Genomic DNA, 137359 nt, shown 5'->3' on the forward strand with positions numbered 1-137359 from the left:
ACTCACACAGAGACCCGCAGACTCACACAAAGACCCATAGACTCACACAGAGACCCATAGACTCACACAGAGACCACACTCACACAGAGACCCGCAGACTCACACAGAGACCCATAGACTCACACAGAGACCCACATACACAGAGACCCACAGACTCACACAGAGACCCACAGACTCACACAGAGACCCACAGACTCACACAGAGAGTCACAGACTCACACAAAGACCCATAGACTCACACAGAGACCCACAGACTCACACAGAGACCCACAGTCTCACACAGAGACCCACACTCACACAGAGACCTACAGACTCACACAGAGACCCATAGACTCACACAGAGACCCACAGACTCACACAGAGACCCGCACACTCACACAGAGACCAACAGACTCACACAGAGACCCACATTCACACAGAGACCCATAGACTCACACAGAGACCCACAGACTCACACAGAGACCCGCACACTCACACAGAGACCTACAGACTCACACAGAGACCCACATTCACACAGAGACCCATAGACTCACACAGAGACCCACAGACTCACACAGAGACCCACAGACTCACACAGAGACCCGCACACTCACACAGAGACCAACAGACTCACACAGAGACCCACAGACTCACACAGAGACCCGCAGTTTCATGTGCCGTGTCGGCCTTCATAGGTGGTGCTACTCACGAACAGCACTTGACCCCAAGGGTCTGTTACAGGCTATACGGGGCACCTTTTTCTGTGTCGCTAAAATAAAGAAAATGATCCCCCATAAAGCCTTAACAGACTCCATACTCGTTGGTTCTTTCGGTAAAGTCACGTGGGTAGAAAAATAATACATCACGACGTTTCGATCGCAAAACAAGCAAATCGTCATCAGAGTGGCACAACCACAGCAAGAAAAAACTGCTGAACCTTAGACAGATTTTAAATTTCGATTTAAAGCTTTCGTGACTGCAGGGATTCATCTTCTTGGTTCTTTCGGTAAAGTCACGTAGAAGGGAAGTAATAAAATAATAAAACTAAAACATAATAAAAAAAAGCATAATAAAATTGTATTATGTTTCATTTTTATTATTTTATTACTTCCCTTCTACGTGACTTTACCGAAAGAACCAAGAAGACTTAGACAGACAGTAGGGGCAAGTGCTGTTAGCGAGCGCCTATGAAGACCGGCACGGCAAACGAGGGAGTGGGTGGCCAGCACCCACGCCCGGCCGCCTTTGTCTCCCCCAGTGGCGATGTTTACTACACACCGCACCAGGTACTCATTTGAGGCCGAGTCGACTTAGGGGGGGGCCAGGATCAGTTCAGATAATCGTCACCGGTGTTGGTGGCCGTGAGCGGGAATCGAACTCGGGTGGCCGGGGTTCGTAGCGCTAACCGCTGCACCACCGCTCCCCCCACACACACAAACCACGCATCCACTCGGCTCCCCATCCATCCCCAGAATTAAACGAGGAAACTTCTCCGGCCTTTCTTTTCCTCTCTCTCTCTTCCGTGTCCCTTTTACTTACCCGGCACGCCAAGGTTAATTTGATTTCCGTGACTTTGAGAGGGTGGGGTGGGGTGGTGGTGGTGGTGGTGGAGGAGGAATCGCACTAATTGAACCCCCTTAATGAAGCCGCTTTGAGAAATTAAGGAGGCAGCAATTTTATCGCACGCATCCACACGCCGCGTGTTTTACGAACACCTTTTTCTGCCACCGCTGCTGCTTCTGTTGAAGAGGAGGTGGGATGATGATAATGATGGTGGGGGAGTGTGGAGGGTGGTGGGGGGAGAGCAGCCCCTCCCCTCCACCCCCCACGACTTCTTTAAATAATAATACTTTTTTTATGCGCCGAGCGAGAGATAAATTAGGATAATTAATGCGACAGGAATTGAGACCGCACCGGCATTTGTGGGTCAAGGGGCAGGATGAGACGGATCGGTTGGAGGCACCGACTCTGAGCCGAGCGGAGTGCCGGAAAGCGTCGCTTTCTTACACGCGGAAAGTGTCACCTTGTTACACGCGGAAAGTGTCACCTTGTTACACACGGAAAGTGTCACCTTGTTACACACGGAAAGTGTCACCTTGTTACACACGGAAAGTGTCACCTTGTTACACACGGAAAGTGTCACCTTGTTACACGCGGAAAGTGTCACCTTGTTACACACGGAAAGTGTCACCTTGTTACACACGGAAAGTGTCACCTTGTTACACACGGAAAGTGTCACCTTGTTACACACGGAAAGTGTCACCTTGTTACACGCGGAAAGTGTCACCTTGTTACACACGGAAAGTGTCACCTTGTTACACACGGAAAGTGTCACCTTGTTACACGCGGAAAGTGTCACCTTGTTACACACGAAAAGTGTCACCTTGTTACACACGGAAAGTGTCACCTTGTTACACGCGGAAAGTGTCACCTTGTTACACACGGAAAGTGTCACCTTGTTACACACGGAAAGTGTCACCTTGTTACACACGAAAAGTGTCACCTTGTACACACGAAAAGTGTCACCTTGTTACACACGGAAGTGTCACCTTGTTACACACGGAAAGTGTCACCTTGTTACACGCGGAAAGTGTCACCTTGTTACACACGGAAAGTGTCACCTTGTTACACGCGGAAAGTGTCACCTTGTTACACACGAAAAGTGTCACCTTGTTACACACGGAAAGTGTCACCTTGTTACACGCGGAAAGTGTCACCTTGTTACACACGAAAAGTGTCACCTTGTTACACACGGAAAGTGTCACCTTGTTTACACGCGGAAAGTGTCACCTTGTTACACGCGGAAAGTGTCACCTTGTTACACGCGGAAAGTGTCACCTTGTTACACACGGAAGTGTCACCTTGTTTCACGCGGGAAAGTGTCACCTTGTTACACGCTGAAAGTGTCACCTTGTTACACGCGGAAAGTGTCACCTTGTTACACACGGAAAGTGTCACCTTGTTACACGCGGAAAGTGTCACCTTGTTACACACGGAAAGTGTCACCTTGTTACACACGGAAAGTGTCACCTTGTTACACGCGGAAAGTGTCACCTTGTTACACACGGAAAGTGTCACCTTGTTACACGCGGAAAGTGTCACCTTGTTACACACGGAAAAGTGTCACCTTGTTACACACGGAAAGTGTCACCTTGTTACACGCGGAAAGTGTCACCTGTTACACACGAAAGTGTCACCTTGTTACACACGAAAGTGTCACCTTGTTACACGCGGAAAGTGTCACCTTGTTACACACGGAAAGTGTCACCTTGTTACACACGGAAAGTGTCACCTTGTTACACGCGGAAAGTGTCACCTTGTTACACCGAAAAGTATCACCTTGTTACACACGGAAAGTGTCACCTTGTTACACGCGGAAAGTGTCACCTTGTTACACGCGGAAAGTGTCACCTTGTTACACACGGAAAGTGTCACCTTGTTACACACGGAAAGTGTCACCTTGTTACACACGGAAAGTGTCACCTTGTTACACACGGAAAGTGTCACCTTGTTACACACGGAAAGTGTCACCTTGTTACACGCGGAAAGTGTCACCTTGTTAAACGCGGAAAGTGTCACCTTGTTACACACGGAAAGTGTCACCTTGTTACACACGGAAAGTGTCACCTTGTTACACGCGGAAAGTGTCACCTTGTTACACGCGGAAAGTGTCACCTTGTTACACACGGAAAGTGTCACCTTGTTACACACGGAAAGTGTCACCTTGTTACACACGGAAAGTGTCACCTTGTTACACACGGAAAGTGTCACCTTGTTACACACGGAAAGTGTCACCTTGTTTCACGCGGAAAGTGTCACCTTGTTACACACGGAAAGTGTCACCTTGTTACACACGGAAAGTGTCACCTTGTTACACGCGGAAAGTGTCACCTTGTTACACACGAAAGTATCACCTTGTTACACACGGAAAGTGTCACCTTGTTACACGCGGAAAGTGTCACCTTGTTACACACGGAAAGTGTCACCTTGTTACACGCGGAAAGTGTCACCTTGTTACACACGGAAAGTGTCACCTTGTTACACACGGAAAGTGTCACCTTGTTACACGCGGAAAGTGTCACCTTGTTACACACGAAAAGTATCACCTTGTTACACACGGAAAGTGTCACCTTGTTACACGCGGAAAGTGTCACCTTGTTACACGCGGAAAGTGTCACCTTGTTACACACGGAAAGTGTCACCTTGTTACACACGGAAAGTGTCACCTTGTTACACACGGAAAGTGTCACCTTGTTACACACGGAAAGTGTCACCTTGTTACACGCGGAAAGTGTCACCTTGTTACACACGAAAAGTATCACCTTGTTACACACGGAAAGTGTCACCTTGTTACACGCGGAAAGTGTCACCTTGTTACACGCGGAAAGTGTCACCTTGTTACACACGGAAAGTGTCACCTTGTTACACACGGAAAGTGTCACCTTGTTACACACGGAAAGTGTCACCTTGTTACACGCGGAAAGTGTCACGTCACCTTGTTACACGCGATTCACTCGGGGGAAGGCGAGGTCCACAGACCCTGCTGAGCCGCGAGACATTAACTACCTCGCCTGGTGTGCAGGAGGTCGTGGGTTCGATCCCGACCCTGACGCCTGCTGCTGTATATTTGTAGTTTGCGTGTCTCTCTCTCTCTCTCTCATCATCATCACGGTGGCTATGAGATGTTAACTACATTGCCTGGTACACAGGAGGTCGTGGGTTCGATCCCGACCCTGACGCCTGCTGCTGTATATTTGGAGTTTGCGTGTCTCTCTCTCTCTCTCATCATCATCACGGTGGCTAGGAGATGTTAACTACCTTGAGAAGCGTGACTCGGTGTGAGAATGAGTCGAGGAGACTTGTGACTTTTAAACAACTTTTATTGCCGCCAGCAGCAACAGCACTGGAGGCGATTTCGATATGAAACGCACAAAGTCACCAGCAACACAAATACACGCTACAAATCCACGCGCCGTGGCGCTAAAAGCACCGCGCACAACACGAAAGAAAAGTCACGTGGTTGTGGTGGTGGTGGTGGTTGTGGTGGTGGTTATGGTGGTGGTGGTGGTTGTGGTGATGGTGGTGGTTGTGGTGGTGGTGGTGGTGGTCATCGCACACGCCACGGTGACGAGCGAGCGCTTCAGAAGGTGAACACCACGAGGGTGCCGTCCACGCTGGTACAGAGAGGGGCTTGTCCGGCTCCCCAGCGTTCGAAGAAGACGTGCACATCACCGACATGTGTGTGAGTAGAGGAGAGAGCGGGTGGGTGAGCGAGTGTTTGATAGAGAGTGTTTTTAGTAGGTGGGTGGGGGAGTGAGTGAGAGAGTGAGTGGGTGAACGAGCAGGTGAGTGCGTGGGTGGGTGCGTGGGCGAGCGAGGGAGTGAGTGAGTCAGTGAACGAGTAGGTGAGTGAGTGGGTGGGTGCGTGGGCGAGCGAGTGAGTGAGTGGGTAAACGAGCAGGTGAGTGCGTGGGTGGGTGCGTGGGCGAGCGAGGGAGTGAGTGAGTCAGTGAACGAGTAGGTGAGTGAGTGGGTGGGTGCATGGGCGAGGGAGTGAGTGAGTGAACGAGTAGGTGAGTGAGTGGATGGGTGCGTGGGCGAGTGAGTGAGTGGGTGGGTGAACGAGCAGGTGAGTGAGTGGGTGGGTGCGTGGGCGAGCGAGTGAGTGAGTGAGTGGGTGGGTGAACGAGCAGGTGAGTGAGTGGGTGGGTGCGTGGGTGAGTGAGTGAGTGGGTGGGTGAACGAGCAGGTGAGTGAGTGGGTGGGTGCGTGGGCGAGCGAGTGAGTGGGTAGACGAGTAGGTGAGTGAGTGGGTGAGTGGGTGCGTGGGCGAGCGAGTGAGTGGGTGGACGAGTAGGTGAGTGAGTGGGTGAGTGGTCGACTGAGTGAGTTAGCGAGTGAGTCCATGGTTTCGGAGTGGGCGGGCGGACGGGCGCGTGGATGCGTTGATAGGTGAGCGACTTAATGTCTTGACCGAGTGGGTAAAACGAGCGATCGTTTTGACAAAGTGGGTGATTAGGTGAGTGAGCGAGCGGGTGAGTGAACAAGTCAGTGATGTATGGCGAGTGAGTTGGGTGCGTGCGTTAGCGAGTGTGACATGCAGCAGCACTTGCCCCAACCAGTCTGCGTGAGCTACCCTGGGCATCTTTGACTTTGTACACGTGTCTGTCTGCTGCCTTCAGGAAGTTTCGTGGGGAGCGGTGGTGCAGCGGTTAGCGCTACGCTTCGCTACGAACCCGGCGACCCGAGTTCGTTCCCCGCTCACGGCCAACACCACCGGTGACGTTCATCTGAACCGGTTCTGGGCCTCCCCTAGGTCGACTGGGCCTCAAACGAGTACCCGATGCGGTGTGTAGTAAATATCGCCAGTGGGGAGACAAAGGCGGCCGGGCGTGGTCGCTGGCCACCCCCTCCCCCTCGTGTGCCGTGCCGGCCTTCATAGGTGGCGCTGCTACTCGCGAACAGCACTTGCCCCCGCAGCCTGCGTGAGCTTCCCTGGGCATCTTTGACTCTGTACACGTGTGTGGCTGCTGCCTTCCCCCAAGCTATGTGATTGAGGGCGGGGAGGGGTGGGGGGGAGGGGGGGCAGGCGGGGGGGGAGGGGTGGGGGGGAGGGGCAAGCGGGGGGTGGAGGGAGGGGTGGGGGGAGGGGGCGCAGGTGGGGGGTGGGGGGGAATGCGGGGGGGAGGGGAGGGTGAGGGGTGGGGAGGACGGGGGACAGGTGGGGGGTGGAGGGGTGGGGGGGAGGGGGGGCAGGCTGGTGGGGAGGGGTGGGGGGGAGGGGGCTGCAGGCGGGGGGAGGGGTGGGGGGAGGGTGAGGGGAGGGGGGGGATGGAGGTGAGGGGGGGACGGGGGAAAGGTGGGGGGGTGGGGGCTGTTCCCCCCCTAATTAATTGACCGTTCGCCCCAACTCATCTGGCTGTCAATCACGGCCTCTCATTTACCCCTCCCCCCACCCCTAATTAATGGGATCCATTAATTAGCCTCGAGGGTTCATTAACGCAACTGACGGGCGCGAAGGGGTGAGACGCAGAGACACGGGGGAGTGAGCGAGAGAGAGAGAGAAAGTGATGTCTGTGCTCTGCGCAAGTTGTTGAACTTCTTTGTGCCGAACACTCAAAATGCTAAAGAACCGACGAGTAACTCAAAGGGCACTCCTAAAGAAATTAGTGTTTCAATCTCGACGTCCGAATATCGGATGGAAGAGCGTTCCAGACGGCCCCAGAAGAGCATCTGAGAGCGCGCGTCTTTGTTCGATGGCCAATCAAGAGAAAGAGACACACACAGAGAGAGACGCACAGGGAAAGAGAGACACAAAGATCCCCCGTATAGCCTTAACAGACTATAGGGGCAAGTGCTGTTAGCAAGCACCTATGAAGGACGGAACGGTACACGAGGGGGTGGGTGGCCAGCACCACGCCCGACCGCCTTTGTCTCCCTAGCGGCGATGTTTACACACCGCATCAAGTACTCATTTGAGGCTGAATCGACCTAGGGGAGGCCCAGGACCGGTTCAGATAATCGTCACTGGTGTTGGCCGTGAGCGGGAATCGAACCCGGGTCGCCAGGTTCGTAGCGCAGTGCGCTAACCACTACAACTACCGCTCCCCCACGAACACACAGACACACACAGGGAGAGAGACACACACACAGGATAGACAGAGAGAGACACACATATAGACACAGAGGGAGACACAGGAAGAGAGACACACACAGGGAGAAAGACACACAGACACACACACACACAGGATAGACAGAGAGAGACAGAGAGAGACACACACACACGAACACACGCAGGGAGAGAGACACGCAAAGAGAGAGACACACAATCACACAGGGAGAGAGACACGGGAAGAGAGAGACACACACGAACACACAGACACAGAGAGGGAGAGAGTGACAGAGCGAGACGCATAGGGAAAGGCGCATAGGGAGAGACACGCAAATTTCTAATATACAGCAGCAGGCGTCAGGGTCGGTATCGAACCTACGACCTCCTGTATACCAGGCGAGGTAGTTAACATCTCACCACTGCGGCGCCCCTGCTCTACAGTTGTGAGTGGAGTTTCTGTGTGCTGCAGTGTGAGTTTCTGTGCGTGAGTGACTGCAGTGAATGGATGGGTGAGTTAGTGGGTGAGAGGTTGAGTGGGTGGGTTAGTGGGTGAGTGAATGAGTGGGTGGGTTCGTGGGTGAGTGATTGGGGGTGGGTGAATGAGTTGGTGAGTGGGTGAGTGAATGGACGGGTAAGTTAGTGGGCGAGTGATTGAGTTGGTGGGTTAGTGAGTTGGTGAGTGGGTGAGTGAATGGGCGAGTGATTGAGTGGGTGGGTTAGTGGGTGAGTAAATGAGTGGGTGGGTGAGTGATTGGGTGGGTGGGTGAATGAGTTGGTGAGTGGGTGAGTGAATGGATGGGTGAGTTATTGGGCGAGTGATTGAGTTGGTGGGTTAGTGAGTTGGTGAGTGGGTGAGTGAATGGGCGAGTGATTGAGTGGGTGGGTTAGTGGGTGAGTAAATGAGTGGGTGGGTGAGTGATTGGGTGGGTGGGTGAATGAGTTGGTGAGTGGGTGAGTGAATGGATGGGTGAGTTATTGGGCGAGTGATTGAGTTGGTGGGTTAGTGAGTTGGTGAGTGGGTGAGTGAATGGGCGAGTGATTGAGTGGGTGGGTTAGTGGGTGAGTGAATGAGTGGGTGGGTGAGTGATTGGGTGGGTGAATGAGTTGGTGAGTGGGTGAGTGAATCGATGGGTGAGTTAGTGGGCGAGTGATTGAGTGGATGGGTGAGTGAGTTGGTGAGTGGGTGAGTGAATGGGTGAGTGGGTGAGTGATTGGGTGGGTGGGTGAATGAGTTGGTGAGTGGGTGAGTGAATGGACGGGTAAGTTAGTGGGCGAGTGATTGAGTGGATGGGTTAGTAAGTTGGTGAGTGGGTGAGTGAATGGGCGAGTGATTGAGTGGGTGGGTTAGTGGGTGAGTGAATGAGTGGGTGGGTGAGTGATTGGGTGGGTGGGTGAATGAGTTGGTGAGTGGGTGAGTGAATGGATGGGTGAGTTATTGGGCGAGTGATTGAGTTGGTGGGTTAGTGCGTTGGTGAGTGGGTGAGTGAATGGGTGAGTGATTGAGTGGGTGGGTTAGTGGGTGAGTGAATGAGTTGGTGGGTTCGTGGGTGAGTGATTGAGTGGATGGGTTAGTGGGTAGGTGATTGAGTGGGTGGGTGAGTGAGTTGGTGAGTGGGTGAGTGAATGGGTGAGTGGGTGAGTGATTGGGTGGGTGGGTGAATGAGTTGGTGAGTGGGTGAGTGAATGGATGGGTGAGTTATTGAGCGAGTGATTGAGTTGGTGGGTTAGTGCGTTGGTGAGTGGGTGAGTGAATGGGTGAGTGATTGAGTGGGTGGGTTAGTGGGTGAGTGAATGAGTTGGTGGGTTCGTGGGTGAGTGATTGAGTGGATGGGTTAGTGGGTAGGTGATTGAGTGGGTGGATGAGTGAGTTGGTGAGTGGGTGAGTGAATGGGTGAGTGGGTGAGTGATTGGGTGGGTGGGTGAATGAGTTGGTGATTGGGTGAGTGAATGGATGGGTGAGTTATTGGGCGAGTGATTGAGTTGGTGGGTTAGTGCGTTGGTGAGTGGGTGAGTGAATGGGTGAGTGATTGAGTGGGTGGGTTAGTGGGTGAGTGAATGAGTTGGTGGGTTCGTGGGTGAGTGATTGAGTGGGTGGGTTCGTGAGTTGGTCAGTGGGTGAGTGAATGGGTGGGTGGGTGAGTGATTGGGTGGGTGGGTGAATGAGTTGGTGAGTGGGTGAGTGAATGGATGGGTGAGTTATTGGGCGAGTGATTGAGTTGGTGGGTTAGTGCGTTGGTGAGTGGGTGAGTGAATTGGTGAGTGATTGAGTGGGTGGGTTAGTGGGTGAGTGAATGAGTTGGTGGGTTCGTGGGTGAGTGATTGAGTGGGTGGGTTCGTGAGTTGGTCAGTGGGTGAGTGAATGGGTGGGTGGGTGAGTGATTGGGTGGGTGGGTGAATGAGTTGGTGATTGGGTGAGTGAATGGATGGGTGAGTTATTGGGCGAGTGATTGAGTTGGTGGGTTAGTGCGTTGGTGAGTGGGTGAGTGAATGGGTGAGTGATTGAGTGGGTGGGTTAGTGGGTGAGTGAATGAGTTGGTGGGTTCGTGGGTGAGTGATTGAGTGGGTGGGTTCGTGAGTTGGTGAGTGGGTGAGTGAATGGGTGGGTGGGTGAGTGATTGGGTGGGTGGGTGAATGAGTTGGTGAGTGGGTGAGTGAATGGATGGGTGAGTTAGTGGGCGAGTGGTTGAGTGGGTGAGTCAGTGGGCGAGTGATTGAGTGGGTGGGTTAGTGAGTGGGTGAGTGAATGGGTGAAGTGGGAAATCAATGAGACACATGTTCTATCGGAAACGTGCTGCCCTCTTGCGTCAAACACAAACATACGGAAAGCAGTCGGCGATGCTGCTGCGTTAGCAGTGACAACACTGTGACCTTACAAGCAATGTGTATATATAATCGGCGACGTTTCGGGCAATGGCCCTTCTTCATGAAGAGACACAGAGCGGATGATAAGAGTTGGAGACTGAATTTGTTCGCATCGTGAGGTCGATGAGAATTTACTTTTTTCAAATATTTTCTGATGACCGTTTTTTTTTTATCGGCGCACGGATAGTTAGACTACTACTCGTAGTCATAGCGATTGAGTAGCAAGACAAACCCCATTCCACAATCACACAATTATTCATACTCAATGGTAAACTCCCCGGCTTGGGTAGGCCTCCATCCAGCAGTCGATTGACCCTGGCTGCTGATGATGGTGATGATGATGGGGGTGCCTTGGATAGGCATTCATCCAACAGTGAATTGACCCTGGCTCAAGATGACGACGACGACGACGACGATGATGCCTTCAATGGGATCGGTCGCTCATATTTGGAATGTGGAACAAGCGTGCTCACGGTGTGAGTCTGCCAAAGCGGACAATTCAGTCATCCTGCCAAACCCATCACCATCCCCCCACCCCTCCCCTCCCCCACCCCCTCCCCTCCCCCTCCTTCGCCCCCACCCCCCCATAACCCCCACCGTTTGCACGGCCCAGTGCTCTGTAGGGGTTAAGGTTGGTACTCCTCCATTGAAGGGCAAAATGATTTCATTTCAACTTGTATCTGCCAAGGACGCCCCAGGCCATTCCTATCAAGCCTGTGGGGCAGGGTTGGGGGTGTGGGGGGTTTTAGAAATGCGCGGAAGTTCCTCAAGCTGTAAGTGGAACGATGTCTCGCGCGGTGCAGCGATGGCCAGAGGTCGCAAACGGGTTTTGATTCCTTACCCGTACCCGGCCGCACCAGGGTCGCAAACGAGTACCCGTACCCGTACCCGGCCGTACCCGTACCTTACCCGTACTCGGTCGGGTACGGGTAAGGTACGGGTATCGGGTACCTGGGATGAAGCCATGTTGCAGGCGCGGGTGGGTTGATTCTAGGAACTTGAATTGTGAGAAGAGACGAGATGTTGGGAAATGAGTGACAAACGGTGACTCATCAGTGACTCACGGCCTACCCGTACCCGTACCCGGCCGCACCAGGGTATCGGGTAGGGTACGGGTATCGGGTACCCGGTTGCGACGTCTGGTGATGGCCAACGCACCGAGGGGCTGGCTGTTGATGATGATCCATCCCACCGGACATCTGTTGAGAAAAATAACAAAAAGAGCTTCATGGCTCATCGGATTCGTCCGAGTAATGAATACAGATTCTGGTGTTCCTCGATCAGCTACCAGAAGCTCAGGCCAACAGTTAGCCGGATTGATTTAATCCTGCTATTTATACTGTGTGTACATATACTGTGTGTTATTTTAATATTGGATATACAATACATACACGGCAAGTGCTCCATTAACGCGTGGAATTCACACGATAAGGGAGTTCACACGATAAGGGAGTTCACACGATGACGCGTTTTTGCCATCAAACGATTTTTTTTTTTACATTCGGGAACACTTTTCGCACTAAGCGGAATGCGCTCCCATTATAACGCAGAACGCAACCCCGCTATAACGTGGAACGCTTCTCCGTTATAACGTGGAACACAACCCCGCTATAACGTAGAACACAACCTCGCTATAACGCAGAACGCAACCCCGCTATAACGTGGAACGCTTCCCCGTTATAACGTAGAACACAACCCCGCTATAACGTAGAACGCTTCCCCGTTATAACGTAGAACACAACCCCGCTATAACGTAGAATGCTTCCCCGTTATAACGCAGAACACAACCCCGTTATAACGTGGAACGCTTCCCCGTTATAACGTGGAACGCTTCCCCGTTATAACGTGGAACGCTTCCCCGTTATAACGTGGAACGCTTCCCCGTTATAACGTGGAACGCTTCCCCGTTATAACGTGGAACACTTCCCCGTTATAACGTGGAATGCACCCCCGTTATAACGCAAAACACAACCCCGCTATAACGTGGAACGCTTCCCCGTTATAACGTGGAACGCTTCCCCGTTATAACGCAAAACGCTTCCCCGTTATAACGCGGAACGCTTCCCCACTATAACGTGGAACGCATCCCCGTTATAACGTGGAACGCATCCCCGTTATAACGCGAAACGCGCTCCTGTTATAACGCAGAACGCGAGCACCGTTATAAACGCGGTTTCTGAGCGGTGCCCTCGTGTGCCACGTTGCTGAGCTATCTTGTGCGGCCAGGTAGTTCCTGACAACAACACAAGGAAGCTACATGACTCAGTCGGTGCCTTACCTGGTCAAATAAAATCGGTGAATAGCGGTGACACGGGAGGAGGCACCCGGGAGTACGAACACGCTGAACCCAACCGATGCGTGGATGACTGCGAGACATTGTGGGTTTGTGGTGAAGCGAGGGTTAAATGATGTGAGTGGTGGTGGGGGGGGGGGGGGTGATAGTGGTTAGGGAGGGTGGCTCTATTTGGCAAGAGCTTTTTACCCCAAACCCACCCCACCCGCCACATGTGGAGTGGTGGGGTGGGTGGGGTGGGGGACTTTATTTTGCATGAAACACACACGGGGTCACGGGCTCTAGGCCATGCGATGAATGAATTCCATCGAAGACCTAACGCGTCTCCTCCATCATCATCAGCGGCACCGTCAGCTTGCGCAGAATTACGACGTTGGGAAGCAACCATCGACACCGTGATAACAGAACAAAGCCAGCAGTGAATAGCAATGATTCATCTTCTTGGTTCTTTCGGTGAAGTCACGTAGAATGGAAATAATAAAAGAATAAAAATAAAACACAATAAAATAATTCTCACGACGTTTCGGCCACAACGCAAGCAGCCGTCCTCAGGTGAAGAACAGGTCTGTCTGAAGAACAGGTCTGTCGGAAAAGACAGAGTCTGAATGAGACAGACCTGTTCTTCACCTGAGAACGGCTGCTTGTGTTGTTGTGGCCGAAACGTCGTGAGAAATATTTTATCATCTTTTATTTTTATTATTTTAATATTTCTATTCTACGTGACTTTACCGAAAGAACCAAGAAGATGAATCCCTGCAGTCACGAAAGCTTTAAATCGAAATTTAACAATGATTCTTCTTATTATTCCGAGTATCGTTATCGTCATCATTTTAGTGATTCATCCTGCCACGCCGCGTCGTGTGACTCATTTTCAAGAGGGTCCTGCCGCCGTGTTGCTGGGATTATATTTTGTCGAAGACAGGGTTGTCGGAAACCAATATAATAAGGAGAGCCATGTCATTATTTTAGTTCGAATTCGGTTTAACAACAACAACAACAACAAATTCTCAACTCAAGTCGAGAATTGAAACAATGCGATTAGGAAATCGCAAAGGCTGCGATTTTTTTGCGATTTGAAAAGACCTATTACTTTCTAATTGGTATTGTTTTACTATTTTATTATTATTATTATGACTTTATTTATTTAACTTAACACTTGTTCTATGTTTGTTTGTTCTATTTAAATTAAAACATTTTAATAAATACATGTTTGAAGCAATTAATATATTTTAAGTTATCATTCTTGCATTAGAATATATAGAGCAGTTCATATTTTTATTGTATCACGTGGTAATGCTCCATCACGTGCTTTAAATCTACTACACACTGAATATTGAACTGGAGCTCGACTTTTATATTCTTGGTTCTTTCGATAAAGTCACGTGGCTTTCACACCTGATGATGATTGCTTGTGTTGCAATCGAAACGTCGTGAGGATTTTTTTTTTTTTTATTTTATTATTTCCCTTCTACGTGACTTTACCGACAGAACCAATAATATGAATCCCTGCGTTTACGAAAGCTTTAAATTAAATCAAAATGTTTTCCCCAAAATCTTCGTGCGTCTCCACAACGCCACGTGATCGCGCCCTCTGGCGACGAACACGTGGGTACTACGTCATCTCGGCCACGTGCGGGCGGGGGTCACTTCAAGTTTCGTTTATTTCATTTAAATTTCATTTGGAAGGGCACTTCAAGTTTCATTTATTTCATTCAAGTTTCATGTATTAGGTGTTGCCCTGTGAGCCATGCGGCTCTTGAGTCGGGTGCAACCGCAACAAACTAAATATAAACGGAGAACATCTTAAATCAACATAATAAAATAAGTTATTTGTTTTGTTCACGATTTGTTTACCTGACCTAGACTTTGCCACCCTACCGTGCTTATAGTATTGTTTGTTGTTAAATCCTTTATATTAAGCTCGCTTGCTTGCTTGCTTGCGTGCTTGCTTGCTTGCTTACGACCGTGCAAATCTTTTGGTCGTTTTTTAACCCACTTCCCGTGATCCAATCGAGCTGACATTTTGCACACAGACTCGTTGTGCGTGACAATAAATTTTCGTGAAAATTTTTTTCCCAAAATTTTACACTGTTTAGGGAATAAAAAAAAAATGTAATTACCAATTGCTTAATGCTGGTAGACAATCATCTGACCCATAGGTGGCAGCCATCTCAAGCCAGAGGACGAGAGGCCACGCATATAAAGGATTTATAATGAAAAACTTTGTTTTTACGGGTTAATGTATGGTAACTGTCTGACTCGGCCCTGCTGGGCATCTGTGTAGAAAAACTTTGCAGCTCAGGGGCCGTCCATAAATGACGTCACGCACCTAAGGGGGGGGGGGTGGGTCAGACATTTGTGACGATGTGTGACGAGGGGGTTGAGAAATGTGACGTCACATCAAAATGCGCAACTTTAAAAAAATATAGACAACACGTTCTACTTAATTAAATAGACTTTTTAATAAATATTCTTGGTTCTTTCGGTAAAGTCACATAGAAGGGAAATAATAAAATAATAATTAAACTATATGAAACAGTAATGTTTTATATATTTGTATTTTATTATTATTAGAAATATAAAACAATATTGTTTTATATTTATTATAATTTTATTATTATGAAAAATATAAAACAATATTGTTTTTTCTTTTATTATTTCCCTTCTACGTGACTTTACCGAAATAACCAAGAATATGAATTCCTACGGTCACGAAAGCTTTAAACCAGCATTTTAAATAAATGTTTTCTCCTACAACATCAGAGTGCAGCGCCACATTAAATTCGCACTACAATGTCAATAGTTTAAAGCGATTTGAAGCAAGTTTAATTTTTTTGATTGGGGGGGGCAGAGCTTTGTGACGTCATATTTGAGGGGGGGGGTCTGTGACGACGGGGGGGGGTCAAAAATCGTTCAAAATCGCGTGACGTCATTTATGGCCGACCCCTCATCAGATTCCTCCATCTGCACAGCATTAATACCGTCCTCCATTCTAAACTAGGAAATCTAATTGTGACGTCATCGCGCAGCGTGGCCTGGTCACGTGCACCTGAAAATAACGTTGCGTCGACGTCACGCGTAGGACGTGGTGACGTCAGCGCGCTGTTCGAGTTTGGCGCGCCTTGATTGGTTGCTTGGTCACGTGCTTTAATGCGGGGTCTGGGGGGGCTGAGGGGAGGGGCTCGCGCTCGCCCACTCCAAAGACAAAGATCCCCCGTGTAGCCTTAGCGGACTGCTGGGGCAAGTGCTGTTAGCGAGCACCTATGAAGGCTGGCACGGCACACGAGGGGGGGTGGGTGGCCAGCATCCACGCCCGGCCGCCTTTGTCTCCCCAGTGGCGATGTTTACTACACACCCCACCGGGTACTCATTTGAGGCTGAGTCGACCTAGGGGCAGACCACCAGGACCGGCTCCAAGATAATCGCCACCGGTCTTGGTGACCTCGAGCGGGGAATCGAACTCGGTCCGCAAGGGTTATCGGTCGCGCAGCAGCGCGCTAACCGCTGCACCACCGCTCCTTCACCCCCCCCCTCTCCAAACCGTCAAATATCGTTACCACGTGACCCAAACATTCCAGCGCGAGACGTCACGACTGTGGGGTGATGGAAAGGGGCGGGGCATATGGGGGATGGAGAGGGGCGGGGTTGGAAGATGAAAGGGGCGGGGTTAAATAGGGGGCGTGGTTTGATGAGAAGGGGCGGAGTCAGAAGCGGCCCGGGATTGGAGGATGAGGGGGTCTTGAAATAGAGGGGCGTGGTTTTGCTGTAAAGGGGGCGTGGTTTGAGAGTGAGGGGGCGGGGTCTTGAGATAAAGAAGGCGGGGTTAAATAGGGGGCGTGGTTTTGAGGCGAAGGGGGCGTGGTTTGCAAAGCAAGGGGCGTGGCGATGGGCGGGGCGAGTGGCGAGGGGCGGGGCCAGCTTCATCAGCCCACGTCACTCGCTGCGTGCCACACAAACTGAGTCCGTGTCGGGTTGAGCTCTGTGCGTCTTCTCCCAACATCGTGTGGATCCGACGGAAAGATTCAAGTGCTTTAAACAATTACAGGTGACAATAAAGCGAACAACATTCTATCCCGAGCGCATTAAAAGCGTCGTTATGTTGCCTTTGTTTCGTTTCGTTTAAAAGAAGATTGTTAATTGCGTCATAGATGGGGGGGGGGGGGGGCCTACTGTGTTCAGGCGACATCCGCGCTCTGTTTGAGGCCTTGTGGCCCGTTTGTTAAATTATCGATTCGCATTTAGAACGCCGAATCGCATTGACAGAGGGAGCAAAGCGTCGCGTTAAACGATCGTTAAAGGTACAAATTGTTTAATGCGCGGTGTTTGAAAGGTTTTTATGTTTTTATTAAAAAAATATTTTAAAAAGACGGTGTTTGGGCAATGATCGCCCCTCCGTCGGCGGCCATTGCCAGCGAGTGGCTAATGGAGGTCTCTTGTTGTTGTTGTTGTTGTTGATTTTAATGGTGGTGGTTTGTTGTTGTTGTTTTGCCTCAGGACAAACACGCCATGGATACCTTGTTGGGAGATCGTCGCTTCAACGCGCGCACCCTGTTCGACTTCAGCTGCCTGTGAGGCGTTTCCCCGGGACCGTCTTTGTCTTCCCTCGTTTTCTTTTGGGGGGGGGTTGGGCATTGACACCTCACAACCATCATCAACATCATCATCGTCGTCGTCATATCATTACACTCCTTTCACACACCGACTTCTGAGCATATTAGGAATTGTAGACGCTTAACCCCCCTCCCTCCACGCTCGCACATCTTTCACTTCTGCTGTGCAGTGTCTGATTAGCAATCCCAAAACTGTCAACCCCTTATCAGTGCCCTACCTTATTACAGACCCATTCACGACCTAATTGGTCACCCCGAGCCCCTCACAAATCTCAACGTTCATCCTACAAACTCCCATCACAAGGGAGAAACGTAAATAGGCAAAAAAAAACATTTTTGTTGCAGGAATTGAAACGGCTGTAAAAACCGCATGGACCTGAAAACTCAATTTCCATGTACAGTAGAACCTTGGAACCTTGGATTGCGAGCATAATTCGTTCCGGAAACGTGTTTGTAATCCAAAGCACTCGTATATCAAAGCACTCGTATATCAAAGCACTCGTATATCAGTTGTGATCACGTGACGCTCGGCAGACAAAGCGTATACACGTACTACTCGTGTTGCAAGACCTCGCTCGTTTATCAAAATAATATTTATTTAAAAAATTTGCTCGTCTTGCAAAGCACTCGCAGGCCAAGTTACTCGCAATCCAAGGTTTTACTGTACACGAATACGGAGTAAACCGTATGGGTTGACAGGTATGTAGTAGTGTAGTGTATAGTAGTGTAGTGTATAGTGTAGTGTAAAGTAGTTTAGTGTATAGTAGTGTATAGTGTAGTGTTTAGTAGCAGACCTGTTAACCCCTTATCAGTACCCTACCTTATTACTGACCAATTCAGACCTTATTGATCACCCCGTGCCCTTACAAATCTCAACATTCATCCTACAAAGTCCCGTATTTAAACGGTTGTACACGTCGTATGGACCTGAAAACTCAATTTCCCTGTACAAGAATACGGGGTAAACCGTGATGGCTTGACACGGTATGCAATCCACACACCAGTTTGGCTACGTACGGTGCGAAAGAAGTTCGACATACAACCAACCACGACCATCTCTCACCATCGCCACCACTTAATCGCCACGCATCCTTCTATAGCCTTGGGATAACCACATTTGCAAACCCACATAATAATACATTTCTATCTCATTCACGACTTTTACCATAATCGCCACATTGCAATACTGCCTTCAACTCGGTTATCTGCATTTGTAATGATAATTGTTTTTTTACCCTTCTATCTGGCAACAAAACTGACACCTTTTTACAAGGAGTCATGTTTGCATAGACCGCAATACCTGCAGTCATAATACAAACAAAAGACATAACTCTGATAATGTGCACTGTCCTTGAAGTTGATTGGTCCACACCCGAGACAGCTTTCCTTAGAGCCTAGTCTCACATGGGTTGGACCAAATGACGCCAAAAGGTCCAACCCATGTGAGACTAGGCTCTAAGGAAAGCTGTCTCGGGTGTGGACCAATCAACTTCAAGGACAGTGCATACATTATCAGAGTTATGTCTTTTGTTTGTATTATGACTGCAGGTATTGCGGTCTATGCAAACATGACTCCTTGTAAAAAGGTGTCAGTTTTGTTGCCAGATAGAAGGGTAAAAAAACAATTATATTTTTAATGGCAAATGAGGTTCCCATAGTGCATTTGTAATGTTTAGAACTGCTTTTTGTGTGTTTTAGTTTGTTGTCCTTCCCCTTCACCTCCGATTAGCATGTTTGGCTACGTACGGTGCGAAATAACTTGAACATACTACATCTATTTTTATTTTACCAGGTAAGGCCCACTGGGCTGCTATATAATGTAGCTCTTATAGTAGTAGGTTTTTACCCTTTTAAACTGGTACAAAACTGACACCTTTATTCAAGGCATCATGTTTGCAATAACCACAACACACCTTCTGGTGTCATCTGGTCCAACACCAATGGGGACTAGGCTCTAAAGAAAGCCGTCTCGGGTGTGGACCAATCAACTTCAAGGACAGTGCATATTATTATCATCATCAGAGTTGTTTCTTTTTGTTTGCATTTTGACTGCATGTGTTGTGGTTATTGCAAACATGATGCCTTGTATAAAGGTGTCAGTTTTTGTACCAGTTGAAAGGGTAAAAACCTACTACTATATTTTGCCACTGGTAAAAGAGACCTCATAGTGTAAATGTAGCTCTTTTTCAGACGCGACCTGAATAACCTGCGATAGCTCAACGAATTGGCTTAACATGTGGAAATGTAAAGCAGCCAAAAACTCTTCAACACGTGCTGTTGATTCTAAATGTGGTGGGGGTGGAAAACCGAAAGAACCCGAAGAAAAATCAACACGAACTCAGGAAGAGAGAGACACGCAAACTCAAAATATACAGCAGGTGTCGGGTTCACGACCTCCTGTATACCAGTTGACATATCGCCTCGTGGCGCCCCCGGATGTAGCATAGAAGTCATGTACAACACTTACGGTAACACCAATCTACCATTGAGCCTGGAAAACGATATTCGTCGGTGGAAAGTGAAACTCAGCTCCCGTGTACCTCCTTGATTTCCTTAAACTCGCCCGTCTGTTTCAACCGCAGCTGCTCTCACTTCCACATTTATTTCCTTCAACCCACCCACCACCAACCCTCAGCTTTCACATCCCTCTTGAGCTCAACACTCTGAAATGCATTTTTTTTTACCTCGCCTCTCTCGGCGCCTTTACCATACCATTGGAACCTCATTTGCCAGAAGAAAAAAATATGATAATTGGTTTTTTACCCCTTTTATCTGGCAACAAAACTGACACCTTTTTTTTACAAGGAGTCATGTTTGCTTAGACCACAATACCTGCAGTCATAATGCAAACAAAAAACATAACTCTGATAATGTATGCACTGTCCTTGAAGTTGATTGGTCCACACCCAAGACAGCTTTTCTTAGAGCCTAGTCTCACATGGTGTTGGACCAGATGGCGCCAAAAGGCGCACAACTCAAAGACAATGCACCATCAGAGTATGAGAGCTCGGGGTAAGCATTTACACCATTGGAACCTCATTTGCTAGAAGAGAAAAAAAATATGATAATTGTTTTTTTACCCTTTTATCTGGCAACAAAGCTGACACCTTTTTTACAAGGAGTCATGTTTGCATCGACCACAATACCATACTTACCATACTTAACCTTTCGCCCTCCCACCATTCTTAACCTTTCGCCCTCCCACCACCTTGATGTCACCAAACCTTGCTTCCACTGCCATTCTACCCTCATCGACCTCAATTTCGCCACCTGTACCGGCTGTCAAGCTCCCACTCGACTCCTCACCACCTTCACCACTCGCCACCCTCACCACGGTGGCTAGGAAGATGCGTTATCTACATTGTCTGGCATGCAGGAGGTCCTGGGTTCGATTCCGACCCTGACGCTAGCTGTATATTTGGAGTTTGCGTGTCTCTCTCCCCGGGGTTGCGTGTATTTTTCTCCAGGTCCTCCGGTTTTCCCCTCCACATTTAGAATCAACAACACGTGTTTAGGGTATTTGGATGCTATACATTTCCACGTGAAAAGCCGTTTTATTGAGCTATCATTTGTGGCCAGGTCGCTTCTGAAAAATAAGTTAGCACCTCTGTGCTTTATCTGGTAAGATACAAATAGTTAATTTTGTATTTTTTAGTGATTTGTTTACCTTTCCTATACTTAGCACTCCTATCGTGTTTTGTTATTGTTTTTGTAACGTCATGAACCCATTGCCCCTACTGGACATTTGTGAAAAAGAGCTTAATAGCTCATCGGATTCCTCCTCCAGTATAAAGAAAGATTCCGTACCCAAGCCAGAGTGATTTCCTGCTAAAATGAACATTTGAGGTGGTGCGCATCTCTTTACAACCCCACCAAAAGCCAGTGGTGGAAATTCCACATTGCAAACCACTTTTGGCTTCTCCCATAATGCAGTACAGCAAATCCCTTTTATAGAACCTAACCCTGCAGAGATATATGATGGGCTTGAGTCAACCCCACACCAGGATTATGAACTTCAATTTGCCCGCTCTGCCACTGAAACCAACCTGGCCAAGTTTTTAATGGATAAAAACGACACCGCTTGAACGGCACTACCGTTATCATCACTTCTGTTTAGTGTTCCCCTCCCCTGTATGCAAAGCTGAGCCATTGAGCCCATTCACGCCGCGATTAAGTACAAGTAATAAGCGATTTCACCTTTTAAGTAAACATCCCCTCGGAGAGTTTGTGAACGCGCCAACGCTGACGAACCACCATTAACGTGGCTCCGTTTGCCACGAAGCTTGATGTTGGGGCCAGTTTCAGTTTGAAAGGGTTTACTTCTGCAAATAAGTTCATGGCAGCTGGAATGTCATGTAATGGACACTGCAGTGTGCCAGGTTTTTTTTATATTTGGACGTGGTGCGAAATGGGAATGGGGAGTGTGTATTTATACTGGAGGAATCCGATGAGCTATGAAGCTTTTTTTTAATCACGGATGTCCAGGAGGTTTTGGTCTAGATGGAACCGTGGTGGCTTGCAATCGGTTCAAGTTCATTTATTAGGTATAGCCCTGTGAGCCATTCGGCTCTTGAATCGGGTGCAACCGGTTAGGGGGGTTGACTCGGAGATATAGTGGATGTTCAGGATCACCCGACATCACTTTCCAGAGGTAGTGCCAGTGTCAAGAGTGCAACTTAACGCATATTTGTAGGTTTTCGCGACCAATATCCATAGAAATGCTTTTTTTTGGGTTAGATCGCATAAATATAAATGTGTCGTCAAACCCGCCACCACCCAACAGAAAATTGGTAAGGTTTTTCAGGTAAACAAAACGTGCCAAACACATTCCTGCGGAGGGAGCTGGTAGGAACGTTGGGTTGCTCGGTCAATAGCCAGGGTCAACGGCGGCGTGGTGTATTCCGCAAATATGGCCGACTGTGAGGGCGGGCACAAGCCGGCGTGAGTAGGTTAAACGTTGAGTTTTATAAGGGCACCACGGGGTGACCAGCCCCTCCCCACCCAGCCCCTCCCCACCCTCCCCTCCCCACTCAGCCCCTCCCTCCCCACCCAGCCCCTCCCTGCACGACGGACGGACACAATAATCCCCTGTGGGCTGGTCGAACCAGTAGGTTCCTACCAGTATTTGTTACTACAGTACTTCACCACACCGCTGAATTGGACAGTAAACTCGCAACATTTAGAAATGGAGTACCATGTTTTGCTGGTGATTACAACCAGCTTAACCAGGCAAAATGCCCTGTTGAAGCTGGTTGTTATTGCCGACGATTGGTTACCAGTAGTAACTAATTGTCAATTTTTGTTTACGAGGCAAACCTTTTACTAATTGACCGGGTTTAACGACACATTTATATTTGAGAGCTCTAACCCAAAAAAACTAATATGGAGTGCAATGTTGCCAGCTTTGAAAATGTTTACCCCCCCTTACCCAATTGGAATATGGACGGCGAAAGTTGCAGGAGCCTCCTGAAAAGAGTCCTGAGACTTGGTGAGCCTCTGTCTCCTGGGCAAATGAGCGTGATGATATCAATCTTTAACATCCATCAGAAGTCTTATTCGATGGGTTCACCTCTGTATGTAAAAGGAACAGTGTGTTGGACTGTGTATGGACCTGCCGCCCATCATAGGAATGTGCAAATTCTACAGCTTAGGGCTGTAAACAAGAGATGAGCAAAGCGTAAATGCTCATTTGAACGGGAGAGCACTTCGACTTTATAGTTACTACTATGCCTATGACTTCTAAATCTTCTTTCCTAGGCCAATAACGAAATCGGCCATCACCCAGAATGCAGCTGTTGGCGGCTGAGGGATGCCAATTGGCCGATCGCAATGACAACAAAAATGTAATTTAGTGATGGGCGTCCACGATTTGTTTGAATCGAAGCTCCAAAATAAGCCCCGTCGGGTTAGTTTGGATTGATGCCATCTCAAAACATTTTTGACCTCGTTTTCTAAAACACAAAAAAATTGGCATTTGTACGGGCGCCAGGCCTCGTGTTGCTCGTGCTTTGTAAAGGGCTCTTGTTCAATAACAAAAAAGCACAAAGACAATGGGAATTTGTCCTTCTAAATGTGACAAAACACCCATCAACTTTCGAACGTTTTGATTTTGTTGGTACTGTGGACGGACCCTGGACGTCCTTTTTCAGACCTTGAGGTCTTGCTGCGGTACAGTGCCGTGATAAGATCAAGGTTTTTCGCAAACACAGCTCTGGCCGCCAGTGTGCGTGCGCGCGACATTGTCTAAATAGTTCCATTAGAGCCGCCCCCCCTCACCCACAGTGCAAAATAACCTCACCACATTCGTTAAATAACACAGAAACAATTGTACGATATGTGACATTTCAGGCATGGGTTCCTCATGATAAAATACGAATAGGTTTTACCCTTTCTGGCAACAAAACAGGTAGGCAAAAAATAAGTAAAATACCAGTAAATTAAAATAAGACAGAGACTTGTGTTGCCTCCGAAACGGCGTGATTTAATTTAGTTATTTTCATTTACAGTGATACCTCGGTTCACGAACTTAATTCGTGAACTGACTCTGGTCGTGAACCGAGGCACATTTTCCCACAGGGTTCAATGTAAATCCGGTTAATCCGTTCTGACCTTTTTTTTTGGTTTTTGAAGCACAAAAATATGAAACAAATTACAATACACATTAGCACTGTACAGTATAGTAATGTATAAAGAGAGAACACTAACCTTGCTTAAGATGACTTCAGTAAGCACTCAAACGGGTGAACTGTACAATACAGTAAGTACAGTATTGTACAGTACAGTAGTACAGTACTGTATGTGCTAAAAAGCACACCAAAAAGCAAAAAGTCACTGAAAGTGTCTTCACAGTACTCACAGTACTTCTTTCTGTGTCTCTTCTTCTCTCCACGATCTTCCTACAGGAAGTCACGACCATGTGACAGCCTGGAAATAGCATTAAAATGGCCGCGACTCCTGTTCGTGAACTTTTCTGTTCGTTAACCGAGTTGTTCGTGAACAGAAGCGTTCGTGAACCGAGGTATCACTGTATTAGTATTTTATTATTATTTTTTACCTACGTGACTTTACCGAAAACCTAAGAATATGAATCCTTGCAGTCACGAAAGCTTCAAATCTAGAACAGAATGGGTGTTCAAACACCGCACAGAAACCTGTTTTTGCAAAGAATCATGTCTGCATTAACCACGTACTTGTGATGAACATGCAAAACCAACATGCTCTGATAACACTGGTCAACAAAAGAAAAATGTTTTTTTCTGGCCTGGACTTTTGCAGCTGTTTTAGACTAATTTCAGGGTGCTGATTCCAAATCTGATCTCAGATTTGCTCTATCACATCTCATTTTTATGCTATCGGCATACCCCATTTTCATTGATTTTACCCGAAATTAACTCTGTCACTTATGATTGCAAGTTGTTGCGAGTCAGTGACTGCTTTAGTGTTAAAATATGGTGCTGTATTTTTAGGATAGTGTGTTTATAACATCATTTTATGTAGATATCCACATTTATTTAATATTTTTCTTCTGCAGTTTTTATTGAAAATGCAATATTTAATATCTCAAAAACCTGATGTGATGCCAGATTTGGAATCAGCACCCCAAAATTACCCTAAAACCGTTGGAATACCTTGTGCCAGAAAAAGTGTGTTGACCAGTGTAATATATGGGCATTGTCCTTGAAACTGATTGGCCTACACCAAAAGACGGCCTTCTTTAGGGCCTAGTCTCAACCAGCGTTAGACCAGAGAACGCCGAAATGCAAACAGCATGGTTCCTCATTCGTGAGCAAGAGGATGACCACCGTGGAATTGTCACCGGTGGTGGCCGTGACCGGGAATCGAACTCGCGTCGCCGGGTTTGTAGCGAAGCGTGCCAACCACGACACTACAATGCGTGACGCTTCCACATGTGTGGGTCACGTGACAGATGTGACGTCACAGCTCACTTGCCGTGCAAAAAAAATATGAATTATTGAGCTCCCCCCCCCCCCCCCCCCCAAAAAAATACCAAAGTCTATTTTTATAATTTTTGTGTGATGTACAGTTTGGAAAGTACCCACATGGCAAATTTCAAGTTTGTTGCATGTCGGGAAGTACGCTAAACATTTTGAACAGACACACATAATCACAAATTTCCTTTATATATATGGAGATACACTACTATACTCTACTATACACTACTATATACTATATGAGTGTATATACACAATGTAAGAGTGTATTTAACATGTATATAAATGTACATAAATATTACATAAAGTACAATAATGTACAGTAAATGATTCACTAATCATCTGCAGCATCCAGGTCCGATAGAACACTAAATTATTAGTGACACTATATATGATTAACACAAGATTAGTAGTGACACTATATATGATTAACACTATATATAATTAACACAAGATTAATATTAACACTATATATGATTAACACTAAATTAGAGAACACTAGATATTTCTCTTCTTGGTTCTTTCGGTAAAGTCACGTAGAAGGGAAATAATAAAATAATAAAAATAAAACAATAAAATAAAATTCTCACGACGTTTCGGCCACAACTGTCTGTCCGACAGCCCTGTTCTTCACCTGAGGACAGCTGCTTGCGTTGTGGCCGAAACGTGAGAATTGTATTATGTTGAATTTGTATTATTTTATTATTTCCCTTCTACGTGACTTTACCGAAAGAACCAAGAAGATGAATCCCTGCAGTCACGAAAGCTTTAAATCGAAATTTAAACACTAGATATTGTTTTGGACTTGTTCCTTGCACGGACGATACCATTACAAGCCCTCAAATCCACGTTCGCGTGATGGCTTCCTGCCCCTTACCTGTAGCGAAAGTACGAGTCACAAGTGTAAGTATGAATCGGGGTCGGTCGCTTATGAGCGGATCCGCTTACTCTTGAGCCCCCTCGTACTCTTGAAACCTTACTCTATTGCTTGCTATGACATCGGTGGAAAAAATAAATCTCTTTACTCATGTGGAGTATTGAAGAATGGAACAATGATGCATGCTTGGACTTGGAGATAGCTTGTGAACCAGGCGAATCGGTCGGTACCACGTAGGGTGGCAAATGACACCGTGTCCACTATGGGCAGTATCAACTGTGGCGGTGTTAAAAGACGCACAACTCAAAGACAAGGCACCATCAGAGTATGAGAGCTCGGGGTAAGCATTTACACCATTGAAACCTCATTTGCCAGTAAAAAATATGATAATTGGTTTTTTACCCTTCTATCTGGCAACAAAACGGACACCTTTTTTACAAGGAGTCATGTTTGCATAGACCACAATACCTGCAGTCATAATGCAAACAAAAAACATAACTCTGATAATCTATGCACTGTCCTTGAAGTTGATTGGTCCACACCCGAGACAGCTTTCCTTAGAGCCTAGTCTCACATGGGTTGGACCTGATGACGCCAAAAGGCGCACAACTCAAAGACAATGCACCATCAGGGTATGAGAGCTCGGGGTAAGCATTTACACCATTGGAACCTCATTTGCCAGTAAAAAATATGATAATTGTTTTTTTACCCTTCTATCTGGCAACAAAACTTGTCAGAAAGGAAAGCTGTCTCGGGTGTGGACCAATCAACTTCAAGTACAGTGCACACATCAGAGTTATGTTTTTTGTTTGCATTATGACTGCAGGTATTGTGGTCTATGCAAACATGACTCCTTGTAAAAAAGGTGTCAGTTTTGTTGCCAGATAGAAGGGTAAAAAACCAATTATATCATATTTTTTATATTTTTTACTGGCAAATGATGTTCCAATGGTGTGGCGGTGTTCTTCATTCATTTTCACGGGGACCACTTTCACCGATAAGACATCGGTGTGTGGCACGGCCATAGAATTTGAAGACATTGGTTAGTCATTTTAACGCGTATGGTTTCCGCTTTCAATGTGATCCAGTGGTAAATGTTGTGGGTTTACTCTTCAACACGCAGGTGCGCTGAAGTAGTAGCTAAGTGCCACGTTTTGTTTACGTGACAAACTTTACTAATTGGCTGTGTCGGGGGTGGTGACTGGTTGAACGACACATTTATATTTACGAGATGTAACCCCCAAAAAAACCTCTGATGAACCTTGGGGCAAAAACTTAGTGTAAATGCTGTCTAAATTTCGATTTAAAGCTTTCGTGACTGCAGGGATTCATCTTCTTGGTTCTTTCGGTAAAGTCACGTAGAAGGTAAATAATAAAATAAAAATATTTTATTTAATAATGTTTTATTTTTATTATTTTTTTATTTCCCTTCTACGTGACTTTACCGAAAGAACCAAGAAAAGGAATGGGGATATTTATTTATACTGGAGGAATCCGATGAGCTATGAAGCACTTTTCTTTCACGGATGCCCAGCAGCTATGTCAATGGCACTCATTCTCTTGCCTCTGACCCCTCATTGCCCCCTTTCCCCCACCCCCTGGCAGGGAGCCTGACACACGCCAACATCTCAAGAATGTCTACGCCACCCTGGCCATCTGCATGCTGGTGGCGTCCGCAGGGGCCTATGTCCACCTCTACACGGCCATCCTGCAGGTAGGGACACCAGCAGCAGGGAGAGTGGGGTTACCTGTTACGTGATGTCGTGATATAGAAGAATGGCATCACTGCCGTGTCGTGCTGTTGATGTCGTTTGAAAGGATGAAAACATTTCACACCGTCGTATTGTTTGGTGTTTTGTGGACGAGTGATGTCGTCAAATCTGATGGGGGAGGTGCTCTGGTTGTTGCCGGACCTGCATGATGTCACTGACGCCGCTGTAGCTGCTGATGCCGGTGGGAGAGTCGTTCACCACCAAACTTTTGACGATGTCATCCTGTTGATCTCGTTTGGAGGAATTAGCACCACCTGTTGCAGCACAAAGTTATGTTTTTACATCCAACCATTTCCTTGCTTGGCGGAAGCCGTCGCGAGATTTCTCCGCCGTTGAGCGTGCTCCGTTAATTTGTGTTACTTTTTGCGCGCAAACGAGGGACGTTGCTCCAGGCTTGCCCGAAAAGCTCGCAAGCGGGGCTTCGATCGCAAGAAGTTTCGGAAGATGCGCGAACTTGTCTTTTTTTCCGGGTTGATGCAAAAGTATGGCGTCGTGGAAAATGACGTTGGTTGTAAATTCGGCACGGACGTGGCGGGTTTTTTTTTTCCACCATAAGCTGCATCCGGTGTATCTTTTATCTTCTCGTACATTTGGTTGAGATTAGTGGATGGATGATGGGTGACCACGGGGAGTTGGGGAAGGTCACAGGTGTGATTCTGCCTGGGTTGTGGTTGTGTGTGGGTGGAACTAATCCCACCGTATTCATCCATTCCCTCAACATTACTGCAAGGCGATTACATTTTTTCCCTTCCCCATCCCCAGCACCTCGGCCGTGGATTTTTTTCCCGCAAAATATTTCTGCCAAAATTAGCAGGTTGTGACTCATGCCATACAAAAATGGTTGATGATCAAAATGATCAGGTGCCCCTAACCCCCCCTTCCCCCCCCCCCCCCCCGCACACACATGCTCTCATCTAATTCTGAATTCTGCTATTTAAATGTGAAGGTTGTATCGGTGCTACCAGCGGCGAGTTTTATTGTTAACTGTGAAGACCTTGAACCCTGCTGTTGCTGTTTACTCTGAAGTACAGCGAGTTTTATTATTAACTGGATGTTGAATTATGCTATGACTTGTTGTTGACAGTGAAGACATTGCATTGTACTATTAGCTAAAAAATACATTGAATTGTCGCCGTTTACGATGAAGACATTGAATTGTGCCATGACCGTGTCTACATTGAATTGGCTCGGCACACAGTGCAAACGCTTATAATAATCATTAACTGGGGCGATGTGAGATGTTAACTCCATCGCCTGGTACGCTGGAGGTCGTCGGCTCGATCCAGACCCTGACACCTGCTGCTGTATATTCGGAGTTTGCGTGTCTCTCCCCGCGGTCGCGTGGATTTTTCGCCGGGTCCTCGAGGTTTTTCTCCTCCACGTTTAAGAGTCAACATCACGCATTTAACGGTGTTTGGCCGCTATAAGTGTCCACATGAGGATAAGCCGCTTTGTTGAGCTATAATTTGTTCTGGTAAAAAAAAATTGCTAGAATTAAAACTTTAATTCTAGATTTGAAGCTTTCGTGACTGCAAGGATTCATACTATTAGTTCTTTCGGTAAAGTCACGTAGGTAAAAAATGAAATTAATAAAAATAAAACAATAAAATCACGACGTTTCGGAAGCAACACAAGTCTCCGTCATCAGGTGGGACTGTCACAGCCAGATTTGCTGCATCAAGTGAGGCAAGTTGGGGGGGTAGGAGAGGGGAGGGGGCTTATCAGAATGTCGTAGCCAATGAATGGAACGTATCGGGAGGGGGCGGTGCTAAAAGAAGGCACAAAGTGCTACGAATTAAAACTGTACAGGAATTTAATTTGTCCCGTTCACTTGTGTGCAACTGACCTCTGCAGGGGAACTTCTTGATGACCCTGGTGAGCATGGGCCTGCTCATGTGGCTGATGTTTACGCCTCGCAATGGGCAGAACGACGCCAAGCGACTGGGCATCCTGTGCGGCTTTGCCTTCACCGTTGGTGAGCGGGAACACGGGCACCGCGGGCGGCGATGAATGATCGATTCTAAAGGCCGACGGCGATCATTTGAAGGGTGCTGCCGTTGACGTGTGATGGTCCTTCTCCCCCCGCACCTCCGATTAGCGCGGTTGGCTACGTATGGTGTGAAAGAAGTTCTATATAATACGTATATAGACTCACACAGACAATAGACTCGCCCAGAGACCCATAGACTCACGCAGAGACCCACACTCATCCAGAGAACCATAGACTCACACAGAGACCCATAGACTCACAAGAGAACCATAGACTCACACAGACAATAGACTCACCCAGAGACCCATAGACTCACGCAGAGACCCACACTCATCCAGAGAACCATAGACTCACCCAGAGACCCATAGACTCAAACAGAGAACCATAGACTCACACAGAGAACCATAGACTCACACAGAGACCCACAGACTCACACAGAGACGCACAGACTCACCCAGAGAACCATAGACTCACACAGAGACCCACAGACTCACACAGAGACCCACAGACTCACACAGAGACCCACAGACTCACACAGAGACCCACAGACTCACACAGAGACCCACAGACTCACACAGAGACCCACAGACTCACACAGAGACCCACAGACTCACACAGAGACCCACAGATTCACACAGAGACCCACAGACTCACACAGAGACCCACAGACTCACACAGAGACCCACAGACTCACACAGAGACGCACAGACTCCCGCAGAGACCCACTGACTCGCGCAGAGACCCACAGACTCACACAGAGACCCACAGACTCAAACAGAGACCCACAGACTCACACAGAGACCCACAGACTCACACAGAGACTCACAGACTCACACAGAGACCCACAGACTCGCACAGAGACCCACAGACTCGCACAGAGACCCACAGACTCGCACAGAGACCCACATACTCACACAGAGACCCACAGACTCACACAGAGACCCACAGACTCACACAGAGACCCACAGACTCACACAGAGACCCACAGACTCGCACAGAGACCCACAGACTCACACAGAGACCCATAGTTTGTTGTCTTTTCCCCGCACCTCCGATGAACGAGGTTGACCACGTACGGTGCGAAAGACGTTCATTACACATGCACACATACGTGTGTATTTCGGCAATTCTAGAAGAACTCGGGTGGCTCGCTGAAAGGCACGGAGGCTGATCAGCCTCCGGAGTAATATAATAAAATCCCCTTGTCGCTTGTTAAACAGTTGGCTTACAACACATGTGGCATTGGGGTAGGGTGGGGGGGAAATCCCCACAAGTGGAAACTGAGGAGGCTGTATTTCACACAATACAGTTGTTGCAGTGTGATGACAGAATCGTGTGGAATGTGCCCGAGCTTGTTAGAAGCCGGGAAGCACAGCAGGTTTGAGCCTGGCTCATGCTTGCTTTGGGGGGGGGGGGTGACCACAATACGCGCGCCTAGGCTGACGTGGAGCTACACCGTCGCTACGTGAGAGCGGTTCGAGTTGACCTTGTTTAACCGTGGTGGTGAGAAAATGACGAAAGCAAATTGCGTAATAATATTAAGTGGAACAAGTAAAGCAAATAGAAATGAAATTTAAAAAACAGCTGCGTTAGAAGACATTGATAACGGTGCACTTTGGTAAACAATATGAATTAACAATAAATGTCCCGCAACATATGTTCGCTCAGACTAATTATTCATAACGTTTTTGGGTTCGATCGCGTTATTCATAAATGTGACGTAACCCTCCACCGCCCAACACGGCCAATCAGCCAAAAGTATCACGTTGACAAAAGACAAATAGTTCACTGCTTTATCCCACCGGTGTGTTGAAGCGTGAAACCACAACATTTACAGTTTGAGTAGCACTGTGACGTTTCACTGGTAATTGCATTCAGAATCATCGGGCAATTCGCCAGAATGGTGAGGCTCTGCGATTGCTCCCGGTCTTAAATAGAGCAGCAGCAGCAGCAGCAGCAGCAGCAGGGTGACGTCATCAGACTAATTAATTTAAAGGAAAAAAACTCATTGTTGAGTTACAGAAACGTCAAAAAAATCGTAGTGTGGTGCAAGCCACTGTTATACAGTATATACTGTGTTATGCTCGCACTCCTACGCTTAGTGCCTTCACGCACCGACACAGACCAGCACGGCGAGATTGCGGTCACATTGACCCCGACGATGTGGAAAATTGTGAGAGCAAACGCCAGAGGTCGCAACCAGGTACCTGATACCCGTACCCTACCCGATACCCGGCTACCCGTACCCGGCCAGGTACGGTTAGCCGTTTGCGACCCTGGTGCGGCCGGGTACGAGTACGGGTAGGCCGTGAGTCACTGGTGAGTCACCGTTTGTCACTCATTTCCCAACGTCTTGTCTCTTCTCACAATTCAAGTGCCTAGAATCAACCCACCCGCGCCTGCAACATGGCTTCATCCCAGAGGTCGCAATCAGGTACCCGATACCCGTACCCGGCCGGGTACGGGTAGGGTACGGGTACGGCCGGGTACGGGTACCCGTTTGCGACCCTGGTGCGGCCGGTTACGGGTAAGGAATCAAAACCCGTTTGCAGGTAGAGCCGCCGCGCGTGCTCCAACGTGAACTGCCGGTGGTAACCCGAGTCGAGGCGTGTTGGCTGGCGGCTCGGGGTTCGACCGATGTGACCGATGTGCTCCACCCACCTCCCCGTGCGTGCACGTACGCACGCACGCACGCCCCCAGCCCCGTGGCTTTGTCGGTCAATGACTGCGCGATTAACATCGCAACCCCCCCCCCACCGCCCTTTCTCCTGTTTCGCTGCACCGCTCGACGATTGCATCAACTTTTTCAACGCCAAACGCGCCCCCCCTGCTGTTTGCGAAGGGGGAGGGGGGTGGGGTGATCTCCCGCCCGAGAATGTTCTTCCTTCCGTGTACCGCGCCCTCGCTGTCTTGCCGCGGCCACTGCAACGCGATCCATAGACTCCCCCACATACTTGTGGATCCATGGATGTCCCCATCGAGTTGCATGTAGACACACGCATACGTAGACATGCACGAGAAACCACCCCTGATACACTCGCAACGAGAGACACAGATGCGCACTCACACACACCGAAGCCGCCGTGGTATTAACTTTGGCACACTCCCCTTACGATCCAGAGGTTGCCGGTTTAAGTCCATCTCTTGGGGTGGGTTGTGGGTTTGCCCACCTCCCTTGCAAGAGGTCTTGGTCAGCGTGGAAGAGTAGGCCAAATATCTTCTAGAGCTCTCTCTCTCGTAGAGGCCTGTCCACCAGCATTGGCGGGGACAAGCGATTAATTTCTTTCTTGAAGTCTCCGACCTGGGGTTCCACTAAAGCAGTGGTTCCTAACTTTTACTGCAGCCTTGCATCCGTTTGATTCTCGATCGTTAAAACAATTACAATGTTAATAACTACGTAGGCTTTGATGAAACTAAGTAAGTTGTAACTTACGTACCCGTGCGTAATTTGTATTTCAATTATTTACCTTCTAAGAAAATCTGCACATCTCTCGCACCCCCCAGAAAGGGCATCTCACATCCCTCAGGGAATGCAGCGTGCACCACAAGTTAACCACTCCACTAAAGAAATGAGTTGAACTACAAAGCGTATCTGTTTTGATTGGGGTGTTTATAAATGGCGATCACCCTTTACGTTTAATTTCAATGCACGATTGTCAAAAGTTAAACAACCTCTCCCTGTTAACATTTGAGCTAAAGGGTGCCTGCCGGTCCTGTCTATTGGTGACCGCTGTGATAGGATGCCTTTACGTTCTCGGCTTGCATATTGTGTTAGTAGATTTGTGCTTCGTGGTGAACGTTTTGTGACAATAGCTTGGGGGAGGGGAGGGGGGGGACAGTGCATTACCCATGGCTAACGATGGCGATATTGTGACTCTCCAACGTAAACGTACGTCCACTCTTTAGCCGGCATTATGCGGCCGTTAACTCTGCGTTCCTGCAATGTGTAATGGGACTGCGTTGCCCCTCCTCCCCCCTCCTCCTCCCCCGTGCAGGACTCGGACTTGGCCCTCTGCTCGACTTCGTCATCGCAATCAACCCGAGGTAAGAGTAAGCACGCTGCCAACCCGCAGTGCCACGTACGGGAATCTTATCGCCGTCAACAGAGTGTTCAGTTTGGCTGTCACGCCTCCCCACCCCCGGACCTCCAGTTAGCAAGGCTGGTGTTACGTACGGCGTGCGAAAGGAGTTCACACGTCGTACATGCTGATGTAGTGGTGTTAACTACTCGCTGTTCGCAAACTGTGAGAACAGATCGTTAACAACGTTTTCCCGCTCAATCGAACGGTCAGCGTCAAATGGGGTGAGGTAGGATCCAAACCCAGATTGGGAAGGACCAATCGGAGGGTCCCACAAGGTGGCCGGGGATTGGACAACCCGGCCACGAACAGGTATAAAAGCCAGAGCGCTGAGAGCTCTGAAGGAGTTCTGCTACACGAAGACCCAAGTCGGCCGAAGACGTCTAGGACCCTGGACCAAGCCCTCCAGCCCTTGTCAGGGCTCGGGCTCAGAGTAACCAGTGGTCGGGGAGAGATCCCCTAGGTCCAGCCGGAGGACGCTGGGAGAGCAGGGAGATTAGACGGCCTGGAAGGTCTGGAGGCTTGTACCTTCTGAGGGTAACGGGTGAGGGGACCGTATACCCCTGAGTGTGATAGGGACTGTGTGTCAAGATACTAAACAGTGTGTGCCATAAAGAAGTATAGAAGTCCGTCCTTACTACACTACACTTGCAACGTCAGGCATCGTCATTCGACCTCTTGGGCGAAGGCGTCCGAGAGTTGCCTCCGTATCTTGCGATCGTGTGATGCAGTAACAAACGGCAACGAAACAAAGATGTGTCTTGTATAGCCTCCACCAACTTCTTGGGACAAGTGTTGTTAGTGAGCACCTGTGAAGGCCGGCAAGACACACGAGGGGGTGGGTGGCCACCACCAACAACCCTTTTGTCTCCCAGGTGGTGATGTTTACCACACCGTACTCCCGGTACTCGTTTTGAGACCGAGGCGACCTAGGCGGAGGCCCAGGACCGGTTCCGACAACCATCGCCGGTCTTGGTCGTGAGTGCGAATCGAAATCGGATCGCCGGGTTCATAGGGCAGCGCGCTAACCGCTGCACCACCACTCTCCGCCTGACGCCTGCACATGAACAGATTTCATACCGCGCATCTCTGTGCGCGTACACTCAAGACGGGCGCTTATTACCTGCCTGCCACTCTTGGCCATCGGTCACCGTCCCAACACACCAGTTGTGTGTTGGAGAGTAAACCCACTACAACATTTACAATTCCAGTAACACACAACTGGTGTGTTGGAGAGTAAACCCACTAGTGGAATTGTAAATGCTGTCGTGGGTTTACTCTCCAACACCCAACTGGTGTGTTGGAGAGTGTGACGTTTCGCCAGTAATTACAACCAGCATCATCAGGTGACAAGACATCATCGTTGAACGACACATTTATTTTTACGCGATCTATATGCTGTGCGTGAACGTGAAAAGTATTCCGCTAACTTGCACGCTCCCTGATCCGTGTGTTCCTCCTCCTGGCTCTCGGTGTCATTCCCAATTGTGTACATTTCCATTTTTGAAAGAGAAAAACATCTCGACAATTGTTTACTTTAATTGTTGTGCTCTTGTTACTTGATAAATATTTTTTCGGGCCAATAAATTATTCATGAAATGTGAAATTAGTCGCGACAGTCGGGATATATTTTTCGCTGGGGTGATCGTGGATCTTACGTCTTGCGATAATTTTCAGCATCGCCACTCGGCAGCTACTCCACTCAACCCTTATGACTTCTCAAAATTGATCTTCCTACTACGGTCAACTTTAAGTTAATCCGGGGTAATGGGAGGGAGTCATAATGTGGATAAAACACAATGAGAATGATGCAAAATGTACACAAATTAAGCTATAAAAAAACATAACCTCTGTACAATGTGTGCTCGAAAGTGTTGTCCGTTTTTCTTGCAATTTACAGCAATCCGGTTAATTCCCGACCATGTTTAGGGGCCCGTCTAAAATTAAATGTGTGCGTGCGCGCGCGCGTTCCCTTGCAGCATCATTGCCACCGCCTTCATGGGCACCAGCCTCATCTTCGGCTGCTTCACCCTCAGCGCCCTCTACGCCCGACGCCGCTCCTACCTCTACCTGGGCGGTGAGGCTGGCGTAGAGTTTTGGTGACCGGTGTTTAACCTGCAGAACGGACGATAGACCTTTACACCATTGGAACCTCATTTGCCAGTAAAAAATATGATAATTGTTTTTTTTTTTACCCTTCTACCTGGCAACAAAACTGACACCTTTTTTACAAGGAGTCATGTTTGCATAGACCACAATACCTGCAGTCATAATGCAAACAAAAAACATAACTCTGATAATGTATGCACTGTCCTTGAAGTTGATTGGTCCACACCCGAGACAGCTTTCCATAGAGCCTAGTCTCACACGGTGTTGGACCTTTTGTGTGCGATGTGTTTTGTGCAGGAACTCTGATGTCCGGACTCTCCTTCCTGCTGATGATGTCTCTCTTTAACATGTTCTACGGCTCCGCCCTCCTCTTCAAGGTAGGTCATGTGACCTGTGTGTGTACCGCCCTGCAAGTTTCTCTTGAGACGCAAGGCGCTGTGTTTTTTAGATGTGTATTTATATTGCTATATATTGTAATACAGGTTATCGAGAATATATATTGTAATACAGATATATTGTAATACGGGTAAATGTATCGATTGTGCGTTAACACATTCCTGCGGAGGGAGCTGGTAGGAACGTTGGGTTGCTCGGTCAATGGCCAGGGTCAACGGCGGCGTGGTGTATTCCGCAAATATGGCCGACTGTGAGGGCGGGCACAAGCCGGCGTGAGTAGGTTAAACGTTGAGTTTTATAAGGGCACCACGGGGTAACCAGCCCCTCCCCACCCTCCCCTCTCCACCCCGCCCCACCCCTCCCATTTTTGGATGCACAACGGACGGACGGACACAATAATCCCCTGTGGGCTGGTGGAACCAGGTGGTTCCTACCAGTATTAACTCGATTGTAATTTTACTGCAGTTTAAACTGCGCGGCTAAAATGCTGGCAACTTGTATACCAGCAAGAGAATCTTAAAATCAGCACCGGTTCGGGCGAGGAGCCGGTGAAGGGACAGGAGCACAGGTTCGTGATGCGATGGTGAAAGTGGTGTGCCAGTGAAACACCCTGGCGGTGGCCGCATTTTGAAGCTGCTGCGGCCTGATTTCGATTTAAAGCTATCGTGATTGCAGGGATTCATCTTCTTGGTTCTTTCGGTAAAGTCACGTAGAAGGGAAATAAAATAATGAAAATGAAACATAATAAAATATAATTAAATTTCGATTTAAAGTTTTCGTGACTGCAGGGATTCATCTTCTTGGTTCTTTCGGTAAAGTCATGTAGAATGGAAATAATAAAATACAACGTAATAAAATATAATTAAATTTCGATTTAAAGTTTTCGTGACTGCAGGGATTCATCTTCTTGGTTCTTTCGGTAAAGTCACATAGAAGGGAAGTAATAAAATAATAAAAATAAAACATAATAAAATAATTCTCACGACGTTTCGGCCACAACGCAAGCAGCCGTCCTCAGGTGAAGACCAGGTCTGTCGGGGAGACAGCATCATTCAGACCTGGTCTTCACCTGAGGACGGCTGCTTGAGTTGTGGCCGAAACGTCGTGAGAATGTTTTTATTATGTTTTATTTTTATTATTTTATTACTTCCCTTCTACGTGATTTTACCGAAAGAACCAAGAAGATGATGACATCATCTTGCACTATTTAAGACCAAAAGCAGGTGGATTGCTTCACTGTTCTGGCAAATTGCCCGATGATGCTGGTTGATGTCATTACCGGCGAAACGTCACGGTGATCGCGTTGTAAACGTCGTGGATTTACTCTCCAACACACCAGTGGGCTGCAGTAGTGAACTACACTAATACACTACACTATACACTACACTATACACTACACTACACACTACACTACACACTACACTACACACTACACTATACACTACACTATACACTACTATACACTACTCTACTATACACTACACTACTATACACTACACTACTATACACTACACGACTACACTACACCACTGTACACTACACCACTATACACTACTATACACTACACTACTATACACTACACGACTACACTACACCACTATACACTACACTATACACTGCACTATTCACTACACTATACACTACACTATACACTACACTGCACACCGCACTAGTAAACTATTTGGCGCTTTCTTTAGGTGACAAACCTTACCGGCTGTGTCGGGTGGTGGACGGTTACGACACATTTCTACTGACGCGATCAAACCCAAAAACCTTCGTTGTGAAAATAATTTTGTTTCCGTTTACATTTTGGCAGAAAGCACGGTTAATCGGAAAAATGCGGATAATTATCCCAGCAATAGCCGAGAGTTGAGCTGCGCGGGTCGCTGGGCGACATCAACCCATTGGGACGGCTTGGAAGGTGCCTCCTTCGCTGCTGTGACGAGCCGAACGTGGGGAAAAAAACGTGACGGAATCCATTCGCATGTGCACGACTGCTGTGTTGGGGCGTGCGCGCGCTGGTAGCCAAAACGCCGTTTAACACGCTCGCCGATGTCGCACGACAGAGCCATTTCCCGGAAGGTCGCCTTTTCTAAATGTTTTTAGAGTTTTTTTTTCTCTTTTTCTGAGGAAGCGAAATTGACGAGTTTCCGCTAAAGCTGAACTGTTGTCGCCAGCGATAGCGCGGGGTTTTTTGCGTGTGTTTTTCCCCACCACGCATCTGAAATGTGCGCGCGTGCACGCTGCAGATACAGTTGACCGGAGCTCGTGAATTATTAACGTGCCTTCGTGCAAACCGCATGCCGTGTTCCTGCCGTGTCAGCACCCATGGGGGGGGGTGTGGAGGGCGATGTTACGTGTGTAGCATTGGCTCTCAGTGGCTCGTGCCAGTGTCTTAAGTGTGGTGCTTTTCCTCGTCCTCTCTTGCCATCATCGTTATCCTCCCATCAATGGGGCGCCACGGAGGCTAGGAGATATTAACTACCTCGCCTGGTACGCAGGAGGTCATGCGTTCGATCCCGAACCCTGTGACGCCTGCTGCTGTATATTTGGAGTTTGCGTGTCTCTCATCATCATCACGGTGGTTAGGAGATGTTAACGACCTCGCCTGGTATGCAGGTCGTGGGTTCGATCCCGAACCCTGAAACCTGTTGTATATTTGGAGTTTGCGTGTCTCTCTCTCATCATCATCACGGTGGTTAGGAGATGTTAACTACCTCGCCTGGAAAGCAGGAGGTCGTGGGTTCGATCCCGAACCCTGACGCCTGCTGTATATTTGGAGTTTGCGTGTGTCTCTCATCATCATCACGGTGGCTAGGAGATGTTAACAACCTCGCCTGGTATACAGGAGGTCGTAGGTTCGATCCCGAACTCTGACACCTGCTGCTGCTGTATATTTGGAGTCTGCGGTGTCTCTCTCCCCGTGGCCCCGCTGATTTTTCTCCGGATCCTCCGGTTTTTCCTTCCATGCTGTAAATTTCCACGTGACGATAAGCCACTTCGTTGAGCTATCATTTCTTATGGCCAGGTTCGCTTCTGAAAAAAATAGCTTTGTAGCAACTCAGTCAGGCCCTTACCTGGTAAAATATATTTTTTAAAAATTGGTTTGTTTGAATTACCCACAATCGTTGTGGGGAGCACAATGTGATGCCTGATGGGCCCCTCACCTTTTCCGGCCGTTTTTTCGAAGCCTTTTGTTACACGCTTTTATTGAACTCGCTCCGTCTGTTGTTGTCGTATCAAATATTGTAACTCAATTTTAACCCACTTCCCAATGTGGTATCGACTGCAAACTTGGTATACTTATGTCTTACTGGTGACAATGCCACATTCTATCATTAAAAATAAAAATTATATTGTTAAACAATCTTTGTACACACTTTCTATTAACTCACTCTGTTGTTGTAGCCTCAAATCTTGTAACTCAATTTTAACCCACTTCCCAATGTGGTATCGACTGCAAACTTGGTATACTTATGCCTTACTGATGACAATACTATATTCTATCATTAAAAATAAATTAAACCATCTTTTTTAAATGTTATGTTTCGGCTTGGGTCTAATTGTCCACGCTCAACTGACGTTGGCTGTAAATCACCACGGCCCCTCACGTTGTGCCAAGCTTTGCGGCCACTTCCTGGAGTCGTGGAGTTCTGCCATTACTTGTACGGTACATTTCATTAAAGCGTGTTTTTATAAAAGTATTTTAAAATATTACTTATCTTCTCCACTCGGTCACCCACCCACCCACGGGGGGTCCACGTTGTCAAGATTTTTGCTGTCCAGTCCACCTTCTGGGCTGCTTCTGCCATGCCCTCTTGAGATAATGCCGGATGGTGTACTGTTTTGTCGATACCCCGTTTTTGTTTTGGCGTTTCCTTAGCCAGTGCATTTAGTTATTTTCCACGCTGGGCTTGAAGTCCTGGAGCAGGCCGGGCACGCGCTTAGCACCAGAAGAAATGTCAAAACCATCACCTGGACTTTGAGACAACCAAAACGTTATTGCGCGCGCAACGAGTTCATTGGTTTTTGCTCAATGTTAACGCCGGCCTCAATACTTACATTGCTATGTTTTGTTTTCCCCATGCCCCCCCCCTCTCCCAACATCCCCCCCCCCATCACACCCCCCCCTCACCCAGGCCCAGATGTACCTGGGGCTGCTGGTCATGTGCGGCTTCGTGCTCTTCGACACGCAGCTCATCGTGGAGAAGTGCCGCGCCGGCGACAAGGACTTCATCTGGTGAGCGCCAACAGAGACAAAGATCCCCCGTGTAGCCTTAACAGACTGTTGGGGCAAGTGCTGTTAGCGAGCACCTATGAAGGCCGGAACGGTACACGAGGGGGTGGGTGGCCAGCACCACGCCCGACCGCACACACCCTCTTTCACCAGTTGTGTGTTGGAGAGTAAACCCACTACGACATTTACAATTCCAGTAGTGGGTTTACTCCCCAACACACCAGTTGTGTGTTGGGGAGTAAACCCACTACAACATTTACAATTCCAGTAGTGGGTCTACTCCCCAACACACACCAGTTGTGTGTTGGAGAGTAAAACCACTACAGCATTTACAATTCCAGTAGTGGGTTGACTCCCCAACACACACCAGTTGTGTGTTGGGGAGTAAACCCACTACAACATTTACATTTCGAGTACCGTGACGGTTCGCCAGTAATTACAACCAGCATCATCATGTGGCAAGACATCGTCGTTTAACGACACATATTTTTACGCGATCTGAAAAAACCCTCAATTGTGGAGAATATTGGTTGCGAAAGCCCTACTGCTACCTGTAAAATTCATGAAATTTTCCAAAATTTAACCACGAACGCCCCACAAACCGTTCCATCGTCACGTGTGACCGCGACTGCAGGCACAGCGTGGACCTCTTCCTGGACTTCATCCACATCTTCCGCAAGCTCATGATCATCCTCACCATGAACGAGAAGGTGAGGAGGGCAGACTGCGGCCTGCACGCCCCTCGTAGGCACGATGGACGCGAGATTTCAAACGTTAATTCTCGTCGTCGTCGCCCCAACGGTCCACGGTGAAGCGGGCACGGCAGGTGCTCTCAACGTCTCTGGGTTCATGTCGCGATCCACGATGGGCAGACGTCACGTAGTCTGCATCCGCGTCACATCTCGTCATTTGTTTCCACTTGTCCCTCTCTTGTCTTGCGGTGCCGTGGCCACATCTTTCCGGCACCGATCTCTTTAATGTCGTCGTCGAGGAATTCCTTTTTGCTGAACAGCAACACTTTAAATTTTTCCGTTGTCCAGCCACAACGTATGTGTTGGGGGGGGGGGTCGGTGAAGGAAGACTACAATGGATTGTCACGTTAATGACAAAAGAGTTTTCAATGCAATCGGTGCGTGTGGAGCCCCCGTAGGCATTGTTCGTGTACGTTGAATTTCTTTAGCGCCGTACGTAGCCAACGGCGCTGGGCAGAGGTGCGGGGGGGGGGGGTGGGGGAGGACGACGAACTGAAACGCGCACAAAAGCAGTTGTGAAGAAATGATTTTTTCTAAAAAGAAACGAGTTTTCAAAGCAGCTCACGCGCGAGTCTCTTGCGCTCGTTTGTTTGTTGTGTGTGTCTAGGACAAGAGAAAAGAGAAGAAGTGAAGAGAGGGACGCAGGCGAAGTAACAACGGAACTTCACACAGAATCTTATTTTTGTGTATTAATCATCAACTTCGTTGTGTGTGCGTGTGCGTGTACCTTTCTGTGTATTTTTGGTAATTATTTCCGACTTAAAAGTTGACCTGTGAAAAATGCATCTTTACCCCCATCCCCCCCCCATCTAAACAAATTGACTCACCGAGTTGAAGACGGGAGAAAAACGTGGTTTGCGTATTCGATTCGACGATTGGATAGGAAGTGTCACACGCAGAGCTGGAGACGCTTTTAAACCGGACGTCGAACGCGCCGTTAACGTCACCGCCTCAAGCGGGTGGGGGGTAACTCGACGCATCGTCAAAGATGCACAGGTAATCGATACGTCTTAAACGGTGTACGGGATGACAATTTTCTCTTTAATATTTATGCATGGTGCACTTGTGTTAACACTTAGGCCAATGCATACGATGTCGTTAAGGGTTAGGTCGAGGGGGGGGGGGGCGGCCGGGGGGGGTGGGGTGACTTTGTTCGCTTAGGCACTCACTGCTACACACACGCGCGGCGGCTTGCTTTGCATAGACAGGGTTTGACGAGACATTTCCTAACCGGCAGCGGGCAAACAAAATAATCATAATTGGCGCAGCGTTCGTGACTGCAGGGATTCATCCTGTTGGTTCTTTAGGTAAAGTCACGTAGAAGGGAAATAATAAAATAATAGAAATAAGGCATAATAAAATAATTCTCACGACGTTTCGGCCACAACGCAAGCAGCCGTCCTCAGGTGAAGAACAGGTCTGTCGAGCAAACATTCAGACTGTCTTCTCGACAGACCTGTTCTCCACCTGTGGACGGCTGCTTGCGTTGTGGCCGAAACGTCGTGAGAATTATTTTATTGTTTTATTTTTATTATTTCCCTTCTACGTTACTTTACCGAAAGAACCAAGGAGAAGATGGTGCAGCGTTGTTGACGATACAATTTCGTGAGGTCCTCGGGTTTGGAAAATCCACTTAAGAGGCACGCCTTTGCTATCGCTGTTGACGAGAGGGCGCCGAACGCGTTGTTGGGAGTTGCAGGAAGAACACACGCTCTGGGGATCGAGTGGTAAATGCACACCTGGCCACTTTATTTTATTAACGATAATTTGCTATGAAGGGGTTTCTTAATAACAACTCGCATATCGAGCACTGAGGAGTACACCGGGAAAAAAAAACTTAGCATCCAATTAACCACTTAACCAGGTTAGAAGGTTTAATAATTAACGTTTGAACTAAATGACTTTGAACTGTTAATAAACCATTTAGATGTGCCAAAATTAAACAATGTGATGTCTATTATTGTCAGCGTTTCATTTGTGCGACGATCGTGATTGCGGCTTAAACCCCCCCTCCCGCCGCCTCGTGTTAAGAGGACAGCCCTCGTAAGTGGATCTAGCGGAGCTACTTCCGAGTGACCTTGGGTCTGCACAATAGACGGCACCACTTTCTCCCGCTCCGCTGCGTACGAGCGTGACGTCGTGTCACGCGAAGGCCAGACACCGACGTTGAAATCTCCAAAGAGCTGCGATTGAGGCAAACGAAGCTCCGAGGCAAAGTGTAAGGTCCACGTGGGTTTTTTGTTTTTGGTGTGTTCTTGATCGCCGGGGGGGTTGAGACCCCATCGGCTCCACTGCACCGAAGAATCCGCTTGTACCACTACAGGAGGCTGTCCCGAATTCAAAGCCAGGATGTCCATAGCGCCAGCTCTGTTCTCTGAACTTTAAAAAAAAAAAACTACAAACGAAACAATCTTCTTGGTTCTTTCGGTAAAGTCACGTAGAAGGGAAATAATGAAATAATAAAAATAAAACAATAAAATAATTCTCACGACGTTTCGGCCACAACGCAAGCAGCCGTCCTCAGGTGAAGAACAGAGTTGTCGGGAAGACGGCGTCCGTTTTCCTTCTACGTGACTTTACCGAAAGAACCAAGAAGATGAATCCCTGCAGTCACGAAAGCTTTAAATCGAAAACTAAACAATGTTTTTATTTTACCAGGTAAGGCCCCCAACTGAGGTATGATGTGTGGCTCTTTTTCAGAAGCGACCTGGCTACCAACAAATGATAGCTCAACAAAGTCGCGTGGAAATTAATAGCTGCCAAATGCTCTAAATGCACATTCTAAATGTGGAGGGAAAAACCGGAGAAAAATCCACACGACGACGGGGAGAGAGACACGCAAACTCCAAATGTACAACACGTCGAGATCGAATCCACAACCTGTATACCAGGCGAGGTAGTTAACATCTTGCCACTGAGGTGCCCCTTTCTCTACATGTGCGTATGTTGAACTCTCTGGGTCTCTGTGTGAGTCTGGGTCTCTGTGTGAGTCTATGGGTCTCTGTGTAAATCTATGGGTTTCTGTGTGAGTCTATGGGTCTCTGTGTGAGTCTATGGGTTTCTGTGTGAGTATATGGGTCTCTGTGTGAGTCTATGGGTCTCTGTTAGTCTGTACGTCTCTGTGTGAGTGTCTGGGTCTCTGCGAGTCTGAGTCTCTGTGGAAGTGTATGGGTCTCTGCGAGTCTATGGGTCTCTGTGTGAGTGTATGGGTATCTGTGCGAGTCTATGGGTCTCTGTGCGAGTCTATGGGTCTCTGTGCGAGTCTATGGGTCTCTGTGCGAGTCTGTGGGTCTCTGTGTGAGTCCATGGGTCTCTGTGTGAGTCTATGGGTCTCTGTGCGAGTCTATGGGTCTCTGTGCGAGTCTGGGTCTCTGTGTGAGTCTATGGGTCTCTGTGTCTCTGCGAGTCTATGGGTCTCTGTGTGAGTCTATGGGTCTCTGTGTAAGTGTATGTGTCTCTGTGTGAGTCTGTCTCTGTGAGTCTATGGGTCTCTGTGTGAGTCTGTGGGTATCTGTGCGAGTCTATGGGTCTCTGTGTAAGTGTATGTGTCTCTGAGTCTATGGGTCTCTGTGAGTGTATGGGTCTGTGTGAGTATGGGTCTCTGTGTGAGTCTGTGTCTCTGTGAGTCTATGGGTCTCTGTGTGAGTCTATGGGTCTCTGTGTGAGTCTATGGGTCTCTGTGTAAGTCTATGGGTCTCTGTGTGAGTCTATGGGTCTCTGTGTGAGTCTATGGGTCTCTGTGTGAGTCTATGGGTCTCTGTGTGAGTCTATGGGCCTGTGAGTCTGGGGCTCTGTGTAAGTATATGGGTCTCTGTGTGAGTGTATGGGTGTGTGAGTCTATGGGTCTCTGTGTGAGTCTGTGGGTCTCTGACTGTATGGGTCTCTGTGTGAGTATGGGGCTCTGTGTGAGTGTATGGGTCCCTGTGTGAGTCTATGGGTCTCTGTGTGAGTCTGTGGGTCTCTGTGTGAGTCTGTGGGTCTCTGTGTGAGTCTGTGGGTCTCTGTGTGAGTCTGTGGGTCTCTGTGCGAGTCTATGGGTCTCTGTGTGAGTCTGTGGGTCTCTGTGTGAGTGTATTGGTCTGAGTTTGTGTGTTGAACTTTCACACCGTACGTAGCCAACCGCGCTCATCAGGTGTGTGGCCTTCATAGGGTGCTACTCCCATGTTGATTCTAAATGTGGAGGGAAACCGCTGGGGGGGGAAAATCCTCACGACCACAGGGAGAGACGCAAACTCCAAATATACAACAGGCGTCGGGATCGAACCCACAACCTCCTGTACACCAGGCGATGCAGTTAACATCTCCGCACCCTCTGTAGGTGCACCAGGGGCTATGATGAATTGATTTTCGCTCGCACCAGACATGTTGAACACGTGGGTTTGATAACAAAATGAATTGTCTTATTTGATGACATTGTAAAGACCTGCTGGACACTTGCGATATGGAATTGCCATTGGCACAGCAGCATTGCATTTTATTCGCATTCGTGTAAGTTGGCGAATTTATAAACACAGCAAATATTTGAAAAGTAAAAGATACAAAACGAAGATTGCACTTGAAACCATTGAGACCACTAGCAAAAAATGCCTTTTTTGATATGTAACAAGTTAAGTGGAGTTTTGTATCTTTGTAGTTGTATACTCTTTACGATTTATCAAGGGCATGATAAACACAACCCATTTCGATTTAAAGCTTTCGTGACTGCATGGATTCATCTTCTTGGTTCTTTCGGTAAAGTCACGTAGAAGGGAAATAATAAAATAATAAAAATAAAACATAATAAAATACAATTCTCACGACGTTTCGGCTGTCGGAAAGACAGCGTCTCATTCAGACGCTGTCTTTCCGACAGACCTGTTCTTCACCTGAGGACGGCTGCTTGCGTTGTGGCCGAAACGTGCGAATTATTTTATTATGTTTTATTTTTATTATTTTATTATTTCCCTTCTACGTGACTTTACCGAAAGAACCAAGAAGACGAAACACAACCCAGTCCGTTCTTTATTCCTTAAGTGAGCGTAGAGGCGCTGCTCCATCTGTTCAGCCCTGCCAGTGGTGGAAATTCCACATTCCCTATGGCAGGGGCAAGTCCAATATCCACAGGAAAAGCACTCGACTTCCCCCCCCACATGTTAAATGAACAGTGCAGAGTAAGCAACAGAGGGGTGCTGCTTTTAAGTTGCTACGTTCAACTTTCACTTCGTGTCCCCAATTGTTTTCATAAAAGCAATACTCTGGACTACGTTAACAATGTGTTCACGATTTTCAGATTAATACCAACATTTTCATAATCTGGAAATCCCCCAAAAAATTAGGTTTGCATTTGTTTTGTATAACAGAACATCATCACAGAAGTATGACATCACGTATGGCATCACAAGTAGGACATCATAGACTTATGACATCGCAGCCGAACATCACAAGTATGACATCACAGGTATGGCATCACAAGTAGGACATCATCATAGACCTATGACATCACAAGTATGGCATCACAAGTAGGACATCATCATAGACGTATGACATCACAGCAGGACATCACAAGTATGACATCACAGAAGTATGACATCACAAGTAGGACATCATAGACTTATGACATCACAGCAGGACATCAGAAGTATGACATCACAGTAGGGCATCACACAAGTATGACATCCCAAATATGGCATCACAGAAATATGACATCATCATAGACTTATGACATCACAGAAGTAGGACATCCCACGTGTGATTTTCCCACCAAAGTGGTGTGACGTCACATCTTCGCACAACGAGATAAATTTACTGCGCAAAGTAAACGCATCTGAGAATCTTTATAGGTCCGAACATGTCTGGACAATGCAGACATTGATAAAACACCACGATTCGAAACTATTCCTTTCTGTATATCTCATAATCCTTAAAATTATGGATGTGAAAATCTTTATAGGTCGGAATATGCTTGACAATCCCATAGATGTCAACCCATCACGGTTTACCCCGTATTCTTGTACAGGGCAAATTGAGTTTTCAGGTCCATACGGCCTGTACAGCCGTTTCAATACGGGCAAACACATTTTTTCTTGTTCATTTGCGTTTCTCCCTTGTGATGGAACGTTGTAGGATGAACGTTGAGATTTATAAGGGCACGGGGTGACCAATAAGATCTGAATTGGTCTGTGATAAGGGGTTGACAGGTATGCGATCCAGACATTGTAAAAAACACCATCATCTGAAACTCTTCCCTTTTGTACGTCTGATAATCCTTAACATTATGGAAATGGTGCACCACGCAGCACTGCGGTTATAAGTGTGGCTACGCATACAGATTATATATATTCATATCCGCATCTTGCATCCATTGATCTACGTTGGTTGCTTGCGATTTCAATAAGCGCATGCTATACGTTAGACACTTGGCAAGATGTTGATTCAGGCCCACCGAGCGATGGAGCTTTTTTTCAGAAACAACCTGTCTATCGAAAATGATTGCTCAACGCAAGTGGGCTCTCATCACGTGGACATTTCGATTTAAAGCTTTCGTGACTGCAGGGATTCATCTTCTTGGTTCTTTCGGTAAAGTCACGTAGAAGGGAAGTAATAAAATAATACATTATATATATTATTTTATTATGTTTTATTTTTATTATTTTATTACTTCCCTTCTACATGACTTTACCGAAAAAACCAAGAAAACACGGGGACATTATATCATCGCAGCCAAATACTCTGAAGCGCACGACGTTGATGCTAAATGTGGAGGAGGAGGAGGGGGGGAGGAAAGACCGGAGGACCTGGAAAAAAATCCACGCGACCACGGGGAGAGAGACGCTCAAAATCCAAACTTACAATCGAGGTCGGGTTCAAACCCACGACCTCCCGCATACCCCAGACATTGGGGCCCACGAGAATGCCAAAATATGCTGCGCCACCGATACCACAGTGGCCACCGCAGGAGATCAGATTTTTATTCCTAGGTTTTTTCGGTAAAGTCACGTAGGTGAAAACATTAAAAAGTAAAATAAAATAATATAATGAAATAAAATATTATTAAGTAAAATAAAATAATATAAAATAAAATTTTCTTTTATTATATTATTTTATTTTACTTTTTAATGTTTTTACCTACGTAAAGTCACGTAGGTAAAAACATTAAAAAGTAAAATAAAATAATAAAATAATATTTATTATATTAAAGTAAAATAAAAGAACATAATAAAATAATATTTTACTTTATTATATTATTTTATTTTACTTTTTAATGTTTTTATCTACGTGACTTTACCGAAAAAACCTAAGAATATGAATCATTGCAGTCACGAAAGCTTCAAATCTAGATCAGATTTTAACAAATAGATTGTTCTAATCCTGGCTGGGCTGTGCCCGTGCGTGTGATTCGGGTTGCCACTGCGTACCACAAAACCGGGACGTATTTCCCACCACTGGGCCTTATCCACGATGCGCAGTTGCGCCGCAGTGAAGTTGAACTCGAGAACGGTACTGTCTGGATCTGGGTTACAAATCAATTCAGCTATTGTGGTCTATGCAAGCAGGACTCCTTGTAAAAAAAGGTGTCAGTTTTGTTGCCAGATAGAAGGGTAAAAAACCATTTCGATTTAAAGCTTTCGTGACTGCAGGGATTCATCTTCTTGGTTTTTTCGGTAAAGTCACGTAGAAGGGAAATAATAAAATAATAAAAATAAAACTTAATAAAATAATTCTCACGACGTTTCGGCTACAAGCTCCTGCACAAGCCGCAGCAATACTCGCGATCCTCATCACTAACCACTGCCTCTTAGCGTAAAAATAAAGCTAGAAACGCAATAACACATTCACATACGATAATTGGTTTTTTTACCCTTCTATCTGGCAACAAAACTGACACCTTTTTTTCAAGGAGTCATGCTTGCATAGACCACAATACCTGCAGTCATAATGCAAACAAAAAACATAACTCTGATGATGTATGCACTGTCCTTGAAGTTGATTGGTCCACACCCGAGACAGCTTTCCTTAGAGCCTAGTCTCACATGGTGTAGGACCAGATGACGCCAAAAGGCGCACAACTCAAAGACAAAGCACCATCAGAGTATGAGAGCTCGGGGTAAAGCATTTACACCATTGGTACCTCATTTGCCAGTAGAAAATATAATTGTTTTTTTACCCTTCTTGGTTTTTTCGGTAAAGTCACGTAGAAGGGAAGTAATAAAATAATAAAAATAAAACATAATAAAATAATTCTCACGACGTTTCGGCTACAACGCAAGCAGCCGTTGTAGCCGAAACGTCGTGAGAATTATTTTATTGTGTTTTATTTTTATTATTTTATTACTTCCCTTCTACGTGACTTTACCGAAAGAACCAAGAAGATGAATCCCTGCAGCCACGAAAGCTTTAAATCGAAAAGAGTAAACCCACTACAGCATTTACAATTGGAGTAGTGTGACGTTTGCGCCGGTGTTTACAACAGCAGCAGCAGCAACCAGCATGGTCAAGCAATCGCCAGAATTGTGAAGAAGTCTTGCCGCTTCACCGTCTTAGACAGACGGAGTTAGAGGTGATGTCACCGCATCTATAGGTGAATGTGGTCACGTAACGAACCACGCTCGTCTGCGAACGAGTCAACGCCAGCGCCGCCGTTCGTAGCGATGGTACAGCAACGGGCGCGGATGTCGTAGAAGCGAGTTGTCGAAACGAGATGCTTTAAATTTCGATTTAAAGCTTTCGTGACTGCAGGGATTCATCTTCTTGGTTCTTTCTGTAAAGTCACGTAGAAGGGAAGTAATAAAATAATAAAAATAAAACACAATAAAACGTGAGAATTATTTTATTGTGTTTTATTTTTATTATTTTATTACTTCCCTTCTACGTGACTTTACCGAAAGAACCAAGAAGACGAGATGCTTTGTACGAATTCCGCTACGTCGGTGCAAGTTTAGTATACGCAAGTAACAAAAAAAACACACGCAGAGTGAAATGTCTCATTTCCCTCGCCACCAAAATACCTCTCATTCCTTTTCATTCATTCATCTATCACCTACATCCCTCTCATTCCTCCTCATTCATTCCTTTATCACAGGGGTCGGGAACCTTTTTGACTGGGAGAGCCATAAAAGCCAAATATTTCTAAATATATTCATTGAGAGCCATATAGTAATTTTAACGTATAATAAATTAAATACGTCTTACTTTTAATGCGACTTCTGGTGCTGCATGGTTTTGCTGATGGCCTTGTAGTCTGGTTCGTACGTGGTGAGGTTGAGCTTCATGCAGGCGTGACCCGTGACATTTATCTTCAAAACTAATTTCTGTTTACTTTAAAATGACACAGTATTATTAAGCAATATCACCAGTATTTTAAAATCAGTTCCAAACTGATTTTTTATTTTTTGATTATTTTTTTTTCAACTCAAAATTGTCTGGGAGCCATATGCCGTCACTGAAAGAGCCATATATGGCTCGCGAGCCATAGGTTCCCGACCGCTGCTTTATCACCTACATCCCTCTCATTCATTCTTCTATCACCTACATCTCTCTCATTCATTCTCATTCATTGCCCCAGTAAATTCCCCCCCAAGCCTCCGATCCATAACTGGGCTACGGAGAGGAGCTGCATTGTAATCGGCGCTGCATCTGCAAAGCAGTGAGGAGGAAGGTAATAGGGTGGCAGCTCTTGATCATATTAATTTGTGCCACATTCGGTATGCGCGCTATCGATCCTATAGCGCCGTGCTCTACGGAGGGTCTGCATCAGTCTGGCAGGGCGAGGGCCCGATGCTGCTGTGGGTGTAATCACAATATCGGTGTCAACATACGCGCGTCTGTGTGTGTATACGCGTGTGTGTGTTTGTATACGTGTGTGTGTGTGTGTACACGTGTGTGTATACGCGTGTGTGTGTTTGTATACGCGTGTGTTTGTATATGTGTGTTTGTATACGCGTGTGTGTGTTTAGATACGCGTGTGTTTGTATACGTGTGTGTGTACACATGTGTGTGTATACGCGTGTGTATACGCGTGTGTGTGTGTATACGCGTGTGTGTGTATGCGCGTGTGTGTGTGTATACGCGTGTGTGTGTGTATGCGCGTGTGTGTGTGTATTCGCGTGTGTGTATATGCGCGTGTGTACAGCAGGAGTGTGTATATACAGCAGTAGTGTAGCGGTCAGCGTTGCGCTACGCTGCGCTACGAACCCGGCGACCCGGCTTCGATTATCGCTCACGGCCACCAACACACAGTGACGATTATCCGAGCCGGTCCTGGTCCTCCCCTAGGTCGACTCGGCCTCCAGTGAGTACCTGTTGCGGTGCGTAGTAAACATCGCCACCGGGGAGACAAAGGCGGCCGGGCGTGGTGCTGGCCACCCACCCCGTGCCGGCCTTCGTAGGTAGCAACACGCTGCTGCTCGCTAACAGCACTTGCCCCAACAGTTTGCTCAGGCTATACGGGGGGGATCTTTGTCTTTGTGTGTGTTGTTATATTTCAGTTAATTTATTAGGTATAGCCCTGTGTGTGCGTGTGTGTGTGTGTGCGTGTGTGTGTGCGTGTGTGCAGGTGTGCGTGTGCGTGTGTGTGTGTGCGTGTGTGTGCGTGTGTGTGCGTGTGTGCGTGTGTGTGCGTGTGTGTGCGTGTGTGCATGTGTGTGTGTGTGCGTGTGTGTGCGTGTGTGTGCGTGTGTGTGTGTGTGCGTGTGTGTGTGCGTGTGTGCATGTGTGCGTGTGTGCGTGTGTGTGCGTGTGTGTGCGTGTGTGCATGTGTGTGTGTGTGCGTGTGTGTGCGTGTGTGTGCGTGTGTGTGTGTGTGCGTGTGTGTGTGCGTGTGTGCATGTGTGCGTGTGCGTGTGTGTGTGTGCGTGTGTGTGCGTGTGTGTGCGTGTGTGCATGTGTGTGTGTGTGCGTGTGTGTGCGTGTGTGTGCGTGTGTGTGTGTGTGCGCGTGTGTGTGCGTGCGTGTGTGTGTGCGTGCGTGCATGTGTGTGTGTGCGTGTGTGTGTGTGCGCGTGTGTGCGTGCGTGTGTGTGTGTGTGTGTACGTGTGTGCGTGTGTGTGTGTGCGTGTGTGTGCGCGTGTGTGTGCGTGTGTGTGCGTGTGTGCGTGCACGTGCGTGTGTGTGCGTGTGTGTGTACGTGTGTGTGTGCGTGTACATGTGTGTGTACGTGTGCGTGTACATGTGTGTGTGCGTGTGTGTGTACGTGTGTGTGTGTGTGTGCGTACGTGTACGTGCGTGTGTGTGTGCGTACGTGTACGTGCGTGTGTGCGTGCGTGTGCGTGTGTGTGCGTACGGCACACGCGGCTGTCTATTTGACGTCGTCGTCCTCCTGCTGCTCCCCCAGCAGCGGCGACCGCTCCGTGGGGGCTCCCTCCTCCTCCTCCTCCTCGGTGCCGGCGCTGCCGGTGGCGGTGACCTCGCCAGCCGCTCGCCGCTTGGTGCTCCTGTTGAGAGTCCCGCCCTGCGCACCGCGCCACCACCGCGTCACCACCACCACCATCACCACCGCCGCGTCACCGCCACCGCCACCACCACCGCGTCACCGCCACCACCGCGTCACCACCACGTCGGCACCGCGTCACCACCACGGCACCACCACCACCACCACGTCACCGCCACCACCGCGTCACCACCGCATCACCACCACCACCGCGTCACCACCACGTCGGCAGCGCGTCACCACCACCACCGCGTCACCACCACGTCACCACCACCACCACGTCACCGCCACCACCGCGTCACCACCGCATCACCACCACCACCGCGTCACCACCACGTCGGCACCGCGTCACCACCACGGCACCACCACCACCACCACCACCACGTCACCGCCACCACCGCGTCACCACCGCATCACCACCCACCGCGTCACCACCACGTCGGCAGCGCGTCACCACCACGGCACCACCGCGTCACCACCACCACCGCGTCACCACCACGTCACCGCCACCACCACCACGTCACCGCCACCACCGCGTCACCACCGCCACCACCACCGCCGCGTCACCACCACGTCGGCACCGCGGCTACTCCAGTTTCATAGCCTATGGGGCTAAAACTTTTGCTGGCTGGCTGCCGGCTGGCGGGCTTGGCCGGCCCGCGCTGGTGACGTCACCGCGCCGCACATCTGCACCATGACGTCAACGGCATCCCGGGGGCGGGCGGGCGAGGAGGTCACGGGGAGCGGCGGGGGGGGTCGATCTTGCCGTGCGCCTTTTGTCCCCAGCGAATAATTCGCGATTTTGTTTTTTACTTGGCCGGTGACGTCGGCAAAACAACGCCCACGTGACTGCCTGCCCCTACTTTCTGGAACTCCCAATCCCCTCTCCTCTCCCCCACATCCCTCGTACCCACCCACCGACCCAACACAGACACTTTCCTCATCCCACTGGGATTTTTGCACACAGCGTTGGTGTACACGGTGTTTTTTTTCCGCAATGTCTTGCTGTCTTTTCTTGGATTTTCTGTTTGCACTCAGTCACAAAGTCACTATAAGATGTTTTCTTGTTCATATCTTTGTTTTTTGTTTGTTACGGTTGCACCCGATTCAAGAGCCGAATGGCTCACAGGGCTATACATCTAATAAATTAACTTGAACTTGAACGCAGCAGTCGATCGACCGCGGCTCGCTCGGACGACAAACACGAGGACGACGCTGCGTCCGGTACCTGTCTGCTGTCCACCACGTTGAGGAAGAGGGACACGACGATGCAGCACACGGTGTTGACGAGCATGAAGATCATCATGTACTGCCAGCGCTCCAGCGGGATCGTCGCTTCACTGCATACAAAGCAAAGACAAAGATCCCCCGTATAGCCTACAGACTGTAGGGGCAAGTGCTGTTAGCGAGCACCTATGAAGGCCGGAACGGTACACGACGGAGTGGGTGGCCAGCACCACGCCCGACCGACCGCCTTTGTCTCCCTAGCGGCGATGTTCACACACCGCACCAGGTACTCATTTGAGGCTGAGTCGACCTAGGGGAGGCCCAGGACCGGTTCGGATAATCGTCACTGGTGTTTGCCGTGAGCGGGAATCGAACCCGGGTCGCCAAGTTCGTAGTGCAGCGCGCTAACCGCTACACCACCGCTCCCCACACACACGCACACACACACACGCACACACACACACACGCATGGGGTATACTGGACGCGGTGTGCCGGGTAAACGGAAATGACACACGTAGGAACAACAGGTTCCACACTGCCCACCAGGGATTATTTGTCTGTCGTGCACGGCCCCGCCCCACCAGAGCCCTCCCATTGGCTCGTACCACGAATCCCCGGATCCCAGATCCCGGATCCCCGGATTCCGAATCCCCGGATCCCGAATCCCGGATCCCAAATCCCGGATCCCCGAATCCCGGATCCCCGAATCCCGGATCCCCGAATCCCAGATCCCCGGATCCCAGAATCCCCGATCCCCGATCCCCGGATCCCCAGATCCCCGATCCCCGGATCCCCAGATCCCCGATCCCCGGATCCCCAGATCCCCGGATTCCGGATCCCCGGATCCCCGGATCCCCAGATCCCCGGATCCCGGATCCCAAATCCCGGATCCCCGGATTCCGAATCCCCGGACGCCCGGATCCCAAATCCCGGATCCCAAATCCCGGATCCCCGGATTCCGAATCCCCGGATCCCCGGATTCCGAATCCCCGGACGCCCGGATCCCAAATCCCGGATCCCCGGATCCCGGATCCCGGATCCCCGAATCCCTGGATCCCCGGATTCCGAATCCCTGGACACTCGTATACCGTATCCCCGTATCCCGACGACGCGGAGGGATTCACCTGGACTTGGTGCCGAGGATCTGTCCCACGATGACGTTGGACAAGCCGATGCCGATCATCTGGATGGAGGTGGTGAGGCCCATGGCTGTGCCCAGCGTGGCTTGCGGCACCACCAGCGGGATGGACGGCCACATGCTGGCCTGCATCGCCAGGGGGCCGCACGGGACGACACGCGCGCTTCATCAAAAAAAACAGAAACGGTATCTTCTTGGTTCTTTCGGTAAAGTCATCACGTAGAAGGGAAGTAATAAAATAATAAAAATAAAACATAATAAAATAATTCTCACGACGTTTCGGCCACAACGCAAGCAGCCGTCCTCAGGTGAAGACCAGGTCTGTCGAGGCGACAGCGTCTAAATGACGTGCAGGAAAGACGCTGTCGCCTCGACAGACCTGGTCTTCATCTGAGGACGGCTGCTTGAGTTGTGGCCGAAACGTCGTGAGAATAATTTTATTATGTTTTATTTCTATTATTTTATTACTTCCCTTCTACGTGACTTTACCGAAAGAACCAAGAAGATGAATCCCTGCAGTCACGAAAGCTTTAAATTGAAATTTAAACAGAAACAATTTTTTATTTTACCGGGTAAAGCTCTTTTTCATAAGCCGCCTGCCCATCAGAAATGAGAGCTCAACACAGCGGCCTATCGTACGGCAAATGTAATACTCGAAACGTTGAGGGAAAAAAACAGAAGTTCCGGAGAAAAATCCATGCAACCATGGGGAGAGAGAGAGACACGCAAACTCTAATAAGTATAACCCGTAAAAACAAAGTTTTTCACTCTAAATCCTTTATATGCGTGGCGGCTAGAGTCCTCTCGTCCTCTGGCTTGAGATGGCTGCCACCTATTGGTCAGATGATTGTCTGCAGTATTAAACAATTGGTAATTAAATATTTAATTTGTTTTCCCTAAACAGTGTAAAATTTTGGAAAAAAAATTTCACGAACATTAATTGTCTCGCACAACGAGTCTGTGTGCAAAATGTCAGCTCGATTGGATCACGGGAAGTGGGTTAAAAAACGACCGAAAGGTTTGCACGGTCGTAAGCAAGCAAGCAAGCACGCAAGCAAGCAAGCAAGCGAACTTAATATAAAGGATTTAAAAATACAGGCGGCCGTCTGGAACGCTCTTCCTTCCGATATTAGGAATCCACTGGAGCGATGCACTTTTAAATCATCATCATCATCTAGCTTGACAAACTCACTTCTCTAGTGTATAGCTCTTGTTCACAAGCGGCCTGGCGATCACTAATGACAACTCACCGAAGTGGATTATCATCATCACGTGAAAATGCATGCACTCGTATCTCTAGCACAATCCGACCGCTGCAATGCTTGCTGATATGGCCCTTGGTCCAGCCAGGCCGTGCGGGGTCAGGGTATCAGAATCGGAATCTTTATTTAGACTGGAAGATAAATCTGATGAGCTATGAAGCTCTTTTTGACAGATCTCCAGGAGGGGCTCGTGGTCAGAACATTACAACAACAGCAACAACAAACAATTCAACAACACAATACAAAACTCCAATCGGAGTGCAAAGTGCAGGAAAGATCACTTTACCACGTAGGCTTTCGCGTGAATATAAATGCGTGGTTAGACCCGCCACCACCCGACGCAGCCCCATCGGTAAAGTTCGTCACGTGAACAGAACGTGGCCAATCCGTTACTAGTACAGCGCCGCCGGTTGTGTGTTGGAGAGCAACACGCTAGCAAAGTAAAACAAATCACTGAAAAAACAACAATGTTGATTTTACCAGGTAAGGCCCCACTGAGCTATGTAGCTCTCTTTCAGAGGCGGCCTGGCTATGATGGTACACACGACCTCCTGCATACCAGACGAGGTAGTTAACATCTCCTAGCCACCGTGGTGATGATGATGATGATGGAACCCGCGACCTCCTGCATACCAGGCGAGGTAGTTAACATCTCCTAGCCACCGTGGTGATGATGATGATGATGGAACACACAACCTCCTGCATACCAGGCGAGGTAGTTAACATCTCCTAGCCACCGTGGTGATGATGATGATGATGGTGGAACACACAACCTCCTGCATACCAGGCGAGGTAGTTAACATCTCCTAGGCCACCGTGGTGATGATGATGATGGTGGAACCCACGACCTCCTGCATACCAGGCGAGGTAGTTAACATTTCCTAGCCACCGTGGTGATGATGATGATGGAACCCGCGACCTCCTGCATACCAGACGAGGTAGTTAACATCTCCTAGCCACCGTGATGATGATGATCGAACACACGACCTCCTGCATACCAGGCGAGGTAGTCGGCCTTTCGCGTTACGTCGACGACGCGACCCCACCCCTCCCCCCCCTCCCCACCCCCTCCCCACCCCCGTAGCTCACCGCGGCGAACGAGTAGGTGACTCCGAGCCAGAGGGTGCACACGAGGGGCGGCACCGTGGTGAAGGCGAGCAGGGCGAACACCGGCAGCGTGAGCACCGCACACGCCGTGCAGAACACGCCGCGCAGACCCACGTAGTCCTGCACCACGGACACGGGGCACGGAAGTTGTATGTTACGTATACTGCTGTTTGCACGTATGTTGTATGTATGTGTATGTATGTTGTATGTGTAATAAAGCTCGTTGAGGCGACTTCTGGAATCCGTCTTTTATTCAACTTGTATTACAGCTTTCCTTCACACTGCTGACAGGCAGCGTGAGAGGGACAGACAGATAGAGAGACGCACTGCCACGTGGCAGCCTGGACCACGTGGCAGCCTGGACCACGTGGCAGCCTGGACCACGTGGCAGCCTGGACCACGTGGTACAGCCTGGACCACGTGGCAGCCTGGACCACGTGGCAGCCTGGACCACGTGGCAGCCTGGACCACGTGGCAGCCTGGACCACGTGGCAGCCTGGACCACGTGGCAGCCTGGACCACGTGGCAGCCTGGACCACGTGGCAACCCAGAGCCCCGCTCCCACGTGGCCCCCTTCATCCGTTCGTTCCCGTTCTGACCACGTGTCGTTCGTCTCCACCCCTATTTAATACCCGGGTCACGTGGTACGTTTCCACCAATCCTGGTTAGCCTCCATGGAATATTCCAGACTCCCTCGTCAGCTCCCGGGACCACGCCCCTGACTCGTCTCCCCATTGGCTGTGGCCAAAGCCAGCAGAACCAATCCTTACAGCTGTCACCTTTCCATCACGTCAGGGCCACGCCCCTAGGCTTCCCCCCATTGGCTTTAAACCAAAACCGGCAGAGCCAATCACCATGACGAGTTGTGATACGTCACTGAGCCGGATATATCCTCACATGACATATGGATGTTGTATGTATGTTGTATGTACGATGTACATGCAGCGGCGGTTAGCGCTACGCCGCGCTGCGAACCCGGTGACTCGAGATCGATTCCCGCTCGCGGACAACACCGGTGACGATCATCTGAACCGGTCCTGGGCCTCCTCCCCTAGGTCGACTCGGCCTCAAATGAGTGACCTGGTGCGGTGTTTAAAACATCGCCAGTGGGGAGACAAAGGCGGCCGGGCGTGGTGCTGGCCACCCACCCCCTCGTGTGCCGTGTCGGTCTTCACAGGCGCTGCTACTCGCTAACAGCATTTGCCCCAACGGTCTGTTACAGGCTACACGGGGGATCTTTGTCTTTGTTTTGGACGATGTACGTCGAACTTTTTTCTCGTCGTATGTCGCCAAGCGCGCCAAACTAAACACGCAGAAAGCGCTTCCAAAGTAATCCGTTTCGTCAAATCTAGACGACGATTTCATAAAAGCGCGCAGCTCCCAGCGGCTTCCGAACATCGGAAGGAAGAGCGTTCCAGACGGCCGCGGAAGCAGCGCGTCCGAAAGCCGCGCACACGCACGCGACCCCCGCAAACACGTCTCCACCTTGCCCGCTCACCCCCTTCTCACCGCGGCTTCCTGCGTCTCTCACTCCTCGGAGACGGAGTCGACCCTGCCCGGTCACCCCCTTCTCACCACGGCTTCCTGCGTCTCTCACTCCTCGGAGATGGAGTCGACCCTGCCCGCTCACCCCCTTCTCACCGCGGCTTCCTGCGTCTCTCACTCCTCGGAGATGGAGTCGACCCTGCCCGCTCACCCCCTTCCATCGCAGCTTCCTGCGTCTGTCACTCCTCGGAGACGAAGTCGACCCTGCCCGCTCACCCCCTTCACACCCACGGCTCGCGATCGCCGCGTTCGCGAGTTCAAATCTCGGGTTGAGGGGTCGACTCGGCCCATCATCCCTTTGGGGGGCGGGTGGGTAAAACGAGTACTCACGATGAGGATGCCGACGGTGGCGGAGAGGACGAGGGAGCTGTCGTAGACGGCGCCCGCCACGTACGCCGCCTGCTGCTGCGAGTAGCCCGCGTACTTGTCCTGGATGAACTTGCTGCGGGGGCACAGGGCACGAGTGGCCGTGGTGTCACAAGCGGTGTCACGAACGGCGTCACGAACGGTATCACGAGCAACGGCTGGACCGCATCACCGCACCCCCCCCTGCCCCCACCCCTCCCCCCACCCGCCCCCACCACTTCTAACCCACGTCGTCCAAACAACAATAACAACAACAGGGCTCAGAGGTCACGACGGAGGCGACCCCGAGCGAGCAAGGCACCTGGCGTCCGCCACGAAGGGGAAGATGCCGTTGTAGAAGAACATGATGGTGAACACCAGCAGCCAGTAGCGCAGCGGCAGGTAGCGGATGTCCAGGAAGCGCTGCCACAGACAAGGAGACAACGCTGAGGTCGCCATTGGAACCTCATTTGCCAGTCAAAAATATTATAATTGTTTTTTAACCCTTCTATCTGGCAACAAAACTGACACCTTTTTTACAAGGAGTCATGTTTGCATTGACCACAATACCTGCGGTCGGAATGCGAACAAAAAACACAACTCTGATAATGTATGCACTGTCCTTGAAGTTGATTGGTCCACACCCGAGACAGCTTTCCTTAGAGCGTAGTCTCACATGGTGTTGGACCAGATGACGCCAAAAGGCGCACAACTCAAAGACAATGCACCATCAGAGTATGAGAGCTAGGGGTAAGCATTTACACCATTGGAACCTCATTTGCCAGTAAAAAAGGTGTCAGTTTTGTTGCCAGATAGAAGGGTAAAAAAAACAATTATCAACGGTGAGGTCACCGCGCTACCCTCGAGGTCACCGCGCGCTACGACCTCTCGCCACGGGCTTGGCTCTCGGCTAGGGAGGTTCACTCGCCGCGTGGGGAGGGGGGGCGGCACATCGATGACAACAGTCGCTCGCAGCGTTGCCCATCGCTGCCGCTGCGCGCCGCGGGGGGCGGCGTTCCGCTTGCGGTCGCGGGAACTTCCGCGGATGTCTTGAGCTCCCCCCCCCCCACGCGCCCCAACCCCTCGTTCCTGAGCTGTTGATCACACTGGAACTGTTGATTGATCACACTGCAACTGTTGATCACGCTGGAACTGTGTCCATCCCTGCGTCCGTGCGTCTATCCATCCATTAATCCGCTCGTGTGTGTGTGTGAGTGTGTGTGTGCGAGTGTCAGTCCGTGCATGCGTGCGTGCCCGCCCGCACGTGTGTGTGTGTGCGAGTGTGTGTGTGTGCGAGAGTGTGAGTGTGTGCGAGAGTGTGAGTGTGTGCGAGAGTGTGAGTGTGTGCGAGAGTGTGTGTGGGTGCGAGTGTGTGTGTGCGAGTGTGTGTGTGCGAGTGTGTGTGTGCGAGTGTGTGTGTGTGCGAGTGTGTGTGTGCGAGTGTGTGTGTGTGTGAGTGTGTGTGTGTGAGCGAGTGTGTGTGAGTGTGTGTGAGTGTGTGTGAGCGTGTGTGCGAGTGTGAGTGTCCGTGCGTGCGTGTGTGCGTGCGTGTGCGAGTGTGTGTCCGTGTGTGTGTCCATGCGTGTGTGCGTGCGTGCGCGAGTGTGTGTCCGTGTGTGTGTCCATGCGTGCGTGCGTGTGTGTGTCCGTGTGTGTGTGCGTGCGTGTGTGTGTCCGTGTGTGTGTCCATGCGTGCGTGCGCGCGCGCCCGTACCACTCTCTTGGACTCCTGCCGCACGCTGCCTTCCAGGCCGAGCTGCCTGGTGCCAACACGGTCTAGCACGCTCACCACCACGGCCGCCAGGAAGCCCAGCGCACACAGCAGCGCCCCTAGCACACGCGGCAACCCCAACACCCCCGCTCAGCCCCAACACGCTACCCCGTTCAACCTCGCGGAGGAAATGACAGCTTTTTTTTTCTTCTAGATTTGAAGCTTTCGTGACTGCAAGGATTCATACTCTCAGTTCAATCGGTAAAGTCACGTAGGTACAAAATGAAATTAAAATTAATTGAAATAAAATAATAAATCACGACGTTTCGGAGGCAACACAAGTCTCCGTCATCAGGTGGGACCGTCACAGCCAGATTTTCTCCCTCACTTGATGCAGCATCTCACTTGATGCAGCAAATCTGGCTGTGACGGTCCCACCTGATGACGGAGACTTGTGTTGCCTCCGAAACGTCGTAAATTTTATTGTTTTATTAATTTTAATTTCATTTTTTACCTACGTGACTTTACCGAAAGAACTAAGAGTATGGGTAGCAATGACAGCTCCCATGGGACACATTCATTTTGCCAGTATCAAAGTGCGAGAAATAAGAAGAGGTTTTACCCTTTCCGGCAACAAAAAAAATTCCTTTTGCAAGGAATCGAATGTGCATTGACCACACGTACTAAAGAAGGCCGCCTCTGGTGTAGGGCAATCAGTTTCAAAGGCAATTCGTACATTTTCTTGGTTCTTTCGGTAAAGTCACATAGAAGAAAAACAATAAAATAATACAAATATAAAACAATAACATTCTCACGACCTATCGACTGCAACACAAGCAATCATCATCAGGTGAGAATTGTATTGTTTTATATTTTGATTATTTTATTGTTTCCCTTCTACGTGACTTTACCGAAAGAACCAACAATATGAATCCCTGCAGTAACGAAATCTTTAAATAAATAAATAAAAAATCTTACATTATCAGAGCCATGTTTGTTTACATGCTAACCGCAAGTACCACGTCTGCTTAGTGCAGACTTGATGCCTTGCAAAAGGTGTTTATTTGTTGTTTGAAAACCTTCACACCTCCTGTTCAAACCTATTCTTATTCTTCATGCAATGACAGTTATGTCACGAAGACAAAGATCCCCCGTGTAGCCTGTAACAGACTGTAGGGGCAAGTGCTGTTCGCGAGTAGCAGCACTACCTATGAAGGCCGGCACGGCACACGAGGGGGTGGGTGGCCAGCACCACACCCTTTTGTCTCCCCAGCGACGATGTTTACACACCGCACCAGGTACTCATTTGAGGCCGGACCGATTCACATAACCGTCACCGGCGTTGGCCGTGAGCGGGAATCGAACTCGGGCCGCTGGGTTCTTGGTGCAGCGCGCTAACCGCTGCACCACCGCTCCCCACCAGTTACACCGCACGCACACGCACGCCGCACTAACTGCGGGCAAATTTCGATTTAAAGCTTTCGTGACTGCAGGGATTCATCTTCTTGGTTCTTTCGGTGAAGTCACGTAGAAGGGAAGTAATAATGCATTCCCTGTGGAGAGCACAAGATAACTTAACTGATTGTTGTTCACGTTTATGGTGACTTTCAGACCGCAGTCCACTCACTGGCATTAACTGTGTAGCTTGTGTTCTCCACAGGGAATGCATTATTTGCTCCGCTGCGGGTCTCCTGCCACCGTTCTCCCATTCACATGTTTCATTGCTTCGACATATTATTAACATGCCCTCCCTTTGTTAATGCTACCCCCCCCTCCCTTTGGTGCTGCTGATCCTGCATAATGCATGGGCATAATATGACTTTGAAACCCCCCCGCCCACCTCCTACGCATTTCCCATGAATATGCTAAATTCCTCTTGATATGCACATTCTTTTGTTAAGGCGCTCTTCTTCCACCTCCAACTCAGCTTATATATAAGCTCCTAGCTTGGCAGTGTCTCATTCTTCACCTGAAGACGGCTGCTTGCGTTGTAGCCGAAACGTCGTGAGAATTATTTGATTTTATTATGTTTAATTTTTATTATTTTATTACTTCCCTTCTACGTGACTTTACCGAAAGAACCAAGAAGATGACTGCAGGCAGTTGAAAGAGCCCGCTCGGATATGCGACGCTCGGATTCGCGGCGACGCTGTGCTGCGTCAAAGCTGTCGACGAGTTCACCGCCGTACGAGGAGTGGAGAGGAAGAGGGGAAGGGGGGGGGCACACTGACTGACCGCCCCAGAGCGTCCACTGCAGGCCGAACTGCGCCTCAGCGCGCTGGGTCAGGAAGAAGTTGAGGACGCTGCCCAGGCGTGAGAAGGCCAGCGTCAGGCCGAAGGCCAATGCCAGCTCCTTGCCCTTGAACCAGAACGCCGTGATGCGGTTCTGCACGACTGGGAGAGATGAAAATTATTGTCATCGTCGTCGTCATTTCGTACGATTACCGATGAGCTGGCCTAGTCCCCGGCGGTTACGCGGCCACGTGTACAGTGGCGTACAGTGGCGTACCGTGGCGTACAGTGGCGTACAGTGGCGTACCGTGGCGTACAGTGGCGTACAGTGGCGTACAGCACAGGAAGACAAATCACGGGCAGCTGAACCTCGCTGCCTCCTCAATGGAGGCCGGGAACGCTGCGTGACCTGGGACCCACGATGGGTCCACGTGAGTGAGGGTGGAGTTCGTGAGTGGGGGAGTTCGTGAGTGGGGGAGTTCGTGAGTGGGGGAGTTCGTGGGTGAGGGTGGAGTTCGTGAGTGGGGGAGTTCGTGAGTGGGGGAGTTCGTGAGTGGGGGAGTTCGTGAGTGGGGGAGTTCGTGAGTGGGGGAGTTCGTGAGTGGGGGAGTTCGTGAGTGGGGGAGTTCGTGAGTGGGGGAGTTCGTGAGTGGGGGAGTTCGTGGGTGAGGGTGGAGTTCGTGAGTGGGGGAGTTCGTGAGTGGGGGAGTTCGTGAGTGAGGGAGTTCGTGAGTGGGGGAGTTCGTGAGTGGGGGAGTTCGTGAGTGGGGGAGTTCGTGAGTGGGGGAGTTCGTGAGTGGGGGAGTTCGTGAGTGGGGGAGTTCGTGGGTGAGGGTGGAGTTCGTGAGTGGGGAGTTCGTGAGTGGGGGAGTTCGTGAGTGGGGGAGTTCGTGAGTGGGGGAGTTCGTGAGTGGGGGAGTTCGTGAGTGGGGGAGTTCGTGAGTGGGGGAGTTCGTGAGTGGGGGAGTTCGTGAGTGGGGGAGTTCGTGGGTGAGGGTGGAGTTCGTGAGTGGGGGAGTTCGTGAGTGGGGGAGTTCGTGAGTGAGGGAGTTCGTGAGTGGGGGAGTTCGTGAGTGGGGGAGTTCGTGAGTGGGGGAGTTCGTGAGTGGGGGAGTTCGTGAGTGAGGGTGGTGTTCGTGAGTGGGGGAGTTCGTGAGTGGGGGAGTTCGTGGGTGAGGGTGGAGTTCGTGAGTGAGGGAGTTCGTGAGTGGGGGAGTTCGTGAGTGGGGGAGTTCGTGAGTGGGGGAGTTCGTGAGTGGGGAGTTCGTGAGTGGGGGAGTTCGTGAGTGGGGGAGTTCGTGAGTGGGGGAGTTCGTGAGTGGGGGAGTTCGTGAGTGGGGGAGTTCGTGAGTGAGGGTGGTGTTCGTGAGTGGGGGAGTTCGTGAGTGGGGGAGTTCGTGAGGGAGGGTGGTGTTCGTGAGTGGGGGAGTTCGTGAGTGGGGGAGTTCGTGAGTGAGGGTGGTGTTCGTGAGTGGGGGAGTTCGTGAGTGGGGGAGTTCGTGAGTGGGGGAGTTCGTGAGTGAGGGTTGAGTTCGTGAGTGGGGGAGTTCGTGAGTGGGGGAGTCCGTGAGTGAGGGTTGAGTTCGTGAGTGGGGGAGTTCGTGAGTGGGGGTGGAGTTCGTGAGTGGGGGAGTTCGTGGGTGTGGGTGGTGTTCGTGAGTGGGGGAGTTCGTGAGTGGGAGAGTTCGTGAGTGGGGGATTTCGTGAGTGGGGGAGTTCGTGAGTGGGGGAGTTCTTGAGTGGGGGAGTTCGTGAGTGGGGGAGTTCGTGAGTGGGGGAGTTCGTGAGTGGGGGAGTTCATGAGTGGGGGAGTTCGTGAGTGGGGGAGTTCGTGAGTGAGGGTGGTGTTCGTGAGAGGGGGAGTTCGTGAGTGGGGGAGTTCGTGAGGGTGGTGTTCGTGAGAGGGGGAGTTCGTGAGTGGGGGAGTTCGTGAGTGGGGGAGTTCGTGAGTGAGGGTTGAGTTCGTGAGTGGGGGAGTTCGTGAGTGGGGGAGTCCGTGAGTGAGGGTTGAGTTCGTGAGTGGGGGAGTTCGTGAGTGGGGGTGGAGTTCGTGAGTGGGGGATTTCGTGGGTGTGGGTGGTGTTCGTGAGTGGGGGAGTTCGTGAGTGGGAGAGTTCGTGAGTGGGGGATTTCGTGGGTGGGGGAGTTCGTGAGTGGGGGGCGTGTGGTGCGACCCGCCCGTGTTTACTCGTGAGCGCGCCGTTCCCGGAACCGAAGATCAGCCGCCCGCCTAGCATGATGGGCAGCATGTAGCCCGTGCCCCCGAAGTGGGAGCCCAGCGCAAAAGTGGCGGAGCCGAGCACGCACAGCAGGGAGAAGAGAAACACCCCCACTGCGGAGAGACACGCGAACACACGCACGAGGGTCAACGCCGTCGTCTGTCGTTCTCCTCGCTGCCGCTGTTGTCACGGTGACGCCCCGGTGCTGCCACGATACCCCCGGGACGACTCGGAGACGCGAAACAACTCGGAGGTTCGCTCACCGCGGTTGCCGAGCTTGTCGATCAGAAACCCGGCCGCGATCACCACCACCGCGTTCCTGCAGAAACAAAACAACGACGCCGTCACCGCAGCGGGTCGGATTACCGTTGGCTACATAGAGGAGGGTAATGTAGCGACATAAGAGGGGAGGGGCTGCTGGGGGCTCTGGGGCCCTAGACAGATAAGCCCTCGGCGCCAGGCGCTGGGATCCCAGGCAACCCAGTCAGTTAAGCCCCTTGGCGCCACCAACGGGGGGGGCTGTGTGTGCTCTGTGGGATATCTGGGGGCGCACACAACCCCACCCCTCGTTGGGGACGAGGCATAAAAGGGCAGCTCCCTGGCCGATCGATGCCAGTTGTAGCTCAAGACACAAGACCCAAGACCAGCCATCTTAGAACCCTGGACCCCCTCGTCCCGCTTGTCCTTGTAAGGGCCGGGACGCTGTGAGGGCCAGTGGTGGGACTCTGGGACTCCCGGCTCTACGTCCTTGTAAGGGCGAGCTCCGAGGAAGCCAGAGTCCAGACCCGCACCTTGGCTCGGTCGGGTCAGATAGCCTCCCCTAGGGTAATTGTAGCCGGAGTACCCCAGAGCGTAGCCAGAGTAGTGTACCTAGGCTGTGTATCTAGGCTGTGTACCTAGGCTGTGTACCTAGGCTGTGTACCTAGGCTGTGTATCTAGGCTGTGTACCTAGGCTGTGTACCTAGGCTGTGTACCTAGGCTGTGTATCTAGGCTGTGTACCTAGGCTGTGTACCTAGGCTGTCTATCTAGGCTGTGTACCTAGGCTGTGTATCTAGGCTGTGTACCTAGGCTGTGTACCTAGGCTGTGTACCTAGGCTGTGTACCTAGGCTGTGTACCTAGGCTGTGTACCGAGGCTGTGTACCGAGGCTGTGTACCTAGGCTGTGTACCTAGGCTGTAACAGAGTATCAGGAGTGTTGGAGTGTTGTATTGTAATAAAGAAGTTACCTCTACAAGTGTCTCCGGAACCCATTAGCCTGGCGCCGACGGCTTATCTGCCTAGGATCCCAGAGCCCCCAGCAGCCCCTCCCCTCTTATGTCACTACACCGTACACAACACTGCCTTTTCCACTGCCACGTTGCAGCATGGATCCCCTGGCAGGTTTGAAGCGGACAGGTGGCAGCCAGGACAGTCCAGGAAATGGCAACTGTGCTCAGGTGGCAGGAATCTATCGGTAACCGAGAGCTGTTGGAGGGTGCTGTGTGGAACTTGACTGCAGAACACTGCGCAGTTCTGATAGACCTCGTGCTGGCTGAGAAATAACGTCGGGGTTTGGTTTAAACGGTGGCTAGATGTTCACTACCTCGCCTGGTATACAGGAGGTCGTGGGTTTGATCCCATCCCTGATGCCTGCTGTTGTATATTTGGAGTCTGCGTGTCTCTCTCTCTCCGTGGTGAGATGTTAACTACCTCGCCTGGTATGCAGGAGGTCGTGGGTTCGCTCTCAACCCTGACGCCTGCTGCTGTATATTTGGAGTTTGCGTGTCTCTCTCATCATCACGGTGGCGAGGAGATGTTAACTACCTCGCCTGGTATACAGGAGGTCGTGTGTTCCATCATCATCATCATCACGGTGGCTAGGAGATGTTAACTAAATCACCTGCTATACAGGAGGTCGTGGGTTCGATCCCGACCCTGACGCCTGCTGCTGTATATTTGGAGTTTGCGTGTCTCTCTCCCCGTGGTCGCGTGGATTTTTCTGCGGGTCCTCCGGTTTTTCCCCTCCACATTCAGAATAAAAAAAATTACGCGTTTGGAGTATTTGGCTGCGATATATTTCCACACGATAAGCTACGTTGCAGCTCAGTGGGGGCCTTACCCTGGTAAAATAAAAAAATAAAAACTGTTCATGGCCCCCTTACACTCATACTCTTAGTTTTTTCGGTAAAGTCACGTAGGTAATAAATGAAATTAAAATGAATAAAAATAAAATCTAAATAAAAAATCACGACGTTTCGGAGGCAACACAAGACTCCGTCATCAGGTGGGACCGTCACAGCCATATTTGCTGTATCAAGTGAGGCAGGGATGCAAGTTCTTAAATACAAGTTAAGGGGGAGGAGGGGGGGGGGAGCTTACCAGAATGTGGTAGCCAATGAATGGAACGTATTGGAAGGGGGGGGCTAAAAGAGAGCACGAGGTGCAAGTGTACGTGGACATGCCTGTGCACAAGCACCTGTTGGTGCACATGATAGAAGAAAACGAAAATGCCCATGTTGTTCATACCAGTGTTGGCTGACAATAAAGAGAGTACTGTTAAACGCTGGGGATGTTAACACTCGGTAAAGTAAAATAGTGCCTCTTCTTGTTTCTTTCGGTAAAGTCACGTAGAAGGGAAGTAATAAAATAATAAAAATAAAACATAATAAAACAATTCTCACGACGTTTCGGCTACAACGCAAGCAGCCGTCTTCAGGTGAAGAATGAGACACTACCAAACTAGGAGCTTATATATAAGCTGCATTGGGGGTTGAAGAGCGCCTTAACAAAAAGAATGTGCATGTGAAGAGGAATTTAGCATATTCATGGAAAATGCGTAGGCGTTGGGCGGGGGGGTGTCAAAGTCATATTATGCCCATGCATTATGCAGGATCAGCAGCAACCAAGGGGGGTGCAGGGATTAGCAGTAACAAAGGAAAGGAATGTTAATGATATGTAGCTGCAGTTACTCAACAACCACGTAGAAAACTAAAGTATAAACTACATAAAAAACTAAAGTATAAACTGCATCGCACCATCAGTATACTTACTATACTCTATAATAAGCTGAGTTACTAACAGCAAGTAATACATTACAATTCTACCTCGTAAAAATTCTGTAATATGCTTCCATCTAAACCTTATTCTCTTACATCACACGAGCATATACCGTACTATATACTGCCATAGATAAACCCAACATTAAATTATATACTGTATTGCTGTAAACCAACCTATATCTTATACATTTAATATAACACTATGTATTATTCTACACACCCTAATGTGTATCGAAATGGTTTATTACGTCCTTCCAATGATTGCTGAGCCAGAATCCATCTTCTCGGTTAAAATTGTCTCTGTGTTTGTATATGTGGATCGCCTCATGAACGAATCTCTCATGATAGCCAGATGGCTTGCAGAGAACCTCTGTCTTGGAGAAGTCAATATCATGTGAGCCCACTGAGTTGTAACAGTGATCTGCCACGGCTGAGGTGTTTGTCCTACCGTGTTTCAGGTCAGCTTTATGTTCACGGATGCGGTCCGAGACATGTCGTTTGGTTTCCCCAATGTAACTGCTACCACAGAGGTAACTTAGTTTGTAGACGCCAGGGTACTGTATGTCTGGAACCACATCTTTTACAGACGGTACCAGATCACGGATTTTATGTACTGTGTTGAATCGGACCTGGATCTTGTGTTTAATCAGGATTTTGGAGATCTTTTTTGTGACCCCAGCAATGTAGGGTAAGGTGATGGTCTTGAAAGGCTCCTCAACAGGATCCTTCTTGATGGTTGGAGTGATGGCTTTGCGGATTGTATAGTCGGAGTAACCATTTGCCTTAAGAGCTTGGCGTACGTGTTTGAGTTCACTGGAAATGTGTTCATGGTCGGAGATGCATTGGGCTCTATGATATAGAGTCTTGATGAGGGAATTCTTCTGGGATGGATGGTGGTGGGAATCCGGTTTTAGATAAGCATCCGTGAGCCACTCTGTCTACAGGAAAGCCACCCACACGGATGCTTATCTAAAACCGGATTCCCACCACCATCCATCCCAGAAGAATTCCCTCATCAAGACTCTATATCATAGAGCCCAATGCATCTCCGACCATGAACACATTTCCAGTGAACTCAAACACGTACGCCAAGCTCTTAAGGCAAATGGTTACTCCGACTATACAATCCGCAAAGCCATCACTCCAACCATCAAGAAGGATCCTGTTGAGGAGCCTTTCAAGACCATCACCTTACCCTACATTGCTGGGGTCACAAAAAAGATCTCCAAAATCCTGATTAAACACAAGATCCAGGTCCGATTCAACACAGTACATAAAATCCGTGATCTGGTACCGTCTGTAAAAGATGTGGTTCCAGACATACAGTACCCTGGCGTCTACAAACTAAGTTGCCTCTGTGGTAGCAGTTACATTGGGGAAACCAAACGACATGTCTCGGACCGCATCCGTGAACATAAAGCTGACCTGAAACACGGTAGGACAAACACCTCAGCCGTGGCAGATCACTGTTACAACTCAGTGGGCTCACATGATATTGACTTCTCCAAGACAGAGGTTCTCTGCAAGCCATCTGGCTATCATGAGAGATTCGTTCATGAGGCGATCCACATATACAAACACAGAGACAATTTTAACCGAGAAGATGGATTCTGGCTCAGCAATCATTGGAAGGACGTAATAAACCATTTCGATACACATTAGGGTGTGTAGAATAATACATAGTGTTATATTAAATGTATAAGATATAGGTTGGTTTACAGCAATACAGTATATAATTTAATGTTGGGTTTATCTATGGCAGTATATAGTACGGTATATGCTCGTGTGATGTAAGAGAATAAGGTTTAGATGGAAGCATATTACAGAATTTTTACGAGGTAGAATTGTAATGTATTACTTGCTGTTAGTAACTCAGCTTATTATAGAGTATAGTAAGTATACTGATGGTGCGATGCAGTTTATACTTTAGTTTTTTATGTAGTTTATACTTTAGTTTTCTACGTGGTTGTTGAGTAACTGCAGCTACATATCATTAACATTCCTTTCCTTTGTTACTGCTAATCCCTGCACCCCCCTTGGTTGCTGCTGATCCTGCATAATGCATGGGCATAATATGACTTTGACACCCCCCCGCCCAACGCCTACGCATTTTCCATGAATATGCTAAATTCCTCTTCACATGCACATTCTTTTTGTTAAGGCGCTCTTCAACCCCCAATGCAGCTTATATATAAGCTCCTAGTTTGGTAGTGTCTCATTCTTCACCTGAAGACGGCTGCTTGCGTTGTAGCCGAAACGTCGTGAGAATTGTTTTATTATGTTTTATTTTTATTATTTTATTACTTCCCTTCTACGTGACTTTACCGAAAGAAACAAGAAGATGAATCCCTGCAGTCACGAAAGCTTTAAATCGAAATAAAATAGTGCCTGTTACACTCGCCACAGGATTGGGGAATCAGCATCTACATTTGTTCTGGAGAAATCCAATCAGCTACGAAACTCCACGGCATTGAACGGAGGAGCCTATACAAGAGCCTACAACGTGACGAGGGCATTTAAGGCCTCATTAGCCTCTGGGTTAACCCTCACTCTGCGTGCAGAGTGTGTCTCTCTTGAGGTTGGACTGGGGCAAGCTGGTCTACAGAGCTTTGTTGGTGAGCAGTAACATTGTTAAGTTTTTTCGGTAAAGAATATGAATCCTTGCAGTCACGAAAGCTTCAAATCTAGAAGCAGTAACATTCTCAACTGGACCGTGCGCTAAACTGGAAGCCGGTGAATGGTGAAGTTCGGAATCAGAATATTTATTTATACCGGAGAAAGAATTTGATGAGCTACGAAGTTTTTTTTCACAGATGGTCCAGTAGGGGTCACGGGGTCACCAAGTTACAACAACAAACAGGAGCGCATAGTGTCGGAAAGGGAAACAAATAACTTTAAAACAAGTCAGCACAAATAAAACTAAACCATTTTTTTCATCTTCTTGGTTCTTTCGGTAAAGTCCCGTAGAAGAGAAAAAAACATAATAAAATAATTCTCACGACGTTTCGGCCACAACGCAAGCAGCCGTCCTCAGGTGAAGAACACGTCTGTCGGGAAAACAGCGTCTGAATGAAACACCCCAGGCTTGGAGCGTCTATTTAAGCTGCTGGGTTGGAGGGGGAAGAGCGCCTTGACAAACCAGAGGGGGGGGGGGGGGTGTGCGGGCAGATCGAGGGCGGTAGAGCGCTTACGTCCACGCGTAGATGGCGTAGAGGAGGTTGTACTGCTGGGGGGACATGCCCAGCCCCTCCACGCACGGCGCGCTGCCGTTCGCGTGCGTCGACGAGTTGTGCGGGCAGCTGGTGTTCTGCATCGCGCACAAAGACAAAGATCCGCCGCCCCCCCCCCCAGCGCCGTATAGCCTCAACAGACTGTTGGGGCAAGTGCTGTCCGTGAGTGGCGCCTATGAGGGCCGGCACTGCATGCGAGGGGGTGGGTGGCCAGCACCATGCCCCAGCAGCGGCGATGTTTCCATACCGCAAACCAAATACACAGCGGCAGGCGTCAGGGTCGGGATCGAACCCACAACCTCCAGCATACCAGGCGAGGTAGTTAACATCTCACATGTGTACGATGAACCTCTGTCGCACCGTACGTAGACAAGCCGTGCCAGTCGGAGGTGCGGAACAAAGCTCTGCACACTGATGCCGGGCGCGGTTAATTTTGCAATTATTTCTTAACCTGACACTGCAGCATACTCGGTTCGGCATGTGAACCGGAGCATGAAGTCCAAATTGGTTAATAGCCCATCCTCCACCACCCACCCCTCCCCCCAGTAAACACAGCTGCCTCGCTCGTGCGACCGAAGCCAAATTACCAACCAGAAATTAACCGAATTCACCGCGTTACGCCCATCACGCCGTCAGCGTTGTCCACATTCGCTCCGGTCCGGTCGTAAACACGAGCGCAATTCCCATTGCAAAGAGAAGATCATATTTTTAGTTTTTCTCTACCATGTCCGACAACTCCTCTGTCTACGGGAATTCTTACTCGGCCAGGAGCGAACGCCCGCACGTTGTTGGCCGTGTACGCGTGACCTGAAAGTGAATGTCGCCGCAGCATTACCACGACGGGCGCCAATGCAAACCACGCGCCGTAAACCGCCAGATTTGCGATCGCAGCCGCAACCACAACGACGTCCGGGTGCAATGGAAGGCGCCACGCATAGTGATTGCCTGCCCAAAAAATGCGGGCTAAATGTGTATTTTATAACGTTTTTTTTTTTACTATTTTGTCCATCTCAAATTGTATTGATGTAACGTTGCAATGTTTACATGTGAAGCGCTTTGTGATGATGTATTTGTAAAGGGAGCTGCGCTAAATGTGTATTTTATAACGTGTACTTTTTTACTATTTTGTCCATCTCAAATTGTATTGATGTAACGTTGCAATGTTAACATGTGAAGCGCTCTGTGATGATGTCATTGTAAAGGGAGCTGCGCTAAATGTGTATTTTATAACGTGTACTTTTTTACTATTTTGTCCATCTCAAATTGTATTGATGTAACGTTGCAATGTTTACATGTGAAGTGCTTTGTGACGATTTCATTGTGAAGGGCGCTGTGGTGGTGATATGTTAACTACCTTGCCTGGTATGCAGGAGGTCGTGTGTTCCACCATCATGATCACCACCACGGTGGCTAGGAGATGTTAACTACCTCGCCTGGTATGCAGGAGGTCGTGTGTTCCACCATCCTCATCATCACCACGGTGGCTAGGAGATGTTAACTACCTCGCCTGGTATGCAGGAGGTCGTGTGTTCCATCATCATCACCACGGTGGCTAGGAGATGTTAACTACCTCGCCTGGTCTACAGGAGGTCGTGGGTTCGATCCCGACCCTGACGCCTGCTGCTGTATATTTGTAGTTTGCGTGTCTCTCTCTCTACGGTCGCGTGGATTCTTCTCCGGGTCCTCTGGTTTTTCCCTCCACATTTACAAACAAGCCGCTACACATTCCCAAGTGATGGTGAGCCACTTCGTCGAGCTATCATACGCGGCGAGGCCGCTTCTGACACAGAGCTACACAGCTCAGGGGACCTTACCTGTTAAAATAAACAGTGTTACCTTTTGATGTACATTCAATAAAGTTTGATTCATTTATTGAAATCTGGACCATACCATTGGAGTGTGAGAGCAAGGCGGGGGGGGGGGGGTGCATGCGAGATTGCTTAATAAACTGTTCCAGCACGTTCATTGGTGGGGCCCTTTCGATTTAAAGCTTTCGTGACTGCAGGGATTCATCTTCTTGGTTCTTTCGGTAAAGTCACGTAGAAGGGAAATAATAAAATAATAAAAATAAACATAATACAATAATTCTCACTATTATATTATGTTTATTTTTATTATTTTATTATTTCCCTTCTACGTGACTTTACCGAAAGAACCAAGAAGATGGTGGTGCCCTGGCACGCTGATCGCGGGTGTGTGTGTGTCTGTGGGATTGTGTCTATGGTTGTGTGTGTGTGTGATTGTGTGTGTGATTGTATGTGTGGTTGTGTGTGTATATGGTTGTGTGTGTGATTGTGTGTGTGATTGTGTGTGTGGTTGTGTGTGTGATTGTGTGTGTGGTTGTGTGTGTATGTGGTTGTCTGTGTTTATGGTTGTATGTGTTTATCGTTGTGTGTGTGTGCTTGTGGGGTTGTGTGTGGTTGTGTGTGTAGTTGTGTGTGATTGTGTGTGTGTGGTTGTGTGTGTGTGTGGTTGTGTGTGTGGTTGTGTGTGTGTGTGGTTGTGTGTGTGATTGTGTGTGTATATGGTTGTGTGTGTATATGGTTGTGTGTGGTTGTGTGTGTGATTGTATGTGTGGTTGTGTGTGTGTGCTCTCAAAGTTTGCTTGCTCCCCTCCTGCATTGTGATCGGTGCTTTGGTGCTGGGACTCTCGTACCGATTCCCAATTTTATGAATATATTGTATTTTGTTTGGCCAAAAAAACTGCCCTGAGATGGACACCACTGGGCAAAATGAAACCTGGGAGACCCAAGACCAGCGCCGGATTAAAGTTCTTGTAGGCCCTAGGCACAGTGCCTACTGTGGCCTATTGGATAATATGGCCCTAGTGGATGGGTGGGTGAATGAGTGGGTGAATGAGTGGGTGGCTGGGTGAGTGGGTGGGTGAGTGGGTGAATGAGTGGGTGGCTGGGTGAGTGGGTGAATGAGTGGGTGAATGAGTGGGTGGCTGGGTGAGTGAGTGGGTGAGTGGGTGAATGAGTGGGTGAGTGGGTGAATGAGTGAGTGGGTGGCTGGGTGAATGAGTGAGTGGGTGGCTGGGTGAATGAGTAAGTGGGTGAGTTAGTCAGTGGGTGGTTGGGTGAATGGGTGAGTGCGTGGCTGGGTGAATGAGTGAGTGGGTGAATGAGTGAGTGGGTGAGTTAGTGAGTGGTATGCTGGGTGAATGAGTGAGTGGGTGGCTGGGTGAATGAGTGAGTGGGTGGGTGAGTGGGTCAATGAGTGAGTGGATGGCTGGGTGAATAGGTGAGTGAGTGAGTGGGTGAGTGGGTCAATGAGTGAGTGGGTGGCTGGGTGAATGGGTGAGTGAGTGGCTGAGTGGGTCAATGAATTTATTTGAAGGCCTGCGTGAATAGGTGAGTGAGTGAGTGGGTGAGTGGGTCAATGAGCGAGTGGGTGGCTGGGCGAATGAGTGAGTGGGTGGGTGAGTGGGTCAATGAGCGAGTGGGTGGCTGGGTGAATGAGTGAGTGGGTGGCTGGGTGAATGAGTGAGTGGGTGGGTGAGTGGGTCAATGAGTGAGTGGGTGAGTTAGTGAGTGGGTAGCTGGGTGAATGAGTGAGTGGGTGGGTGAGTGGGTCAATGAGTGAGTGGATGGCTGGGTGAATAGGTGAGTGAGTGAGTGAGTGGGTGAGTGGGTCAATGAGTGAGTGGGTGGTTGGGTGAATGGGTGAGTGAGTGGGTCAATTAATTCATTTGAAGGCCTGCGTGAATAGGTGAGTGAGTGAGTGAGTGGGTGGGTGAGTGGGTCAATGAGCGAGTGGGTGGCTGGGTGAATGAGTGAGTGGGTGGGTGAGTGGGTCAATGAGCGAGTGGGTGGTTGGGTGAATGAGTGGGTGGCTGGGTGAATGAGTGAGTGGGTGGGTGAGTGGGTCAATGAGTGAGTGGGTGAGTTAGTGAGTGGGTAGCTGGGTGAATGAGTGAGTGGGTGGGTGAGTGGGTCAATGAGGGAGTGGATGGTTGGGTGAATGAGTGAGTGGGTGGCTGAGTGGGTCAATGAGCGAGTGGGTGGCTGGGTGAATGGGTGAGCGAGTACGCCCCTAGGCACGGTGCCCACTGTGGCCTATTGGATACTACGGCCCTGCCCAAGACCACCTGGCGCAAGACCGTGAAGGAGGAGCTGGCAGCAGCGATCAACCCGTCTCAACATGTTGCCAAGGGCACGGGGAAATGGAGGAGAACTCCTTGCGGACCTATGTGCCACAGGGAATGAAGCGAATTAACCAACTAATAAAAAATTGGAAACGGAGCAAAGAGATCGCTAAGTTTTCCGCCAGGTGTGCCTCACCGCCTGGAACTGATCCTGAAGCACGCTGGGCATGTCGAAGCAGAAGTACGAGCCGAACGTGAGCAGGCAGTTGAAGAAGAGGACCACGAACCTGTAATAGGCTATCCACACACAACAACAACAACGACAACAACAACAACGACAACAACAACACCATCACCACCAGGCAGTTGAAGAAGAGGACCACGAACCTGTAATAGGCTACGCGCACAACAACAACAACAACAACGACAACAACGACAACAACAACACCATCACCACCAGGCAGTTGAAGAAGAGGACCAGGAACCTGTAATAGGTTACCCACACACACAACAACAACAACACCATCACCACCAGGCAGTTGAAGAAGAGGACCACGAACCTGTATTAGTCTACCCACACACAACAACACCACCATCAGCCATGATAAATCTGCTGCTGGATGAAGGTCTGTGGAGACTTCCGTCCATTCAAAAACCTTTGTTTGGCATTTCCGTGTTTTTGCTGTGGTTTCGGATCATCTTACTTGTTCAGATTACATTTTTAACCATTACCCCCGAGTAAGGCCTACAACATACAAGGGCCTAAGGCCTAATGTAGCTTCTGGGTTTGCCCTAACCCTGGGTGCAGTGTGTCTCTCATGATGAGGGGCTGGGGCAAGGTTTGTTGGCGGGCAATAGTAAATGTATATGCTGCCGTGGCTTAGCTTGTTACTACAGCGTGGAACGGAGGAGCCTGTACAAGGACCTACAACACATTACTAGGGCCGTTAAATTTCGATTTAAAGCTTTCGTGACTGCAGGGATTCATCTTCTTGGTTCTTTCGGTAAAGTCACGTAGAAGGGAAGTAATAAAATAATAAAAATAAAACAGAATAAAATAATTCTCACGACGTTTCGGCCACAACGCAAGCAGCCGTCCTCAGGTGAATAATAGGTCTGTTGAGAAGACATTCAGACGCTGTCTTCTCGACAGACCTGTTTCTTCACCTGAGGACGGCTGCTTGCGTTGTGGCCGAAACGTCGTGAGAATTATTTTATTATGTTTTATTTTTATTATTTTATTACTTCCCTTCTATGTGACTTTACCGAAAGAACCAAGAAGATGACTAGGGCCTTTAAGGCCTCATTAGCCTCTGGGTTAACCCTCACCCTGGGTGCAGATTGTGTCTCTCCTGATGTAGGCCTGGGGCAAGCTGGTATCCAGAGCTTTGTTGGTGAGCAGTAACATTCTAAACTGGACCGTGCACTAAACTGGAAGCCGGTGCATAGTGAAGTTGGGAATGAAGAATATTTATTTAGACTGGAGGAGGAATCCGGTGAGCTATGAGGCTTTTTTTTTCACAGGTGGTCAGAACGTTACAACAACAAACATAATAATAACACGGTCGGGGTGCAAAGTATAGGAAAGGTAAACAAATCACTTTAAAAAATATATACAAATAAAACTATACTCTTTGGTTTTTTCCGGTAAAGTCACGTAGGTAAAAAAATAAAATGAATACAAAATTAATACAACTAAATTAAATCACGACGTTTTTGGCCGCAAGACAAACATCCAAGACGTCGTGATTTAACTTGGTTTTTTTTTATTTTTTCACCTAAGTGACTTTACCGAAAAAACCAAAGTCTAGTTTAAACCCCCGGGGGGTATAGTTTAGCCTAGGACACTTTATCCCCCCAGGTATACTCTGTCCTGGGCCAAACTATACCCGGGTTTAATCGGGGCAGGGGTTATTTTAGCCTGTTACGGCTATAAAGGCAATATGGACCCGTACAGGAATATGTGGCAAGCCGTATGAGTTCACACGGTATGGACATGAAATGGGGAAAAATTGTGGAACTAGGAGGTTTCGTGTTTACCAAGTTTAACGATTGCTCAGTTGTCGGTTTCGTTGTTGTTGATGACAGCGTTAAATAAGGAAGTTGGCTCGGATAAGCACAACGCACGGTCAAGATTCAATAATAGTAGCGGAACGGCAGCAAAATCATCGGGATATTTATTCGTACCGGAGGAATCCGATGAGCTATAAAGCGCTTAATTCTAGATTTGAAGCTTTCGTGACTGCAAGGATTCATACTCTTAGATTTTTTTCGGTAAAGTCACGTAGGTAAAAATAAATAATAAAAATAACAGAATTATAATAGAAAGAAAGTAATTATTATTTTATGAATTACAATAATAATAGAAATAAAATAATAATTATTTCGTAAAATAAAATAATAATTATTTTTTCTATCATTATTTCTATCATTTGTATTACTTATTTTAAAGCCACGTAGGTAAAAATGGAAATAAAATAAAAATTATTTTCTCTATTTTTATTTATAATATTTTCATTATTTACTTTTACTTACGTGACTTTACCGAAAAAACCTAAGAGTATAAAGCTCTTTTTATATTATTTTACGCGCACCTTGGAGATGCAGCTGACGAAATCATCTCTCGTGCTGATGATTGCAAATGTTACATCCGCAGCATCTGCGGCTTGGGGAAAGTTTTTATTCAGCAGCGGATAGACCCATTGATGCTCCTGCTGCTGTTGTGGAGTGGCTCATGCAGCCAGCTATGGCTGCAAGGTTTTGGTAGTACATGTTTATGCCATTTATTGTGAAAATTCCGTCACAGTTCCTATGATTGCTTTTTCAATGCTTTCATGGCTTTATTTTGGTGATTTCGAAAAGTGTATTGGTTTGGCCATGTTTGTTTGTTGTAGTACAGAGTTAGACTGATGGCCTTAATCTAAGTTGTCTTGTGGTTGTTGTTGTTGTTTGACTTTAATGGCTTTATTTTGGTGATTTTCGAAAAGTGTATTGGTTTAGCCATGTTTGTTGTAGTACAGAGTTAGACTGATTGCCTTAATCAAAGTTGTCTTGTGGTTGTTGTTGGTTGACTTTTATGGCTTTATTTTGGTGATTTTCGAAAAGTGTTTTGGTTTAGACATGTTTGTTTGTTGTAGTACAGAGTTAGACTGATGGCCTTAATCTAAGTTGTCTTGTGGTTGTTGTTGGTTGACTTTTATGGCTTTATTTTGGTGATTTTCGAAAAGTGTTTTGGTTTAGCCATGTTTGTTTGTTGTAGTACAGAGTTAGACTGATGGCCTTAATCTAAGTTGTCTTGTGGTTGTTGTTGTTGTTTGACTTGCATCCCACTGGGATTTTTGCACACAGCGTTGGTGTACGGTGATTTTTTTCTGCAATATTTTGCTGTCTTTTCTTGGATTTTCTGTTTGCACTTAGTCACATACTGTATTCACTTTAAGATGTTTTTTGTTCGTGTTTTTTGTTTGTTGCGGTTGCACCCGATTCAAGAGCCGAATGGCTCACAGGGCTATACCTAATACATGAACTTGGACTTGAAGACCACGACCGATTATTTATTAATTCGTGCATTTATTTAAATAAAAAAAACTAGGTACATTTGCTGGTCACATCCAACTCGCTTGCGGTGTCAACCTTGGGGTTAAGAGGAAATCGTTGACTCTTATTTAAAGAGAGAGAAATAGGAAGTGACTTGCGGTTTTTTTCTTTAAAAACCGCGGATAGAGGCAGACAACGTTGTGGATGTGATGCAGACACGTATGAATGTACACACACATAGACACAAAGACCCCCACACACCTCCTCTGTATAGCCTTTAACTTAATGTTGGGCCGTATTTGTATCCCCCAAGCGGCGATGTTTACACACTGCGGCACGTACTCGTTTTAAGGCTGAGTCGACCTAGGGGAGGTCCCCGGCACCGGTTCAGAATTATAATAATCACCCCACGAAGCAGACGCGGGACACACGAAGGCACCACCACCATCATCACCACCACCAACAACAACAACAACAACGCTCGTGCCAGGCTAGGTGCACACATTGACCAAGACGCCCATTAAAGTGACACAAAAAACAACTCGTGGCAGAGCAAAGTGAATTAAAGTCATCGCTACGTACGAGGGTGTGGTGGGACTACCTGTCCCGACCGCCTTTGTCTCTCTTCCCCCCCCCCCTCACACAAGATGATAAAAGCCGAATCGACTCACCTCTATGTGCGGATAGCGTCGGCGCCATTTCGTCGCTTTAAAAACAACAACAGACAGACAAACAAACAAACAAAAGCCGTGTGATGACACACGCTTAGCAAGTGCTAGTTAGTAAAGCACGCCGTGGGATCGCTAAGTTTGTGAGAATATCACGAGAGCGATGTTATACGTCTGTGCACCACAACAATAATCACAGAGTCAGATGATCGGTGCGGAGGGACTCGTTCATTTGCGCACTTGGTAGAGGGGGTATTTAATAAAGTGGTCGCACATTTACACACTTCAAGTCAAATTATAACTCGACTATGCTTTGTTTAATATATTTAATAGGAGCAATGGTTTTGTATCGATAGGTATGGTTTTTTTTGGGGGGGTGAAAGTTAATAAGGTATTGTTAAATGTGTTTATATCGAAAGTCACCCCCCCCTCATCGTTGGTGTAATGGACGAGTCGTAGAGTGGAATTCTTGGGTTTCACAACACCACCGCTTCACACACAGCGAGACCAATGCTCACTACAGCGGTTACCTATTTTATCGGCCCTCTGGGGATGATGGGAATAAATAGGTATCCTTCACATGCGTAAATAGGTTTTTTTTTTTAAATCCTTTATATTAAATTCACTTGCTTGCTTACTTAGGACCGTGCAAATCTTTTGGTCGTTTTTTAACCCACTTCCCGTGATCCAATCGAGCTGACATTTTCCACACAGACTCGTTGTGCGTGACAATTGATGTTCGTGAAAAAAAATTTCCAAAAATTTTACACTTTTTAGGACAAAAATATTATATTTAATTACCAATTGCTTAATGGTGCAATGCAATCATCTGACCCATAGGTGGCAGCCATCTCAAGCCAGAGGACGAGAGGACTCTAGCCGCCACGCATATACAGGATTTATAGTGAAAAACTTTGTTTTTACGGGTTATACTTGTTTTACACATCTCATCAGGCAAACACGGCCTTCTGGTAGTGCGTAATGTCCCAGCAGAATTGGTTCAACACAGGCAAAACTCCGGACCGGTTTCCACGCACATGGTCTCATCAGCAGAATCATCGTCAGGTTTCTCTTGAGCAAATGCCAATTAAATACAAGCAAATTATCTGGACCCGGTATCGATGTTCATTCCTCTCATCAGCTTGCTTTGAACCAATTGCTGGGTGCACTGCCAATATTTTTTATAGGGAATAAGTATAACCCGTAAAAACAAAGTTTTTCACTATAAAGCCTTTATATGCGTGGCGGCTAGAGTCCTCTCGTCCTCTGGCTTGAGATGGCTGCCACCTATGGGTCAGATGATTGTCTGCCAGTATTAAGCAATTGGTAATTAAATATTTAATTTGTTTTCCCTAAACAGTGTAAAAGTTTGGAAAACATTTTTCACGAACATTAATTGTCTCGCACAACGAGTCTGTGTGCAAAATGTCAGCTCGATTGGATCACGGGAACTGGGTTAGAAAATGACCGAAAGGTTTGCACGGTCGTAAGCAAGCAAGCAAGTGAACTTAATATAAAGGATTTAAAAAGGATTGATTGGTTTCGACTTTCGGGGTATCATCAACAGCACGCTTGCTTGAACAATTTCTGCGGATAGACTGCAGATGTTTGTCTGGAAATTAGTGATTGGTATCGACTTTCGGGGTGATTTTTTTCTGCAATATTTTGCTGTCTTTTCTTGGATTTTTTGTTTGCACTTAGTCACTTAGTCACTTTAAGATGTTTTTTGTTCATGTTTTAGTTTTTTGTTTGTTGCGGTTGCACCCGATTCAAGAGCCGAATGGCTCACAGGGCTATACCTAATCAATGAACTTGAACTTGATCAGTAGCACGCTCGTTTGAACAAATACTGCGAATAAACTGAAGATGTTTGTCTGGAAAGGATCGATTGGTTTCGACTTTCGGGGTCTTATCAGCAGCACGCTCGCTTGAACAAATACTGAGGATAGACTGCAGATGTTTGTCTGGAAAGGATCGATTGGTTTCGACTTTTAGAGTCTCATCAGCACGATCGCTTGAATCAATACTGCGGATAGACTGCAGATGTTGGTCTGGAAATGATTGATCGGTTTCGACTTTTAGGGTGTCATCATCAGCACGCTTGCTTGAACAAATAATGCGTATAGACTGTAGATGTTTGTCTGGAAATGATTGATTGGTTTCGACTTTTAGGGTGTCATCATCAGCACGCTCGCTTGAACAAATACTGCGTATAGACTGCAGATGTTGGTCTGTAAAGGATTGATTGGTTTCGACTTTTGGGGTCTTATCAGCAGCACGCTCGCTTGAACAAATACTGCGTATAGACTGCAGATGTTTGTCTGGAAAGGATTGATTGGTTTGCATAATCATTAGAATAATTTTGCAGAATATATCATTAATTGTTCATTATTTTCTACACATAGACGCTATTTCTATGGGTGATGGGAAAGATGCTTTTGATAATCGATACACGACATTGATATTGGATATCCGATTAACCGAGGAGTACAATTAGTCAACTTGATAAATCGGTTCGCTTCCACGACTTGACCAAATGGCGTTATACTCTTTGGTTCTTTCGGTAAAGTCACGTAGGTGAAAAAAAATAAGAATAAAAAATAAAATAGAAATAACTAAATTAGTTATATTTTTTATCTATTTTTTATTTTCTATTTTTATTCTTATTTTTTATTTTATTTTTTCACCTACGTGACTTCACCGAAAGAAACCAAAGAGTATATGGATCCTTGCAGTCACGAAAACTTCCAATCTAAAATTTCGTTCTTTTTTGTTGTTACAAAAAAGTTGTTTTAATTAAAAAAGAAACGCGTTTTTTAAAAAAAACTTTAAAACGGACTGCCGCGGCCACCGTAGCGCGGCCTAGCATTGCATTTTAAACCACGCTCGCTGCGTTTCGCCACGCTGGTGAACAGTTTTACACCAACACGAGATCCTTCCTAGAGTTTCTTATTATCATTTTTCTTAAAGTGTTACAGAGCAAACACCCTCGCCACACTCTGTTTTTCAACTCTGACTGCGTAAAGATTCGAAGGCTGTTTAAAGTTTTCACCGCGTGTGTCTGGAGGCGAGCGTTCGCAAGCCTTCAACCCGGGTACGCAAAGCGTGATTATTCCATTACACTTAATTTATTATTGACTTAAATACTTGCACTGTTGTGTATATTTATACATTTTTAGTTGTACACGCGTGCTGTTGTTGCTTCGCTGGATAGCGATTGAGACTTTCATCCATCCAGCAGTGGATGGACCATGGCTGATGATGATTGACGCTTTATTTAATCGAGTACTTAAATTATAGTTTTTATATAAAAAAAAAGCGGTTTGCAAATCGTAATATTGCAAAGCGCCGACCAACGTTATTATCTCCACAATTTCAAATTTACACGTGTTTAGGTATCCAATCTAAATAGAGTAAAAGCTGATAACAATCGCATTACATATTAAATTAACTCCGACAGAAGCTACATATAATTGCTTTTAATGTGTTTAAAGTGCCTTTGTTTGAGCGGTTTGCTATATATGTACGTTGAACTTCTTTCGCACAATACCTAGCCAACCTCGCTAATCGGAGGTGCGGGGAAGGACAACAAACTATGGGTCTCTGTGATAGTTTGTGGGTCTTTGTGTGAGTCTGTGGGGCTCTGTGTGAGTCTATGGGTCTCCCTGTGAGTCTGTGGGTCTCTGTGTGAGTCTATGGGTCTCTGTGTGAGTATATGGGTCTCTGTGTGAGTCTATGGGTCTCTGTGTGAGTCTATAGGTCTATGTGTGAGTTTATGGGTATCTGTGTGAGTCTATAGGTCTCTGTGTGAGTCTATGGGTCTCTGTGTGAGTCTATGAGTCTCTGTGTGAGTCTATGGGTCGCTGTGTGAGTCTATGGGTCTCTGTGTGTCTCTATGGGTCTCTGTGTGAGTCTATGGGTCTCTGTGTGGGTGTGGGTCTCTGTGTGAGTCTATGAGTCTCTGTGTGAGTCTATGGGTCGCTGTGTGAGTCTATGAGTCTCTGTGTGAGTCTATTGGTCTTTGTGTGAGTCTATGGGTTTCTGTGTGAGTCTATTGGTCTTTGTGTGAGTCTATGGGTTTCTGTGTGAGTCTATAGGTCTCTGTGTGAGTCTATGGGTCTCTGTGTGAGGCTATGGGTCTCTGTGAGTCTATGGGTCTCTGTGTGAGTCTATGGGTCTCTGTGTGAGTCTATGGGTCTTTGTGTGAGTCTATGGGTCTTTGTGTGAGTCTATGGGTCTCTGTGTGAGTCTATGGGTGTCTGCGTGAGTCTGTGGGTCTCTGTGTGAGTCTTTGGGTCTCTGTGTGAGTCTATTGGTCTTTGTGTGAGTCTGTGGGTCTCTGTGTGAGTCTATTGGTCTTTGTGTGAGTCTGTGGGTCTCTGTGTGAGTCTATGAATCTATGTGTGAGTCTAAGGGTCTCTGTGTGAGTCTATGGGTATCTGTGTGAGTCTATGGGTCTCTGTGTGAGTCTATGTTTGAGTCTAAGGTCTTTGTGTGAGTCTGTGGGTCTCTGTGAGTCTATGGGTCCCTGTGTGAGTCTATGGGTCTCTGTGTGAGTCTATGGGTCTCAGTGTGAGTCTATGGGTCTCTGTGTGAGTCTATGGGTGTCTGTGTGAGTCTGTGGGTCTCTGTGTGAGTCTTTGGGTCTCTGTGTGAGTCTATTGGTCTTTGTGTGAGTCTGTGGGTCTCTGTGTGAGTCTATTGGTCTTTGTGTGAGTCTGTGGGTCTCTGTGTGAGTCTATGAATCTATGTGTGAGTCTAAGGGTCTCTGTGTGAGTCTATGGGTATCTGTGTGAGTCTATGGGTCTCTGTGTGAGTCTATGTTTGAGTCTAAGGTCTTTGTGTGAGTCTGTGGGTCTCTGTGAGTCTATGGGTCCCTGTGTGAGTCTATGGGTCTCTGTGTGAGTCTATGGGTCTCAGTGTGAGTCTATGGGTCTCTGTGTGAGTCTATGGGTGTCTGCGTGTGTCTGTGGGTCTCTGTGTGAGTCTTTGGGTCTCTGTGTGAGTCTATTGGTCTTTGTGTGAGTCTGTGGGTCTCTGTGTGAGTCTATTGGTCTTTGTGTGAGTCTGTGGGTCTCTGTGTGAGTCTATGAATCTATGTGTGAGTCTATAGGTCTCTGTGTGAGTCTATGGGTCTCTGTGTGAGTCTATGGGTCTTTGTGTGAGTCTGTGGGTTTCTGTGTGAGTTTATGGGTCTTTCTGTGAGTCTATGAGTCTCTGTGTGAGTCTATGGGTCTCTGTGTGAGTCTATGTGACTAGTGTGAGTCTATGGGTCTCTGTGTGAGTCTATGGGTCTCTGTGTGAGTCTATGGGTCTCTGTGTGAGTCTATGGGTCTTTGTGTGAGTCTATGAGTCTCTGTGTGAGTCTATGGGTCTCTGTGTGAGTCTATGGGTCTCTGTGTGAGTCTATGAGTCTCTGTGTGAGTCTATGGGTCTTTGTGTGAGTCTGTGGGTCTCTGTGTGAGTCTATGGGTCTCTGTGTGAGTCTATGGGTCTCTGTGTGAGTGTGGGTCTCTGTGTGAGTGTGGGTCTCTGTGTGAGTCTATGGGTCGCTGTGTGAGTCTATGAGTCTCTGTGTGAGTCTATAGGTCTATGTGTGAGTCTATGGGTCTCTGTGTGAGTCTATTGGTCTTTGTGTGAGTCTATGGGTTTCTGTGTGAGTCTATAGGTCTCTGTGTGAGTCTATGGGTCTCTGTGTGAGGCTATGGGTCTCTGTGAGTCTATGGGTCTCTGTGTGAGTCTATGGGTCTCTGTGTGAGTCTATGGGTCTTTGTGTGAGTCTATGGGTCTTTGTGTGAGTCTATGGGTCTCTGTGTGAGTCTATGGGTGTCTGCGTGAGTCTGTGGGTCTCTGTGTGAGTCTTTGGCTCTCTGTGTGAGTCTGTGGGTCTCTGTGTGAGTCTATTGGTCTTTGTGTGAGTCTGTGGGTCTCTGTGTGAGTCTATGAATCTATGTGTGAGTCTAAGGGTCTCTGTGTGAGTCTATGGGTATCTGTGTGAGTCTATGGGTCTCTGTGTGAGTCTATGTGTGAGTCTAAGGTCTCTGTGTGAGTCTGTGGGTTTCTGTGAGTCTATGGGTCCCTGTGTGAGTCTATGGGTCTCTGTGTGAGTCTATGGGTCTCTGTGTGAGTCTATGGGTCTTACAGAGCTTCATAGCTCATCGGTTTTCTCCAGTATGAATAAATATTTTGATTCCGTGTTGCACATGCATCGTTTAAACCGGCCCACACACTGTCCCTGCCCCCCCCACCGTAGCAGCCCCTGTCTCGCGATGAACCCCAACAAGAAACGCCAGCGGCACAGAAGCCACCAGGATTATGGGAAGATTCGCCGAACTGACCTCTTGATGACCAGCCCCAAGAAAGGGCTTAGCCCTGGCGGGCAAGGCGGTGGCGGCGGTGGTGGTCGTGGTGGAAGCAGCGGCGGCGGCGGTGATCGTGGTGGAGGTGGCGGTGGTGGTGGTCGTGGCGGTGGAGGCGGCGGCGGTCGTGGTGGAGGCAGCGGCGGCGTTCACCAGGGCGGAGGTTGGACACCGAAGCCGGGCGCCGGTGGCTCGGCACAGGCCGCGGCAGGTAGCGCCAACTCGGGCCTCGAGGTCCAGCGCCGGGGCCTGCCCATCTACGCGGTGCGCGCCGAGCTCACCCGCCGGCTACAGGAGCTGCACACCGCCATAGTCATCGGTACCGAAAATCTGTGGGGGGGGTAGAAAGTGCTTTGCGGTTTATCGGATTCCTCCAGTATAAATCAATAGATTTGAAGCTTTCGTGACTGCAAGGATTCATATTCTTAGGTTTTTTCTGGTAAAGTCACGTAGGTAAAAAAATTAAATTAATAAAAGTTAAACAAAATTAAATAAAAATCACGACGTTTTGGAGGCAACACAAGCTTTCCGTCTTCAGGTGGAACCGTCACAGCACGCTCGCTGTATCAAGTAAATGAGAGATTCCAAGAGATACTACCCCGTATTTATACTGGTTGAGGGGGGGATGAGACAGGACAGGCCCCCTTTTTATTATTATGGTAAGATTGGTGCGGCTTGAGACTACGGCTAGTTTTGTTTTACCATGTTTAGCTTCTTTTTTTACACGCTGGTTTCCTGCTATAAGTTTTACCCACCAAGCAACATAGCAGGAGGCTGTTTCTTCCTGACCTGCTTTTGTGCTTTTACCATCTACATGGCAGAGGCTCGGTCTCATTAGCAGCAGTTGCACTTTAACAACTCTGGCACCCCCCCCCCCTCTCAGCCATTCTACATAACAAAGGCTCAGTCCTTTGTTATGTAGACTAGCCGTAGTCTCAAGCCGCACCAACCTTACCATAATAATAAAAGGGGGCCTGTCCTGGCTCATCCCCCTTAAACATTTGAAGGGAAATTAGAACGGTGAGGAGGGGGACGTGGGCTGCCGGAACGGACGACACGCGAGAGCCGATCGTCAACGGTGGAAATCGCCGCTTACGCGTTGCGAGGATGACGCTCGGATGATGAACGTTACACTCCCCCCGTGATGGTGCGCAGGCGAGACGGGCTGCGGGAAGAGCACGCAGGTGCCGCGCTTTCTCCTGGACGCCGGCATTGGCAGCGAAAAAGCCCACGTCGTGGTGACTCAGCCTCGGCGCGTCGCGGCCATCGCGCTGGCGGAACGCGTCTCGCGAGAGGCTGGCAGTCCTCTCGGCACGCTGGTGAGAAGACCGCTTCGTATGATAACACTGGTCAACGCACTTTTTCTGGCGTGAGGTATTCCAACGGTTTGAAGGTGATTTTGGGGTGCCGATTTCAAATCTGGCATCACATCAGGTTTTTGAGATATCGAATATTGCATCTTCAATAAAAACTGCGGAAGAAAAGTGTTAAATGAATGTGGATATCTACATAAAATGATATTATAAACACACTAACCTAAAAATACAGCACCATATTTTAACACTAAAGCAGTCACTGACTCGCAACAACTTGCACTCATAAGCGACAGAGTTAATTTCGGGTAAAAGCAATGAAAATAGGGTATGCCGATAGCATAAAAATGAGATGTGATAGAGAAAATCTGAGATCAGATTTGGAATCAGCACCCTGAAATTAGTCGAGAACAGCTGCAAAAGTCCAGGCCAGAAAACAATGTTTTTTTGTTGTTGACCAGTGTTTTTCTTCTTTTTTTCTTGCCGTCCGGCTCCCCCCTACGTATAAACCGGCTCCACACATGAGCCGATCGGTTGCGCAACTCAATTCACGTGGTTTTCAGCAAAGGTCTCTTTATTGAAATATTTTTTACACGCTTTTTTTAAACTCACTCTTTCTCTAAATTTCGATTTAAAGCTTTCGTGACTGCAGGGATTCATGTTCTTGGTTCTTTCGGTAAAGTCACGTAGAAGGGAAATAATAAAATAAAATGCAACACAAGCAATCATCATCAGGTGTGAAATCCACAGCAAGAAAATTTAAAAAAAGTGGCGTTTTTTCCTGAAAAACTGCCACTTTTTGATTGATTGTGTTGCAGTCGAAATTGACATGCTAATTTCTCTAACCCCTCCCTCTCTCTCCACCCCCTCTCTCTATTTAAGGCCTCGACACAGAGGCGTGGTTTCTCTGTGTGCCTATGTTTGTTCATTTTATGTATCTCTGTGATATCTGTCTGCTTATATGTCTGTCTATATGTCTCTAGTTCTGTGTTTTATATCTCTCTCAAATGTAGCATTCTCAGGAAGAACGTAATCAACCAGGTAGGGTGTTGACTGTTATGTTATCCGACTCTCTGTTGTATTACATTACATGTCAAAGTATACTAGATTTGTGTTTCTATTTCATTTATACCTGATGATGATGATTGCTTGTGTTGCAATCGAAACTTCGTATGCTAGTATTTAATTCATTACTTTATCTCTATACGTGACTTTACCGAAAGAAACCAAAGAGTGAGTTCTACGATGCCGACTGACTTTACGACGAATATTTCCGCGCTCGCTCCGTCGCCCGCCACCCGCAGGTGGGCTACACGGTCCGCTTCGAGGACGTGCGCTCAGCGCGCACGCGCGTGCGCTTCGTGACGGACGGCATGCTGCTGCGCGAGGCGCTGGGCGACCCGCTGCTCTTGGGCACGAGCGCCGTCGTGCTGGACGAGGCGCACGAGCGCTCGCTGCACACCGACACGCTGTTCGGCGTCGTCAAGAGCGCCCAGCGCCGGCGGTGGGAACAGAAGCTCCGTCCGCTCAAGGTGGGGCCGGTGGGGCTGCGATTAGATTGGGGTGACGAGATGTTAACTACGTCGCCTGGTATGCAGCAGGAAACGGGAGGATTTCTCCACTGATCTGGCTGTCGCCTGATGAAGCTCGTTGTAATTATTGGCGAAACGTCGTACTCGCATTGTGAATGTCGTGGGTTTGCTCTCCAACACACCGGTGTGCTGTACTAGTAACGAATTCATCTTCTTGGTTCTTTCGGTAAAGTCACACAGCAGGAAACAGGAGGATTTCTCCACAAATCCAAGACGTCTCAGAGGAGCTCTGTCAAGCTCCCTTCTAACGGCGGAGGCCCCTCCGCCAGCGGTGACATGAGCTGCCAATTGTAGAGCTGCCTCCTCTACCTATAGACGCATAAGTTCAACATAAGCGACGCGCGAGTTTCCATTGGAGCAGACGAAGAGGGGTAAACGTGGGAGTTGGAACCTGTCCGTCCGAATTTGTCTCCCCTAATTTGTTGCTTGTGCCCGGCAGGTGATCGTGATGTCCGCCACGATGGACGTGGACAGATTCGTGAGCTATTTTAACGGAGCTCCTGTGCTGTACATCGAAGGGCGACAGCATCCCATCCAGGTATGCGCCTCGCTCTCTCGCTCTCTCTCGCTCCGATTTGCACTGGACGTGCCATACAGGACCCAGCTACATTGTGACCTTTGCTTAAAATCCAATCTCCCGTCACTTTGCCCGTTGCAGCGAGCAACGTTTTGGAGCAACCTTGTTTGCTGCCCTTAACATGATAAATATTGATAATTGTTTTTTTTTTACTTTTATCTGGCAACAAAACTGACACTTTTTTTTTTACAAGGAGTCGTGTTTGCATTGACCACAATACCTGCAGTCGGAATGCAAACAAAAAAAACATAACTCTGATAATGTAAAAAAGGTGTCAGTTTTGTTGCCAGATAAAAGGGTAAAAAAACAATTATCATATTTTGCTACTGGCAAATGAGGTTCCAATGATGGTAAATCTTCCTTCAAAAAAGATCGCGTAGCAGACGATTAGTGCTGTAACACAGTCACACGTGCAAATGCTCTTTGTGACTTTGATCGTTACCTGTGTTACCGATAGTTTAATGTTAATGTGCCATTTTATTGAGGGATTACTACTGTGCGATGTTATCTTGGTGTGTAGTCTGGGATTGTTTTGTTGATTTTCTTGCTGCCTTGCCCATTAAATTAGACATCGAACGTGTATAATTTGTAAAGTGATTTGTACTTTTCCATTTAAAGCTTTCGTGACTGCAGGGATTCATATTCTTCGATCTTCTTTGACGCTCTGCTCTTCCCACGCAGCTTAAAAATACGCTGCCAAGCTTAGCGGTGTTCATTAGGACGCCGTCTTTCCGACAGCTCTGTTTCTTCACCTGAGGACGGCTGCTTGCGTTGTGGCCGAAAAGTCGTGAGAATATTATGATGTTTTATTTTTATTTTTTTATTATTTCCCTTCTACGTGACTTTACCGAAAGATCCAAGAATATAATTTGTACTTCTTCTTGGTTCTTTCGGTAAAGTCACGTAGAAGGGAAGTAATAAAATAATAAAAATAGAACATAATAAAATAATTCTCACGACGTTTCGGCCACAACGCAAGCAGCCGTCCTCAGGTGAAGACCAGGTCTGTCGGGGAGACAGCGTCTGAATGACATTCAGACCTGGTCTTCACCTGAGGACGGCTGCTTGCGTTGTGGCCGAAACATCGTGAGAATTATTTTATTTTGTTTTATTTTTATTATTTTATGACTTCCCTTCTACGTGACTTTACCGAAAGAACCAAGAAGATGAATCCCTGCAGTCACGAAAGAAGCTTTAAATCGAAATATACAAATATTAACCCGTAAAAACAAAGTTTTTCACTATAAATCCTTTATATGCGTGGCGGCTAGAGTCCTCTCGTCTTCTGGCTTGAGATGGCTGCCACCTATGGGTCAGATGATTGCCTGCCACCATTAAGCAATTGGTAATTAAATCTAATTTTTTTTTTCCTAAAAAGTGTAAAGTTACGGAAAAAAATTTCACGAAAATAAATTGTCACGCACAACGAGTCTGTGTGCAAAATGTCAGCTCGATTGGATCACGGGAAGTGGGTTAAAAAACGACCGAAAGATTTTCACGGTCGTAAGCGCGCAAGCAAGTGAACTTAATATAAAGGATTAAATAAAAATTCTGTTTCTACTCCCAGTTGCATGGGCACCGGCGGTCAGTCACCTCCACATCACTCTTCTTTTGCTACTACTGCTACCACTACGGATACTGACTCCGTGAACCTCACTATTTGATTCGGGCTCGCTCGGTGGTGACCTCACTAAGCTACGAACCCGGCGACCCGAGTTCGATTCCCACTCGGGGGGCCAATGTCGGTGGCGAATATCTGAACAGGTCCTGGGCCTCCCCTAGGTCGACTCGGCCTAAAATGAGTAGCTGATGCGGTGTGCAAACATGAGCACTGGGGAGATGAAGCCGGCCAGGCCTCATGCGCTGTGCCTTCACGGGTGAGCTCATTAATATAATTTCCCCCTCCACCCTGTGTGGGCTACATGGAAGAGGGGGGATGTTTATCTGTGTGTGTGTGCGTGCATGCCATACGGGGAGCGGTAGTGTAGCGGTTAGCGCGCTGCGCTATGAACCTGGCGACCCGGGTTCGATTCCCGCTCACGGCCAACACCAGTGACGATTATCTGAACCGGTCCTGGGCCTCCCCTAGGTCGACTCAGCCTGAAATGAGTACCTGGTGCGGTGTGTAAACATCGCCACTGGGGAGACAAAGGCGGTCGAGCGTGGTGCTGGCCACCCACCCCCTCGTGTGCCGTGCCGGCCTTCATAGGTGCTCGCTAACAGCACTTGCCCCTACAGTCTGTTAAGGCTATACGGGGGATTTTTGTCTTTGCCGTGCAGATCTTCTACACCCGCGAGCCTCACCCCGATTTCCTTCACGCCACACTCGTCTCGATCTTCCAGACGCATCAAGTGAGTGCCACGCGATTTGTACAGAGGCCGTTATTTACATCGGTGAGCGAGGCACGAATGCAGGCCTTGGAAATGAAAGGACTCGGTCGGATTGGTACCGCACGTGCCGTGGACTGAAGAGGAAACGGGTGAATGGGCTCTGGAGAAAGCTGGTGCTGAAAGAAAAACTGTTGGAGGTGGTAACATCAAGAAAGCTTAGCCTACTGTGGTAATGTCAATGGAACTTTTTTGGAAAAGCCGATTTACACAAGGCACAATACCTGGCATTTACCGTACAAGTTCTATTTAACACTGGACAATATTAATGTAATTTTGTTACATTTGTAATGTGAGGATATGTCCGGCTCAATGACGTATCACAACTCGTCATGATGATTGTCTCTGCCGGTCCTGGTTCACAGCCAATGGGGAGACGAGTCAGGAGCATGGCCCTGACGTGATGGAAAGGTGACAGCTGTAAGGATTGGGTCTGCTGGCTTTGGCCACAGCCAATGGGGAGACGAGTCAGGGGCGTGGTCCCGGGAGCTTACGAGGGAGCCTGGAATATTCCATGGAGGCTAACCAGGATTGGTGGAAACGTACCACGTGACCCGGGTATTAAATAGGGGTGGAGACGAACGACACGTGGTCAGAACGGGAACGAACGGAGGAAGGGGGCCACGCGGGAGCAGGGCTCCGGGTTGCCACGTGGTCCAGGCTGCCACGTGGTCCAGGCTGCCACGTGGTCCAGGCTGCCACGTGGTCGAGGCTGCCACGTGGTCCAGGCTGCCACGTGGTCCGGGCTGCCACGTGGTCCGGGCTGCCACGTGGTCCAGGCTGCCACGTGGCAGTGTGTCTCTCTCTGTCCCTCTCACGCTGCCTGTCAGCAGTGTGAAGGAAAGCTGTAACACAAGTTGAATAAAAGACGGATTCCAGAAGTCGCCTCAACGAGCTTTATTACACATTCGAAACGCTTACCCGCGCGATGCTTATAAAGAGAAATTTTTTTAATTTAACATTGGACAATATTAATGTCATTGACGGTCCCACCTGATGACGGACACTTGTGTTGCCTCCGAAATGTCGCGAGCTATTAATTTATTTTATTTCCATTATTTTACTAACTTTAAATTTTATTATATTTTTTACCTACGTGACTTTACCGACAAAACCTAAGAGTATGAATCCTTGCAGTCACGAACGCTTCCAATCTAGAATTAATGTCATTTTTGTTACATTCGAAACGCTTACCCGTGCGATGCCCCCCGACGTTCCGTCTCCGCCTCCGACAGGAGCAGGAGGCCGACCACCACATCCTGGCCTTCCTCACGGGCCAGGAGGAGATCGAGGCGATGGCTCGCGCCTGCAGGGACCTGTCGCGACAGCTGCCTCCCAGCGTCCCGCGCATGTGCGTCGTGCCACTGTACGCCGCGCTGCCGCATGCTCAGCAGCAGCGCGTCTTCGCCCGCGCCCCGCCAGTACGTGCGATTAGAGTCTCTCCCCCGCGCGAAACTCCCCACGTGAATTTCCCCTTGATCGGTGTGCAGGTTGGGGGAGGTAGGGAGCTTGGAGGGGGTTCCTTCCGTGTTTTCATTCCTTTGGTATCGCACCGTCTCTGGTTTCATCTCTTTTCTTCTTCTTCTTGGTTCTTTCGGTAAAGTCACGTAGAAGGGAAATAATAAAATAATAAAAATAAAACATTAAATAATTCTTACGACGTTTCGGCCACAACGCAAGCAGCCGTCCTCAGGTGAAGAACAGGTCTGTCGGAAAGACAGCGTCTGAATGAGAATTATTTTATTATGTTTTATTTTTATTATTTTATTATTTCCCTTCTACGTGACTTTACCGAATAAACCAAGAAGATGAATCCCTGCAGTCACGAAAGCCAGGAGATGTTAACTACCTCACCTGGTATGCAGGAGGTCGTGGGTTCGGTCCCGACCCTGATGCCTGCTGTATGTTTGGAGTTTGTGTGTCTCTCTCCCCGTGGTCACGTGGATTTTTCTCCGGGTCCTCTGGTTTTTCCCCTCCACATTTTAAAACGTGCGTTTCGAGTATTTGGCTGCTTTACATTTCCACATGTTGAGCCACTTTGTTGAGCTATCATTTGTGCTCGCCAGGTAGATTCTGAAAAATAACTCCGCGGGCTTTATCTGGTCAAATAAAAATCGTTAGTAGTTTAGTTTGCGGTTTCAAATAATAAGGGCCTCTGAAAGAAGCGGCACCCTCCCCAAGGCCACCTTTCATGAACAATTCACCGACAATTCACTTGCACACGAGCCGATGTTATTATCACTCAGTCTCTCCCTGCTTGGACGTCTGCTCAACATGGGCTGCTGCCCAAGCCGGTACGCCAAGTTATCGTAACAATTCGAAGACCGCCCTGCCGGTACGAAGACTTGGCGCTACCGCACGGGCTGGCAGGGGCTGGCACGGGCTTGGCACAGGCTGGCACGGGCTGGCACGGGTTGGCACGGGCTCACAGCAGCACGCTTGCCGACCTCCACCGATTTACGTCGTGAACAATAATATCATTTAAAGAATTGCAGTTGTTGAGCCAAGCTCCTCGGACGTTTTAAGCAAACGTTAGATAATAATTTTGTTACGCACCGAAACGGTATTCTCTCTCTCTCTTGAAGAGAGAGCACAAATGCTCGAAGAACCACAGACTAGTTATCAGGAGAAGACAGCCAGGCGGTGAACCTGCGCCAAATTCCCTCTCCAAGCTTTGCGGTCCTCTATACATTAAGGTGTTATGATACGATTAATGAGTCTGTAAACGTGGGAAGAAACTTGAAATCCACGCGTGCGAGGGGGAAACGCTCTATCCCGTACAGACGGAAACAGACGAGGTCCACGTTTTTGCCGCAGCACCGCCATCTGGCGACCCAGCACGTGGCAACTTCCACCTCCTCCTCCTCGACATCCACTCTTTTCCCGTCCCACCAACCCTCGCAGACACACCTCCACGGCGCTTTGCTACAAGCCACGTTTCTCATAGCCGCCCCCGCCGCCGCCCGGCTATAAGCGATCGTCGTTGACCCCAACGCTCGGGTCGTTGACAGCGGCCTTGCCGTGACCGTGCGCGTGTTGCCATCGCAAGGGAACGAGGAAAGTGATTTTGGCGACTAACATTGCGGAGACGTCCATCACCATCCCGGGCGTACGAACGGTCATCGACTGCGGGCTCGTCAAAGCCAAGATGTTCAGCCCCGGTCAGTGAATTTTTTTTTTTTCCCGGGAGCGGTTGACGCGGCGATTGACGGTGCTGCACTACCGATCCTCCGTTTTTTTTTTCTTCCCCCCCTCCACGTTTCGAATCGACGTCGCGCGTTTAAGAGTACAGTAGAAACCTCTGGTCACGAACGCTTCTGACAACGAACAAATCGGGTTCCGACCAAAAAATTCACAAAATTTGAATCTGGTCACGAACACAAACTCAGGTGGCGATCAAACACGGCCGATTTCCCCTTCCTCGCTATTTTTTTGTAAGCGCCAAATTTACTGTTCTTGTTGGTTCTTTTGGTAAAGTCACGTAGAATGGAAATTTTAAAATAATACAAATAAACCAATAAAATAATTCTCACGACGTTTCGACCACAACGCGAGCAGCCGTCCTCAGGTGAAGAACAGGTCTGTCGAGAAGACGGAGTCTGAATTAAGTTTCCTGTTGTTTGTTTACAAAGAACAGCGACCCACGTGTGACCACTTGCTCAATCAGTCTCGCTTAGTAATCAGTCTCGGTTAGACGCGCGCTCATTCGCTGTGAACTCTGTGCAGTATTTTGCGTATTTTTGCATTAATTTAGCAATTAGCCATGGCCTCTAATCAAGTGAAGAGTGGTAATGTTGGTGAGAAGAAGGTTTTAAAGAAAATTGAAATCGAAGTGAAGAAGGAAATGATTGAAAAAGTATGAGCGTGGTGTGCGTGTTACCGATCTTGCTGCAGTGTTATTCAATGTGTTTACATTTCGTTTACTATTACACTGTGAATTACACTAGTACAGCACACCGGTTGCGTGTTGGCGAGTAAACCCACTACAACATTTACAATTATAGTGTAGTGTATAGTGTAGTGTATAGTGTAGTGTATAGTGTAGTATACTAGTACAGCACACCGGTTGCGTGTTGGCGAGTAAACCCACTACAACATTTACAGTTATAGTGTAGTGTATAGTGTAGTGTATAGTGTAGTGTAGAGTGTAGTGTAGAGTGTAGTATACTAGTACAGCACACTGGTTGTGCGTTGGCGAGTAAACCCACTACAACATTTACAATTATAGTGTAGTGTATAGTGTAGTGTATAGTGTAGTGTATAGTGTAGTATACTAGTACAGCACACCGGTTGCGTGTTGGCGAGTAAACCCACTACAACATTTACAATTCGAGTCCCGTCCCGTTTCGCTGGTAACTACAACAACAACAACAAGCAGCATCATCAGCCGCAGAGTTGTGGAGGAATCCTCCTCCTGTTTCGGGTCTTGATCGCTCGATCCGATCTGCTGCCGCGTTCCAGGCACGGGGATGGAGGTGCTCGCCCTGCAGAAGGCGAGCCAGGCGCAGGCCTGGCAGCGGGCCGGGAGGTCCGGACGAGAAGGCCCGGGATGCTGCCTCAGGCTTTACACGGAGACGCACTTCCAGAGCCTGGCAGAGAACACCACGCCCGAGCTGCAGAGGTGCGTGCGCGTGCGGTGTGTACGTGCGGTGTGTACGTGCGGTGTGCGGTGTGTAGGTGCGGTGTGCGCTTGCGGTGTGTACGTGTGCACGTGCGGTGTGTACGTCTGGTGTGTACGTGCGGTGTGCGCTTGCGGTGTGTGGGGAGTGGCAGCGTAGCAGTCAACGCGCTGCGCTACGAACTCGGCGGCCCGAGTTCGATTCCCGCTCACGGCCAACACCAGTGACGACTATCAGAACCGGTCCTGCCTGCACCTCTACATCAGCATGTAAACATCGCCACCAGGCGTGGTGCTCGCCACCCACCCCCTTCGTGTGCCGTGCCGGCCTTCACAGGTGCTACTCGCTGTCAGCACTTGCCCCAGCAGTCTGTTACAGGCTACACGGGGGATCTTTGTCTTTGTGTAGGTGCAACCTGACCAGTGTGTTGCTGCACCTTTTGGCGTTGGGAATTTCGGACGTCGCCTCTTTTGACTTCATGGACAAGCCAAGTCCGGGTAAATCGTGGTCCACACTTGCGTTGTGTCCTTGTGCCTCGACTACCCTAACCCCTCATACAGTGAGGGAAAAAAGTATTTGATCCCCTGCTGATTTTATACGTTTGCCCACTGACAAAGAAATGATGAGTCTATAATTTTAACGGTAGGTTTATTTGAACAGTGAGAGACAGAATAACAACAAAATCCAGAAAAACGCATGTCAAAAATGTTATAAATTGATTTGCATTTTAATGAGGGAAATCAGTATTTGACCCCTCGGCAAAACATGACTTAGTAAAAACATACAAAATCAGCAGGGGATCAAATACTTCTTTCCCTCACTACGCAATTGTTTATTATTTCCATGCAGTATTAATGTGGCGGTCCCATTTTTGTTAAAAAGATTCCGTGCTCTTTGGTTCTTTCGGTAAAGTCACGTAGGTATAAAATACATAATTCACGACGTTTCGATTGCAACACAAGGCACCACCATCAGGTGGGAAAACCACAGCAAGAAAACATTTTTTCTTCGCTGAAGTGGGAGAGAGATGCCGCAGTTAGAGGTTAGTAGAAACCCCTCTTAACGACGGCGATTGGTTCCACGAAATCGGGCGCTAAGCGATTTGGTCGTTAAGCGAGTTTAGGAAATGCACGTTAAAAGGCTAAATTCGTTGCGGTAGCATCGAAAGTTTTCACACAAAAAACGTACTTTATAATATTTAAACAACGGATATTAATACTTTAGAAAGATACTAACAACATTATGAACACGCACTATTAAACTAAACACGGTTAATCAATGCATTCATTCATATTTACTGTACCTACAACAGCCCGTCGTTAACAGGGGAATGGTCGGTAAGCGAACACATTGGGCTCTATGGAGGCACTACACCATACACACACTTTTTCTTTTTCTTCTTGGTTCTTTCGGTAAAGTCACGTAGAAGGGAAGTAATAAAATAATAAAAATAAAACATAATAAAATTATTCTCACGACGTTTCGGCCACAATGCAAGCAGCCGTCCTCAGGTGAAAAACCAGGTCCGTCGAGGCGACAGAGTCTGAATGAAACAGCACACGAGCTTGGCGCCTTGACAAAGGAATTTGCATATCAAGAGGAATTTATCATATTTATGGGAAATGCAGGAATATGATTAGTACTACATATGCATGTGCATTGTGCAGGATTAACAGCATCAAAGGGAGCTGCAGGTACTGCTGCTTCTGCAGTTTCTGCTGCTGCAGCAGCAGCAACTGCAGCAGCAGCAGCAACTGCAGCAGCAGAAACTGCAGCAGCAGCAGAAACTGCAGCAGCAGCAGCAACTGCAGCAGCAGCAACTGCAGCAGCAGCAGCAGTACCTGCAGCTCCCTTTGATGCTGTTAATCCTGCACAATGCACATGCATATGCAGTACTAATCACATTCCTGCATTTCCCATAAATATGCAAAATTCCTCTTGATATGCAAATTCCTTTGTCAAGGCGCCCAGCTTATATATGCTCCAAGCTCGTGTGCTGTTTCATTCAGACTCTGTCGCCTCGACGGACCTGGTTTTTCACCTGAGGACGGCTGCTTGCGTTGTGGCCGAAACGTCGTGAGAATACATTTATTATGTTTTATTTTTATTATTTTATTACTTCCCTTCTACGTGACTTTACCGAAAGAACCAAGAAGATGAGAAAAATGGTTTAGTTTTATATGTGCTGACTTTTTTTTAAAGTTATTTGTTTCCCTTCACGAAAGCTTTAAATCAAAATTCATACACACACTATACACTACTTTCCACTCCACTATACACTACACTACTATACACTACACTACTATACACTACACTATACACTACACTACTATACACTACACTATACACTACACTACTATACACTACACTACTATACACTACACTATACACTACTATACACTACACTATACACTACTATACACTACACTATACACTACACTATACACTACACTATTATACACTACACTATACACTACACTACTATACACTACACTACTATACACTACACTATACACTACTATACACCACTATACACTACACTATACACTACACTATACACTACACTATACACTACTATACACCACTATACACTACACTATACACTACACTATACACTACACTATACACTACACTATACACTACACTATACACTACACTACTATACACTACACTACTATACATTACACTATACACTACATGACTAGACACCACGTCATCAGTCTTAGCCACAGTCTGCCTCGGCAGCAGGCCAACGCTTTCCTACCTGATGACGGGCGCTTGTGTTGCGCCCGAAACGTCGTGATCTATTTTATTATATACCCCACGTGATTTCACCGAAAGAACCAAACGGTGCCCGAACGAGATGTCTCGGAACGGCGAGGGTTGAGCGCCACGTCCCCCCGCGCGCCTTGTCCTGCAGAGGCGGTGCAGAGCGGCCTGTCACAGCTGCAGCTGCTGGGAGCTGTGGAGAGGTCGGAGGGACAGGCCACGCTGACACGACTCGGTCGCCAGATGGCCTCTTTCCCTCTCGACGCTCCTCTCGCCAAGGTACCGTGTTGCAATCGAAACGTCGTGAGAATTGTATCGTTTTATTTTTATTATTTTGTTATTTCCCTTCTACGTGACTTTACCGAAAGAACCAAGAATAAAAATTGTTTAGTTGAGTAACCCACCCCCCTTCCCTCCACCCCCTCCTCTCCTCCCCCGCCCCCCCTCTCCCCCCCCTTCCCCCCCCTCCCCCCCCCTCTCCTCTCCCCTCTCCTCCCTCCCCCTCTCCGCCCCCCCTCTCCTCCCCCCCCCCCTCTCTCCCCCCTCTCCTCCCCCCACTCTCCTCCCCCCACTCTCCTCCCCCCCTCTCCTCCGCCCCCTCTCCTCCCCCGCCCCCCTCTCCCCCCCCCCTCTCCTCCCCCCTCTCCCCCCCCCCTCTCTCCCGCCCAGACAATGCTGGAGTCGCAGGCGCTGGGCTGCACGGAGGAGGTGCTCACCGTCGTGTCCATGCTGAGCGTCGACTCGGTGTTCGTGTCGCCGCCGAGCGCCGAGCGCCGGGACGCGGCGCAGAGCGCCCGCAACCGCTTCACGTCGCCCGAGGGAGACCACGTCTCGCTCGTCAGCATCTACCGCGCCTTCCGTGCCGTCAACGGCAACAAGGTACCCCGCTCACCCACCCTCACCCCCCACCCCGCTCGCCGGAGGTCGCAAATGGGTTTTGATTCCTTACCCGTACCCGTACCCGGCCGGGTAGCCGGGTATCGGGTAGGGTACGGGTATCGGGTAGGATACGGGTATCGTACGGGTATCGGGTAGGGTACGGGTATCGGGTAGGGTACGGGTATCAGGTAGGGTACGGGTATCAGGTAGGATACGGGTATCGTACGGGGTAGGTACGGGTATCGGGTAGGGTACGGGTATCGGGTAGGGTACGGGTATCAGGTAGGGTACGGGTATCAGGTAGGATACGGGTATCGTACGGGTATCGGGTAGGGTACGGGTATCGGGTAGGGTACGGGTATCGGGTAGGGTACGGGTATCAGGTAGGGTACGGGTATCGGGTAGGGTACGGGTATCGGGTAGGGTACGGGTATCGGGTAGGGTACGGGTATCGGGTAGGGTACGGGTATCGGGTAGGGTACGGGTATCGGGTAGGGTACGGGTATCGGGTAGGGTACGGGTATCGGGTAGGGTACGGGTATCGGGTAGGGTACGGGTATTGTACGGGTATCGGGTAGGGTACGGGTATCAGGTAGGGTACGGGTATCGGGTAGGGTACGGGTATCGGGTAGGGTACTGGTATCGGGTAGGGTACGGGCATCGGGTAGGGTACGGGCATCGGGTAGGGTACGGGCATCGGGTAGGGTACGGGTATCGGGTAGGGTACGGGTATCGGGTAGGGTATCGGGTAGGGTACGGGTATCGGGTAGGGTACGGGTATCGGGTAGGGTACGGGCATCGGGTAGGGTACGGGCATCGGGTAGGATACGGGTATCGTACGGGTATCGGGTAGGGTACGGGTATCGGCTACGGGTATCGGGTACGGGTATCGGGTAGGGTACGGGTATCGGGTAGGGTACGGGTATCGGGTAGGGTACGGGTATCGGGTAGGATACGGGTATCGTACGGGTGTAGGGTACGGGTATCGGGTAGGGTACGGGTATCGGGTAGGGTACGGGTATCGGGTAGGGTACGGGTATCGGGTAGGGTACGGGTATCGGGTAGGGTACGGGTATCGGGTAGGGTACGGGTATCGGGTAGGGTACGGGTATCGGGTAGGGTACGGGTATTGTACGGGTATGGGGTAGGGTACGGGTATCGGGTAGGGTACGGGTATCGGGTAGGGTACTGGTATCGGGTAGGGTACGGGTATCGGGTAGGGTACGGGCATCGGGTAGGGTACGGGCATCGGGTAGGGTACGGGCATCGGGTAGGGTACGGGTATCGGGTAGGGTACGGGTATCGGGTAGGGTACGGGTATCGGGTAGGGTACGGGTATCGGGTAGGGTACGGGCATCGGGTAGGGTACGGGTATCGGGTAGGGTACGGGTATCGGGTAGGGTACGGGTATCGGGTAGGGTACGGGTATCGGGTAGGGTACGGGCATCGGGTAGGGTACGGGCATCGGGTAGGGTACGGGTATCGTACGGGTATCGGGTAGGGTACGGGTATCGGGTACGGGTATCGGGTAGGGTACGGGTATCGGGTAGGGTACGGGTATCGGGTAGGGTACGGGTATCGGGTAGGGTACGGGTATCGGTCGTGCGTTCGATACCGAACTCTGTGTATTTGGAGTTTGCGTGCGTCTCTCTCCCCGTGGCCGCGTGGATGTTTCTGTGGGACCTCCGGTTTTCCCTCTCCAACGTCGCGCGTTTTAGAGTATTTGGCTGCTATAGATTTGCACGTGATGATGATCCCATATCCTTAGGTTTTTTCGGTAAAGTCACGTAGGTAAAAAATGTTAATTAATATAAGTCAAATAAAATAAAAATCACGACGTTTCGGAGGCAACACAAGCTTCCGTCTTCAGGTGGAACCGTCACAGCACGATAGCTGTATCAAGTGAGAGAAATTGCAAGAACACAGTATTTGTATATATACTGGTTGAGGGTGGGAGGAGCCAAGATAGGCCCTGGATATTATTTTTGTGAGGTTCGGTGCGGCTGAAACACACCGTTAGGAATGAGCCTTTGTTGTGTAAACTAGGTGCGGATAATTTTTTACCTACGTGACTTTACAGAAAAAAACCTAAGAATATGAATCCTAGCATTCACGAAAGCTTCAAATCAATGATGTAATAGCCAGATCGCTTCTGTGGGACCTTATCCTGGTACAATAAAACATAGTTTAGTTTTAGTGTTAGAACTGCACCGGGGCCGTGCCGAGCCAGGTTCTTTTTCCACTGCAGGAGCCGAGCCGAGCCGGTCTACGAACCCGCCGACCCCAGTTCGATTGCCGCTCACGTCGAGCGAAAGGTTTAAATCGAAATTTAATTATATTTTATTGTGTTTCATTTTTATTTTTTTATTATTTCCATTCTACGTGACTTTACCGAAAGGTACCAAGAAGATGAATCCCTGCAGTCACGAAAGCTTTAAATCGAAATTTAATTATATTTTATTGTGTTTCATTTTTATTTTTTTATTATTTCCCTTCTACGTGACTTTACCGAAAGGTACCAAAAAGATGAATCCCTGCAGTCACAAAAGCATTAAATCGAAATTTCATTATATTTTATTACGTTGTATTTTATTATTTCCATTCTACGTGACTTTACCGAAAGGTACCAAGAAGATGAATCCCTGCAGTCACGAAAGCTTTAAATCGAAACATACGGGGGATCTTTGTCTTTCCGTCTGCGTGTGGCAGGAGTGGTGTCAAGAGAACTTCATCAACCACCGCAACATGCTCACGGCCGTGAAGATCCGGGAACAGCTCCGAGAAATCTGCATTAAGGTACGGTACGCACCAGCACCAGCACCACATTCAAATCCAGCTCTCTGTAGACGATGAGAAAAACAATCGAAACAGGACGCTGGCTTACGGGTTGATCAACACTGATGGCTGTACTGTTCATTTTCATTCGGCGTTCTGTCCGTAGACAGGTCCCGAGGCACCAGAAGCTAAATTATTAAAACTAAACGATTCTTTCTAGATTTGAAGCTTTCGTGACTGCAAGGATTCATATTCTTAGGTTTTTTCGGTAAAGTCACGTAGGTAAAAAAAAATAAAATTAATAAAATAAAAATAAAATAAAAATCACGACGTTTCGGAGGCAACACAAGCTTCCGTCTTCAGGTGGAACCGTCACAGCCCGACAGCTGTATCAAGTAAATGAGAGATTACAGGAGATACCACTCCATTTATATAATGGTTGGGGAGGTGGGGAAAGGGGCAGGGATGGCCCACTCTTTATTATTATGGTAAGGTAATAAAGAGTGGGCCATCCCTGCCCCTTCCCCCCCCCCCTCAACCATTATATATACAGAGTGGTATCTCTTGCAATCTCTCATTTACTTGATATGGCTCACAGGGCTACACAGCTGTCGGGCTGTGACGGTTCCACCTGAAGACGGGAAGCTTGTGTTGCCTCCGAAACGTCGTGAGTTTTATTTTATTTTACTTTTATTAATTTTAATTTTTTACCTACGTTACTTGACCGAAAAAACCTAAGAATTTAAACGATTCTTTTTTTATTTTACCGGGTTTAAGGCTACCTTAGCTACGTCGTATCTCTTTTTCAGAAGCGACCTCGCCACAAAAGATAACTCAACGAAGTGGCGTATCAACATGTGGAAGTTTATAGCAGCTAAATACTCCAAACGCACATTGAGTCTAAATGTGGGGGGGAAACCAGAGGACCCGGAGAAAAGCCCACGGAACCACGGGGAGAGAGATACACGCAAACTCCGAATATACAACAGGCATTAGGGTCAGGATCGAACCCACGACCTGCTGTATACCAGGCGAGGTAGTTAACATCATGCCGCTGGAATCCATACTCTTTGGTTCTTACGGTAAAGTCACGTGGGTAGAAAATATAATCCAGCAGTGGTACTGGTAGGGTACGGGTACGGCCGGGTACGGGTACCCATTTGCGACCCTGGTGCGGCCGGGTACGGGTACGGGTAAGGAATCAAAACCCGTTTGCGACCTCTGACTTGCCCCCCCCCCCCCTTCGCGGCGTGCTGGGGGATCTTTGCCTTTGTCCAGTCGGGCCTGCGGGTGGAGTCGTCGCGCCACGACACGGCGCGAGTCCGCCGCTGCCTGGCGCGGGGTCTGTACACGCAAGCGGCCGAGCTGAGCGCCGACGGGCGCTCCTACACGCTGCTCGTTCCGCTCCGAGCCCCGACAGCCTCCGACGCCGGCGGCGGCAGCCACAAACGGCCGGCAAACTACGGCGGCGGCGGCGGCGGTGACAACAACCCCACCAGCGTTCACGTGCACCCCGAGTCGGCGCTGTTCCGCCGGCAACCGTCGCACGTGGTGTACACGGCGCTGGTGCGCACCTCGCGCTGCTACATGCGCGGGGTGAGCGCCGTCGACGCGGCCTGGCTGGTGGAGGCGGCGCCCAAGCTGTTTCGGCGGCTGGGGGCCACGGGGCGCGCCGCGGTCGCCGCGGCCGGCGAGGCCACCGAGGCCGCTCTCCCGTCGTGATCGTTCGCTTACATCAGCGGCGGCTGGGGTGGGACGGGGGCAGAGGTCGCAAACGGGTTTTGATTCCTTACCCGTACCCGGCCGCACCAGGGTCGCAAACGGGTACCCGTACCCGGCCGGGTACGGGTAGCCGGGTATCGGGTAGGGTACGGGTATCGGGTACCCGGTTGCGACCTCTGGAGGGGGGGTTTATAAACCAAACGGGGGTTTTGCCGTCGCGTGCAAGAACCGGTGGCGCACCGCTTTGTGTGCGAACGTTGGATTTCTTTCGCGCGCGCGCCGTGCGGAGCCGCCAACCGTGCCGGGTCGGAGGTTGCCGGGGGAAATGTAATTGCAGAACTTGATGATGATGTTGTTGTTGGTAATACACATTTTATTTATCGAGCATCTTTCATACCGCGGTGTTTCGAGGCACTTTCACGCAGGCTGTGGTAAAAAAACTAACTTTTAAGCAAAGACGACTTTTGCGTGAATTGCTCGGAATGTTATACAAATAACGGAAAAAAGGAAGCAATTAAAATCGTACAACGGTAATAAAACAATCGTACGATGCCGGTAATACAACACGGAAAGTTCGATTATAGAAGTCGTTCTTAAAGCCTTGATTTAAAAGTAGTCGATGTGGGGCCCTTGGGAGCTCTTGACACCAACCGACCTGTAACGCATAGGTCGCAAACGGGTTTTGATTCCTTACCCGCACCCGTACCCGGCCGCACCAGGGTCGCAAACGGCTACCCGTACCCGTACTTAGCCGGGTATGGGTAGCCGGGTATCGGGTAGGATACGGGTATCGGGTACCCGATTGCGACCTCTGCTGTAACGCCACCTTGCCACCAGAGCTCCTCAAGTGCCAGTGCAGCAGTTGTCGTGGTGCAAACTACGACGCAGAGGCAGGCAAGTTGTTGGGGGCTCACGCCAAGTTTATTCCGGGCTTACACCTAACCAAGTGCAAGTTCATGTATTATGTGTAGCCCTGTGAGCCATTCGGCTCTTGAATCGGGTGCAACCGCAACAAACAAAAACATGAACAAGAAAACATCTTGAAGTGAATATGTGACTTTGTGCAAACAGAAAATCCAAGAAAAGACTGCAAAATATTGCAGAAAAATCACCGTTACACTTACGCTGTGTGCAAAAATCCCAGTGGGATGCAAGTCAAACAACCACAAGACAACTTAGATTAAAGCCACCATTCTAACTCCGTACTACAACAAAAAAACATGGCCAAACCAAAAAACTTTTCTAAATCACCAAAATAAAGCCACAAAAGCAACGTCACAGTGATCATAGGAACTGTGACCGAATTTTCACAAATAAACGACAAACAAAATGTACCACCAAACCCTGCAGCCACAGCTGGCTGCATGAGTCACTCCACAACAGCAGCAGGAGCATCAGTGGGAGAATTGTTTGCGACTTTGGCGCAAGATTAACGAATGCTGTGTGACTTTTGGACAACCGAAGGATTTCCCTCTAGACACTGACATCAAAATCACAACCTAAACGCCCACCCCCACCCACACAGTTGTAAAAACTTAGAGGATTTCCCTCCAAATCTTGCATCGTCATATGAAACTAGAGGATTTCCCTTCAAATCTGACGTGCGTTGTCATGAAACTAGAGGATTTCCCTCCAGTTCTGACAGTTGTCATATGAAACTAGAGGATTTCCCTCCTGATCTGGCAAGCAAAGTTACATAAAACTAGAGGATTTCCCTCCAGATCTGACATAGTTGTCATATGAAACTAGATGATTTCCTTCGAGATCTGGCATGCATAGTCATATGAAACTAGAGGATTTCCCTCCAGTTCTGACATAGTTGTCATATAAAACTAGAGGATTTCCCTCCAGTTCTGACACAGTTGTCATGTAAAACTAGAGGATTTCCCTCCAGTTCTGACATAGTTGTCATATAAAACTAGAGGATTTCCCTCCAGTTCTGACAGTTATCATAAAACTAGAGGATTTCCCTCCAGTTCTGACACAGTTGTCATATAAAACTAGAGGATTTCCCTCCAGTTCTGACAGTTATCATAAAACTAGAGGATTTCCCTCCTGATCTGACATGGTTGTCATGTAAAACTAGAGGATTTCCCTCCAGTTCTGACAGTTGTCATATAAAACTAGAGGATTTCCCTCCATATCTGACATGGTTGTCATATAAAACTAGAGGATTTCCCTCCAGATCTGACATAGTTGTCATATAAAACTAGAGGATTTCCCTCCAGTTCTGGCAGTTGTCATGTAAAACTAGAGGATTTCCCTCCTGATCTGGCACGCATAGTATTATTAAACTAGAGGATTTCCCTCCAGTTCTGACATAGTTGTCATATAAAACTAGAGGATTTCCCTCCTGATCTGGCACGCATAGTATTATTAAACTAGAGGCTTTCCCTCCAGTTCTGACACAGTTGTCATGAAACTAGAGGATTTCCCTCCTGATCTGGCACGCATAGTATTATTAAACTAGAGGATTTCCCTCCAGTTCTGACATAGTTGTCATATAAAACTAGAGGATTTCCCTCCAGTTCTGACATAGTTGTCATATAAAACTAGAGGATTTCCCTCCAGTTCTGACATAGTTGTCATATAAAACTAGAGGATTTCCCTCCAGTTCTGACCAAGTTGTCATGTAGAACTAGAGGATTTCCCTCCAGTTCTGACATAGTTGTCATATAAAACTAGAGGATTTCCCTCCAGTTCTGACACAGTTGTCATATGAAACTAGAGGATTTCCTTCCAGTTCTGACATAGTTGTCATATAAAACTAGAGGATTTCCCTCCAGTTCTGACATAGTTGTCATATAAAACTAGAGGATTTCCCTCCAGTTCTGACATAGTTGTCATATAAAACTAGAGGTTTTCCCTCCAGTTCTGACATAGTTGTCATATAAAACTAGAGGATTTTTCTCCAGTTCTGACACAGTTGTCATATAAAACTAGAGGTTTTCCCTCCAGTTCTGACATAGTTGTCATATGAAACTAGAGGATTTCCCTCCAGTTCTGACATAGATATCATGTAAAACTGGAGGATTTCCCTCCAGTTCTGACATAGTTGTCATATAAAACTAGAGGATTTCCCTCCAGTTCTGACATAGTTGTCATATAAAACTAGAGGATTTCCCTCCAGTTCTGACATAGTTGTCATATAAAACTAGAGGATTTCCCTCCAGTTCTGACATAGTTGTCATATAAAACTAGAGGATTTCCCTCCAGTTCTGACATAGTTGTAAAACTAGAGGATTTCCCTCCAGTTCTGACATAGTTGTCATATGAAACTAGAGGATTTCCCTCCAGTTCTGACATAGTTGTCATATAAAACTAGAGGTTTTCCCTCCAGTTCTGACATAGTTGTCATATGAAACTAGAGGTTTTCCCTCCAGTTCTGACATAGTTGTCATATAAAACTAGAGGTTTTCCCTCCAGTTCTGACATAGTTGTCATATGAAACTAGAGGTTTTCCCTCCAGTTCTGACATAGTTGTCATAAAACTAGAGGATTTCCCTCCAGTTCTGACAGTTGTCATATGAAACTAGAGGATTTCCCTCCAGTTCTGACATAGTTGTCATGTAAAACTAGAGGATTTCCCTCCAGTTCTGACATAATTGTCATATAAAACTAGAGGATTTCCCTCCAGTTCTGACATAGTTGTCATATGAAACTAGAGGATTTCCCTCCAGTTCTGACATAGTTGTCATGTAAAACTAGAGGATTTCCCTCCAGTTCTGACATAGTTGTCATGTAAAACTAGAGGATTTCCCTCCTGATCTGGCACGCATAGTGTAGTTTTATTAAACTAGAGGTTTTCCCTCCAGTTCTGACATAGTTGTCATGTAAAACTAGAGGATTTCCCTCCAGTTCTGACACAGTTGTCATGTAAAACTAGAGGATTTCCCTCCAGACCCTGGCATGTGGAGCCCGCTGAAGTCCGCCCCGGCGTTCACAATGCCGCGAGCGTCTTCAACTCTCGGCTCTGAACTTTACCTCCCGCTCCGCGCAACGAACATTCTGCCGCTTTAAGTGCCCGCTGTTTATCAAACAACAACGACAACAACAACAAACAGCAGCAGCAGCACATCTATCACGAGCCATGTATTGGCTGGGTCCCGTTGCGCTGAGCGTCAGCCGAGTAGGCCGCACTCGGGGTCCGCGCAGCCTACCCTCTTGCCTAGCGGCTCTGCGGGGTCACGGCGCGCCCTCGGCGGCCGGGGAGTGCAGGGCGGCGGGGTCCGCGCCTCGGCGTGGACCGCGTGAAGACGCCCTTCGCTGCTTTCGGCTGCCGCAGCGCGGGGTCGTTAGGGTGGACGGGAAAGACTCGGCGAGCTTTCTGCAGGGGTTGACGACTGGTGACATGGCCCCGTTCATGGAGACTGGCGGTGGCGATGTTGGTGAAGGTGGTGATGGTGATGAAGGTGGTGATGGTGGTGATGGTGGTGATGGTGATGATGGTGGTGTTGGTGATGCTGATGGTGGTGGTGGTGGCGGTGTTTATGGACACTTTTTGAACGTGCAGGGACGGGTCTTGTACGACGCTTTGTTCTACCGGTGAGTGGCTTGGGGTTCACGTTCATGTGCATCATTCATCGCGTTGTGAATAGTCGAGCGGCGTTGCACGTTTTGGCTCCGTACGGTGCGAAAGAAGTTCAACGTACAGTACACAGACTCACACAGAGACCCGTAAACTCGCACATACACCCATAGACTCACACAGAGACACATAGACCCACACAGAGACCCATAGACCCACACAGAGACCCATAGACTCACACAGAGACCCATAGACTCACACAGAGACCCATAGAACCACACAGATCCATAGACCCACACAGAGACCAATAGACCCACACAGAGACCCATAGACTCACACAGAGATCCATAGACCCACACAGATCCATAGACCCACACAGAGACCCATATACCCACACAGAGACCCATATACCCACACAGAGACCCATATACCCACACAGAGACCCATATACCCACACAGAGACACATAGACTCACACAGAGACCCATAGACCCACACAGAGACCCATAGACCCACACAGAAACCCATAGACTCACACAGAGACCCATAGACTCACACAGAGACCCATAGACTCACAGAGACCCATAGACTCACACAGAGACACGTAGACCCACACAGAGACCCATATACCCACACAGAGACCCATATACCCACACAGAGACCCAAAGACTCACACAGAGACCCATAGACTCACACAGAGACCCATAGACTCACACAGAGACCCATAGACTCACACAGAGACCCATAGACTCACACAGAGACCCATAGACTCACAGAGACCCATAGACTCACACAGAGACACGTAGACCCACACAGAGACCCATATACCCACACAGAGACCCATATACCCACACAGAGACCCATAGACTCACACAGAGACACATAGACTCACACAGAGACCCATAGACCCACACAGAGACCCATAGACTCACACAGAGACCCATAGACTCACACAGAGACCTATAGACTCACACAGAGACCCATAGACTCACACAGAGACCCATAGACCCACACAGAGACCCATAGACTCACACAGAGACCCATAGACTCACACAGAGACCCATAGACTCACACAGAGACCCATAGACTCACACAGAGACCCATAGACTCACACAGAGACCCACAGACTCACACAGAGACCCACAGACTCACACAGAGACCCACAGACTCACACAGAGACCCATAGACTCACACAGAGACCCATAGACTCACACAGAGACCCATAGACTCACACAGAGACCCATAGACTCACACAGAGACCCACAGACTCACACAGAGACCCACAGACTCACACAGAGACCCATAGACTCACACAGAGACCCATAGACTCACACAGAGACCCATAGACTCACACAGAGACCCACAGACTCACACAGAGACCCATAGACCCACACAGAGACCCATAGACTCACACAGAGACCAATAGTTTGTTGTTCTTCCCCCGCACCTTCGATTAGCACGGTGGGCTACGTATGGTGCGAAAGAAGTTCAACATACAGTGTAAAATTAACTCTCATGGATAACTGACTACCATCATCCTCTCCTCAACATCTTGACGACAACAATAACTCTTAAATACTCTTTGGTTCTTTGGTCGGATTTCTCCAGTAGAAACAACTGTTCTGATTCTGAACGTCATCGTCAACAACGTTTTAGGAACGTTTGACCACCATTAAATGAATAATCTGAACAAGCGATGATGATGGCCATCTTTTTGTGACAAGGGGAAATAATGGATGGTCACGGCGATAACTGTCATTCATAATTAGCTGATTTCGAAAAGTTTTGCCGGCGAACCGTTGACCTTTCACCATCACTGCCCCCCCCGCCCCCCCCACCGTTCTCAGGATACAGGTGGCCACTCAGCCCGACCCAAGCATTCTCATCGAGTGCGCCTCGAGCATCATCCAGGAGCTGCAGAAGCACCTGAAGATCTACAAGATTCGGCGAAAGGTCGCCTTGCGCGACCCCGACCCGCCGCTGCACGTCTGGGCAATCTTGCCGCCCGACGGGCAGCTCCTGCCGCCCCACCTGGGGGTCGCGTTGAAGGTGGACGGGTCGAAGGTCGTGGCGGCGTGCCGAGACCCCAGGACGGAAGCCATGGGCTGGAGGCTGGTGCTGGACTCTGCGTGCACGCCCGCCGAGTGGCTTCCTGACTGCGAGATTGGAGAGCTGACGGATTACAACAAGCATCGCTACCGGCTGGGTGAGCTTCTGACCAGAGGTCGCAAGCGAGTTTTGATTCCTTACCCGTACCCGTACCCGGCCGTACCCGTATCCTACCCGTACCTGGCCGAGTACGGGTAGGGTACGGGTATCGGGTACCTGATTGCGACCTCTGGGATGAAACCATGTTGCAGGCGCGGGTGGGTTGATTCTAGGAACTTGAATTGTGAGAAGAGACAAGACGTTGGGAAATGAGTGACAAACAGTTACTCGCCAGTGACTCACGGTCTACCCGTACCCGGCCACACCAGGGTCGCAACGGGTACCCGTACCCGTACCCGGCCGGGTACGGGTAGCCGGGTATCGGGTAGGGTACGGGTATCGGGTACCTGATTGCGACCTCTCGGATGAAGCCATGTTGCAGGCACGGGTGGGTTGATTCTAGGAACTTGAATTGTGAGAAGAGACAAGACGTTGGGAAATGAGTGACAAACGGTGACTCACCAGTGACTCACGGCCTACCCGTATCCGTACCCGGCCGCACCAGGGTCGCAAACGGGTACCCGTACCCAGCCGGGTACGGGTAGCCGGGTATCGGGTAGGGTACGCGTATCGGGTACCCGGTTGCGACCTCTGCTTCTGACGCTCTAGCAACGTAAACCCCCCGCCCCCTGCCCGTCGTTGGCAGACTGATGCCCCCGGTGTGCTGTGTCCGCCTTGTGCCACACAGGGACAGCTGCCACCAGGTGGCCCCTGGTGAAGGGCCACTCGGGATGGGCCCCATCGAGATGTACCGTGGCGATGGAGTCGCGTGTAAATATTAAGTGGTGGTGGTGATGATGATGTTGTATGTATGTTGAACTTCTTTCGCACCATACGTCGCTGACCGGAGTAAACGAAACACAAAAAGCAGTTCTAAACAAATGAGTTTTCCCATCTAGATTTAAAAGTGCATAGCTCCAGTAGCTTCCTAATATTAGAAGAGACCCATCGAGACTTGCAGAGATCCAGAGACTCGTATAGAACCATAGCGACCCACAGAAACCCACTTCTTTTGTACCGTACATAGATAACCACGCTAATCGCAGGTGCTTGTTGAAGGACATCAAACTAAATGCAAGACGCTGTTGGAAAGAACTGAGTGTGTCAATCTAGACGAGGAATTAAAAGTGCACCGCTCCACAGCGGCTTCCGTAGATCGGAAGGGAAGAGCGTTCCAGACGGCCACAGAAGCAGCGCGTGTGAAAGCGCCGCGCGGTGCGGTGTGACCGCCGCCTTTGACCTCGCGCCTCTTGGCTCGGAGGTGGGAGCGCTGATCTGGCACGGCTGGGATTCCGTCCGGGTTTCGGCAACCTGTTTTTTGTTTGCATTATGACTGGAGGTATTGTGGTCTATGCAAACATGTGACTCCTTGTAAAAAAAAGGTGTCAGTTTTGTTGCCAGATAAAAGGGTAAAAAAACAATTATAATTTTTTTACTGGCAAATGAGGTTCCAATGGTGTAAATGCTTACCCCGAGCTCTCATACTCTGATGGTGCGTTGTCTTTGAGTTGTGCGCCTTTTGGCGTCATCTGGTCCAACCCATGTGAGACTAGGCTCTAAGGAAAGCTGTCTCCGGTGTAAAAACCAATGATCGATTAACAGGTTGTCCTGGGCAGTAAGTTGATGATCTCAGTCCATCGGCTTCTACTGGCACGTTGTACTTTGATGTTGTATGTAATTGGCGGTTAAAAAATATCTTTATCTGAGCACTTAAACATTGAAAAAAAAGCGATAAATGTGGTAGATTTGGTCTTCATCGAAATAATGGGGGAAGTTTTCAACAAAACCGATGAACTGGGACACACCACCGCCCCTTCAGCCAGCCCGCTCTTTTGATTACTCGCCTGCAGTGAGAAATCTTGCCGCTGCATTTTCCCGTGTCCAGATTGGGATTCGATCCCAACTCTAAAGCCAATCCAAGTCGCTTGCAGTGCCGCTGCATCTGTTGCCGTTAGCCAACGCAACGGCGGTATTGCGCAAGAAGCTCTTTCGGCGCTGTCGGCTTGTGGGCGCGCTAGACTGAGATAGCGCGGACAGTCGCCTGTCGATCGATCGATCGATCCTCGCTTCGCGTGCCAACGTAGGCCGCGGAAAATGTCGTGCGGCGGTCCACGTTACAACGGGACGGGAACGGCACGGGGGAGCCATGCGGCAACTTACCGGAGTGAAAGCCACGTCCTCCGATGTGCCCTTTTCATTCTTCCATTCTGTCTTAACTGAAACGGAACTTAGGCGCAGCGCCTTAACCAAGGCGCGTTACGGAGAATTAGCAACGGCGCAACGCGCGTGTGTGAATGTGACGGCGGAGACGAGGTGAATGACAGAGATGAGCGGGAGGAAGCGATGGGGGCGAATCTGTGATGATGCCGTGGGCATCGGTGGTAGGGAAATTGATGACGGTAAATGACGATGATTGAATGGCGGTGAACGAGTGATAGCCGTGTCATGTGAATATGAAGAGGGGGCAGTGACGGTGACGGTGGTGGTGGTGGTTATGAGTGGGGGAGACTGAGGGGGGGTCGTGGGGGTGAGCTAGGGGTAGCAGTGAGTCTTGAGTGAGGAGCGGAAACTCGTGAGCGAAAGTGGTAATACCACAATTTGTCCCCGTGAAGGTGCGGGGGGGGGGGGGGGGGGCAAGCCGCGAGGACACACAAACTCTCCGCACAGAACAGAGGTCGCAAACGGGTTTTGATTCCTTACCCGTACCCGGCCGCACCAGGGTCGCAAACGGGTACCCGTACCGGTACCCGGCTACCCGGCTACCCGTACCCGGCCGGGTATCGGGTAGGGTACGGGTACCCGATTGCGACCTCCGGGATGAAGCCACGTTGCAGGCGCGGGTGGGTTGATTCTAGGAACTTGAATTGTGAGAAGAGACAAGACGTTGGGAAATGAGTGACAAACGGTGACTCACCAGTGACTCGCGGCCTACCCGTACCCGTACCCGGCCGCACCGGGGTCGCAAACGGGTACCCGTACCCGGCCGGGTACGGGTAGCCGGGTATCGGGTACCCGGTTGCGACCTCTGCCGCACAGGCGCCGACCGCGATTTCCGTTTGTGCGTCGTCCAAACGCCCTCTGCTCCGTCGCCCGCTTCCAGGCATCGCCGAGGGCGTCAAGGACCTCCCCCCGGGAGTGGCCCTGCCGCTGGAGTCGAACCTGGTCTACGCCAACGGCGTGAGCTTCAGCAAGGGCTGCTACCTGGGCCAGGAGCTGACCGCGCGCACGCACCACACCGGCATCATCCGCAAGCGCCTCATGCCCGTGTCGCTGCTGCACCTGCCGGAGGTGAGCTGTGGGGGCCACGGCCGTCTGGACGACGCAGGCCTTGGAATCTCTCACGGTCGGGCAGTGTTCGTGTCGTCTTCTTTTTGTATTTAATAAATCCATGAGTGCAGGGCCCCCCCAAAGTGGCCTGAAAACGGCAGGCAGGCAGCAACAATCGGCACCGTCTACGGATGTTGTAATCGCTTAGAGTTGTGTAACATTTGTTGCTTTGTAGCAATTGATGAGTACAGGGCCCAAAAGGCACAAAAACGCGAGGCAGCCAGCAACAATCAACACCGTCTACAGATGTTGTAATCGCTTACAGTTGTGTAACATTTGTTGCTTTGTAGCAATTGATGAGTAGAGGGCCCAAAAGGCACAAAAACGCGAGGCAGTCGGCAACAATCAACACCGTCTACAGATGTAATCGCTTAGAGTTGTGTCATATTTGTTGCTAAGTAGCAATTGATGAGTGCATGACCGAAAGGCCCGAAAACATCAAATCGCAGCGTTACTAATGGCATAGCGTGTGGCGCGGTTTTAATTTGCTCGCTTACTCCATCCCCCCTCCCCTCCCCCCGTCAACAGGGCGCGAGAGTCGTGGAGGGGGCGGCCGTCACGACCGCGGACGGCAAGTCCGCAGGGAAGCTGCGGGCCCACGAGGGCGACGTGGGGCTGGCTCTCGTTCGACTGGCTCACGCTGACGAGCAGCTGCTCGTGAGCGCCGAGGGCGGCCACCAGCTCCAGCTGAAGACGTCCGTGCCCGGCTGGTGGCACAAAGAAGACGGTGGCGACAAGCGACAAAAATAAATAATTTATTATAGTTTTTTTCCCACTGGCACAACCAAACTGTGCCCGGACTGTGCCCAAGTGGGCCAGGAGAAGCATGAGTTTTTTTTTTTTTTCCCCCCTCTCCTCTCTTCTACTTCCCGCACCCCTTCCCCACTGCACAAACGCGAGCTGCGTGTGGCGCGGGTCGAGTTTGCGCGTACGCGCCCGCGGCGATGTCCGTGTCCTCGCGGCGCATGCCGGCCGGCGTCTCGCGCAACGGACGAGCCCAGGCGCGTACAGGCGACGGTCGCGCGTGACGGGTAGACGATGGGTAGGTGGTGGGTAGGCGGTGGGTAGGCGGTGGGGGCAGGGGGCACGCCGCGCGGTGACGAGATGTTGACTACCTCGCCCGGTATACAGGAGGTGGTGGGTTCGATCCCGACCCTTGACGCCTGCTGCTGCTGTATATTTGGAGTTTGCGTGTCTCTCTATACCCACCCCCCCGTGGTCGTGTGGATTTTTCTCCGGGTTCTCCATTTTTTTTCTCCCCCCCCCCCCCCCCCCTCCACGTTCAGAATCGACGTCGCGCGTTTCGAGTATTTTGGCCGCTGCGATTGAATTTCCCCGGCGGTGATGAGCCGCCTCTCCGTTGAGCTGCCACCGTTTGCGACGGCCAGGGGGGTCGCTTCTGATACGAAGACCCACGTAGCAGCTCGGTGGGGCCTTGTCTGCTAACAATGATGAAAAAAACATTTTTGGATTCGTCGTTTAATTCCCACCCACCACCCCCCTCTACACTTGCGATGGCAGCGGCCGTACCGCGGTTTTGGCTCGGCCCGGCCCGCCTAACGGCCGGTGGAAAAAACAAAACAAAAATCCACCCGTGCCGGCTCGGATGTGCCCCCGCCTACCCCGGGGGAGGGAGAAGGGAAATCGGTGGCGAGATGTTGTCGCCCTCCGCGCGGAGAAGAGGAGGTGGCGACGTTGCACATCGGGCCTTCTTGGGTTGGGTTAGGAAAACGGCCGGGGAGCGGTTTGCACTACGAGGGAGCAGCGACGCTCTGTTGCCTCCGGCGTTTGTGAGTGGAGCTCCGCTCGGGGATTTCGTTTCTCGCCCCTCCCCGCCCCCCCGCGCACAACCACGTCCCGGTGTGCCTCGCACTGTGGCCGCCGCGGCTACTCGTCGCTTGCCACCTACTCCACGTTCTGCCGGGGACCCTCTAAGTATTTCTGCGTCCTGCACTCCACGTCCACGACGCCACTCGCCCGGGCTGTGGCTACCAGGCACGAGGCCATCTCCGCTGCTGCTGCTCCACCAGCGACATGGAAACAACAAATGTTGAAAAGTTAAACAGCCCCCCCTCCCCGCCCCCCCCCACCCCGCTGTATGAATTCATGCACTTATTTACTAAAGTCTCTGGAAATTGAAGGGGCTAAAAAGTTGAAGGATGCTGCTGTTGGGAATTGAGTGCCATTATCCACCTGAGCAATTCAACCCCCCCCCCCTCCCCCCCCCCGAGGGCATTGTTGTTGTTGTTGCTGCTGGCAATCGTTGCTGTTGCTGCACCGTTTTCCATGCAAACCAATTGACGTGCCAGCCCCAACCCCCAATACGGACAAATCTGACCCATCCCACCTTGCCCCATTCGCCGCTAACTTTCAACGGCGGTGCCCAGTCGCCGTTCGCCGTTCAAACGGCGCTTTTCGGCAAAAACTCCGTTGTCCGCTGGCCTGCCCGGAGCCCTCCCCGGTCACCGCGTCTCCGTGCCAGCGTCGCAACGGGGCGGATCGCGAGCGAAACCGCGTCGCGGGCGACGGTTCCTGGCAACGGTCGCTCGGGACGTTTGGTGCACCGTCGCGCACGGCTCGATTAAGTTCTGATGGGGTGGGGGGGTTGCCCCCGGGGAATTGTTTTGGGTGATGCCACTACCACTACTGTGTTGTTCACCTTTGAATATTATTTAAGTTCCGAGTTTTTTTTTTGTAAGTACAGGGACTGCTCTACTTACGAACGAGTTAGGTCCCAGAGGTGCTGTTCGTGAGTCGATTTGTTTGCAAGTCCAACTTTACTGTCGATTCCTAACGCGTTTGTACGGCGTGTTCACTAAACACGGGGAATGGCTTTAAAAGTTGTATCTCCTGCAGATGTAGATGCCACTGGTTCTCCACATTCTGAAGATGTAGATGCCACTGGTTCTTCACGTCCTGTAGATGCCACTGGTTCTTCACGTTCTGTAGATGTAGATGCCACTGGCTCTTCACGTTCTGCTGATGTAGATGCCACTGGTTCTTCACGTCTACAGATGTAGATGCCACTGGTTCTGCAGTTGTAGATGCTACTGGTTCTTCACGTTCTGTGGATGTAGATGCCACTGGTTCTTCACGTTCTACAGATGTAGATGCCACTGGTTCTTTACGTTCTACAGATGTAGAAGCCACTGGTTCTTCACGTTCTGTAGATGTAGATGCCACTGGTTTTTCACGTTCTGCAGATGTAGACGCCACTGGTTATTCACGTTCTGCAGATGTAGATGCCACTGGTTCTTCACGTTCTGCAGATGTAGATGCCACTGGTTCTTCACATTCTGCAGATGTCGATGCCACTGGTTTTTCACGTTCTGCAGATGTAGATGCCACCACTGCCATCTCTTGCGTGGCGGTTGAACTTAACGACTCTCGGTTCGTATCTCTGTAAGTTTGTAAGTCGAATGTTCGTAAGTCGATGAGTCCTTCTACGTACGTCCGTTGAACTTCTTTTGCACCGTACGTAGCCAACGGCGGCTCGATCGTGCGGTGAGCGCGCACTGGGCGAAGGGCAACGAAAACTGAAACGCACAAATCGGTTCGAAGGAAGTTGAGTCTTCAACGTGGCTTTAAAAGCGCGTAACGGAAATAAACCCGGGCCTTGTTCACTTTGACCCCCGCGGAGGCGATTGTGTCTGTGAATGGTCGAACGCGACAAAAACGGACAAAAAATTGTCGGTTCTTGAAAGGCAGGAGGAAATCCGTTATCGTTTTAAAAAATTATATTGCACAACTTTTGCGTGAACGCGCGCGCGGACAAGGGAATCTTTGGGGGGGTGGAGCAGTTGATGGTGGGGGGCTTGGTGGTAGGTTGATGGTGGGGGGCATGCCACGCTCATTGTTACACCAACTGCAAATAGAGCGGCGAGCTAAGGATGGGATATTTTTGGTTCGTTTCATTTTGTCATTGCGTTGCATTCTGCCACTCGAGGAAACGCTTTTCTTAACTTGACCAGGAATTAATTTATAGGGAAATGGGGGGTTGGGGTGGCCCTCAAACATTTGAATCTTGATCAAGGAAGTGTGGGGGGTGTCAGCCCCCTTGAGCCCCCCCCCCCCTTCCCGTAACCACCTCCCTCTTTGCTCTGTGGAGTTTGCTGCAGATGTAGATACCACTTGTTCTTCAGTTCTGCAGATGTAGATGCCACTGGTTCTTCACGTTCTGCAGATGTAGATGCCACTGCTTCTTCACGTTCTGTAGATGTAGATGCCACTGGTTCTTGGTGTTCTGCAGATGTAGATGCCACTGGTTCTTGGTGTTCTGCAGATGTCGATGCCACTGGTTCCTCACTTTCTTGCAGATGTAGATGCCACTGGCTCTTCACGTTCTACAGATGTAGATGCCGCTGGTTTTTCACGTTCTGCAGACGTAGATGCCACTGGTTCTTCACGTTCTACAGATGTAGATGCCACTGGTTCTTCACATTCTGCAGATGTAGATGCCACTGGTTCTTCACGTTCTGCAGATGTAGATGCCACTGGTTCTTCACGTTCTGCAGATGTAGATGCCACTGGTTCTTCACATTCTGCAGATGTAGATGTCACTGGTTCTTCACGTTCTGCAGATGTAGATGCCACTGGTTCTTCACATTCTGCAGATGTAGATGCCACTGGTTCTTCACGTTCTGCAGATGTAGATGCCACTGGTTCTTCACGTTCTACAGATGTAGATGCCACTGGTTCTTCACGTTCTGCAGATTAGATGCCACTGGTTCTTCACGTTCTGCAGATGTAGCTGCCACTGGTTCTTCACGTTCTGTAGATGTAGATGCCACTGGTTCTTCACGTTCTACAGATGTAGATGCCACTGGTTCTTCACGTTCTGCAGATTAGATGCCACTGGTTCTTCACGTTCTGCAGATGTAGATGCCACTGGTTCTTCACGTTCTGCAGATGTAGATGCCACTGGTTCTTCACGTTCTACAGATGTAGATGCCACTGGTTCTTCACGTTCTGCAGATTAGATGCCACTGGTTCTTCACATTCTGCAGATGTAGATGCCACTGGTTCTTCACGTTCTGTAGATGTAGATGCCACTGGTTCTTCACGTTCTACAGATGTAGATGCCACTGCTTCTTCACGTTCTGTAGATGTAGATGCCACTGGTTCTTCACGTTCTGCAGATGTAGATGCCACTGGTTCCTCAATTTATTGCAGATGTAGATGCCACTGATTCTTCACTTTCTACAGACGTAGATGCCACTGGTTCTTCACGTTCTGCAGATGTAGATGCCACTGCTTCTTCACGTTCTACAGATGTAGATGCCACTAGTTCTTCACGTTCTGCAGATGTAGATGCCACTAGTTCTTCACGTTCTGCAGATGTAGATGTCACTGGTTCTTCACGTTCTACAGATGTAGATGCCACTAGTTCTTCACGTTCTGCAGATGTAGATGCCACTAGTTCTTCACGTTCTACAGATGTAGATGCCACTGGTTCTTCACGTTCTGCAGATGTAGATGCCACTAGTTCTTCACGTTCTGCAGATGTAGATGCCACTAGTTCTTCACGTTCTACAGATGTAGATGCCACTGGTTCTTCACGTTCTGCAGATGTAGATGCCACTAGTTCTTCACGTTCTGCAGATGTAGATGTCACTGCTTCTTCACGTTCTGTAGATGTAGATGCCACTGGTTCTTGGTGTTCTGCAGATGTAGATGCCACTGGTTCTTGGTGTTCTGCAGATGTCGATGCCACTGGTTCCTCACTTTCTTGCAGATGTAGATGCCACTGGCTCTTCACGTTCTACAGATGTAGATGCCGCTGGTTTTTCACGTTCTGCAGACGTAGATGCCACTGGTTCTTCACGTTCTACAGATGTAGATGCCACTGGTTCTTCACATTCTGCAGATGTAGATGCCACTGGTTCTTCACGTTCTGCAGATGTAGATGCCACTGGTTCTTCACGTTCTGCAGATGTAGATGCCACTGGTTCTTCACATTCTGCAGATGTAGATGTCACTGGTTCTTCACGTTCTGCAGATGTAGATGCCTCTGGTTCTTCACATTCTGCAGATGTAGATGCCACTGGTTCTTCACGTTCTGCAGATGTAGATGCCACTGGTTCTTCACGTTCTACAGATGTAGATGCCACTGGTTCTTCACGTTCTGCAGATTAGATGCCACTGGTTCTTCACGTTCTGCAGATGTAGCTGCCACTGGTTCTTCACGTTCTGTAGATGTAGATGCCACTGGTTCTTCACGTTCTACAGATGTAGATGCCACTGGTTCTTCACGTTCTGCAGATTAGATGCCACTGGTTCTTCACGTTCTGCAGATGTAGATGCCACTGGTTCTTCACGTTCTGCAGATGTAGATGCCACTGGTTCTTCACGTTCTACAGATGTAGATGCCACTGGTTCTTCACGTTCTGCAGATTAGATGCCACTGGTTCTTCACATTCTGCAGATGTAGATGCCACTGGTTCTTCACGTTCTGTAGATGTAGATGCCACTGGTTCTTCACGTTCTACAGATGTAGATGCCACTGCTTCTTCACGTTCTGTAGATGTAGATGCCACTGGTTCTTCACGTTCTGCAGATGTAGATGCCACTGGTTCCTCAATTTATTGCAGATGTAGATGCCACTGATTCTTCACTTTCTACAGACGTAGATGCCACTGGTTCTTCACGTTCTGCAGATGTAGATGCCACTGCTTCTTCACGTTCTACAGATGTAGATGCCACTAGTTCTTCACGTTCTGCAGATGTAGATGCCACTAGTTCTTCACGTTCTGCAGATGTAGATGTCACTGGTTCTTCACGTTCTACAGATGTAGATGCCACTAGTTCTTCACGTTCTGCAGATGTAGATGCCACTAGTTCTTCACGTTCTACAGATGTAGATGCCACTGGTTCTTCACGTTCTGCAGATGTAGATGCCACTAGTTCTTCACGTTCTGCAGATGTAGATGTCACTGCTTCTTCACGTTCTGCAGATGTAGATGCCACCACCACCGCCATCTATTGCGCGGGGCGGTCGAACTTGCTCCACTCGGTCCGAACGGGCAGCTGGACATCCAGGACAGGGTTTGTTCGCATCTCTGAAAGTTGGAATGCTCGTAAGTAGACGAGTCCGTGTACAGCAACGTATCAAGTACACTCAAGCTGGGGGCGGGGGGAGGAGGTTTGGAACCGAGTCTCCCTTACCCAAGCACATCGGCGGCTCTCCAAGCCAGGTTTGGAGAAGTCCCAAAGCTATTTTTAGATCGCAGCTGTGACACCAAAGACAAAGATCCCCGTCACCCCCCCCCCCCTCCGTGTAGCCTTGACAGGCTGTTGGGGCAAGTGCTGTTAGCGAGAAGCGCCTATGAAGGCCGGAACGGCTAACACCGTGCCCGGCCGCCTTTGTCTCTCCAGTGGCGATGTTTTAAACACCGCACCGGGTATTCATTTGAGGCTGAGTCGACCTAGGGGAGAGGCCCAGGACCGGTTCAGATAATCGTCACCGGTGTTGATGGCCGTGAGCGGGAATCGAACCCGGGTGGCCGCGTTCGTAGCGCAGTGCGATAACTACTACCCCACCGCTCCCCGTACAACGCCACACACACACCCCACACACACACCACACACACACACACACACACACACACACACACACCACACACACCACACACACACACACCACACACACGTACACACACCACACGCACACCACACGCACACCACACGCACTACACTCACACCACACGCACACCACACCACACGTACACCACGTACACACCACACGCACACCTCACGCACTACACCCACACTACACTCACACCACACGCACACACCACACGTACACCACACGCACTACACGCACATCACACGCACTACACACGCACTACACACACACGACACACGTACACCACACACACCACACACACACCACACACCACACCCACACTACACTCACACCACACGCCCCAGACACACACCACACACGTACATCACACGTACACCACACACACCACACGCACACCACACACACACCACACGCACTACATAGACACGAGAGAGAGAGAGATGTGGATGGACACGAGACTCACTGAGTGACAAGGGCAGTTGGCCGCGATCTCAGCAAAACCCAGCGGTGGTGGTGGTGGGGCTGGTGGTGGTGGTGGGGCTGGTGGTGGGGCTGGTGGTGGTGGTGGGGCTGGTGGTGGTGGTGGGGCTGGTGGTGGTGGTGGGGCTGGTGGTGGTGGTGGTGGTGGTGGGGCTGGTGGTGGTGGTGGTGGGGCTGGTGGTGGTGGTGGCTGGTGGTGGGGCTGGTGGTGGTGGGGCTGGTGGTGGTGGTGGGGCTGGTGGTGGTGGTGGGGCTGGGTGGGCTGGTGGTGGTGGTGGGGCTGGTGGTGGGGCTGGTGGTGGGGCTGGTGGTGGTGGTGGGGCTGGTGGTGGTGGTGGTGGTGGGGCTGGTGGTGGGGCTGGGGCTGGTGGTGGTGGTGGGGCTGGTGGTGGGGCTGGTGGTGGTGGTGGTGGTGGTGGTGGTGGGGCTGGTGGTGGTGGTGGTGGTGGGGCTGGTGGTGGGGCTGGTGGTGGGGCTGGTGGTGGTGGTGGTGGTGGGGCTGGTGGTGGGGCTGGTGGTGGTGGTGGGGCTGGTGGTGGTGGTGGGGCAGGTGGTGGTGGTGGGGCTGGTGGTGGTGGTGGGGCTGGTGGTGGGGCTGGGGCTGGTGGTGGTGGTGGTGGTGGGGCTGGTGGTGGTGGTGGTGGGGCTGGTGGTGGGGCTGGTGGTGGTGGTGGTGGTGGGGCTGGTGGTGGTGGTGGTGGGGTTGGTGGTGGGGCTGGTGGTGGTGGTGGTGGGGCTGGTGGTGGGGCTGGTGGTGGTGGTGGTGGGGCTGGTGGTGGTGGTGGTGGGGCTGGTGGTGGGGCTGGTGGTGGTGGTGGGGCTGTCGGTGGTGGTGGTGGTGGGGCTGGTGGTGGGGCTGGCGGTGGTTGTGGTGGGGCTGGGGTCACGCTCCTCATTGCGGCCGCCCCTCAGTGGAAACAACCGTACAAGTCTCCCCCTGTAGCCAAACGCTGCGGTGACCTCCAGTGGAGGTTGGCACACTGCACGTTGCCATCGGCCGTGTGGCTCAGCCGAATCTCGCCAGGGGTAACAGACTTGTGCATTTCCTGCAGTGCCAGGGAGGATCTGCCCCGCCAGTAATTACGCTGCCAGCGGCTCAAACCAATGTTCCGCCTTTTGGGGGACATCTTCAGGAAACTGGGGGTGCCCTTCTACAACAGCAGCTTCGTATATGGGGTGGTGCCTTACCTGGCTAACAAGCGCCATGACCTCGCCAACTTCGCCTGTGCTCAGGTGACACTGACGGCTGCTTTGTGCTTCCAGTGTTCAGAGGCCTGCTCAAGGCGCGGCTCCGGCTGGAGCACGCCATGTACCACACACATGTCTGTGATGTGCACGTCTTCTTCGAACGCTGGCGAGCCGGAAAAGCCACGTGAAGTGTCGAATGCCCGTTGGCAGGAAGGAGGTCACTGGACGGATCCAGCAGGTGCCGTGGGTTGACTGACTGAGATGACGACTGGCAGATGACACCACGCAAAGATCCCCCGTGTAGCCTTAACAGACTGTAGGGGCAAGTGCTGTTAGTGAGCACCTATGAAGGCCGGCACGGTACATGAGGGGGTGGGTGGCCAACAGCATGCCCGGCCGCCTTTGTCTCCCTAGTGGTGATGTTTACACACCGCACCAGGTACTCATTTGAGGCTGAGTCGACCTAGGGGAGGCCCAGAGCCGGTTCAGATAATCGTCACTGGGTGTTGGCCGTGAGCAGGATTCGAATCCGGGTTGCCAGGTTCGTAGTGCAGCGTGCTAACCGCTACACACACAGACATACACACACACAGACACACACACTCATACACAGACACACACACACTGTGTCACACACACACACACTTGTCACACACACACTTGTCACACACACACTTGTCACACACACACACTTGTCACACACACACTTGTCACACACACAGACACACTTGTCACACACACTCACACACTGTCACACACACTGTCTCACAGATACACACACACACGCACTCAGACACACACTTGTCTCACACACACACACTGTGTCACACACACACCGTGTCTCACTGACACACACACACACACACTTGTCACACACACAGACACACTTGTCACACACACTCACACACTGTGTCACACACACTGTCTCACAGATACACACACACAGACACACACTCACACTTGTCTCACACACACTTATCTCACACACTCACACTTGTCCCTCCGGGGGACGGTCGTCGTCACCTCCTCTGCCTAAAAATAATCACCGCCTCCCCTCGTGCGCACCACAACAGCCGCGTCGAGCCACAGCTCAGCCGCGCAGAGCCGAGCAGAACCGGGACATAACCGCGCCGCACCGAGTGGAACCGAGTTACAGTCGAACCGAACCGAACCACAGCCGAGCCGAACCGAGCCACAGCAGCACCAAGCCAAGCAGAACCGAGCCACAGCCGTGCCGAACCGAGCCCAAGCAGCACCAAGCCAAGCAGAACCGATCCACATCCGTGCCGAACCGAGCCACAGCTGTGCCGAACCGAGCAGAACCGAGCCACATCCGTGCCAAACCGAGCCCAAGCAGCACCAAGCCAAGCAGAACCGATCCACATCCGTGCTGAACCGAGCCACGGCAGTACCAAGCCAAGCAGAACCGAGCCACATCCGTGCCAAACCGAGCCCAAGCAGCACCAAGCCAAGCAGAACCGATCCACAGCCGTGCCGAACCGAGCCACGGCAGTACCAAGCCAAGCCGAACCAGGACACAACTGCGCTGCACCGAGTGGAACCGAGCCACATCCGTGCCGAACCGAGCCACGGCAGCATCGAGCCTCGGCTGAGCCGCGTCGATGGAGGTCCCGGGGGGCGGGCGCCAGCACGCGGCTCCTGCCTTCGGGCTGGCGCCGTCGTCCGCGACGCTGCTGAAGAGCGAGTTCTGTTGCAGAGGTACTGCTCGTAAGTCGATTTGTTGGCAAGTCCAACTTTACTCCCTGTCGATTAAACGCGTTTTATGGCGTGCACACTAAACATGGTAAGTGGCTGTGAAAGTTGTGTAATCTCCTGCAAATGTAGATGCCACTGGTTCTTCATGTTCTGCAGATGTAGATGCCACTGGTTCTTCGCGGTCTGTAGATGTAGATGCCACTGGTTAATCATGTTGTACAGCTGTAGATGTAGATGTCACTGGTTCTTCACATTCCGCAGATGTAGATGTCACTGGTTCTTCACGTTCTGCAGATGTAAGATGCCACTGGTTCTTCACGTTCTGCAGATGTAGATGCCACTGGTGTCTTCACGTTCTGTAGATGTAGATGCCACTGGTTCTTCACGTTCTGCAGATGTAGATGGCACTGATTCTTCACGTTCTGCAGATGTAGATGCCACTGGTGTCTTCACGTTCTGTAGATGTAGATGCCACTGGTTCTTCACGTTCTGCAGATGTAGATGCCACTGGTTCTTCACATTCTGCAGATGTAGATGCCACTGGTTCTTCACGTTCTGCAGATGTAGATGCCACTGGTTAATCATGTTGTACAGCTGTAGATGTAGATGTCACTGGTTCTTCATGTTGTACAGCTGTAGATGTAGATGTCACTGGTTCTTCACGTTCTGCAGATGTAGATGTAGATGTCACTGGTTCTTCACGTTCTGCAGATGTAGATGCCACTGGTTCTTCACGTTCTGCAGATGTAGATGCCACTGGTTCTTCACGTTCTGCAGATGTAGATGCCACTGGTTCTTCACGTTCTGCAGATGTGGATGCCACTGGTTCTTCACGTTCTGCAGATGTAGATGCCACTGGTTCTTCATGTTGTACAGCTGTAGATGTAGATGTCACTGGTTCTTCACGTTCTGCAGATGTAGATGTAGATGTCACTGGTTCTTCACGTTCTGCAGATGTAGATGCCACTGGTTCTTCACGTTCTGCAGATGTAGATGCCACTGGTTCTTCACGTTCTGCAGATGTAGATGCCACTGGTTCTTCACGTTCTGCAGATGTAGATGCCACTGGTTCTTCATGTTGTACAGCTGTAGATGTAGATGTCACTGGTTCTTCATGTTGTACAGCTGTAGATGTAGATGTCACTGGTTCTTCACGTTCTGCAGATGTAGATGCAACTGGTTCTTCACGTTCTGCAGATGTAGATGCCACTGGTTCTTCAGGTTCTGCAGATGTAGATGCCACTGGTTCTTCAGGTTCTGCAGATGTAGATGTCACTGGGTCTTCACGTTCTGCAGATGTAGATGCCACTGGGTCTTCACGTTCTGCAGATGTAGATGCCACTGGTTCTTCGCGGTCTGTAGATGTAGATGCCACTGGTTCTTGACGTTCCGCAGATGTAGATGTCACTGGTTCTTCACGTTCTGCAGATGTAGATGCCACTGGTTCTTCACGTTCTGCAGATGTAGATGCCACTGGTTCTTCACGTTCTGCAGGTGTAGATGCCACTGGTTCTTCGCGTTCTGTAGATGTAGATGCCACTGGTTCTTCATGTTCTGTAGATGTAGATGCCACTGGTTCTTCACGTTCTGTAGATGTAGATGCCACTGATTCTTCACGTTCTGCAGATGTAGATGCCACTGGGTCTTCACGTTCTGCAGATGTAGATGCCACTGGTTCTTTACGTCCTGTAGATGTAGATGCTACTGGTTCTTCACGTTCTGCAGATGTAGATGCCACTGGTTCTTCACGTTCTGCAGATGTAGATTGCACTGGTTCTTCACGTTCTGTAGATGTAGATGCCACTGGTTCTTCACGTTCTATAGATGTAGATGCCACTGGTTCTTCACGTTCTGCAGATGTAGATGCCACTGGTTCTTCATCTTCTGCAGTTGTAGATGCCACTCGTTCTTCACGTTCTGTAGATGTAGATGCCACTGGTTCTTCACGTTCTGTAGATGTAGATGCCACTGGTTCTTCACGTTCTGTAGATGTAGATGCCACTGATTCTTCACGTTCCGCAGATGTAGATGCCACTCGTTCTTCACGTTCTGCAGATGTAGAAGCCACTGGTTCTTCACGTTCTGCAGATGTAGAAGCCACTGGTTCTTTACGTTCTGCAGATGTAGATGCCACCACCGCCATCTATTGCGCGGCGCTTGAACTTAGGACTTTCGGTCCGAACAGGCAACCGGACATACGGACAGGTTTGTCCGTATCTCTGAAAGTTCGTAAGTTGAATGTTCATAAGTAGAGGAGTCCCTTACAGAGCAACAACCGTGATGTTCCATGGAGGTGGTTGACGAGCTGAGTGATTGCGTCAGGAGTAGTAGCGGAGTGGTGCATCATCACTGTCGTAATGATGATTATGAATAGTGAGTTAATACCTCAGTGGGCTTTGTCTGGTAGGATGGGAATGGTTTATTGCTGTATTTGTTTGTGTTTGAATTATAAATGTCCTAATACGTGTGGCATTGTCTTGGTACTGTTTGCTTTTGGGCGATCTCCGGTCTGACACTGGTGAGACTAGGTCCTAAGAAGCCTGTCACCGGAGTAGATTCCTTCGCAAACGGTTTCTATTTGGTGTTAGAACATCTGCACACGTCGTGTTTTATCGCCAGCGCTGTGGGACCACTTTGTTGAGCTTCTATCATTTGTTGTTCTGACCCCGTGCCCCGACTGGACATCTGTGAAAAAGAGCTTTATAGCTCATCAGATTCCTCCAGCGTAAATAAATATTCTTATTCGGTAAAGCCTCGATTAGTTTTATGTCACTATGCATGCCACGTCTGGAGGGAAATCCTCGAGTTTCATATGACTGTGCGTGTCAGATCCGAAGGGAAATCCTCGATTAGAGTTTGATATCTGTCCCAGGCGTCCCAGTCCCTCTCACCCAGAGGTCGCAACCGGGTACCCGATACCCGTACCCTACCCGATACCCGGCTACCCGTACCCGGCCGGTACCCGTTTGCGACCCTGGTGCGGCCGGGTACGGGTACGGGTAGACCGTGAGTCACTGGTGAGTAACCGTTTGTCACTCATTTCTCAACGTCGTGTCTCTTCTCACAATTCAAGTTCCTAGAATCAACCCACCCGCGCCTGCAACATGGCTTCATCCCAGAGTTCGCAATCGGGTACCTGATACCCGTACCCTACCCGATACCCGGCCGGGTATGGGTAGCCGGGTATCGGGTAGGGTACGGGTAAGGAATCAAAACTCGTTTGCGACCTCTGCTCTCACCTCTCACTCCCATTGTAATTATATTTCCCCGCTTCCCTGTTTACGAACAATCAAACTCTGACCTTTCCCAAGCATCCCTCTGCCCATGCACAGGAGGGAATGCGTCTGCCAACTAACCCATGCACCCAAACCCGGTGCAGCAGTTCGGTCATTGAAACCATCCACTGGGTGATGCTGTCCCAATTTCAATGGGATTAGAGAAGCTTTTTATAAATATACGGATCAAATGGACTGAAGGTGTTCCAAAATTAATCGCCCGGCGATTAATTTCTCGTACAGCACCCCCCCCCCTCCCCTGACCCTGTCCCACCTTGAGAAGTTTAAGGATCCGCCTCTGCTGGACATTCTGTGAAAAAAGAGCTTTATAGATAATCAGATTCCTCCTGCAGCATAAATACAGCTTCGGATTCTCAAAGCGAACGGCTGGCCCCAAGTTCGGGTTTCAAGCGAGGCTGCTTAGCTCGCCGGGAGCGTCGCCCCAAAGCGACTGCCCCGGGCCCCGCGCTTTGGGGGGCTCCACCGTGTTTCGACATCACCCCCGCCCTCTCGCCCCCGCCATGGATGTCCCCGGTGTTACCACAATACGATTCGCTTCTTCTCGTCGAGCCCGTTCCACAGGGAGCCGCGGTGGGGGGGGGCAAGCAACTGCAGGGCTGCGTCTTTACCAACCCCCCATCGACCTCTCGACCTATGTATCTCCCCCCCCCACCCCCTCCCGCCCCCTCCTGGCGTGCTCGCCCTTAGCGGACGGCGACCGGTCGGCAGAGGGCATCGAGCCGGCGACCTTTGACCCTGAACGCCGGTGGGGGCAGCAGGAGCAGCGGAGACGATCGGAAGTCGGGGCTGCCGTCTGCCCCCGATGACGACGCCCAGTCGCTCGTCCACCGCAAGCGCCACGTCACCGGTGGCGGCTACGACAGCGGCGTCAACGACAGCGGCGTCAACTCGCACAGCGACGACGGCGGCGACGACGGCGGGTCGTGCCGTCCATCCGCCCTCATGACGACCACCGCGGCCGCCGCCGGCACGCATCAGCAGCAGCACCGCGACCAGAGCCACAGCGAGACGCCCGGCGTCTTCACGGTGACCGAGGGCAAGCACGCGCGCCTCAGCTGCCGCGTGACGGGGAAACCGAAGCCCGAGATCGTGTGGATGAAGAGCGGCGTGGGGCTCCGCAGGGGCCGCCGCTACGTGATGTACGAGGACGACGCCGGCGGGGGAGGACTCTTTGTGCTGCGCGTTCTCTTCTGCCGGCAGGAGGACAACGGCTTCTACACGTGCTCCGCTTCCAACGCCATCGGGCAGACCTTCAGCGCCGTGCAGCTCGTCGTGAACGGTAACCGCGAGTCTGCGTTGCCTCTTGCCCACGGCAGACTAAACTCCGGCCACCCGTTTTTTTTTTTTTTTTACGATCAGTGGAAACACTCTTTCTCGCTCTATCTCTCGCTCTATCTCTCTAGCTCTCTCGCTCTCTTACTCTCTCTAGCTCTCTCGCTCACTCTCCCTCTCTCTCACTCTCTCTCTAGTTCTCTCACTCTCTCGCTCTCTCACTCTCTTTCTCGCTCTCTCACTCTCTCTCTAGTTTTCTCTCGCTCTCTATCTCACTCTCTCGCTCTCGGTCAGCCGTGGTCTGTCGCCAAAAATCCGTGCGGTGCACCACGGCGCAAAGACATTGGCTAGGGAGTAGCGAGCGCGTTCAGTGCATGTTGAACTTCTTTCGCACGGCACGTAGCCAACCGTGCTCAATCAGATGTTCGAGTCCCTGCCACACGAGCGCGGGCGGACGCCACGCCGGGGGCCTAAAAATGTAAAGGCATGAAGTCGAAAGAGTTAGAGCCGGTGGGGCGTCATCAGGAAGGGGGCGGGGCATCGCCAGGAAGGGGCGGAGCCTAACCAGGAAGGGGCGGGGCATCGTCAGGAAGGGGCGGAGCTTAACCAGGAAGGAGTGGGGCCTAAGTAGTAAAGGAGTGGGACATGAACATGGAGGGGTAGAACTTCCCCTCCTCTTCTCCTCCCACGCTACAAATGCGTTTCCAATGTTGTAAGCCGTTCCCACATGGGTAGGTTGTCGAGACTCGTAGATACTCGTACAGACTCGTAGATACTTGTAGAGACCCGTAGATACTCATAGACTCATATACTCATAAATACTCGTAGAGACTCATAGATACTTGTAGAGACTCACAGATACTCGTAGAGACTCGTAGATACTTGTAGAGACCCGTAGATACTCACAGAAACTCGTAGATACTTGTAGAGACTCGTAGAGATTCACAGAGACTTGTAGAGACTCATAGATACTCGTAGAGCCTCATAGATACTCGCAGAGACTTGTAGATGCTCATAAAGACTCATAAATACTCGTAGATACTCATAGAGACTCGTAGAGACTCACATAAACTCGTAGATACTCGTAGATACTTGTAGAGACTCACAGATACTCGTAGAGACTCGTATATACTCATAGACTCATATACTCATAAATACTCGTAGAGACTCATAGATACTTGTAGAGACTCACAGATACTCGTAGAGACTCGTAGATACTTGTAGAGACCCGTAGATACTTGTAGAGACTCACAGAAACTCGTAGAGACTCGTAGAGACTCGTATATACTCAGAGACTCATATACTCATAGATATTCGTAGATACTCGTAGAGACTCACAGATATTCATAGAGACTTGTAGAGACTCACAGATACTCGTAGAGACTCACAGAAACTCATATATACTCATAGAGACTCACAGATACTCGTAGAGACTCACAGAAACTCATATATACTCAGAGACTCACAGATACTTGTAGAGACTCACAGATATTCGTAGAGACTTGTAGAGACTCACAGATACTCGTAGAGACTTGTAGAGACTCACAGATACTCGTAGAGACTCACAGAAACTCGTAGAGACTCACAGAAACTCATATATACTCGTAGAGACTCACAGAAACTCGTAGAGACTCACAAATACTCGTAGGGACTCACAGATACTCGTAGAAGTCAAAACGCGCCGTCGACCCCCCCCCCCCCGACCAGAGCCGCAGCTGCTGTTCAAGAGCCGCCTGCGCGATGTGGAGGTGCGGGAGCGCGGCGTGGCCACGCTGGAGTGCGAGGTGCCCTCGCCGGGCCTGTCGGCGCGCTGGTTCCTGGAGGACACTCCGCTGGCGCCCGGCCGCAAGTACGGGATCGAGGCGGAGGGCACGAAGCGCCGGCTCGTCATCCGGGACGTGACGGCGGACGACGACGCGGTGTACATCTGCGAGACGCGCGGGGGCAGCCGCACCGTCGGCGAGCTCTCCGTCAAAGGTGGGATCGAGCGTTGCTCCCTCTCCGTCTTCTTTATTCCGGTCCGGAAACAGAATGTTTACGCCAAGGTAGGCCCTGGATATTGGCTCCTCCCACCTCCTCAGCCAGTATATATATATACGAGGACTGTTTTCTTGGAATTTCTCATTTACTTGATACAGCCATCGTGCTGTGACGGTTCCACCTGAAGACGGAAGCTTGTGTTGCCTCCGAAACGTCGTGATTTTTACTTTACTTTTATTAATTAAAATGTTTTACCTACGTGACTTTACCGAAAAAACCTAATAATATGATTCCTTCTTCCTGTCTGGAATCAGAATGTTTACGCCGGGGGGGGGGGGGGGGGGTCCGAAGGAGCGAGTTTTCGATCTGGATGATGTAAACAAAGAGACGAGGCTGCTCACAGTGGCTTGCTAAACATGGGGGGAGGAGAGAGGCGTTCCAGACGGCCGCTGTCTCTCGTTCGATGGCTTTGGCCAAAAAAGGCGAGGCCGTAATGCGAGAGAGATGCACATTGGATGTGGTGGGCCGGGTGGGAAGAGAGAGACACGCAAACTCCAAATATACAGCAGGCGTCAGGGTCGAACCCACGACCTGCTGCACACCAGGCGAGGTAGTTAACATCTCACCACGGAGAGAGAGACACGCAAACTCCAAATATACAGCAGGCGTCAAGATCGAACCCACGACCTCCTGCACACCAGGCGAGGTAGTTAACATCTCACCACGGAGAGAGAGACACGCAAACTCCAAATACACAGCAGGCGTCCGGGTCGAACCCACGACTTATTGTACACCAGGCGAGGAAGTTAACATCTCCTAGCCACCGTGACGATGATGATGAGAGAGAGAGACACGCAAACTTCAAATATACAGCAGCAGGTGTCAGGGTCGAACCCACGACCTCCTGCACACCAGGCGAGGCAGTCAACATCTCACCACGGAGAGAGAGACACGCAAACTCCAAATATACAGCAGCAGGCATCAGGGTCGGGATCGAACCCACGACCTCCTGCATACCAGGCGAGGGAATCAACATCTTATTCTAGATTTGAAGCTTACCATATTAATAATAAGTATGCGGCCCTTGCCCCAACACCTTCTCCAACCATTATATAAACGGAGTGGTAGCTTCTGCAATCTTCCATTTACTTGATACAGCTGTCGTGGCTGTGACGGTACCACCTGACGACGGAAGCTTGTGTTGCCTCCGAAACGTCGTGATTTTTTATTTTATTTTACTTTTAATGTTTTTTACCTACGTGACTTTACCGAAAAACACCTAAGAACATGAGTCAACATCTCGCTACTCCCTCCAGGGCGGATCGTGCAGAAGCTGCCTCGTCTCGTGGAGGTGCGGCAGGGCGAGGGGTTGACGCTCTCCGTGGAGGTGGAGGACTCCTTCCTCGAGGGCGAGTGGCTACGCGACGGCGTCGTCGTCGCCGCGACGACCTCGACGACGACGACGATGACGACGACGGCGCGCGGACGAACGCGCACCCTCGAGATCGCCCGCGTCGCTTTCGGGGACGACTGTGACGTCACCTTCAAGGCCGGGGAGTCCTGGACCACGTGCAAAGTCCGCGTCAAAGGTACGGCCCCCCCCCCCACCCCATTGTCCCTTATGTTGCACGAGTGCCATGATTCTGTTCGTTTGGATAATGGATTTGTGTCTCTCCCTCCTCCTCATCCTCCTTCCATTCTCCACCTTCTCCTCCTCCCTCCTCCCACCTCCTCCCACCTCCTCCTCCTCCTCTCTCCATCCTCTCACCTTTTCCTTCCTCCTCCTTCCCTCTCCCTCCTCCTCCCACCTCCTCCCACCTCCTCCCCCTCCCACCTTCTCCTCCCTCCTCCTCCTCCTCCTCTCTCCTCCTCTCACCTCCATCCTCTCACCTCCTCCTTCCACCTCCTCCCCTCCCACCTCCTCCCCCTCCCTCCATCCTCTCACCTCCTCCTCCCACCTCCTCCCCCTCCCACCTCCTCCCCCTCCCTCCATCCTCTCACCTCCTCCTCCCTACCCCCTCCCCTCTCCCACCTCCTCTCTCCTCTCTCCTCCCACCTCCCAGTGCCGACTCCTCGATGGCCGCCGTCCAATTTCCACGTGCGCCGGGTGAGCTACAGCTCCGTGTCGCTCGAGTGGCGGGCGCCGCCCATCGACCACGACGGCGACGTCGACGCGGCTCGCTACGCGGTGGAGATGCGCGCCCGGGGCGAGCGAGCGCCGGCGTGGGTGGACGTGAGCGGGCCCGGCGCTCGCACCGAGCTCACGGTGGGCGGCCTGCGGACCGGCGCCGAGTTCGAGTTCCGCGTGGCCGCCGTCGGCGCCCAAGGTGGCAGGGGCCCCTTCGCCGAGCTGCGGGGGCCCGTGCTCGTCAGTAAGTCCGTGTGGGTTCGTTCGATGAAAAAAAATAACGTGCATTGATGAAGTGAACCAAAAATCTGCAACAATTGTCGGTTGTTTGAACGCGTGAACGACGCTGTCACACGGTTGGAACACGTGTCGAGTTTCCTGGCTGGCTGCTGGCTGGGCACCTCTCGACGCCAATGATACTTGCAGGAACCTCCTGGTTACCACCAGCCCACAGGGGATTATTGTATCCGTCGTGCAGAGAGGGGCTGGGTGGGGAGGGTGGGGAGGGGCTGGGTGGGGAGGGGCCGAGTGGGGAGGGTGGGGAGGGGCTGGGTGAGGAGGGTGGGGATGGGCTGGGTGGGAAGGGTGGGGCTGGGTGGGGAGGGAAGGGTGGGGAGGGGCTGGTCACCCCGTGGTGCCCTTATAAAACTCAACGTTTAACCTACTCACGCCGGCTTGTGCCCGCCCTCACAGTCGGGCATATTTGCGGAATACACCACGCCGACGTTGACCCTGGCCATTGACCGAGCAACCCAACGTTACTACCAGCTCCCTCCGCAGGAATATGTTTTTACACGCTGCTGTTGTTGTTGTTGCGAGTGGCTGCTGCGGGCACCTCGCCAGCGAAGCTAGCTGGGTAACTGGCTACGAGTTTTGGGCAGCCCTTCCACCAATTTTGGCCGGTTTGCAATAGGGTAAGGCCCCGAATGGCGCCAACGCAACTTTCTACTGAACCAGACTGTTAGCGAAAGTCCCCACGTGTGCCTGTATCTGTACGCATGTCTGTATCGGTACGTATGTGCGTGTGTGCATGTTTTTTTGTGGGGAGCGGTGGTGTAGTAGCGGTGAGCGCTACGCTACAAACCCGGCCATCCGAGTTCAATTCCCGCTCACGGCCACCAACACCAATGACGATTGTCTGAACCGGTCCTGGGCCTTCCCTAGGTCGACTCAGCCTCAAATGAGTACCTGTTGCGGTCTGTAGTAAACATCGTCACTCGGGAGACAAAGGCGGTCGGGCGTGGTGCTGGTCACCCACCCCCTCGTGTGCCGTGCCGGCCTTCACAGATGCCACTGGCTAACAGCACTTGCCCCGACAGTCTGTTAGAGGCTATACGGGGGATCTTTGTCTTTGTTGCTTTTGTGTGTGTGTGTGCGCGCGTTCGTGTGTGCACGGTATATTTTAGGGACACGTTTACACGGACCACAGGGGCTGTGTCACGTGGTCGCGGTGTCGCGTTGCACGGCACAAAAGCAGTCACCGTTTAATTTCAGCCGAGTCCGTCCGGGAGGGAGGGGGGTCACACGGACTCGGAGAAATATTTGTTCCGTACACAGCACACCACGTCCAGTATCGCTCTCTGTCTCTACGTCTCTCTCGCTCGCTCGCTACGGCTGCCGCTGCGGCCGGTACCCGTCGCGTCGTGCCACACAGCAGAGGTCGCAACCGGGTACCCGATACCCGTACCCTACCCGATACCCGGCTACCCGTACCCGGCTGGGTACGGGTAGCCGTTTGCGACCCTGGTGCGGCCGGGTACGGGTAAGGAATCAAAACCCGTTTGCGACCTCTGCCACACAGACTCATTATCAGCGGCCACGATCCATCCACTGCTGGATGAAGGCTTCCTGCACAAGCTTACCGCCAGCATCTCACGATCCTGCCGATGCATCGAATCAATCACGCCCCCCTCTCTCCGCCCTCCCCTCCACCCCCTCCCGCCCCCCCCCTTCTCCGCCCCCCCTCTCCACCCCCCCCGCCCCCCCCTTCTCCGCCCCCCCTCTCCACCATTCCCCGCCCCCCCCTTCTCCACCCCCCTCTCCACCCTCCCCCCCGCCCCCCCCTTCTCCGCCCCCCTCTCCACCCCCCCTCTCCTCCCCCCCGCCCCCCCTCCCACCGACAGAAGGGGACGTGGAGGTGCTCTCGCCGCTGAGCGACATCCACGCGTCTCGCGACGACGACGCCACCTTCACCATCCAGCTCTCGCGCGCCACGCCCGGCCAGTGGCTTCGCGACGGTGTCCACATCTCGTCGGCCGGCGCCGTCGCCGCGGCCGCCGCCACCGCCGTCGACGACGGCCGCCACATCGTCGGCCACTTCGGCGCGACGCACACGCTGGTGGTGCGTCGCGTCGGCTGGCGGGACGACGGTGCCGCCATCGCCTTCC

The 137359-nt window shown here is 49.8% G+C and overlaps 5 protein-coding genes across 8 annotated transcripts in view; 4 read left to right on the forward strand and 1 right to left on the reverse strand.

The window, feature by feature from the left end:
- The first annotated feature begins 16635 nt into the window (after positions 1 to 16635).
- LOC133358388 (probable Bax inhibitor 1) lies at positions 16636 to 43475 on the forward strand. Its single transcript, XM_061576703.1, has 10 exons — positions 16636 to 16791; positions 17241 to 17314; positions 27791 to 27899; positions 29812 to 29932; positions 33943 to 33991; positions 36006 to 36103; positions 36433 to 36512; positions 40671 to 40771; positions 41403 to 41478; positions 42128 to 43475. Exons 2-10 carry the CDS (start codon positions 17253 to 17255, stop codon positions 42149 to 42151), a joined length of 720 nt encoding a protein of 239 aa, XP_061432687.1. The 5' UTR covers positions 16636 to 16791; positions 17241 to 17252; the 3' UTR covers positions 42152 to 43475.
- An 8939-nt stretch (positions 43476 to 52414) lies between these two features.
- On the reverse strand, positions 52415 to 80478 carry LOC133358357 (major facilitator superfamily domain-containing protein 1-like). The gene is made up of 13 exons (XM_061576654.1): positions 80276 to 80478; positions 76264 to 76364; positions 71942 to 72057; positions 65975 to 66030; positions 65681 to 65824; positions 63496 to 63654; positions 61264 to 61379; positions 59872 to 59972; positions 59535 to 59646; positions 57642 to 57779; positions 55277 to 55416; positions 54153 to 54264; positions 52415 to 52945 (listed from the first exon to the last, which is right to left on the reverse strand). The coding sequence occupies exons 1-13, from the start codon at positions 80301 to 80303 to the stop codon at positions 52793 to 52795; spliced, it is 1476 nt and encodes a 491-aa protein (XP_061432638.1). The 5' UTR covers positions 80304 to 80478; the 3' UTR covers positions 52415 to 52792.
- Positions 80479 to 83138: 2660 nt separating this feature from the next.
- Positions 83139 to 105837, forward strand: DHX33 (DEAH-box helicase 33). 3 transcript variants are annotated; one of them, XM_061576609.1, is made up of 14 exons: positions 83139 to 83366; positions 86526 to 86950; positions 87787 to 87950; positions 89249 to 89476; positions 89976 to 90074; positions 92394 to 92465; positions 93737 to 93922; positions 95551 to 95662; positions 96963 to 97122; positions 97529 to 97617; positions 100041 to 100168; positions 100559 to 100768; positions 103478 to 103564; positions 104822 to 105837. In XM_061576609.1, exons 2-14 carry the CDS (start codon positions 86542 to 86544, stop codon positions 105263 to 105265), a joined length of 2388 nt encoding a protein of 795 aa, XP_061432593.1. In that variant the 5' UTR covers positions 83139 to 83366; positions 86526 to 86541; the 3' UTR covers positions 105266 to 105837. The 3 variants fall into 3 exon arrangements, with proteins under 3 accessions (XP_061432593.1, XP_061432594.1, XP_061432595.1); XM_061576610.1 differs by having other exon boundaries at positions 86529 to 86950; XM_061576611.1 differs by lacking the exon at positions 83139 to 83366 and having other exon boundaries at positions 86735 to 86842.
- Positions 105838 to 109185: 3348 nt separating this feature from the next.
- Positions 109186 to 118956, forward strand: IBA57 (iron-sulfur cluster assembly factor IBA57). Its single transcript, XM_061576666.1, has 4 exons — positions 109186 to 109810; positions 111640 to 111998; positions 115101 to 115288; positions 115856 to 118956. The coding sequence occupies exons 1-4, from the start codon at positions 109356 to 109358 to the stop codon at positions 116075 to 116077; spliced, it is 1224 nt and encodes a 407-aa protein (XP_061432650.1). The 5' UTR covers positions 109186 to 109355; the 3' UTR covers positions 116078 to 118956.
- A 6693-nt stretch (positions 118957 to 125649) lies between these two features.
- Positions 125650 to 137359, forward strand: part of LOC133358352 (obscurin-like protein 1) — a 14785-nt gene continuing 3075 nt past the window's right edge. The window contains exons 1-6 of one of the 2 annotated variants that reach the window (XM_061576642.1): positions 125650 to 126308; positions 130280 to 130871; positions 132572 to 132841; positions 134161 to 134433; positions 134908 to 135216; positions 137096 to 137359. The exon at positions 137096 to 137359 is cut by the window's right edge and continues 3075 nt beyond it. In XM_061576642.1, the coding sequence (XP_061432626.1) occupies positions 130535 to 130871; positions 132572 to 132841; positions 134161 to 134433; positions 134908 to 135216; positions 137096 to 137359 (1453 nt within the window). In that variant the 5' untranslated portion in view covers positions 125650 to 126308; positions 130280 to 130534. The remainder of the gene's footprint in view (positions 126309 to 130279; positions 130872 to 132571; positions 132842 to 134160; positions 134434 to 134907; positions 135217 to 137095) is intronic. The other variant, XM_061576643.1, reaches the window with a different exon arrangement.

The sequence above is a fragment of the Lethenteron reissneri genome, chromosome 61 (assembly GCF_015708825.2).
Source record: "Lethenteron reissneri isolate LAM-NWPU_2019-01 chromosome 61, ASM1570882v1, whole genome shotgun sequence".
Lineage (NCBI taxonomy): Eukaryota > Metazoa > Chordata > Hyperoartia > Petromyzontiformes > Petromyzontidae > Lethenteron > Lethenteron reissneri.

Coding starts and splice junctions, on each gene's coding strand:
- LOC133358388 (XM_061576703.1), top strand. CDS start 17,253: ATGGATACCTTGTTGGGAGATCGTCGCTTCAACGCGCGCACCCTGTTC. Junction 33,992..36,005: donor GTCATCGCAATCAACCCGAG/GTAAGAGTAAGC, acceptor GTTCCCTTGCAG/CATCATTGCCACCGCCTTCA. Junction 41,479..42,127: donor TCCTCACCATGAACGAGAAG/GTGAGGAGGGCA, acceptor GTGTGTGTCTAG/GACAAGAGAAAAGAGAAGAA.
- LOC133358357 (XM_061576654.1), bottom strand. CDS start 80,303: ATGGCGCCGACGCTATCCGCACATAGAG. Junction 65,825..65,974: donor CGACAAGCTCGGCAACCGCG/GTGAGCGAACCT, acceptor GTCTCTCCGCAG/TGGGGGTGTTTCTCTTCTCC. Junction 55,417..57,641: donor TCACCTACTCGTTCGCCGCG/GTGAGCTACGGG, acceptor CTGGCGATGCAG/GCCAGCATGTGGCCGTCCAT.
- DHX33 (XM_061576609.1), top strand. CDS start 86,542: ATGAACCCCAACAAGAAACGCCAGCGGCACAGAAGCCACCAGGATTAT. Junction 100,169..100,558: donor TCGACGCTCCTCTCGCCAAG/GTACCGTGTTGC, acceptor TCTCCCGCCCAG/ACAATGCTGGAGTCGCAGGC. Junction 100,769..103,477: donor GTGCCGTCAACGGCAACAAG/GTACCCCGCTCA, acceptor TGCGTGTGGCAG/GAGTGGTGTCAAGAGAACTT.
- IBA57 (XM_061576666.1), top strand. CDS start 109,356: ATGTATTGGCTGGGTCCCGTTGCGCTGAGCGTCAGCCGAGTAGGCCGC. Junction 109,811..111,639: donor TACGACGCTTTGTTCTACCG/GTGAGTGGCTTG, acceptor CACCGTTCTCAG/GATACAGGTGGCCACTCAGC. Junction 115,289..115,855: donor CGCTGCTGCACCTGCCGGAG/GTGAGCTGTGGG, acceptor CCCCGTCAACAG/GGCGCGAGAGTCGTGGAGGG.